Here is a 144,179-nt window from a genome sequence, read left to right as displayed (position 1 = left end):
AGGTGATAGAAATATGTAAAAAGTCAAGATATAAGTGCATTCAAGGTCAAAGTAGCTGTTTACAGACTTGAGGCCAGATCTGCTGCAATGCTCAGTACCTAACAGTTCCCATTATAAGGAAAAAAAAAAGTCAGCTTCCTATCAGGAAGTTCTCACTATTAGATACCATATTCCAAATAAATGAATGTATTTTTTAATTTATCATACGACCAGTCAGAAGAGAGCAGTGAGGATCTTTCAAACTAATTTTACACTTCTCTGGCTTGCATCTATTGTGGAAACCCACTGAGTCCACTGGCCAAACACTGGCTTCAACCATCATGCTCAATATGAGTATTTATTCAGCAGTTTTAATTCTAAAGCAGAGGAAAGTCAAGGATTTGTTCTGCTTGGCTATCACTGAAATATAAAGGAGTAATTAGAATTTTAATTAAACCTTGCTCAGTCACCTTTGATGTGATTTCAGGATTTTAAAGCAGAATACTAATTCCATACCTCTATCTGAGTGTGAGGTATGTGGCACTTCACACTGAAGCTTGCTCTGCAACAGCTGCGCTAAATATTAATTTTTGAAACACAGAACCTTAAATCTGTGTCTTGCCCAATTTCAGTAGCTTTTCTTAGAGAAAAGGCTTATGCTGTACAGAAAAAATAAAGTAAGATTGTGTGGAAGTTTTACTTGGTAACAGAACGATATTTACAATTAAGAAAAAGTAAAAGCAGCTTTACCTAAACATGAAAAGAAAGATTTGGGGATATATTTTTTTCTTAAACCATAAAGAAAGCTGTTATTTTTCAATTAATCTCGCCTGGATTTACTAAGATTATCAGGTTGTTTCATGAAAACCTGTTGGTGAAGTTGCCATGTGAAAAACCCAAAACTACAGCTTCTTTTCTGTTGGTCAATACTGGGAAATGCTGGAGTAAGAGATGTAGATGTTTCATGAAGTGGAGCCCTGAAAGGCCTGGCTCGTGCTGCCCAGGATGTCAGCATGTTGGAATGCTGGTTGCCAAGATGCCTGAAACATACCCAAAAAGGGTTTGCGAGAACGTATTAAACACACTTCTTTTCATCTGCAAATGTGGTTGCCCACATAGAGCTGTTGTTAATTAATTTGCTTCGGATTTAAGAAATTTTCTGGGCTCGAGAGTGGCTTTGCATCTTTCTTTGATCCCTTTTAAGGAAACTTGCTTGAGGTTTCCCTATCTTTGTAGAGTTACTATGTTATTTTTAAAGCACCTAATGAATCTTTCAAACTTATTTGCTACTTTTGTTTAAAGACAAAAACCCCACTATTGAACAGACAAATGGCACAAAATAACATGTCTCCAAAAAACCCAATGAAACACGTCTTGAGGCAGACAGTCCCACCCAGAGATGATTGCACATGGCATTCTACACCTGTACCATGCAGAACACAAAAAGACAATGCCCATTTTCAGACCTGTTCTGCAGACAGGTGAAGGCAGGCGTAGGGAGGAGAAGCCATCCAGCCAGGATCATGCAGCAGATGAGTGGCAGAGATCAGATTTACAGACTTACAGAAAATACTTCATTGCTGAAACCATTGCCAGCTGTGGAGTTCACAACACAGTGGGCCAAGCAACAAGAACTTTGTCATTCAGAAGACCAGCTCTGCAGCTTTGTGGCCATGAAACAGATTTATAAATGGTCCCAGCAGCCATCAGCTGCTGTAGGTCACTTCAGTCATCTGTAGGAGTCAGAGCCTTTCAAAAACAGGCTGCCCATGAGACAGATATTCTTAAGCTGTGCTACACAACCCACTTCAGACAGCTGGCAGGTGCTTGCCACTCTACACAGCAGAAGTTCCCAAAACATAAGTTTATTTTACTGTGATCTACAGCGTTTTCAAGATCCCTAAATCTATTAACATCAATTCTACCAGCCAAGAATCACTTTAAAACAAGAAAGATCAGGCTTGTTAAAACATACAATAAAGGGGAGTAGAAACTTTTGGGGTGTAGGTATGGGAAGGGCAAGAGTGACAGAAAGATATCAAGAGGGGGATAAAGGCATTATATCCATACCAGCAGATGCTGCTGAAAATAACTGGAGAAACAATGTGAGCATCCCAGCTATAAGACAATATCTTAATTGAAATTGGTGTGTAAAGGTGCCAGTTGCAATCTGTGTAAGTAATGTTTTTTTTACCTTCTTTGATGGATGGAGTTTCATTCCAGACAAAAGGTCTGTGCAAAGGCTTTCAATCCAAAACACCTTCTTCTCACTTGGCTTTGATGTTTGTGGAGTCAGCCAGGGAATGAAAATCCTGTTGCATGAAAAGAACTGAGGTTAAGAATTGTTTTTTTCTCTGCATGCTGGAGAACAAACCCACCCTTCACAAAGCTTTTTCAAAACTAAAATCATCAAAATAGCTGATTTCCCCTGGAAGAAGTCAGGTTTTCCTTTCTGCAGGCACTTCCTCTCCCTCTTTAAAGCTGACCCAGTGGATCCGCTCCTAGTCTCACAGCTTTCCTGTAAAAGCTTCTTTGAACCCAACATGTCTTCACAAATTATTCAGACAAATAGAAAACCTTCCAAGTCAAAGCTCAAGTGTGTCCCAAGTAGATCTGCAGTCTTTGTAGTCCCCTAATTAAATCTTGGTTCCTCTCTAGACACATAGCTCTCCTAGTGCAATAGGTAAATAGCCGAAGCTGGTGCCTTCACTACTGGAAGCTGAACCAGAAACCTGAGAACCTGAACATCAAGGAGGAGCAAGAGCAGAGCTACTCCAGGAAGGAGAACAACCCAGGAACAGAGGGTGGCAGCAGCGCAGGCAGGAATCATGCCCTCCCCAAAAGCGTGCACTCACCGTACCTGAGCAGAAGCAGGCAGAGGTGGCATCTACCACACGTTCACATGTCTGGTAATCACCAGACAAACACAAACCAGCAAAACAGAGCCAGGAAAGAACAAGCCTGAGCTTGCCTCCATCACTCAGAGAGAATTAAGAAGAAGAGCCTGAGCTTACATGCAGCTCCTGGGCCAATGGGCAGAGGGTCTATGGGTAGGGGAACAGGTGAGGCTCATCTGGGCAATTGTTGGGCTCTGGCACTCTGCAATACCAGCCTGCCACAACAGCATATTTCTTCTATTTCTGTTTTTATGTTTTCCTCTTGTAATTGCTAGAAAGAGACATAGAAAGAAATACTCAGAGCTAGAAGAGTCTGGAAATTCAGTGCAGGCCCCTAGTGATGGCATCAGTTTTCAAGGTGCTGTTGAGGATGTCATGACTGACAGAGCAGACCTTTTCTTGCAGCTGGAGGACACTTCACAGGTGCTCTGGGAATTTTTCAGAAGGTTTCTTTTCAATAACACAGATGACAGCACTTGAAGGTTGTTTTGAGGTGAAACGGGCACAGAATTGATGGAAAAAAGAAAAAGGGTTGGGATATTACAAAAATAGTCCGAAGTTAGGATTGATGGTTCATCTTAATGAACCCTCAGAAGGAGATAAACTCACAGAGCTTTGTTTGTTGTCCACTTTCTGCAGCAAGCAAGCTTAAATCTATGTAGTCGTAGATGTTGCTTTCAGAAGCAGAAAGAAGGAAAAAGGGAAAGTCTGAGCCAGGATGCCACAGGGGAAAGAATAATCCGGACTCCTAAACTGGGCAAGGGAGAGGAAGGCTTTTAGCATTTGTCTATCATTGTCATGATGAAGAGAGCAGAAATAAGGATATGCTGAAGGGTATTTATATTTGTAGCAAAGTAGTAAATTAGTCTTGTGAACTGACACAAAGACTGTCAAGGGAATCCTCTAATCCTGTCTGCAGCTGGTTTCTAATTACCATTTTGTGGTAGTTTTTTAACTGGAATCAGAGAATGACTCTCTACTTTGACTAGAGGTAAACCAGAAATATAAAATGCGTTTTTCTGTCTCTGCCATTGATGCAATGTCTCGGGAGGTCACAAGGTGAGGAGTAGGAACGTGCACCAACATCTGGAGGTTGGTGGATTTATCCCTGTGCTTTCCTGTTTGCACTCGCTGTATCTATCACCACTTGCTATATGTTGTAATAAGGTGGCTGATTTAGCTATGGCACCTTGCTTGGGCTCCAGAGACACCAGTTCACACCCAGTCCACTCAGCTGTGAATGGGAAACTTATTTTTGGAAGTCAGATGTGGCCAGAAATGACAGAAAAGCTGCGGTTCTTTGTACGCTATCAGATACAGAAATTCATTTACCTTAATCACGCTGCTGAGGCACAATTATAGAATCAATCATAGAATGGTTAGGGTTGGAAGGGACCTCAAAGATCATCTAGTTCCATTGACCTGTCCTCCTCTGTGGTGCAATGCTGAGACAACACAAAGCTCCATTTTGTCTATTAGGTCCAGTGTTTCCCAAAGGCTGTGCTTCAAGGACCCATCTAATTTTTGGTACCAGTGAAAAACCTACCAAGAATAGCTTTATGGCCTCTTGCTCTTTTCAAGATCATCTGAGGCTCAATTCAATGTGTTCTCCTGACAGAACATGTTCAGATCAACTCACATGGTTTCTGGATTAGTCATCCTGTGTCCTGCTCACTCACTGGCAAAGTAACTGGGCTTCAGACCTTGTTCCTTTGTCGTTTTGAACCAGAATATGACAGAGTTGGGTCAGGGAAGCAAAGCCAGGGTTTCTGCTTCACAAATATCTTATCACAGCAGGAGTTCAAATACCTGCTACTGTCTTGAAGTCTATACCCTGCCAGACACTCTGTTCCTACCTACTGACTCCTGCAGACAGCGGCATTTTAATGAGCAAAATCATCTGGGAACACCATTTCCGAGTAACACGCAGTGTGAGATACTGCGAGCAGTTTAAACATGGCTTTTAGGGTCTTTTGGGGGCACAAAAAGCAGTGCTTGTGATTCCTCTATCCCCCATAGTTTAAGCAGCAGCATAACAGCATCCCCCATAGTTTAAGCAGCAGGGATGCCCCATCCCTGGAAGTGTTCAAGGCCAGGTTGGATGAGGCTTTGGGCAACCTGGTGTAGTGGAGGGTTTCCCTGCCCATGGCAGGGGGTTGGAACTAGATGATCTTTAAGGTCCCTTCCAACCCAAACCATTCTATGATTCTATGATTCTATAACAGGAACTGTCACGGCGTGAGATCCAGCAGTGAGCTGGGGTCCCTCGGTAACGGGTCAACAGAAAGTCACCAATTTCCTGCAGAATCGAGACAATTTTGACTGATGATACTGAAGCAATGGGTAGTACTGTCTCATCCTGTGAAGGCAGTGCTAAAGAGAAGGTATTTACCTGATAGGAAGGTAAATAAGTTTGCTGATGAGGGAAATAAGGAAGAGAAAACAAAAGTTTTCGTGGGAAGCAGAACTGTGTAGAATTGCACCAGCCTTCCAGGGAATGAGTATCCTGGCATTCCCCATACAGAAGGTAAATAGCTTAACTGCTTTTCATGAATCATGTCTTTTCTTCTTTAGAATTGGTTAGATGGTCTCACAGTAGTAAATATAAGCATAGGATGCTCCTGTCCCTCCTACCCCTTTACTTGGAAGGCAGAGAGCAAGGCAAGCAGCCTGTGCGCTCCCTCGACATCGTCATGGCTGGGTCCAGATATTCAGAGAAGCAAGGATCTGAATCCCTTTTCTTTTCGTTGTTCAGCTGATAATAATATAATAAAACAAAATTAGCAAAAGCTGTGATGACATAACCCTAAATATAGTTTTCATAGCAGAAAATGCTGAATTTGGAGGAAATACTCAGAGCTAGATTCCTCACATTAGCATTTCAATGTGTTCCCTCAGAAACAAAAAGAAAAAAGAAATAAAATGGAAAAAAAAACCCAACAAACCAGAATAAAGTCCCAGCTCCTTCTTGGGAGCACAGGTCAGGGAGAAGAAGGGTATTTGCACTCCTTAAGTCATGGAGCACAAGTGTGTGTGTGTGTTAAGCCATTGAATGGGGAGAAAATAAGCCATGAAGATAAACAGTCAAAATATTTCCTTGGCAAGTTTTTTTTTTTTGTTTGGTTTGGGTTTTTTTGCTAATCACAAGGGGCATTTTTCATAAACACAGACTGGGAAGGCTTTGTTGGTCTAGGTTGATAGCTCAGCTACGCTGAAGCCAATGGCAAAGATCCTGCTGACTTCCCCGTGGCCAACATTTCTCCGCCGTTACGGAGTCCTGAAACGTTGTGTCCCACTGACTCATAACACAGCAGAAGGAATTGGTGATATTAATAGCCATTTAAACTGAAAATAAGAGGGAGAAACTGGAGCCGGTTGCCTTATGTTTCGTGATTCACGTTTGACTCTCCTGTATGCAAGAAGGTTTGTCCTTGTCTTCAAAAACGTTCCTGCTTTGTGTAGTCACCACTGTCAAGTCCCTGGAGCAAATGAACCAAGAATGTAATTTTTCACTCGCTCTCAAATATCGTGGAGCAATTTAGGATTTGTGATTGAAAGGCGATGAGTGATTCTCCCACCCAACCCAGCAAATGTCAGGATTTATCTTCAATTTGGATACATACAGGAGAGATACTCAGCTTTTGTTGAGGAAGATAATTCCTGTATTGCTAACCCCAAGGATTCCAAAATCACGACTGGCAACCATGTAGTGACAAACTCGTGAGGCAGGCTGAGACAGACTCATCTTTTCAAACTATTCTCTGAACCACCCGTTTACTTTTTAAAAAAATTTTAAAGGAAAGCTAAGATTGTGTTGTAAGTGCATGACTCTGAGAGCAAGGGCTTCGGGATGAATATCAAATATCTTAAAAATGTGAGCCACGAGATCCAGAACCATTCCACTGCAGTAACAGCATGGGGAGCTGGAATTTCAATGACAAGAAATTAATTTGTAAAACAATGTGATTATTTGGGTTTACACGGGTAACAAAACCTCAGTTTACCTTCCCATGGTTTTTTATCAGCTTTCTAAATCTGCAACTGCCCACGGTGAATCTGGAAATAGTTGCATGCTGAGATGTTTGCTCTTTGCCATAAATATCGTCCATCGTAAGTGGGTACAATATGAAACAGTATAAATTAGGTCTGAAAAAATCCAAATAATCAGAGCACCATTCCCAGACTGACCTGTTTGTCCTTTCCACCTCTCACCTGTGTCCAAACCCTCCTGATACCCCAGAGATGTGAATTCAGGCCCCCAGAAACAAACTCTCGCTCCTCTTTCTATGTCTGTTTATTATGGGTCAGGGATATCCAGGCACAAAGTCACTCTCTTTTCCCCCCTGAATCATCCACAATATTCCAGGCCCTGGGACAGGCACAGATGTAAATGTGCAAGACTTGCCAGATGCTGGCTGTTACCCTCCCTCGAGTCTAAGAACTGCTGTTTTGCATTTGTTGCGTTGATTGTACAGACCCCAGAAGCATTTCCTACTGTTCAAGGGTTCTTTGATCCCATTTTTTGTTCCCACAGAAAAATACTTTTCATAAGGGAGCAGCAGGGTGGGACGTGCTGGGAGAGCATGTATGTACCGAGGGCAGCTGTTGCATGTCTGCAGCAATACCTATATATATATATAAATATAATTTCCAGAGGGTGGCTTGTGTTTGACCCGTGATGCAGCACAGAATGCCAGTCTTATGGAATAAAGTTCAGTGCTAACATTGAGCTTGGGAACACAAGATGTAACACATTTGTCAATGTTTGCAGAGCGGATTGCCCTGGTACAGAGTTAATCTGTGTGGGGCCATCAGTGCTCCTCTGTGCTTCATCCTCTGGGTCTTTAGGGCATTTGCTCTGGAAAAGCTGCTGCCCTGTAGCTTGACCCCTGTAGGGCAGATCCCAGGACCTGAGTTTTAAGCTTTGCCCCACTGTAAACCAGACCACAATCCCTGTTTCCCCGTTCACTGTGATTCCAGAGGCGTTTCCTATACGTCAGAGGCAAGAGAAGCTAAGATTTTTGCTTGACTTCTGTGCAAAGTTGTTTTTTTTTTTTTAAAAAAAAGGTACTCCTTTTAAAATGGACACTTCTGATTCCCTGGGACACTTTAAGGCTCCATAACGTAACACTAACCAATACTGTTTGGTTCTCTGCTCACGAGGAGCACCAGCACTGCTGTTGTCTCCTGAGCAGAGCCAGCAGCTGCCAACTTGTAGGCACTGTGGGCAGCTACTCATTGCAAGCCCTGAACACGCAGGTACGACTGCTTTGCAGGTTACTGCTGATCCCTCAGCACATGTGGGTACAGCCCCAATCTCACCCCGATCCCACGTAGCCGTACGCCCCTGCCTGCCTTTTCCTGTGCTCTGACTCCATCACCAGATTTGTATAAAAAGGGGGAAAAGGTGGTGAACGCAAACAGAGCCACAAGATTTAGTAGTGGAGATGGATTTTAACACCACTACGGGTCCATGGGTTGTAAAACGTATGGGATCTCATTCCCATGGTGCTGACGGACACGATCCAGAGTGAACAAATAGCACAAGTTTCTGTAGTCTGGCAGCTTGTAAATCCCTCTGGGCTGTCCATCAGCGAAACGACGCACGACACCAGTACTGGTTTTTAAACAACCTATAATCAAGCAGCTCTGTAACTTCTGACAAATGACAAAGTCAAATTACATCTCTGTGACTGAATTGGCACTTACTCACCAGGAGGTGCACGGAAAACTTCTCCCTCTGATCTGAAGAAACTTCAAGTTGACAAACAGGAAAATAAATGATGAGGGAAGGGAATGCAATCCTGACATTTTCAGGGGTGAGTGATGAAACACTTAATGGCAAAGGATCTCAGGAGGCTAATAGTACATTTTATTTTATTTAATTTTCATATAGCAAGCAATTGAATTGTGCTACTGACACTTGAGAGTCCTCATCCTTTTGAAAACAAAGCAGGAATTTGAGTATTATTTAGTCAATCTAAAATTCAAAGGCATCAAAAGATCAGCTGAAGTTTTCTTTACCTTTCTTCCAGCACAGACTGCAGGGAGACAATGGAAGATGAAGCCTCTAAAACTGTAATCACTTTGGCCACTATTTACCATTCTATTCCTGACAGTGTGCCAAGGAAGATATTGAAGCCTGTGAATAGGATAGAGAATTAATTTTAAGAAAGAAAACTCTTCACTTCCCAATTGCTGCTCGCTATCCAACTCTATGAGAGGATACTTGGGTGGCAGCACGTTATTAATCTGTGCTTACACCCAGCCTAGAGTGAGAGAATTGGAAAAGCTTGCTCTGAAGAATTAGGTGCTATAATAATTCTGTTTTCTTAGTCTTGCCTGCCAGTAGGCAAGTGTCCAAACCCGAGCTGACACTAACTGGCAGTCACCAACTGGTCAAGGATTGACTGGACACAGATGCTGAACTGCTCACCCCAGTTCCACCTGGTTTCTCCGTAACGTCTCACTGCTACAGAGGAGAGAGAGAGTCTTTTTCTGTACACCTTAAAGAAGAGAGAATTCACCACTCTGCTTGGTTCCTTATTGTCATGGTTAATTATGGTCATTGTTTAAAAAAAAAAAAAGCCTATGTTTTATTTCTATTTGACCTCATCTGGGCTGAGCTGCCAGCTTGGTCCGATGTTTCAGCACACTGAACAAAACACTCTCGCCAGGCTTAGCAGCTCTGTTTGAAAATGACTCCTGCTTGCTACCAGATATATCAACCAGTGATCTTAATCACGACAGCAACAGCACTGAATATTAAAGGCCTGGAGGAAAATAATACATTCTTAGTATTCTGCGGGGAGGGACATGGTGCCCCAAGGACTTGGCGAATATGCTATTTTTCCCCTTTTGCCAGATACTCAGGTAGCCAACAGGAAAGGTTAGGGAAGGTTTCTGAACTCCAGAGGTGACAGGTGTCTGCAATAGAAGGGCGCTGCTTCCTGTGGCCCTTTGAATAGAACATCACACTTCTACAGAGGCACTAAGCAAACGCTAACCTGTCAGTAGTTCCTCACAGCAGTCCTGCAACTTGCAGAAGGATTTTGCTCATTAGACAGAGAAGATGAAATATTTTTTGCACCCTACACAGTAACTTAGTGGTTTAAGGATTAGACATGCTGGTCTTGCTATATGTTGCTCTGGAAGTTGAATAAGCAGTTGGCACAAGTAAGAAGAGGATCCAAATTATTTCTACTTGGATTTTACATCTAGGTCTGCTACATATTTCTATTGACTATGCCTCAGCCCCTTCAAAACACTACTGACAATATTTCTTCCTATTGACATTTGTACTGTTTCATTCACAGGACAACACAGATTTATAACGAAGCCCGTAGGCAGAGCTTTAGCTGGTCTAAACTTCTGAACCATCACCAAGCAGCACAACTGAGTGCGCAGCAGAGCAAAGCTACCGCCCTAAAGCCCCAGTTGTATCCACCACTGGAAAGAAAGAGTTAATGACAGCACACAACAGGGTCTACAGAGAGCAAAGTTTGTAGCTGTTAAAGCTACTTCATTTTCTTTTCACTGTGTGTTGTTCCGAGGCAACAAGTCTCCACACTGATGAACCAAAAAAGGTTACATTAATAAATTAGCATGCAGATCCCCACCCCAAAAAAAAGAGCAAGAGACAGACTCTGACACTGGCTATTTTCTATTTTTAACAGACTTTGGCAAGGCACTAGCATTCCGTTTAGAGTGAGCCAGAAGTTGCAGCAAACAGGAATTGTTATTGTTTACCCATTTTTACACTCGAGCCTCACACAGCTGATTCCCTAAACTGAGATTTGTTTCACCTTTTGTCTTACCACAAAACGGGAAAGCAGTAGATATGCTGCAATTAAATGAGGAAATTAAGGAAAAATTGAGCACGATTTGGGTATTTAGAAGCCTTTCGTTATTTTTCATCTGCCAGTGACTTCAGCCAGAAAGTTCTTGGAGAACGTTGTTTAGTTGTTTTTTCACTAAAGGAAGGCAGCATTCAATTGCTGAGAAAAATTCTAGGTCATGGATACGCCTGCTCACTCATGCTTAAGTGCAAAACAGCGTTTGCTTTCTTTAGCCCAGCGTTTTTGGTCTTAAAAGCCACTTGACATTGAAACTGATAGTGAAACTTGCTCTACCTTGGAGCAATGCAGCAGCAGTCATGGAGGCAGCAGGACTCGGCCTCGATGCCCGGGTTGCAGCTGGGGTTGGAATCAGAGGTTCAGCTGCTCCAGTACAAAGAGGGAGCTCCTATGGCACGTTCTGTGCTGCCTTTGGGTGTTCGGTCTCTCTTCTCTGCTACTCCAACATGCACCAGCCAGCCTGGGTCTTAGGGGACCTCTCTCCCAGGTCAGAGATAACTGGAGGGCTTCTCGCCCTGCTGCACCTCCCAGTTCTTCCCAGGCAGCAGCGTGTCCCCTGGGCACATCAGCTCTGCTCGAGGGGGTAGAAGCTGGTGCCATGGCGAGATGATGTTGCTTCGCGTTTCACGGCGGAGACCGTGCTGAGCGGAACGAGCGAGTCATTAATCACGCTGCACTATTTGTGTCTCTGGTGCAGGCAATGTTCTGACACGTTCTCACACGGGCAAAAACACCCTGAGAACTCTGGCTTTTGCCGCTTGAAAGCATTTGCTGTAGCTTTGTTTGATAAAGATGGGAAGAGAAAGATTCAAACTGAAGTTCAGCAGCTCCTGGAATCAAATTAGAGCATCCTCTGATCTCATTAGTAGCTTTTCCCAAGTCAGGGGAGGTCCAACGGGCAGATCGATCCCTGTAAAGCTGAGGACGGAGTTGAACTGCAGAGGATGACAAATGTGTTGGTGCCTGAATCTTCCACAGTATTTCTTTCAACATGCTTATGGTTTTTCTGGGGGGAAGCAGGAAGACAAGCATTTGTCAGTGCTAAGAGTTCTGTTTATCATAAATTTGACCATAAAGTCCCAAACAAGCCAATTATGTTTTCTGGGAAATTATTTTTCTTCCTGTGCTCAAACTAAATACTGACATTGGTATGATCGAACCACTTTCCCCCCCTCCCCCCTTTTAAAGGAGGCAAGAAACAGCCTTTCCCCTTGGCAACATACGGCAAATATTTTTCTCTTTCTCTGGTTCTACATTCATTTTGCAAAATTGGTCTTAGAAGTGCTGTTATCATTCATTCCCACCCCAGCATCACACAGAGTTTAGTGTTCTGGTTCATTCACATTCAGACAATATTGGTTTTATTTCTAACAAAGAGAAGTACCATAAATAAATACTAAAAGTACTAATACGAGAATTATAGGATCTTGTTACAATGGCCACTTTCCAATGTCATTCAAGAAAAGCGACAAATTTCTAAACAGTTCTCCATAAACAGCAGTGTTGACTCTTAGATATCTTTAATATGTCTCTCTAACTTCATAATAACATCTCCCCATGAGCAAATCTCTTAAGCATTTTCGGACACCCTATTCGAATCATTTAAAGTTAAAAGCTTGCTTATACAAGCAGTAAGGAGCTCAAGTCATAGTTAAATAAAAAAACAAAGGTTTGGCATTGGGAAAAATGTTTCTGAGATTTTAAATCAGCAGCTAACTCCTAATTAAATTCTATGTTATTATAGATCATAATCTGTTCTTTTAAAAAGGATATTTTCAATTCACATGGTCACTTGTAGTTGACTCTTATTGTGCCAAGACAGTGAGGACTAATGAATGCACAATTTATTGCTCTGTCACTGATATGCTGAATAAGCTCCATCAAAAGATTCCAATTTTTTTTGAACGTTATCCTCCCTTCTATAGAATAAAAAGTCCCATAGTACTTTCTTTACTAAGGAGCCATCTAAGTTCTTGCTCTTTGGATCATCTCTGGGAGGTGACCTTGCAAGTATATATCAGTATGTGTGTCACGGCTGCCCATGAGACACACTCCAGTGTTCCTTGACATAAGAAGGAACCTTCCTTTTAACTTCTCTGAATTTGAGATGCATTCCATGAAGCTGAAAAATGATTTCTAAAAGATTTTCTAAAGGTTTCAAGGGAACACGAGTACCCAATACTTCATCATTTTTAAGACTTCTAGCTGAACTCAGTAATCCTACTTTTCACTTACACTGACTTCTGAAATGGTGTGATTTTCTTGCCATTTGAAACTTTTTTTGATGACCTCCTAGATATGACTGTTATTTGGCTAACAAATCTTGAACCAGAAGTCCTGGAGGAAGCAATTTTCCTCTGTCACTTGACACCAGTCCTCTTGCTTACCTTTCTGGCTGTAAATGGGAATACGTCGCCCGTATAAAAAAGTAGATGTCTTGAATTGATTTCTGATAGAACATCCATGGAATTGTATGACACCATATATTCTGAAAGACTTGTTCCTGCAGGACTTGAGCTTTGAGTCATAAATTTTCCAAGACAGAACAGAATCTTATTTATTTTTTCCAGTGTTTAAGTTTCTTTGGTTACCTGCAATTTCTCACTGCCTCTGCCTTAACACTCTGTGTATTTTCCATTTTAGGTTCTTTCTTTCCTGCGATCAAACCCCCGGACACACTTTTTAAAATAACATTTTGGCTTGGATATTTAAACAGCTGCATCAACCCCATCATCTATCCGTGCTCAAGTCAAGAGTTTAAGAAAGCATTCCAAAATGTCCTGAGAGCACAGTGCCTCCCAAAGAAGCAAGCAGCAAAGAAGCAATCCCCAAGTTTCAACCTCAACTATCCCACTAGCCAAAGCATGGAGAGTGGCAAAGGTGTGGTCCGTATCCCTGTTGGCTCAGGAGAAACCTTCTACAAGATTTCCAAGTCGGATGGGGTCTGTGAATGGAAGATATTCTCCGCTGTGCAAAGCATGCCTGCAAAAAATGCAGTTTCTAAAGACTGTACTGCTGCCAAAGCAAAAAGCAAAGGTTTCCTCCAGGAGTGCTGCTGTGCAGGCACTTCAGGGAACCTTGTCCATGAAAACTGTAAAGTGCCAACCATTAAAATACACACCATCTCCCTCGGTGAAAATGGGGAGGATGTCTAAAGGACTGAATGTGCCTAGGAGCATAGGCTGGGAAACCCATGGCTCTGCTAATGGGACGTTGCCCTTTTTAATGGGAAGTAGAAGTAGATGCTACAACAGTTGAAGGGATCTGGTTAAAAAAAAAAAAGCATACTGTAAAACAGGGCCAAAGCTTTTGGAGTGATGTCTTTGAGTGCTGGTAGCCTGAACAAAGCCCCTTAAAGACAGTGAATGACTACAGTGGATGGTGAGCACCCTATGGTCTTTCAAGAGACTGGCCTCTGCAAGTCATTTGCCTGACACTGAAAGGCTTTATTTTTCACTGGATTCCCTCGTTTCAAATTTCCTCCTGCTCTAATTTAGGTGCAATAGGGGAGAAAGAGCAAACTGCAAAGACCCCATGCTGATTTCAGCATGGATACTTTCAGACAGCACCACATTTAGAGCCATTTTGTGATTCTGCTCCCCCCCAAAAGCTAAACCTCGATTCAACAGCCAGGGGAGCTGAGGTTGGGAGGCTCAGGTCTTGGGACAATGTTTACAGATCTCTGCTTACTTTTCTTTAAGGGACGGTGGACAAGAATGTTTTCCTACCATGTCTTGCCTCTTTTGTTCATGTCCAGGTCCTGGCTTGGTGAGGTCCTGCACGTCTTCTTGAAGAGAACAGGCAGCTCTTTGAATGTGCATCTTCAGCCACAGATAGCCTCATTGGTCCTCATGCCTGGGCTGCAGCAGGTGGGGAATTGGTCTTCTGCAATGCCTGCAAGGCTGCTTGTCCCCAGCCTGTCTGGAAAGGCAGTCACTGCAGCTCGCAGGGCACAGCAAAAACACTCTCTGCTCTTGCCCTGCTTGGAGTCGCTCTAAGTTTCCCTTTGTGCTGTGGATTTCAATAAACTCCATCGCCAAGGGAAACTCCATCCAAGCGGCTGCGCTCCACCTAGCTTCAGAGACCAACCAGAACTTCTCTTATTTTGTACAACCGACCTCCCACACCTCCAAACAAAACCAGATGAAAATTTGTATGCATCCCAGGTTTGTTTGGAAGGTCTCTGCCCTTTGATGCGGGTCTAATAAAATTCAAAACTAGGTGAGTCATCATCAAATAAGGCTCAAAGAGATCACTTTCACTCAGCCATTTGTTTTCCTTGTTCTGAGTCCAGCAGAGACCTGCTGCAGGACCCAATAATTCCTTGCTCAGGTGCTTGCTAGTCAGATCCATGCCACAGTCACTGCAAAAGCTGCAGACATTTTGCTGTCTCCCTGCCCAGTGTTATGCTACATTCCTTTTCCGACTCCCTCAATGCCAAGTGCTCTCAGCTTTCTATGAGATCCCGGGTACCCTGGAGTCAGGAACTTTACCCTTGTTCTGAGCAGTGGGAGTTAAGCACGTTAAATGACTTAAGTACATACATCCCATGAGAAAGAGCCATCCTTTGGGAATTTGGAAGCATGTTATATTTTAATATAGCTAATCCAAATAAATAAATAAATGAGCTGTTCAGCATCTGGAAGAAATAGTGGGAGGAATTCTCTGTACAATATTAGAAATAAGCAGCTCTTGACATAACTCCTCCTGAGCCTGCCAAGTAAGAATGCAGCTTCTTGAAACAACACATCAGCCTTTACTCATGTCTCGATGTCAGCTCCTGTACTGAATATCTACTGGCTTGAAAAGGGAAAGAGCTTAAGACAAGGTTAGCTTATACAGGATAGGGCCTTGAAAGGACACCTTGATATTATTGATGAGGAATCATTGTTTATTCATCTCTCATTCAGTATTAAGTCCCAAATGTCTAGAGAATTTCAGTCTTCTGTGTCTTCTATTTATGCATGAATGAGATTTCTTTCCTCCTGCAAACACATATTTGCAGCTAGAATATTATTGGACTATTTGCAAAAGTAAAATCTGATCCTTGGAGCTCTTACATGGTCCTAGAAGCAGAAAGCAAGCTCAGAAAGAAAATGCACTTCACATCTATACATGGCCAAGATGCTAATCAAGCACTGCCACTGTAAATAAAAGTTGAGCTCAAAGTGAAAGAAGAGAGTATAGAACTATATAGAATTATAGAATGGTTTGGGTTGGAAGGGACCTTAAGGATCGTCTAGTTCCACCTCCCCTTCCAATCCAAACCATTCCATAATTCTAGATGGACCTAATCCTGTGTTACGTGTAGACAATTCGCAGAGGCCGAACAAGCCACCGAATTTTCCCTCTACATTTGGCCCTGTTCTCAAGGCATTACAATTATTGCATGATGTCAGTTCGCCCAGGAAACCTACCACAAAGCGCCCATTTACAGATCCTTGCTGATCTTGCAGGATCAAAAGTAAAATCTGTAAAAGTAAGAATCGTGTCGTTAGGCAGATTCATTAGTATTTACTCAGGCAATACCAGCCTGACGGAGCGATGTCCGAAAAGAAGAAAGGTGTAAAAGGTCTGGCATCTTTTTGCTGGTGTAATAACCAAGAAGACTTCAGGAACTTTTTCTGGTGTAATAACCAAGAACACACAATATGTGCTGGTAAATTTTCCTTGCAGCACTCGCTGCCTCAGATATGTATCTTATAGATGGTTTCAGGTGCTGATATATCGCATCAAGCAAAGGACTTGGTTCTCCCAGCCATCAAATGAGCACGCAGTGATAGGGAAAAATGAAGCTAACAGTTCTCAACTCAGCCTGCAGCATCCTGAAGACATCAAGAAGACACTTGAATTTGGAAGCGCAGTGTTTTTCAGACCATTAAGCTTTTGTTGTGTTTGGTGGGTCAGTGAATGGCACTGACTACCTCTTCTTACATTTGGAAAATAAAATATCTAGCTTAGCTGATCAGCTGAAGCAAATAGTTATTTGCCCACATGAATGCTGCATAAGAAAGATATAGAATGTCCCAAACAGGTTAAAATTAGAGAAGAATTCAAATCAAATCTCTGGACTCAAACCCTTATTTATTTCCGAAAGCATGCACTCATGGACAGCAAATCTGTAGCCCTATCCCATTTTTAGTTTAAATAAGGATTTCACCCCACCCTTAAAGCTCTTCTTAGGGTTTTTCAATAAAGTCTAGAATTTGAAACTAGAAGTGTTGAAATACCATGCAAAAAATATTCTCATGGTACTTCAAGCCAAGACCAGAAGCAGAAAAGCTGGAAATCTCATAAGAAAGTCACGTGAGATTCGTGGCCGAGGTTCTCAGTCTCACGGGGTTCAAATACATCGGACGTTTATTTGAACAAAACCTGAACACTAAAACATTTTGAAAAATACCCATTAAATTAAGCAAGATTTAAAATCTTCACTGCACACACTTGCTGCCCAACTCTATCCGTATACTTATTTTATAACTTGAACCAGTAAGGTCATTTGTGCCATCTCTCCTTTGGAGCTGGGAGATTTACACAGGGTCTCTCCAGTAATTTTGTACTAGTTGAGGTTTCATGGTGTCAGGCAAGGGGTTGTTGTGGAGCTACTAAATGACTAAATGGATTAGTCATTTCATTCCAGAGCAATTCTGAAGTAGCAATATAACCTGAACCTATAAGATGAAGATAAATAAGTCAGCGTACTGGTGGTAATGTCTGGATAGACAGGCATGGATAAACTCTGAAAAGTGCTCAGACCTCAACATCAGGCAAGCCTGGTCCCAGCCACACCTCTGCTGCTCACATTTGCCAGCAAAAACAAACACACAATTTGTTTGGCTCGCTCAGAGAATTTCTGCATGAAAACTGCCCTGTTCCCTCGTTGCAAGCAGGGTCATAGGCACTTGTCATCTTGATAGACGTTTGGACTGACAGGTCTCAAAAGCTGTAGAAGGAGCTCTAGGAAGAAAAAAAAAAAATTAAAAAAAAAGGAAAAAAAAGAAAAAAGAGAAAAAATAATATAAAAAAAAAGGAGTAGAGATTTAAGCAGCCCATATCTTTCTGTTATTTAAAGTGACCTTGGCACTGGTAAAAGAGCTGCAGCCACAGAGGCTGAATGTGTCTGTATCTAAAAGCACTAGCAGTACAAGAGATTTCCCAGTGGCTTGCCATCTATTATCACATGTGAAATCCTTCCACGATCGGGACTCTGTCGCGGGAAATACTGTAGGAGCACAGAACAGAGAGCAGGAGGTGGTCAGATGGGATGTAGGAACACAGTGGAGTGCCATGATTTTCCCCTCAAAGCCCCATCAGTGGACCACGCTGACCTGTCAATTGATGTGTCCTGACTGAAATCTTTCAGGAACGCATGGAACATCCCACCGTCCTCTTGCTCAGTATTTTCTGTTGGGAGCAACAGCCAAGGATTCCATCTTGAGTGGAGCAGATAGTCTCTGCTGCAAAGAGCTGAGAGCCACCAGCATCACACAGATGTCTTTTAATTTACACAGGTTGAGGTTAAGCAGATCACCAATCTCTATTTCCCATAGGGCAGGGAAGGTTCAGTATTCCAGTTTCCACAGTTAATGTTCATTCACATTTACTGTCTTATGTTTTTGAGGCTTCAGGTACTCTGCAAGATTCTCCAAAACCCAAATACTCAAGATCTGCCCATTTTCCAAATAAATGTCTCCTCATTTTTTAAAAAAATTTACTTTGCCAAGTCCAAGGATAAATTATGCATTGTGTAAAAGAATATTTTCCTTTGCCAGGCTTTAACGTCTTGAAAATCCATGGCATTGAAAAGAGGAAAGATTAAGGTAGGAATACTTCTTGCTTTTCTACTCATCAGATTCAGCAAACAGATTTCACAAAGCTTCTTCAGTCTTACTCACAAAATTTCCCTGCCTGACTTTTTCAGTTTTCTGAAAGGTAACAATTACAGACTGGAGTATTGTGTATCAGTCAAAGTCAGTTAAAAAAGATCTCACTGCTTTGCTGAAGGGGAAGTTGCTCAGTTCCAGGTGTGCCTGCTGGCCTCGTGTTAACTAACGCTGGTGTTTGAAGGGGGTTTTATTAGGAACTGCACTTTAAGATAGAGCTGCTGAGGCACAGATTGACTCAGTGATTTTGCTCAAGGAAGATTTCAGCTGTCCCATGTTGAATCCATGTTTGGTAATTAACTCTGTATCCTACTCAGAGATACCTTTATCCTCTTTCCTGTCTTAATATTGTGTGGATAAGCAAGACAATGCTGAAAACCATCTCGATAGGGCAGGCTCTTGACACCAATTATTTCTGGATGATTGCTTCTGACAAAAGAACCAAAGAGAAAAGCCAGTCGGTCTTCAAGACGTTGCCTCAAGCTCAAGGCACGTTTGGGACCTGCAGCACACAGTGTCATCATTTGCCAGAAGGAAAAGGTATCTCAGAGCTCATGCAAGAGCTCAGCTTCATGTATCTGCTCTCTATCTCCTTGCCACATTCCTCATACCTGATCCAGTCACCTTCTGCCCAGAGCCTTCAAGTCTCACTCACGTATCAGCCTTCAGATGGTTTCCCAAGAAGCCCAAGAGCCCCCTAGCACTTTCTATGAATGAATCTATGCAATATTTTTTCTGTTTCTTGCCTAATCATAATGAGACTCACAGGGAGAAGGTTAGACTCTCTGGCCAGATTGATCCTGTCTTTTCCGATCACTGCGCATAAGTAAACTAAACCTTCTCCATCTGTAAAAGGGAGCCAATCCATGAGCATAATCAATTACTTTTGGAAGGTATTCCCAAGCAGATCGCTTAATATATGACAGCATTATGAAAATCCCAGGCGCTAAGGAGATAGCTCGTGGTGCATTACAATAAAGATCTTCCACCCAGCTTGATAAATGTAATTGAATCACTTCTTTCCCAGGAGGAGATTAAGCATTTGTGTTAGGGATTCGAGTAAAATGTCATGCCTTCTACTCAGAGCATGCTGCAGATTTCTCATACTGACAGAGAAGGAGAAAAATAGCAAGAGTGAGCTGAGGGGAAATGAATTGCTGAAGAGGAGAGCTGTGTATTGCAAGCGACTATCACGTAAGAAATAACGTGTCTTTGAGTTCCACAACACGCTCAAAGATCTAGTTAATGCAGATTACTGTCTGTTCCACTGAGCTCAAACCCAGGTTGAGAAATATCCTCTCCTTTAGCATCACAATAACATTAAGATCTTTTTCAGAGTAAAAAATGTCCAAGTGTTAATACTGAAAAGCAAAAATGATTTTCCAGTACTCATTGTCTTGGACTGAATGACAAGACCTTCTTGCATTGACGGGAATTTCTTCTATGATCTGCAAAAACCTGGTCCTTGTTAACCATTTTCTGAAGCAACAAAACACACATCTAGCCAACAGTGGCAGTTTTCCACTTAAAAGCAATTTCACTCAGCTCATGATTACAGCATCGTTCGTTCGTGATATAAAACCTTTGCTGAATATCGTATGCAAGCTGGTTTGGGCTTTTTTTGCTTTGCCAGTCTTTGGTTGCAAAAAAAGTCTCATTTTTCTTCTGTCTGCTGCAGCATTTTGCCTGCATGTTGTACAGGTTTGGCTGCCAGTGGTTTTTAAAGATGTTTCTCAAAATTGGCACTGCGTTTTCTGAACATGGTATCCCGATGTCATTGAATTTCCTATGTGCTGTTTTTCAGTGCTTGGTGTTGATCACGCAACATGTTCGAACAGTCATGCTCTTCATTTTCTTGAACAAAACTGAATGTATATGAAATATTGCTAGGTGAACAAATAAATTATTGGGGGAAACATGCACTTTGTGACATGTCAGCTACAAGTCTGTCTGCTTGTTTGTTTGTTTTTTCCCCAAAAGTACTTATATAAACATGAATTCTCCCTTTCAACAAACATTTCAGGTGAAGGATAGGGTAGAGATTCCTACCAATAGTGCTGGTCTCAGTGAGGTTTAGTGTGAGTAAGGTATAAGGAGAATAAAGGAATCAAACTCGTATTTCTGCCGTAAAAAGTCCAAGTTAAGTTCTTAAAAAATTTTTAAAGGAGACTGAAATGTTCATTTGGGCCCCAGACCCTCACATGCTTATTGAGTTTGCTTACGGTAAAACATCATGTCTCAGATGAAATCCAGCCCATTTTGCTGTATTCTTTATAAACAAACACTAAGAGAACAATCCCTGTCAACCCAAGAATGTAAATCCTCTTTGGGAAAGAGAGTGCTGAATTATTTTTTTCCGTGATTTATAAAGGGAGAACTGAGACACAGAGAAGGAAAGACAGGTTTCCAGATAGCTGATACACTGGGAACCTCGAAAGCCCTGGCTGTAGCTGTCACTGCCGAAACCCTTGGAAATTTCATCCTAGGTCTCAGGGAAATTCTGGAGAAAAACTGTAAAGAAAAAGAAAAGTTGCCCTCCTGCTTCTTTTACAGATCTGTCCTTCCTCTGGCTTACAATGTGCATTTACCCTGTATTACTCTGGATTGCAGCAGAGCCTAGGAGCTTCAGCTAAGGACTGAGATTTGGTCCTTAACTGATACAGACCTTGCTCTAAAGAACACCCATCTAAACTTAGGGATGGACATGAAAACCATTGCAACTATAACTAATAACTTACAGTGCCAGAATGCCTTTGTGATGACTAGATTTACTGTCAGATAAAAGAAGCATGTAGGAAAATTGTGCATTTTTGGTTGGCTTTATAAAATAAATCCTACTAGGATTCCAGAGGGCTACGTCAGTCTGTCTTAGTGATGTGGCTATAGGTCCTTGCGCCGTTACAGGGCACGCTCTCCTGCTGTGAACCTGCCAGGTGAGGAGAGGAAGGAGTTACATTTTCTGACACATCGGATGAGGATTTTATTTTCCTAACTGGGTCACGATTTTCTGACCTTGGGCAAGTCAACGCATTTACACTGAGTCTAAACTCCCCTCTGCGCAATGGATGTGATGTATCCCAACTGCCCAAGGAATGCTGAGCCTCATAAAACACCACCAATGATTTTGAAAAGCTGACATACGACAGGAAAAAAGAAAACCTGTTGGTGCATTTGTTTCATTTCATTGCAAGTACATGAATTCGGCAAATTCTTTCGTGCTTTTGCTGGGATAAACTTCCTACCCCTTTCCAGGTCCTCAGATGTCTTTGCTAGTTTTTCAGCAGCCTCTGTCCACCCAGTCTCATCAATGAACTGCATCACATTGTTTTTTTGTAATGGCTGAGCTGTGATAGGGTTCTTCTTGCTGTTCTGCTAATGGCATAGTGAGGAAGAGCCAGAGGGTTGGTACTTCTGCCTGTGTTAAACATGAAGGCAAAAGGAACAGCTTTCACTCATTCCCTGACCAGGGGCTCAGTACCTCGTTGCCAAGAAGTTCTGCTCAGGGCCACTTCGGAGGCTACTGGGGATTATTTCTCTTACTTGAGCCATCAGGATGGAATAAGACATGCAGGAGGCTCCAGGAGGTCCTTGATTTCCTCCAAAATTACATAATGAAAAGAAAAAGCAACACTTTCACTTTTCCCAGCTCTGTCCTACACATTAATTTCAACAATATCTCTATGCTTAGCATTACAAATAAGGTTTAAACAAATAAGGTAAAACAACTCTTGGTTTTATATGTGATCCACCAACAAATCCCAGACTTGCTCTAGATTTTCTTACCATTAAAAAATATAGTGTTATAAATATCACAGTAGTTAAAATACCCTAAATACTATCAATGCAGTACACGTCAGTCAAGTATCTCCAAGTGCTTTTAGAAACATTTCTTAACTCTTTCCACTATGGAAACTGCATTTTATACATCTCCTTAAAGGTTTACAAGCTGTTTTATAAACTTTAAGTTAATGTAACTTTAAACCAACTATATGAAAAGGTAAAGTCATCCTCCACTCTGGTGTAAAAGGCAGCATCTGGTTTAGTATCTGCATTAACATCACACCACCGCTTGTGATTTCCTTCATCAGTGAGAGCTTCAAGGGGAATGCAAGTGGCGGAATATCACTGCCAAAATATGACTTTGGCCAAAGCAACACAGTCAACACAACTGCATTTTTCTGTCTAAATGCAATATTTAATAACCCATGGACAGGTGACGCTAATGAGACTTGCTTCATCTCCCAGCAAAATCCTGCTAATGCTCTTGAGAACTATTGAGGGGTTTTTCATAAGGGCTCAGGCCCCGTGAGAAATTTTATGACAGTTTTAATCATGGTCCCCAGCAGGATAAAAATCTTTTTGTTTTAATCTAACTGCAGGCAAAGGTCAGAGCAGTCAGGAGCTTTATTGAGGTTCAAACGCTTTTACAACAATAAGTGACCCCGTGCTGGCAATTAGAGGAGAAGCGAGAGCCAGAAAACATCCAGTGTTTCTTTCAGCTTGTTATTGGCCTAACGCTATCATAGTTCTTACAGTAAAATTCTGCTCTTCATTAGAGTGGCAAGTGAAGCAAACAGGTATTTGTTTAAATCCACCAGCTCACACAATGCAATTGCCAGCCCCTGATCTTTATCACAAAACTGCAGAATTGACTGAATGACTTTGGGGAAAGGGCTTTTTTCTCCCCGATATCAAACCTAGCTCCATTCCCCAGGTTTCACCTGGATGTGCAGTTGACACTATCTTTTGTAGGAAGCAACTCAATCCGGAGCAGCCCTGTGGACAGGCCACCAGTGATCTGTTGCTGCTGGCTTAGTTTATCACTGCAGTGATTAGCTCCATAAGAGACAGATTCCCAGATATAATTAGAAATGGTCCTGTTAATATCATAGTCTGTCTCCCAAAGCAAGGAGAACCTGCACAAAATGCATCAGAGACACGAGTAAGAAATTCTGCATAAACATTTCTAAGAGTTTAACTGAAATCACAGCTTGGGCTGGTACACAAGAGATGGAACAAATAAAGAGCAGGATTGAATTTCAGCTGAGGATCGTGCCCAAACACACTTCCACACCAGAGCACATCCTTTAGCTTTTACAGTTTGTTACAATTGAAGTGCTCTGTTTTGTTTTCAAGAAAACACAGTACGTGACGGATAGAAGCTTTCTGGGTATGTTTTCTTTTTCTATGCATTTTCTTCCTGACATATTTTGGCAGAAGACAGAGGAAAAAAAAAAAATAGAGAAAAATGAATGCCTCCCATTTCCAAAAAAATAAATGGGCGGATCCTGTTTCCCCTCAACCCAATTAAAAATATATATTGAAGCAGATCCAGCATTCCTTACCCATAGGGAGCAGTCAGTGACCAAGGAAGCCCAGGAGCTCTGGCAGGACAGCTGCCCAGGGGGTTACCTGCGGCTCCTTAACCCACAGCAGCAGCACACCTGGTGAACACAAACCAGGGCTCACCAAAGCCACCACCAGCACACAGTGTCACACGCTGGAAGTTGTCCTTTCTCTCTCATAAGCACTCCCTGGAGGTACAGGAGTAGCAATACTAGTTTTCAGAAGGATGAGGCAAGAAACTCTTGATGATCCAAGAGCACTGAGAGTCAAACTGATGGTCTTCACATACCCCCCCAGCAACATGAGGTGGAAAAGTCCTTTTGTATAATACTGGTTTGAGGACCTTTTGTTACTTATCTGTATAATTCCACCCCATCATGTGCAATATCGTATCACCTTCTAGACAAAGCCCTAGGACCTTGGCAACAATTAACTTGGCTGGGCATAAAACTGAGCACAATTTGACCTAATAAGTAATGAAATCGGCACAAGCAAATGATTCTCCAGACCTACATGTTTTACTCCCCACTTGCCTCATGGCCAAAGCAGAAGTAAAGGCCTGTGATGTTACTGGTAGCAGCAAGACAGCAGTTAACCTCCCTTTGCATAGTAATATGTTGGGATAACACAGAAGTTCCCATCCATATATCTACTGGCTAAATGGAGCACACCTCCTTCTCAGCCTGGATATCCAGGCTGTAAGAGCTGCTTTGTACCTCCAGAGATAAGAAAACTAAACCAGTTCATTGTTATAGTGGACAGACTGAAACCAACTCAGTATCACGTTATCACATGTGTGTATACATGTATTTGTGGATATATGTATAGACACACAGATCCTGTCTAACCTTACCCCAGAGCACCCTATTCAACATCTGAAGGCATTTTCACAGCTGAGACTGACTGAAAAAGACTTGAGGCAAAAAATATAACCTGCAAGAAGTAGAAACCTATCAGCTGATCTAAAGATTTATTTTGGAAACTTGAGCTCTGTATGAGATTTATTCTCAAATAGAAAAACCTACCCGAAACTTGTTGACTAGGAGTAAAAACACATACCTGATTTTGCAGATTCCTAGCTTGCTTTTTCACTCCTTTATGTATCTACTGAAAAGCAAACAGAAGAAAGTGTTAGAGGGCTTCATTAAATAGCTCATTTGTTGCTTGTTTCCTCGTTATGGGCAGACATGTATTCACATTCACACATGGCTCTGTCGTTCTTCCCTCCCTCGCCCCAACCCACACCTGATTTTCCTTTCAGCAGCTGATTCCCACCGATGGAGCTGGCCACGGCTGTGGAAAACGGGGCCTTCTGCAGCTGCATCCTGCTTCCTGAGTGAGGGACAAGTCCTCTGCTGAGTAACACCCAGGAGACAGCATTTACACATTTCATTTTTCTTCATCAGTCACACATGCTTAAGCTTAGAGAAAATAGAGTTTGCCAGGAGAGCGTCTAGGGCTAGGCAGGCTTAGGGGTTTTTTTTTTTATATGTATATTTTTATATATATATATATACTTGTACTCACACACAGATACAGTATTAGTCCTAACCTATACAGTGGAAAGAGGAGCTGACAGCTAGGAAGCAGCAACACATGGTGATGAATGTTGAACCCAGCTTCTGTCCGGTTTTCACATCAACCTATCCCGGGAACAACAATTTAGAGGAGGGAAGTGTACATGAACACAGCAACACATTCGCTGGCTTGTACAATATTTTCCTCCCCTCAAATACTAAAGAGTTTTTAACCATAACAGACCAGCTCCTCAAGGGTGAAAACTAGAGGAATTCTTCTTGCACTCAATGAAATCCACCACAGTATATCACAGAATCATAGAATTGTTTAGGTTGGAAAGACCTTTAAGATGGTCAAGTCCAACCATAAACCTAACCCTGTCGAGTCCACAAATTCAGGCCAACTAAGGCTCTGCTATACTTGAGGGTTCTGTTTTACTGGTTGGTTGGAGGGTTGTTTTTTACCATTAAACAGTCTTTTTTTATTAAAATTTACAATCGCATTATGTTGCTGGGTGTTGACATAAATCTGAAGAGCTGCTGCCTGTTCCTTTACTGATCTTTCTTTTTCTCATTATAGCTGCTGAGATGGGGGCAGCTGGCAGCAAACGAAGCCTTCGTGACAAGTTATTTTTTTTCTAACGCTACCTACCTTCAGTTGTGTTGCTTCTTTGTCATCAGGTTACTGCTGGAAATCACACTGAGCCACATTAAGATGAAACATTTACAATTTATTAGTGAATCAGATAGCAGGATCAATGTTTATTGGCCCCATGCCTCTTAAACCAAATATCCCATATGTTGGCAGCTCGCATGATTTATCCTTGAGAGAGGCTGTGCCATCTGAACTCCAGCTCAGGGACTCCAAAATGCTACTTCAGTTTCAAGAATGTTCTGCATTTCCCTTGAGAGTCATAAAAATCTCAAACTAATGGTGCTATATCCAGAGATGTAGTGGAGGAGGGGGCAGGAAGGAAGAATATTACCAGGGAGCCTTAGGTTTTAAAAGTATTTATTTCCTTGAGCACTTGTAAAAGGGAGGACAAAACAAATCTGTTGGTTACAGGCAAACCCAGGGGTCACTATTTAGTCCTAATCCTAAGAATTAGAGAAAATCAGCTATTTTGGAAAAAGGAAGAACCTCTTTCAGCGTCTTTTACAGTTAGAGGACGTCTGGACCAGCCATATCCCATACTTGAACCCCAAAGAGATAATGTACAAGTGATCTCATGGAGAGCTGTATCCCCTTCTGAAAACTGGTGCCTCTGGAAGAGCTGCTCTGGTGTGCAGGGGGGAGACAGCCAATGCTACAAGCAACAACCTTTCCCTAAAACACACAGAAAGCCTACAGCTTTTTGTTTGTGTTCAAGCTTTCAAGTCACTCACATCCATTGTGGGTTTTTTAACATATTGAGGATTTTTTACAGAAACCAGCCTTTTCATCACATATTATGTTATCCAGTGTGTCAACCGACCTCTAAGAAATAAGGATTTCTCAAAAATCCTGAGAGACATCCATTTCAGAGATGGATGGGGTTTGTTTGGCTAGAGGATTATATCATTAACATTATTATTGTTATTGGTAGGTGGATTGGAACTAGATGATCTTTAAGGTCTCTTCAAACCCAAATAATACTATTATTACTATTGCTATTGCTATTACTATTATTACTATTATTACTATTATTACTCCTATTCCATTGGCCTTACATTTCTCTACACTCTTGGAAAACAGACTCTCTTTTCCAGTTTCAATATTCCTCATTCAGCATCCCATCACAGCATAATCACAGGGAAAAAGATCTCTTCTTCAGTTTGGTTTTTTTAGTGCTTAGTTCAGGCACTACTGCATGGTGGCCCGTACGAGACACTTGCATTTAATCACCGTACTCTGTGTGGTTCTGCCATTCTATCTGTCTTTCCTCTACTCCAGACTCAACCCTGTTACTTCCCTACTTCAAGAAAGGCATTTTGCTACTACCAAATATCACAAAATGTGGAGGCAACAAACGAAAATTGCTCCTCACTGTAACTCGCTGCTGCTGCCATCAAAGAAAATAATATTCCAAACAGGGTCAGTAAAACAAGCAGCTTGTCTGGTCTCAGGATGGTAAAGCAGATCAGGCTTTGCAGGAAAACTTTGAATAAGCAGCCCAGGAGGAATTTCCTTGCAAGGTTAACAGAGAACTTGTCTTGGACGGTTCAAATGGGATAAATTCATGTCCCCTGAAAAAGCCTGTGCATTCCCACCTACTGTCTGAATAGTTATGTGGGAATTTATAAAGTGCATGGCGAAACTGGAAAGCCAAAAACGTGCCAACGCGAAGAAAAAGGAACATGTACTTATTTATGAGCGCTGAGTCCAGACCCATAAATTGCCTCCTCCTTTTGCCAAAAGAATAGGTTCCATGTGGTTGTAGCAAGCTATTTTAAGGCACTTTTATGCCTTTCCCTATGTCGTTATACCCAAAGAACATTTGATTGGAAATTCAGTTGTCTAATTCTGAATGCGTGACACATACCCAAAAAGAGGCAGTTAAATTAAATTACAAGGCTTGGTCGTGTTGTTGTTTCATTTGTAACATGCCTGGAGTGTCTGCTGGCTTCACCGGGAAGTATCTGAATATAAATCTCATCTCCAGCTATATTTACATATGGATCTGGGCATATCAAAAGGCTCCAGAGGACTCATAAGAATCACATGCCCCTTCCTGGTGCTGCACAGGCATCATGCCTAAACACTCCAGAACCCAGCGTTCAAATCACTGGGGACATTTGTTTTGCTGGAAGCGATGTATAAAAATACAATTCAGTCTCTACTGAAGCAGGTGGCAAGCAGCAAATGGGCCAATAAACACCTGTTGTATCCACAGGAGCCGTTCCGGGAATGTTCTGTACAGCTTTGCCATCTTCTGGTCTGCTCAGGTCTGCAAGTTTGAAAGCAAGGTTGGGGTAAGGAGTGGATCTGCCAGCACAGTTGAGAAGAGAAAGAAATTCTACACTAGCCCATGAAGAAGGGGAGACAGGGGACTGCCTCAATCTGTTTGCCGTCCCATTTTACACCAGTGTATCGCTCCGCTGTCTGCACTGGGGCAACTGTTTTACACTGGCAGTTCAGAGCCATGAACTTTGCTGCCAGGTTCTATTTCTGATCCCGCTAGCAGTAACATCAACATACAGGGAGGAAAATCTGCCTTCCTACAGCTTGAGGCAGGTATAGGCTAACATAGGTGTCTATAGGCTCATCCTGAGCAGGTACCTGCGATGGGTGACTCCGCAAGGGTGTCGCAGCGGGGTGGGGGACACCGGAGCAGGCCAGGCAGGCATCAGCAGGGAGGTTTGGAGAACTTCAGCCTCAGAAACATCAGCAGAAAACACTTGAGATAAATAAATGAGAAGGGCAAGGCCATGTTAACATTGACATGGCAAAACGAATCCTTTGCAGGAAACTTTTTGGTCCCCGCAGCGAGCTAACGGCGCAGCCCTCTTACCCGTGTTTTATACAGCCAAGGTTCCCCAGTTCCTTTTGGATAAATTTGGCAGAGCCAAAAGCCTAAGCAAACCCTTCTCCTAAGGCTTTTTGGGGAAAAGCAAGCTGAGAGCGTGTCGGTGGGGTACAGCTTCAGCTCCTGTCAACCATTTAACGCTGGAGACGTGAGAGCCCATGAAGCAATACAGAGCTGGAGGAGTTACAGTGCTTTGCAGTTGCTGATCTTGAACTCTGGGAGCTTTAGAAATGTGCTGGCCTAATTGGTGTCATTAATCTAACTAGAATCATATCATCTTAATTTGTATTGAGGTTCGTTTTTGTTTAGGAAAAAAATGGTTAGACCTTTGTTTCATGTAGCTATGCGTGCCTTTTAAACCAGCTATTTTACTCTAAATGATGAATTAGAGGTATAATTTCCTTTCAGGTTTTGAAAATTAACATCTAATTATTCTTAACCTAAGGGATATTAGCACTTCTTATGAAAGCAAATAACATTCTAATCTAAAATTAGAAGAGAGAACATCTCAGTAAATGGCAAGGCTGGAATTATTAAAAGACAAAAGAATCAAGCCACAGAAAAAAAATGCACATTCAAAAAAAAATAATCAGAAGTCATTTTTTAAGCCAATTAAAGAAAAAGGAATCTGACTCTTTCAGACCTGTATTGGTGATATTATCCAGCAGCTTCCAATCCTGCAGCTTGAGAACAGCTCAGTGCAAGCAGCATGACACAGCACTGGGATTTCCATTCTCTTTGGGACCACTAAGATCTCTCTGAAGAAACTGCAACTGTTTTTCTCTTTTTCCTTCATTTAGAAAAGTTGGTGTCTGCATCAAAAATTAGGAATTGTTTGTATTGGTTTTTTATTGGGGAGAGCAAATCACCATCAAGACATTACTAAACAACACGTCAGATTCTCCATCTCAGAAAGAATTTTAATAAGACTAAATGAGTGTCTAAAGAATGTGACAGTTCAGCTTCAAACTCTTGGGCCAGATCTTGGAACAAATCAGGGAATTAATCAAAGAATCATAGTTTAAAAAAAAAGACAATATTTAAGAAACTAAGTGTCTTTGACAGCTATAAAACGGAAAATGCTTGTCTTCTTTCTAAGTACACAAAGGCACAGATGATTTTTCTGGCAGATATTTCGTTATTTCAGACTTTTCCGTCTAATGAGAAGCAGCATTTTATTTTTCTCTTGATTCTTAAACCGCAGATTGTTAAAGAGAGAACTGCAGCAACCAGAAATAGGACTGGATGTAGCCTGACAACTCATTACTTGTACCTAATGAATTACATCTCTTCGGAGAAGGAAGGCAGCACAAGAAGGGCACTTTCCTGGTAGGACCTCCTGATGCTTTCAGACCAACACTTGCATCCTCGCTACCTCTGTTGAAGGTTCCCCAGTGCAATGTCCTTGGTATCACGTTAGCTCATTAACTCTCACGTTTAAGCCAGAAAGGAAGCACTTGCCTTCCTCCCTCTGGACTTTAGATTATTTTCTCTTCCTTTTGGATGTCAGGCTGAAGTCATTCTTGCACCCTTCCATCGTGAGTGCTTGTCACTGGCAATACTTTCACGCAAAGCAAAGCCAGTGGGTGAATAATTTCTGGCCCAGGGCAAACACAAATCTATGACTGTGGCATCTGCAGTTTGCCTTATTTCTAAATCAAACCCATAGAGCAGGCCTGATGCCAAGAGGTTTATCTCAAAATAGGAGTTTCCACTCTCCCCTGATATTGGGTAGCAAACTGCACTTCCAACTGGGAGACGTGCTAATATTATCTTCTCAGATGTTCCTGAGCTGTCTCCTAAGCTCTTTTGGTGCTCAGATGAAGTGGGTTTAGTGCTGGTGTAAGTTTTGGCAGCCCTGAAGACCAAAACCATCTCAACACAAAAGAGAGGGTGGCCAGGGTAACCAGCGTATTTCCAACCCTGTCCCTTTTGTGACCACCACATGTGTGTTGGCCGGTGGGATCGGGCAGTGGGGAAGACAGCTGGACTCACAGGAGAACCTTGTTGAAGCAATGGCTTCGACACAGATCTTTGTGTTACAGTTTGGGCACGTTCCTGTTTTCTTGATAAACTGGCAGGGACTCCTCCTCCAGCCCCAGACTCCTCCTCACTTCTGCTGCAGCTTGGAGATGATGACTTTCCCTGCAGAAATAAGGTCTTGGTGGTCCCCAGGGGCTCTTTGGAACCATTTTTACACCCTGCTGTAGCATCCTCCAGAACCAGAGTGTGAGCAAAAGTGGTTTAAAGTCAGTTTAATCTTCCCACGTGTGCTTCAGGTCCCATTTTTCTGTAAGCAGTAATGCTGAAGGAGGCAGTTTGTCTTTTCAGCGCAGCCACGCTCAGGGAAGGCATAATTACAGGAGTTTATCTTTTCACTCCACACCATATTATTCAAAAGGGCAAGATATTTGCCTAGAAACAGTGCAGTAGGTGGGAGGGAAAACTTCCAGCTAACACTGTGCACTTCAATAGCATCTTTCATCAGAGAACGTGAAAGGGCTTTATAAACATTATTGGGGAGATTTTTTTTCTAACTATTTTGCAGTGGCCAAAGCTCTTCTCCCACTGAAGGCAATGGACAATTCCTGCTGTCCTTCCCTGGGGCAGCCTGAGGAGCCAGGCAGATTCTGAGATGCTGTTTAAGTCTCATTAAAGGTTTTTAATGTCCATTTCTTCAGCTCTAAAATTAGAAAATGTGGCTTTGCCTTGAATCACACAATGGGTTAGCGAGGGATTTAGTGTGTTGAACCCAGGAGCTCTTTATATTCGCACTTCTGGCAAACAGATGTACTCAGACAGAAAAGAGAAAAATTAATCTAATCCTCCTCATGCTCCTCCCCAGCAGTGGATCGTGTGGGGGGGTTATGTCCATCGCTCCCTCCTGCATGTCCTTGGATCTGGGTACAGCAGCTCTGCAGACAGCACCTGGGCCAGGGTCTGGGATCAGGACTCTGGATTTTCCTCTGGGAGGCAAAGCCAGATTTCAAACCTCAGGCTTCATCAATTCCCACTGCAGTCAATGAGCTGGTACCACGCCTATAGCCACGCACGTGCCAACGTCCTCTGCTGAATTATGGCCTAAAAATGTCTAACAGGCACTTACCTTTGAGTGTGAGCGTTACGGAGCTCGGCTAGCCCCGCTACGACACCAGGCAGACTCAGCTTTTCAAAGAAGATTTAAAACAAAAGTTGCAGGGCTTTGGATTACATCCCCTCTCTTGCTTGTGGCTTGTTCATAACATGGGTATTTAAAAAATAAACTGAATATAAATCAACAGGACCATTTAATATCCAAGTGACAAGTTAGAGCAAAACCCAAAGTGTATAAATGCCAGGGGCTTTTTTCAGTTTATAAAACCTTGTTTCTAAGTTTATATAAGGCATCTTGCTGGTTTTGTCGGGGGCTTCTTAATACTAAAAGAACTCTAGGACCCGACCCAAAGACCACTGAAGTGGATGGAGATACTCTCATTGATTTAAGTGAGTTTGGATCAGGCCATTTTTGATATGGGATGGCTGCATGGGGAGAGGTTTCTCCAGCCCAGGATGGGCAACTCTTGCCCTCCAGTGGCTGTTGCTCACCCTAGAAAGAAACTACCAGGAAAAAACGCTTTAGAGCTGGATTAGAAAAAAACAAAAACAACAGCCAGCCTGACTGTGCTGGGAAGGGTGAAGTCTGCAGTAACAGAGGATGAAGCTCTGCTAACACCAGAGTAGCCCCACAGGAGCAAAAAAGGCAAAAACTGATTTCAGATTTTGATCTGTTCACCTGCACGAAGCAGGGCTGGAGGAGGATTTTTCAGAGCTGTGCTGGTGAGTTCCCCATTGTTCATCAGATCAGAAGGCGCTGCCCAGTAAAACTCAACACCATCCATATGCACGTGTTTAATAAAGACCGGTTGCCAGTAAACCAAGAAGATGGTTGCCCAAAGGGAACTCTCTTGGTTGCTCCCACTGCAGCCCTGGGCTGTGGTCAGGGACGCTCTGAGGGTTTGTGAAACCTGCCAGGGTTAAGGGAACTGCTCTGCTCAGTGATTTTCTAATGCTGGTGAAAGGCAGAGCAGTTTGGTCGTGAAGGACGTGGTCTTCGTTGTTGAAATCAGCCCTCAATTGCCAGAACTGAGAGAGGAAAATTTGGGGCCCAAGATTTTTGGTTTTTTGCTTCTGAGAATCCGATTTATTGCTCTGCCATAAGAATAAACCTAAGCATATTTACTTTAATAATACAGCTTCTGTGTGAGAGCTTTCCTCGGGACAACTCCAAGCTGCTTACAACAGCAGTCGGAATTGTATTTCTATTTTACAGAAGGTAAACTGAGGCACGAAGCCAGGCCCACAACTGGGAAGAGCCATAAGCATGGCACCAATTTCAAGCATCTTCAGTGCAGGCATCCCCCACTGAGTTCACAGAACCCCAGAATGTCAGGGATTGGAAGGGACCTCAAAGGATCATCTAGTCCAATCCCCCTGCCTGAGCAGGACCACCTAGATCAGATCCTGAGCAGGACCACCTGGAGTTACATCAGAAGAGACTCTTGCAGCTCAGTACAAGGAAAGACGCACTCTTAGGCATGTTTGCAGCTCATCCTGGGAGAGAAGCCTTTCCCTCTTGCCTGGTCTGTGGAGGAAAAGGCTTTAAATGGTGGTTGAACACACAGAATCACAAAGCAGCACTAAGGTGGCATTTGAGCTCTAAGTAGCACCTTTGGGGCTATTTTCCTTATTCTTTCTATTGAGGCAGGACGACGCCGGCTAAGTTGTTTGTACAGTAGCGTGAATGCCAAAATATGTTCTTTCTGCTCCTGCAAATGGAACCTGAAGTGGTCCTGCGGGCGCTTTAAAATCAGTGTACGTAAAGCAACGCACAGCAGAGGAACGGTCCAAAGCCAGATGTGTGGCTGCCATGTGGGATGAACTGAAAGCAGCTACCCGAGCCCTCTGCTACAGCACACTGCTTCCCCTCCTGATTTTGCAGCCCCAGCCTGGCATGTTTCTAAAAGCACCTACGCTGATGCTAATAATAGCTCACCTTCCATCTGGATCCAGCCCTCAGGAAGGCACAATGTTCCCTCTGCATCAATTATTGCTTCGTCTCCCGACCCGTGGGGCTGCCAGGCTGCGAGGAACACGTACTGCCTTGGGTGGGTGAGTCACTGCTGTCCACTAAAGCAGGTAACGTGCTGGGTGCTAATGTGGAGACGAGTGAAATCTGGAGGAGGGAAAGTGATGATTTTAGCGGGGAAAAGATCCATAATTATTCATAGGGATGTCTCTCTTCTCTGTCTGCACTGTCTAACTGAAAAAACAAACTGTTCAGAATTATTTTGAGCTGATTTGTTCTAGCTGAAGTCCCCAGCACAATTGTTTAGCCAGAGCTGGAGGGAGGAGATGCTATAAGCCAGAATCTGATCTCAATTACCAGCCCCTGAAGCTCATTCTAACTCTTTCCACACCGAGGATGATTTGTACCTTATAACCTCAGATCCAAACCCAGCGTGGATATGCAGGAACATTGTGAAAACTGTGAGTCAAAACAGTAAAACAGAGATGAAAATCTGATCTGACTCCAGAGCAGCTCTGCTAAATAAAATAGAAAGATGTATACAGATGAAATAGATCTGAACATAGTCCCAGTATGCAGCCTGGGCAGGGTGTCTCCTAGAAAACACTGATGGTCATGTCTACCTATTGCCTTCACTGAATGGTAAAGAGACTCAGCACTTCTGCATTATCATTCATGCTAACCTGACTGGGTCCACTGGGAGCCGTGGTTGCCCTGTAGTGGCTGGGGCATGGCATATCCCATTATCTGCAAATTAATAGGGTTGGACCTTTAATCTGTGTGTTGGATCCAAGTGTCTCTGAGCTCAAACTCTGCTCCAGACCTGTGCCCGAGTAATAAGATGACAAGGAAGCTGGCAAGGCAGTGCCTCTGGATCAGCATTCCTGAGCGCGGGAGGCACTGCCGGAGGTTGGTAATGATGGCACAGCGCCGACAGCATACGCTGCTGTCAAACCCAGGGAATCAACTCATGCCACGACCAGGCAGAAAATTCAATATTTACACGGGATTTCAACAGTAAAAGAACGTTGTGATGCCTTAAAAGCTTTTGGAGGATGAGATCCAAGATGGCATGGCAGGGCCATGGACCAGCTCCAAACGAGGTCTTGACTCTGTAAATCGCTCAGCGAGCAGATATTGCCCCATGCACAAGGCCAAAGCTCTGGGTAGCCCTCCAGCCCCAGGGTGCTGAGTGTGCCTTTGACCTTGGCATTCTGTGAGGCTCCAGGAGACGCAGTGAGCAGCCCGGGCTGGGCTGAAGAGTCAGCCCAAAATGTCATAGCAGCTGCTTTACCTGTGCTCTGCAGCCCGGCGCTGGGCTGGGATCAGCAGATTGACTCATCTCCTGGTTCTGCCACAGGATTCCTGCATCACCTGAGATGATTCACTTCGTCTCTCTGGGCCTCTGCTCGCCAGCTTTAAAACAGAAAGAGTCATAGGCAATAACACACATCCTTTATCCATCTTCCATATTAATGCTCCGCACGGTCATGTTTGCCTCAGACAATGCAGAGCCTCAATTTCGGCTGGATGCTCCTCTGCCACCGCTGTGCCATAGTCATAATAGCACGAATTTGTAATAACCCAGTTGTGGTTCTTTTCCTACACATACTGCAGGAGCCCCTTTCTTTATTCCAATTGTTGAAGCCAGAGGCAGTTACACAAAATCTATGTTAGAAGATGATGTATGACAGACCTTTGGAATCTGACATCAAGCTGCTATTGTTCTTGCAAATGTGTTTACGGATATAAAGAGAGAAAAAACTAGTGAAGGGTTTTAATCACCAGCCAAAACCATGGGAAGCAACGCAGCAGCCAGGAAAGCTCATCTCTTTACCTGGCTCTGCAAGAGAGAGGCAAAGCACCCTGCCCTTTTGTTTGCCATTCCCACGGGTATGTGAAGTTCGAGTTCCTCATGGCAGGGACTTTCTTAACCTAGACTTCATGCCACTTCATGAGACAGTGGCTCTCATCCTAAATTGCTGCCATCAGAGCAACTAACCCTCTTTCTCTCCGAGAAGCTGGACAGGTACATCACAGCCTCCCTCTTCTCGGCACTCTTTGGCTCATCAGCTGTGTTTGTCCCCTGGCTTTTCTTTCCCCATCCCTCTCCACTTGAATTTTAATCAGAAGCAGCAGCTGAGCAGAAGGCGCCATTTCCATAGCTACGGCAGAGGCATCGACAGCGAGAGGTGATGGAGAGGCTTTTACCCAGATGCAGTCATCATTAACATTCACCAGAATAACCTCGCCTGCAAGCACAGCCCTACTACGGCATAAGATGCTTGGGCTGTAAATCCTTGGTCAGGCTCTTCTTTCATCAGAGAACAATACCTTTTGGGGTCATGTTTGTAATTTGCCAATTAATCATTTTTATAGGTATAAGCAGAGGCCACTTTAAAGGACATATGGCTACACCAGTGGTTCCTGTGGCTTAGGTGCCAGGGTATTACGCACACACGTGCACACAGACGTAGGCAGCACCTACCATCTGTGTCTTGCTCCTCCCGTCGGACTGGTTTATGCCTCTTGAAACAATGCTGTTGAACGAGGACAGCCTCTCTGTGTTTCTGCCTGTCCCACAGAGTTATTTTGGGGTGCTGGGTAGGGCCTTTCCCCTCCATTGTCACTTTGCTTGTCTTAAACCTTCTGCCTGTCCTTCTCAAATCCTAAACAAGAAATATCCCCTCCCTCCAGGTTCTTCACAAAACCAATACATTGTTCAGGGGGAAAAAAAACCAACCAACCTTGCCATGCCATGGGGTTTGTCCATGGAGTATGACTCAGGCCTGTTACAGTTTGTGTTTCATTTCAGGTACAAAATTCAGTCAGTGGGTGAGCCGAGAGGCTGGGTGGCATCTTTGGGGGACATATTACAAGGGGACCAGCTCTGGCGTTGGGGTGGGAGTCTCTCGCAGCACCGGTTTGTGCCTTTTACAGCAAAAATCTCCCCTACAGAGCTCCAGCCTTGTCCATTTAGAGATTTCTACCCCAGCTTCCCATATGGCAGCTCAGGGTGAGGAACCGGATGAATAAAATTGAATTTGAACGTGAAGGAGGGAATGAGAGTAGAAGAAAATAACCCTTTGAGTAATTTATGAGGCACATTTAGAGCTGTTATTTATAGATCTCTATGGGGGATTCACATTGTTCTCTACCATCTGACATTATTTGGCAGTTTAGTGGTGCCTGCAAAAAAAAAAAATACCCCAAACCCCCAAAACCCCTCCTCCAATACCACATTTTTGATTAATAATCTTGAAAGCTCAGGGTGTGAGCCAGTCTTCAGAAAGACTGTCCCTGCTCCCCTCTAATAACTTATGGCTTGAAGGTACAAGGGCTTGATTAAAACTCTCATCACAGTAAATCAACGGCAGCTCAGGGAAAAGAGGTCCTTCCCCTCCCCCTTTTCTGATAAAGTTTACTCACTTGTGCTTTTCTGGCATTTGATTTTTGCACGCATGCCCAAACAGCAAACCGAAGCCATCAGCAAAGCGCTCGCTGGGGATGCTTGGCCTTGGCCATGGCAAGCTGAAAGCATGCTTTTTATCCATGTGCCTTCAACGTTATTTTTGGAGAGATTAATGAATTCAGGTGCGGTAAAAAATAGTCTACTGCAAACAAACAAATTCCTCCTTAGCATCCTGGGAGGATAAAGGATGTCGTCTGCGTGAGCACAGCCTCAGCGACACCCACGAGCGAGGCAAAGCGACCGCACTGTTGCGGTGGCTGTTTGGGGCAGTTGGGTATCTTGAACGATCGTGCCTGTTCGGAGCTGTTCATCCCAGCGTTGACCTCGGCTGAGGCAGGAGACGCATGTGGAGATGAGCAGAAGAAACCTGCCAGACTCAGTTATGTCTCTACGCGGGCACAATACGTGGGTCTAATTATAGGAGTGAAGTTCGCAGGAGGCTGGAAAACTAATGCTGATTCCCTCAAGCCTCCATGGTAGCAGCCAGGAAGGGCTCATTTCCATGCCTACCCTGATACCCTATGAGAGGGAGAGTTTTTTCACTGCGTTTCCTAAAATATAGAATCTCAGGAGACTTCAGACAGGCTGCTAAGCCCCGGTCACAGCGGAGCCACCCTCGGCCTCTGTAGGGTCTTTCCTGCGCTCAGCAATGCGCTGCTGCAAGTTTGTTGGAGGAAAGGACAAAATACAACTGGTTTAAAGTGAAAACGTGGGATGGTAGTTCATTACAGACCTGGCCCAGAGCCTGGGAAAGCTTGGTCCTGTCACCAGACAAGCTGTAGAGAGGGTAGGAGAGCAAAGGGGAGCAAACCACTGTAGAGCTTTGGTTAATCCACAGATAATTTGGGTCTCAGCCTTGAAACATCCAGCTGGGCTGAGTCTTCTGGGACTTCACGTTTCCCTCTGGCCAAGACGTAACATGAAATGGCCCAGAAATGAAGACGACATTAAATCTTACGATGTGCCTGATCTTTAGAGCATCGCACAAAGCCATCCCTGGGAGCTGCCGGGCATTTGGAGCCAGAAGCCTGAGTGCAGCTGATGAGCTGTGACATTTGAATGTCATCTAGTCCCAATCCAACCGCTGGTTTCTGTTTGACTCGGCAACAGATTTCCCCTCCCTGTCCCAGAAACGCAACGCTCCACCAAGGTGATGTCCACCTCCAAACTTCTCTAACTCTCACGCTACGTTTGCCTTTGTCATACAGGAGGAAAAAGCTACAAAGAGATGCACGAATAAACCAGGACATTTTCCTGCTTAGTTGAGGTCATTAAGGGTGAAAGATGGAGCAATTTTTCTCATGCTTGGACTATCTCGTAACAAAAATCTTGCAAGAATCTGTAGAAAAAGCCTATGGGGTGACTCAGATGGGACTCACTAATAAAACTACAGCTTTGCTCTGGAATTTTGTGTGTGAATTAAAAAATGCAGTGAAAACCAGATGATTCCCTATCACACTTACAACAAATTCTGGTTGTTTTTTTTTTTTTTTTTATAAAAAAAGATTCTTTCAGCTGTGTATGAACTAGAATTTAAAATGCATCTGTCTAATCCAGCATGAACGAAAATACAGCAGGTTTTGGTGTTGAAAATAATAATAGATATACAAATGCCAAGCCCTGAGTAGTTTGTTATTTAAGCAGGTCCATATCTGTTTGTGGAGGAAGTAATGTGACTGGGAGAAATAGCCTCAAGAAACGAATGGAAATGGAGCTTAAACACGTGTATCTGGTGCCCTCCCGTGGAAACAAGCCACTTCGGAGGAAAGGAGCAAATACCCGGTGGTTTTAAGGAGCAGAAAAGTCTATCGGGTAGGGATTTTCTTTTTGGACTAAGACTAAGAACAACAGAAACTAGAGCTCAGTTAAAAATTTAAGTAATAATTTTCCAAACAAACTACTGTGCGATTTTCTGGGCTAACAGCTGAAATAGTTTCACCCATTATTTGAGTAGCTGTAATAATGGCACCCCATTTCCGTATCACCTAACCATTAGCAACCAACAGTCTGTGCTGGGCTGCTGGACTCTGCTTCCTCCTATTTTAGAGACTGGAGGAGGACGAGATGTGGCTGTTGCACAAATGAAAGTGAAATTTCAGTGTGTGAGGTTAAGTAAAGTTTCTGAACACTTGTCTCTGAAACCTGAATGACACAAAGCAGGAAAAAAGGTAGTAATCATCATGTTTTGGAATTGGAATTTAGAAAGCAGCACAAGTTATCATCAAAGCTGTCTGGCTAACTCTGATTTGTGATCTACTTTATTCCTGCCTTTGCACTACTTTGTATCTTAGGAATGTTTTGCATGACAGACGTTAAAAATAAATGCTCTTGATGGGATTTATGGGATCTGTGCTCGCCCACCGAAGCATGAATTTCTTGTCATCCACTACATTCCGGCCCTGACAATTCAACACTATTAGTTAAATGTGATTTAACTCTTATAACTCACACTTAAATTAGTTAAATGTGATTAGTTAAAGTCTTATACTCACAGTTTACATGGGAAAAATGCGCAATTTAAAACTTCTTTTTGACCACTAAATGTGGCTACTTTTTAATGCTCACTTAGGGGGAGCAAATATCGGCCTTATTTGCAACTTGAAAAGAGGGCTGCTGCAGAAAGAGGCTCTTTGTTTTCTACATGCACTTACATAAACCAGCAACAGGAACCCGCATCCGTAGCCAAAACCTGAATCATAGAATCACAGAATGGTTTGGGTTGGAAGGGACCTTAAAGATCATCCAGTTCCAACTCCCCTGCCATGGGCAGGGAAACCCTCCAGTACACCAGGTTGCCCAAAGCCTCATCCAACCTGGCCTTGAACTCTTCCAGGGATGGGGCACCCACAACTTCTCTGGGCAACCTGCTCCAGTGCCTCACCACTCTCAGAGTGAAAAATTTCTTTCTTATATCTAATCTGAATCTCTCCTCTTTCAGTTTAAATCCATTGCCCCTTGTCCTGACACTATACGCCCTTGTCCAAAGCCCCTCTCCAGCTTTCCTGTAACGCCTTTAGGTACTGGAAGGTGCTGCAAGGTCTCCTTGGAGCCTTCTCTTCTCCAGGCTGAACAGCCCCAACTCTCTCAGCCTGTCTCCATAGCAGAGGTGCTCCAGCCCTCTGAAGAACGCAGGCTCGTTGGCTCGGACCTTCCCACAGCTCTAGCTGGCATTACGGATCCTCTATCCACAGCCTCTGTCATCGGCCAAGCCAGCTGGATTGCAACTGGGATGAAGAGCAAAGGGTCAGCGAGGGGAAGGCATCGCAGCACGCACCAGCTCACACCCGTTGGCTGAGCTGATAAACGTTCAGCGTGATGCTGGTGCTGGTTGCAGATCTGTCGCTCGCATCACACAAGGGGACACGCTGCAGCTCCGCGGCGGGACGCGGGGTGGAAGGTGGCCAGAGCCCCGCGTTCGGCTCGGCAGCTGAGCCACCCGGGTCCAAACAGTGCTGTCACCCCAAACAGTCCCACACAGGGCTCCGAGGCATCTTTCCTCTGCTGTGGGGAGGCATAGCAAGAGCTACTGGCAAGAAATGAAAGGCAGGCCAATTCAAATCAGAAAACAGGGAAAAAAATTAACCATGAAGATGACTAATCCATGGAATAAATAACCAAGGGATTTTCTACCATTTGAGGCTTCGCAAGCCAGCACTGAAAGACTCACTCTAAGGCGTTTGCCAAGTTTTATTGGTTAATGGCTGAAAAAAATGCTTGTGGAAAGAACAACGCACTCAAGTACGTAGTGGTAAATCCACAGTGCGAGTGCCAAGGCTGTACATCAATCACAACCTACCGGAGTTCGCAGAGGGCAACTTCTCTGGCCTGCATTATATGGGAGAAAAATGGAGAAAAAATAGATAATTTCTAATTACAGAGCAGTCAGCTGGCAAAGTTCGCAGTTTTACAAGAAGAAAGAGGAACAGGAGGAGCAATAGCAAAGAGGAAAATGATTCTCCTGCAGCCATTAGCCAGCAGCTGGCTCTTGGAAAGAGATGGTGGCACAGCTCAGTGCTGAACAGAATTAGTTCTGATTGTTTTCAGGAAAGAAAATTATTTAGTTTTCTCCAAATGTTTTTTGTTGGCTTTTTTTTTAAGGGAAAACTTGTCCTGCTACTGGTAAAAACAATATAGAGAAAAAAAACTGTGTATTTTCCAGGTTAGAGAGAAAGAATCATTAGGAGTTTTTTGTACTTCTATTTCTTACTATTTTCTCAATGAGGGGAACAACTAATATGATAAACTAAACAATATTTCATTGTTTCCCTCTTACTTCCCCCTCCATCAGTAGCTTCTTATTGCAGGGAACAGCTGCACTAAGCCAAAAGCCAAAAAAAAATTTGATAACCACAGAAAAGGGGCAGGAAAAGGCAGGGAAGAAACAGAACCAGTTCAGAGGAAGGAAAACTCTGCCATTTCTTCAAATCTATCTTACCTCTGGTTTTGGACATCACGCTTTTACAGAAAAAAGCCAAAACCTGTTTAAAAAAAAAAAAAAAGAAGTTAGTTTTTTTTTTTTTACTGTAACTAAATTGATAAAGTTTATTGCTTGCTCTGTATTTCATTATAGGAGATGTCTTGTTAGGCTTAAACTATAACAGAATACACTCAGATGACTCATATCTTTTTAACATTGAAATATTATTATCTGATATATGAATATAATAGAAAGGATATATGTGCATGTCATCTCTCTGTCATAGTAATCACAAGCCCTGTGCATGTTCTACGTTTATTACATCCTACATCATTCTTAAAATGATCCACGGGCCTCCAGGGAGTTTGCCATATCCATTTTTGCATGTCCTGCTGCCATCTAATGGCACCGAGCTCAACCTTCACCTTTTGTGCTGAAAAAAGGGAGAAAAAACGGTTCTGAAGCTGTAGCCAGCATCCATGTAGAGCAAACCACTAAAGGTACTAAATACTTGAATTTTTAGAGTCATTAAAATCTTGGGACATTTAATTAAACTCCGTATTAGTTACTAGGACTTGTGTCCTGCACAAACTACTCAGAATCACACACAGCACCTTAGTTAAGGCGTGACACCACGTTCCCAGCCCACGTGAAGGTGTCAGTCGTGGTAACCCACGCTGAGGGTTACCCAACAGTGGGTTTTTTTGAAGTGCAAAGCAACTAAGCCCATCTTGCCAAGGAGCCTCGGGGGCCTGTGCACGCAGACACCCTCAAATGACTGTGGTGGAAGGTATTAAGTTGCAGAAACACTGGTTTTAGCCTGCAGGAAATTTTTATTTTTGTCTACTGTACAACCGGTTGGGTTGGAAAGAGGTATGTCTACGTGCTTCTATGTACAAACACAGAAAATAGATAGAGCTGTAGATATAAAGCAGTCCTAGGTCACAGAAGCCTTGGCTTTGAAAAGCTCGTGCTAGGTCAAGGCACATGCTGAAGCAGGACAGCTCAGGTGCGAGGAGTAGTGACCATTATTGCTCCCAACACCCTTCCACTAAGGAATAAATCAAGCCACGTTGTCCTCAGCTCCAATAACCCACCTCTCCTCGCGAGCTGACAGCTAGTGTTCCAGGTCACTCAGTCAAATTCATCTTCTACTTTCTTTCTTTGCCTTTTGGCCACAACTGTGTATCAATCAATGTTAAGGTCAGATTAGATCTATGTTGGGTTTCATATGCCTGGCTGCAGACCTGTTGATGGAAGGGCTGCAGAGAACCAAATCGGTGCATAATTAACGAGCCATGAGCTGGTCCTCACTGCTGCTAGTGCAAGGAATTACCTGGATTAATGTGCTGGCAAAGTACAGCTATTCCTGTGCTCTTCCGTTGCAGCAAACCAGCACTGCTCCAGTGACCTGAACATCTTCCCGAGATTTCTCACTGCCTTGGTTCCTCAGCACACGTTAGGTTTACATCTGGCTGTTGATGACTTCTTCCTGACCTCAAGGACTTCTACACGCTTCAGCTGACGTTTTTTGGCCTGTTCCAAGACGGACCAGGTTCACTGAGTCCCTGGAACTGATTTCCTGGGGAAGAGGTTTTTTTCTTTCCAGTTTAGGTGCTGGAAGAAGAAATAATGATAGAACAAAACCAAACGGAAGCTCTGCAGATGTGTGTTAAGTAAACACTGAACGTTTCTTTCACTGGGATATTATTGTTGGGACAAGCTAAAAAATCTTACACGCAGTGACCCACTAACCCTGCTCTATTGGAATTGATTGCATATATGCTAATATCTAATTTAAGCTGTCAGTAACCGAATGACTGCAAGTCATTGGTGACAGAGCCAGGATCCCCCCATTAACCAGAAGTCTGGCTGACCATTGCCCTTTTTGAACAGACAGAAAGGAAATCCCTCTTAAAACTTCCCACCAGACAGGGGTGCCAGGTTTAAAGCTGTGTGGAAAAAAGCTAATTGCATTTCATAGAACCATGAAATGATTTGTGTCGGAAGGAACCTTCAAGATCATCCAGCTCCAACCCCCCTGCCATGGGGGATAACACCTTCCACTACACCAGGTTGCTCAAAGCCCCATCCAACCTGGCCTTGAACACTTCCAGGGATGGGGCAGCCACAGCTTCTCTGGGCAACCTGGTCCAGTGCCTCACCAGCCTCAGAAGGAAAAATTTCTTCCTTCTATCTAATCTGAATCTGCCCTCTTTCAGTTTAAAGCCATTGCCCCTTGTCCTGTCACTACACGCCCTTGCAAAAAGTCCCTCTCCAGCTTTCCTGTAGGCCCCCTTTTTTCACAGAGCACTTAAACATTGGGATTTGTTCAGCTGAGGAACAAGACCTAAACACCATTGCAAAGGCAGCTGCGAACTCCATTTGGTGGGGGAGGAAGACCACTGCATGGTTGACCTGGTGGATGCAGGCTTGAGCGGCCGACAGCGACGCTGCCTCTTTCTGTGCCCTTCCCACGATCTGCTGCCATCTCAACTCACAGCATCTCGGCGACACGGTAAAACCCAACCACCACCACCACCACCACCAGCTTCACTGGCATTTTTCCAGCCAGCTCTAACACTCCCCATTCAGTTCTCTCTGTGTGTGGCTCCTATTTACAGCTGTACTTTCTTTCCCCTCCTCCATGGCTGTTACGTGGGTCCAAGCAGAAACACATTGGACGGTTGAGGGCCGTGCCAACAGTTTTAGCTTCTTTCGCTCGTGTTTCATCAGTGACCTCTGTGATGCAGAGCCGGATTTCAGGCAAACATCTCTGCTTTTCCAAATACTTTTTTGAAGCAGACAACTGCCCTGAGAAGAGGTTGACTTTCCTCAAAAGAAAACCACACTGTGGACCACCGATTCCTCCTTACCATCACTGTCTTCCAAGGAACTGTAGCTACTGTCCATCTGACCCCTACACAGGACTACCATCAGCCCACGTTAGTGCTGATATCAGATCTCAGTCAGATTTTATCTGTTGAAGGCACCAGCCATGGTACGCTGGTTACACACAACACGTACGGCCTTGAGACACAGAGGCACCTAGTGAAACAACAACATTTTGTCTTTATTAGGAGTTCCCATGGTAATATAACACAGAGTTCTTAAGGAATGAAACACAAGACGTGGGGTTGGGGGTGGGCTTTTTTGCCGTTGAGACAATGGTCAAATATCAGTACTTCTTTTCGTCTACACACATGATCAGCTTTAGCACTTACAGCTCCTCCACTCATGGTTCACAATCACAAATCCAAGGGTTAAATCCAGCTAGTATTAAATCCTACTTTTTTTTTTTTTATTTTTAGAGCTTCAAGTCACTGCGGTTAATTAATTAATTAAGTCATCGTCCTTTTTTTTAAGCATTTACATATGACATTCATTAAACAGACACAAAGCAGACGAGCTCTCACAGGAAAAAACATGCTTACACAGCCTGCAAAAATCTTTTTTTGTGATTTTTTTTTTTCCTTTTGAAGAACAAATTAAAACTAAAAAGTCATCATGAGTCAGTGAAGGAAAAAAAAAAAGGAAGACTTAAGTGAATACTGAAGAGCCGCAAGTGTTTCGCAGAATTGAAACGGATCTGCAATTCTTTTTTTTTTTCTCCCCAACTTGTTCAAATTGATTTTAACATACAGGTGAAAAAAAATGAAAACAGCTGCAATATATATTAAGTTCACGGATTACTTAACAAAGTGCAAACTCTTTTATGCAAAACTAAAAGACCCAAGAGTTAAACCTAAATGCGTGGATGAATATGGCAATGTTTTTCTGAACTTTTGTGTTCAAAGGGGCCTAAAGGAATTCGGGGCTGAAGCTGGGAGGGTTTGGGTACCTACATAGCTTCCAGATCCTTTGCAAATCCCAGAATTGGTACTTCATAACAACAAATTTGGTATTTGTTTCTTAAAAGCCTTCATATATATAGTTTTTTCCCCTAAAAGAACCTGTAAACATCATTTAAGAAAATACAAACATGGAAAAACAAGGTCAAATGTGGCAAAGCACAAAGAGAAGCGAAAGCAGAAGATGCAGCCAAGTGCCAGGGCACACGGAGCGCGGAGGTAACACTGTGCTAACTGTGGGCAGAACAGCTCTCTGTGCTAAGAGACAGGCCAAGTCCTTGGGACCACCAAGCCCTCCAGCGAAGCTTAGGTGGGAATCTAATGGTGCAGATCCATTCTCCGTGTCCTGAAAATAACGAGCCTCCAATACTAGAGCTAAAAGACCTTCGACCCCAGAAGACACTCAAATGCCCCGATCCTGCTGACTGCCACAGACGCTGGGGCTCCTAAATTCATTCAAGGACCACTCATGGCCTCTGGTTTCTCCAACCCGAGGCAGCAGGCGGTTGAGGACGGGGCGGGGGAACCACCCGGCTTTCTCACGAGTATTTTGCTCAAAGGCAGAACCCTGTAGGAGAGATTCTCAGCTGCTGTTGACCCATCGAGCTGCTCCCAGTTACAACAGCTGGGCATCTGGGCTCCAACTGGCATTGCCACAGATGCTCAGGCAGACACTCAACTGACCAGCCTTTGCATGAGAGCTAAAGATAAGCTCTCATAAAGTTTTAAATAACCACTCATTGATGGCCGAGAAGGGGGAACGTAGCTGCTACAGAAACCTTTCAACTAACATGCTGCTCTTTGCCCATGGCCCCCTGCTTATCCATTTCCACCTCCAGGAACAAAAGACAAAATTAACTGCTAAAAACTTCTCAAAAGACTCTATCCCAGCTCCTCAACTGGTATCCAGTTCCTTTGTATGCACCAGCTCAAGACCTAGTAGACTGAAGACCATAGCTTATGAACCTGCTCCACGACCTCCTATTGCAGCTAAGTGGCAAGCGTTGGCTGGAATGATGCAACCTAGGAACACCTGAAGTACCAGGGTGGCAGTGACAGTGGTGGGAGCCTGTAACTTGAATGAAGTTCGAGAAGGACTGGGAAGAACAGGGAGATTCCCAGTTCGCAGATAAGGCTTCGTAAACACAATGATACAAACACATTAAAAACACACACATGAACACGTAAAAAAAAAAAGTTTCCTCAAGGACCTAATTTGCAGCAAAATCCAGAAGGAAAAAAAAAAAATGATGAAAAACCAAACCAACAGAACCAAAGTCCCCAACGATTCTAGCTCACGCGATGGGTGGGTGCGATGCGCTTTGCCAATTCCTAGTGCTGGCTCCTGTTTCTCTCTCTTGGCACACAGCTCTTCAGGGACCTCGCCGGCGGTGGCAGGGAATGGGTACAGACAGGCTGGGATTCGTGTCCCTCTGTGCTTGTCTAGCTACTCTGCTGGAACACAGAACCCTACAGAATATCCAGTTTAAAACCCTTGAACTACTCTTCTGCTTGACATTAAAAAAAAAAAAAAAAAAAAGCTATTTTTAACATTTATTATTTATTTATTCCTTTTTTGTGTGTGTCTTAAAGGCAGCTCCCGGGAAATTCACTTTGTCCTTCCTTTATTAAAAGAAAGATGCTGAATGGGACAGAGGCCACATATCTCAAACATCCTCTTTACATTTACTTTTGCATGTCAGAGGTGTCAAAACAGGGTTTATTTCTTTAAATGTGTAGGGGCTCAGGGGGGAAGTGAGAGGGGTTGGTGAAGATGAGGAGGGAATCTGAGGGGACTGAAAGAGGTGCCCTTACTTCAGCCCCCCCCTCACTGGTTGCCCGCAGTAACCGTCACAGGCTCTAAAAGAATCAAGAAGGGTCTCCAGGTGCCCCCGTCCCCTGGTCCGCTTGGCGGGCACGGAGGGGTCGGTCCTTAGCCCAAGCTGGTGATGTTGGCACGTCCGCCGGGCGGTGCCACGATGCGCTGGGTCGTGCGGCGCGGGATGTTGTCGTCGATCTGTGCCCCTGCGGGAGAGAGAAGACACGTCAGGACCCGCCGGGGCCAGCGGGAGTTTTGGGATGAGCGGGTTGCAGGACGAGGGAGTTGGGAGAGCACGGCTGTGTTGAAACCCATTGAGCCCTCTCGGGACAGGCTCCAACAGTGTGCACCAAAATGCACCATCTTTGGAGGAAAAGCCCTTACTGGTCTCCTCAGCGCCTTAATTCTGCCGAAACTCGTTCTGCATTAGTATCTCTGCACCAAACACCTGAGCCACCCAGCCCTGCGCAGGTAACGGATGGCTACATGGTTTTCCCTTAGTGAGCTTTTTTATTCCTTTTTATAGTTTTCCTTACTGCACTGAAACAGCACGCTGAGAAATCAAATCTGCCACATGCCAGACCCACAGCTGGTCTCAGCTGGCAAAGCTCTGCTGAAGTCGGTGCCATCTGCCCTCTTCAGACACCCGGCCGAGGACCGAGCCCGGAACGCAGCGGGGCACTTGGCACTCATGCCATGGCATGAAAACAAGCAGGACTTTATGACAGCTCCTGCACTGCCCTTCTTCCTTTCTAAAGGCATAACCTCCAAGCTAAAAACACACCACAGTCTCTCTCATTGCCTTCCAATTCCAGCAGAATTAATTCAGAGTATGGGAGTTTAAACAAGCTGTGATTTCAAAGCAACAAATAATTTAGCCCCATGAAAGTATGTACCAGACAAGCTGAACCCAGACTGGTGCAGGTTCCTCACGGGTGGGGCCTGCTGTTTGGCAGGAGATGTCTTAGCTGAAGATGCTGGTGTGACGGTCTTCGGCGTCACCGACACTTCGCAGACGGGTCCATCGTAGAGGCCTCGAGGCACACCCCGCAGCTCGGCCAGCTGCAAAAGACAGAAGCAGGCAGCCTTCAGGGTCAACACAGCCTTTGAAACAGCACTGAACAGCTGGCCAGATGTCGCTGAGCCAAAGACGCACGTTTCAAGATTTGTCTTTAGTAAAAGGATTTGAAACCATAAAAAAAATCTCCTCTGTGCTGATCCTCGGGTGATGGCTGCTCTCTGGAGCAGCACGGATCGAATGAAACCTGCTCTGGACTGCCGTGGCTCCAGCTGGCTGGTGTGGGCAGCCTACAGAAGACAGCCAGTCTGTGTCCTGCACCACAAGTTCTGGCCTTTAATGACCTCAACCTACCTGCTGTTGTATTAAAGGCTCCTGACAACTCTCGAATGAAACTTATTACTCATCTCCAAAAAGAAAAATAATGCTGAGACAGAGACAGGTCTGCATAAAGAGGAGCCAGGCTCGCTTCATGAACATCACCAGCTTGAGAGCTTTAGATTGGGGTAAATGCAATTATTCCAGTTGAGATACTGCACAACTGGTCAGAAGTTATTTCTGTTGGAGACCAGAACACACCAGAAGCCACGGATCTGTTCTCTGCAGTGCTAAGTTATTTGAGGCCGTAATTTTAACAACTTGCAATTTCTTCAAAAGAAAAATTAAGGAAAGATCATTTGCAAGGAATGTGAAGATCACCTATGGTCAGCAGAACTAATACAGCTCTGCTTTTGCCCAGGAGAGGGCAACACTTCAAACATTAAAACACTTTTCTCCTCAGAAATCTGACTTCATCTAGAAATAAAGTTCTTAAATTCTCAGCAACTAAGTCTCAGTTGAGTTGAGTGTCATCTGCTCTGTCAGTTCTTACCAACTAAAGGCATATCAAAAGGCGGTTTCTGTTTCGAATGGGTGTATTTTAGAAAAAAACACTTTTCCAACAATTTTAGCCTCTTAAAAATAGAAGATTCTCACTTTTAAACAGTCAGTAGGCTGTGCCTGTGACTCACCAGTCACCAGACAAGAGCATCTGATGGTATCTGACAGAAGGGAAAGCAGCATAATGTATCTATAACAATAAATCAGAATTCTAAATTGTTGCTGAAAGGTTTGATATAGAAACGCTATCAATAACTTCCCTTGGTATTTCTGAGACGGGAGAAGCCTGCCGGGTTATTTGCAGACTGACCCATGTCCAAACTGGACACAGGCTCTGCCTAGGTGTCCCAAGACAGAGAAGAATTAAAGAGCAGAAAAATAAAACTTGCAGAAAAATCCACGCTCAAGCCAAAGCATATTCCTGTAATGACTCAAGCGAATAGCAAAAATGAAAGGGGAATGAGATACACGTGGCTCCTGTCCAGGGAACGTTTTCTGATGCAGAAGTGTGTGTCTGCAAGCCAGGGGACAGCATCTGTTTTCCACCCACTTTAACTCAGGAGTTTCAGTGAGAGACCAGACGTGCACCCAACCGTTTACACTCACCCTGCTCCTCGCTTTGATGCGCTTGTAAACGAAGTCAGGGAACGGTTTCCTGGGGATATACCGTCCGGATCCCTCGGTGACATGGAGATTCCCGTCCTCCAGCACGATCTTCCCCTGGCTGATAACCACCAGGGGAGACCCACGGCACTCCATGCCTTCAAAGATATTGTACTCCAGAGACTAGAACAAAGAAAAAGACAACATGAGGCAAACATAGTCATCCCAGCAAAGCCTGCTGTGCTTTAATTAGCAGTCACCAGTCATGCTAATCACCCAAATTTTAAGGAGAGATGGAAGCAAACTCAACAGCATTCACCTGAGTTGTATATGCTGTGGTTTACAGAAAGGCTGGTCTTAAATCAATCTAAATTTATTGAGGATTCACTCATGCAAAATTTCCATTGCCAGAGGAGGAAATGCAGTTTCAAATGAGAATACCTCAAAGCCTATCTGTTTAAATGCATTTAGGCAGCTATCTCTTCTGAATTTAGAAGCCAAATAAAGTTTTATCTGAGTTTGATACTAAAAATAATGTTAATTTTGAAAAGCTGTATTTCAAACCAGTGTTTTGGTTGATGGGTCAGGGACCAGGACAATCTTGTTTTGCTCTAATGGGATTGCTCATCCTCAATTAACAGGATTGGAAACATCACACCACGGAAAAAAGGCAAGTTTTAAAGGAATCACTGGTAAATGTCCCACCCATAAAGCATCCTGGAACAAGACACACTACAACCATGTTATTTGAGGACTGTTACTCTAGTGACCATCTCTGACACAAAGCCAGGTCTTTTTTCTTGAGTTAATAATGGAGTTTGCTCTTGAAGTGTGTTGTAAGTCTGGGTAAGCTTGACTGCAGATTTACAATTAGCTAGAACAGCGGTTAAACCGACACTGAACTGGGTCCAGTCTGAAAAAAAGTTGCGGTGGCAAAGGAGGAGGCTTGGTTAGAAGCTTATGAATCAGGCTGGTTCCAAGAACAACACTATCTCCCTCTCTAGTTCCTCATGTTTCCTTGCCAGACAGTGGCAAGAGCAGTGTGAATTCTTGGAAAACATCCGTATGTTGCTCTAGCATTTAAAAATATAACAATCATCCGGTGCCACATAATCACTACGTCTCCCTGTGTCGCAGCAACCGTTCTGCCTGACTTTCAAAGGGGCTTTTGCTTTACACTTGACCAAACTAGGATGCCCTGCCTCTAAAGGCATCACTTGGATCGGTTTCTCCTCTAATACATGCAGTGAGACACAAAAAACCCCAAGAGGTGTAATGCCAGGTACAACAGGCACTGTAACGAGAGAGGGGAAGAGGTCAGGGCTGGATGCATAAGGAAAAAAAGCTGCTATTTCTTAGACAGCCCTTCAAGCTCTAAATAAACCACTTGAAAACGAGAGCCCTGCATCCTCCATAGTCTTGGAACCCCATCTGAAGGTAAAGATGCAGCCTTTGGCGACAGCCCATCACCGAGTGCTACGGCCTCTTAGAGCCTGAGCACAAGAGTTCCAGGGGGATCTGCAGTCCTCAGCCTGCAAAGCATTTCCCAACGGTCACCCCACAGCGGATCCGGTTCTCCTTCAGCCTAGCCCAGATCTGTGGCAAATTCATGGAGTCAATCCTGATTGTACTGGAGCATATCCACAAAAGATAAAGACTCTGAGTTTTGTGTTAGGAAATTTTTCAAGAGTCCAATTCATTTCCTAAAGACAACAGCCACTAACTGGCAATGACTTTCAAATACTCCACCCAGCAACTACTTCCACTTCTTCGAGCCATTCGTAAGCACAAACCCAGCTTCAGACCACTAAATTTAGCACGTAATAGTGCTATGTCCCTGGGCTCCCTCCTCTAAGTCCTTCTTCTCCAGACTGAAGGTGTGATGAGTCTGGAAGCACCTCTAAGGTGACTGAAGTGACCAGACTTCTGAGTCTGGATGCCTCTGTCAGAAGTCTAAGCACGGGCAGGATGAATCCAGCCCATCCGCAACCAATTCTGACACAGAGTGAAGTCACAGGGAAGTGAACCAAACCTTTAAAAAAAAGTTTCTTTGTGCATGTGCCCAGGGATCCAAGTGTGGAAGAAAATTTTGCTCCTTCAGCTCCAGAGTGAATGAAAGCATTCACGGAAAAAAGAACAAGGAGTTTTTTCCAGGGAAACATTCCATAGGTTCATCGCCAGCAGTGAAACAAGTCGTCAACAAATGCAAACAGTGGTTGCTTTCTCTGAGACAGTGCTCCAATGTCACAGGGAGACTCCAACCAGCCCTTTGCACCGGGACCATTCCACAGTTTCCCACAGCTTTTTCCCTGTCAGAACCAGGTACAAGATATGGGACACAGCTGTGGGACACAAGCAAACGGTGCCTTAACAGTGCCATAACAACGCCACAAAAGAAACAGGGGGAAGGTCTGGTTGGTCTGAGAGCTGCCTTGTGCCTCCCTGGGTCAACTAACGTCCAGATGATCACCAGCAAAATCATGTCTAAGTCCACACACATGTGTCAGATCAGTACATGGTGTAAATCCACTCAAGCTCATTGATATGGATCAGATCTCCAGCTGAGATGTCCACGAGCTGACAAGCTTCACTGGCCCCAACTAGAAAAAAGGCAGTTCCCATTCCCACTGCTAGCGAGCCAGAAGGTCATAAACACCACATTGTGATAAGAGGCCTTTTGATATTTTAGAAGATTTAAAAGAGCTTTCTGTGTGCTCAGATCCAAGCATCCAACACTCGACAATCTCTTTGCTCCGAGGGGAATCTCTGGGTATTCATGTGATTTCAGATTTGGACTCAATCATCTTCCCTTCTGCTCACACAACTGAGCTGTACTGGGTGTAAGACCAGAGAAGGCTCGGGGCATGGAGAAAACAAAAATCTGAGTTGTCAGGAGCTCTAGTTCTTGGCAGCAGAGTCTGGTATTGAAGGAAGAGAGGAGAAAGCGAGCAGCAGAGCTCACATCGTAAAAAACATCCTTACTATGTTATGAGTCTTGGCGGAGATTGTCTTGACACTGTCAGGATCCCAGATAACCAGATCGGCATCGGAGCCCACCGCAATACGGCCCTTCCGCGGGTACAGGTTAAAGATTTTAGCTGCGTTTGTGCTGGTCACAGCAACAAACTGGTTCTCATCCATTTTGCCAGTCACCTGGGGAAAGACAAAAGGAGTCACTGCATTAGCCAGGTAGGGACCACCCCGAAAAGCAAACAGCTGACAGCACAGCACATTCCCAATGATCTCTATAGGGGTGAAAACCTCAAGCAAAAGGACCACAGGGGAGATAACAACACACTGCTGCAGCTCTTTCAGCTCTGAGTGTCTAGTTGCTGCCTAAGCCCATGACACATGTGACATACCACAGCCTTATCCCAGATGATGGACATCCTCTCTTCAGTCCCGTTGGTTCCTTCAGGGATCAGAGTAAAGTTGTCCTTCCCAACAGCTTTCTGAGCAGTGTTGAAGGTGCAGTGGGCACTGCCAGTGACCTGAAGGTCTCCACTGGAAAAGATAATGATAGGTATTTAAGATATTTTATTGTCACAGGTTTACTCCTAAAGGTAAACCAGCCTTTTTCTTGCTGGCAACAACAGCTATTGCTTTTATCACCCATTTGTCTCATGATGAAGCATGTGTTGTATGAACACAAAGAGCTCTACCCACCAGGACAGTAGTGAGTTGAGAAAATCAGGAGTGGTTGGGTCAGGACTCAGCGGTGGGGAAGTAACAAAAGCAGCTGCCTTAGCCCAATTCTTGCTCCAGTAATGAGATCCATCGGTACCCAAACTGGCTGTGATGGGCTCTCCATACACCACGGTGCCTACACGACAGGAAAACAGACAAATCCACTGTGAGCACCAAGCAACACACATCTCCAGCCTGGCTTCCAGGCATAAAGCATCCTTGTGGAAAAGGACAAGTTGGATAAGTTCCACCAGCATCGCGTGCTGCAGGGCTCCTTGGTGCTTCCTCTTCAGTATGTGATCCCATACAAGAGCCTTATGAAAGAGGCTGAGGGGAACTGTAGCAGCATGAGGAGATCCAGTCTGATCTAGGAGGGATGTGGAAGAAAAAGAATGAAAAAAATAGTGCCTGCTGTATAAGATCCAACAAGGCTGAGTTTCTTGGAGCAGGCTCTGTGCATAGATAAGAGAAAACTATCAGGAAAGTTTCCTGCCTACAGAGAAAGCCCATCGCAGAGGAAGTATCGGTGTTTCTGGTTCTCAAACGCAGCTCGGGGAAAGTGAGTGATTCCCCCAAGGGTACATGGTAAATCTGTGGCAGAACTAGGAAATGAAATTGGATCTTCTGCCTCTCTGTCCAGTGCACTAACCACCAGTGCGTCCTTCCTCTTTATTAACATTTTTGGAACCACATGAAGGAACTGCGGATTCTTAAGGACCCCGATACTTTGCAAGCTGGAATGCACCAGCAACATCTGCACACCAAGCAGATGCAAGATGCTGCAACTTCAAAGGCGGAGCGAGCTGGCAGCCCCCCAGATCTGCTCACCAAACACAACCTTCCCTGAAATCTCCAAGAGCCCGTCCGTCTGGCCTCTGAGCCCAGACACTCTGTGTATTTCTATCTGCCTGAAAAAGGCACGGCTGGTTAAAACACTAACGCTGAATACTTCGATCAGAAAAGACTGGCAAAGGCATCCCCAGAACTGGTCAGCAGGGTCACACACCCCTCACCATGCACAGTACAAAAATATGATGTTTCACATATTGTTTGAGCTACTGTTATGCCTATATGCTCTCAAACTAGCTGGGAAAGAGGGCATTAGCCGAGGCACAACGACGCATTAACCGGCTTCATGCTGCTTCCAGGACCACACTGAGACAGGAGGTGTAGGAACAGCCTGTCAGAGGGGATCCACCAGCAGAGGAAGAGGCCATCTGACATCACTTGCCACAAATAGAGTTACGGAATCGGAACAAGGCAAAACACACGCTGGCTATTAATGGGAGGCCTGTTGTGGGCCAATACATTGGGAGGATTGTTCTGCAGGGAGCGATGTTTTGAGCTCCCAGATCTGCCAACGACAGAGTCTGCAGGGAATCTCCTCCATGCAAATGCCACTGGGAACATCTGGCTTTAAATAACATTCGTTCTTTTCCATTTAGCAAATCAATTCTGTTTTGTTTTCATCTTGGATTGTCTTCAGTTATGTTTCCTCTGTTGCTTGGGAGGGCAAGGCTAGTGTGTGTGGCCCTCCTGGGTTACCCAGTTGGGTAACTGCACGGCATTTAAATTGAATTATTTAAATAATGGAACAGAGAATGGCATGTCATTTATACCTCAGATTCTCCTTATAAGGAGAAAACACAATCTGAATGAAAACTGCATATGCTCCACGAGAAGCAAGTTCTGTGGATCACCCATCTGGGACAACTCCAGCACCCTTCACACGCAGGGTAACATCCAGCCAAGCCAGGCTATGTTTTATGGCTTCTGTGATGTAAGCGTAAGGTCCCTCATTCCAATGCTCCTATCTACTTGCCAGCTCGTGGTCACAGGGGTCAGTGAGGATGCTGCATCTCTGTGATGCAAACGTCCCCAGAACCTTACCTAGAAAAAAAAAAAAAGGATGCCTCCCTGGCTTAGAAAAGAAGGGATGCCTCCCTGGCTCATGGGACGGAGCTGCGCGGCCACATCAAGTTGTTTTCTGGGGTAATGCAGCCACTTTGCCGTGTCAACACATCTTCTCATTTCAGCACGACCTCCACTAATGCAGCTAGGATAGGAGAGGAAGGTTTATCCCAAACAGCTTGAGCTGCTTCCATGCCACAAAGAGAAAGAGATGCCTTGGAAAGCAGTCCTCCTCACCAACTCTGAACTCGCTGACCAGGAACCGTGGGACAGAAATACTTCTGAGCCAACACACAAACACAAATCTGTTTGCTGCGGTAGGAAATTAGCTCTTCTCACACCAAACACCCAGATGGAAACTGATGTCATTTGTATATCCATTCAGGCTTATTTAGACTGAGTAAAATTAAATCCACCTCTTCTGAGGAAAGACGGGGGAACATCATCCCTCCTGCTTACTCACCAACTCAGAGCCGCTTTAAATAGAAACGAAGGGTTTAGTCACAGAATAAAGCAGGGAGAGAGACAGGCACTCACTGTGCTTTGTAACCCTTGCTCTTGGAGCAAGACAGCAGGGTCAGGGCTCGGGAGAAGCTACAGCATCACTCAGAGCAGCTCAGCTCCCTCTCCTTGGTCACAGAGAGGAGACACAAGGCAGCAGCACCTACTGCAGCCCTGAGCCTTGCTTCTTGCTGCATCCTCAGGCAGAGTTATCAGAGATGATTGTGATTCCCAGCCTAATCCAGCTTACTGATCCCAATTCCTGTTTGGATGTCAGGCTGTGAGTTACAGGACATGAGGAGTATCTACTTCACAAGCAAGGAGCACAGTGGATAGCTGGGATCAGTAACCTCTTTGGCTACTCCAACTAAATCCAACAGGGCTCATGAATCAGAGACCTCCATCAGGATGCTTGGAATCACTTCTGACCCCAGGAAGCAGCTCAGCAGAAAGCACCAAGGAAAGCCAGAGCAGCTGGAAGGAGGACACAGCTTGCGATCTCCAGCGGGATTCATTAAATGGAGATAACATGGAATTACTCTGCAATAACATGAAGGCACATGGCTCAAACTGAAAGACAGGAGATTTAGACTAGATCTAATGAAGAAATTCTTCACTCTGAGGGCAGTGAGGCACTGGAACAGGTTGCCCAGAGAAATTGTGGATGCCCCATCCCTGGAAGTGTTCAAGGCCAGGTTGGATGAGGCTTTGAGCAACCTGGTGTAGTGGAAGGTGTCCCTGCCCATGGCAGGGGGGTTGAAACTAGATGGTCTTGAAGGTCCCTTCCAACCCAAACCATTCCATGATTCTATGATTCAGTGTGGCAGGATGAGTGTGAAGAGAGAGGCTCTAGGCTGAACAGAAGAAACGGCTCCTGGCACTGATGTGACCACTAAATACTTGTCTGTGGGAGATGAGACAGAAGCAGTTGCTTGGGACCTTTTAGAAAAGAGCCTGGACAACAAAGCACTGGAAACACTGAAAAAAAAACCCCTCTCCTGTAGGGATGAAGCTTATGTTGGCAAGGACTTGAACTGCATGAGCTAATAGGGTGCTTCCAATCCAAGGGAAATAACTTACCCTTTTTTCTGGCTTGAGCAATGACATCAGCAGCACTTTTGCTCATCACCTTGGTGATATAAAGAGGGCAGTTGGTTTGGTTGGCGATGGTTATTGCCCGGTTCACAGCCTCGGCCTCCACCTGAGAAACAAAGCCAGCAGCACGTTAGTAGCATCCCCACATGTTGGCATATCCTATCCACCTTCAGAGGGTCACAGCCTCTGCTTTCACGAGAAAGCAGGGTGCGCAGGGCTGAGATGAGAGACTTTCCACCTCTGATTCTGGGCCAGAAAAATGTACAGCGTAATCACGATAATTAAAATGATGTCAAGCTGTAGTCCCTTCTCATTACTACTTTTTCTCCCAGGCTACTTCAAAGTCTCTCTGCAAGCAGACTAAAATAACACTCCAGGTGCTCAAGGTCAGAATGATTAAGCCCCTTCTTTAACCTAGACAAAAATAAGCAACTACATGTTGACTCAACGAAACTATTCATGTTCCAGCCCACGCGGAAGAGAGATGCTGTAGCCACATACTCTGGTAAGCCACGCTGGCAAACAAGCCTCCTGAATTGTACCCTCCACTACAATATCTGGCTTGGGATCTGACAGAGTGTGAACCACCCCATAAATCATCTGCTTTTTCTTGCAGACGCGGAGAGATACCCTCAGCAAGACTGAGGGTCACTTATAACTACAGTCTTAGAACGAACACGATCACGCTGCAGACTGCCACAGATCACACATCCTCACCGAAGCAGCGCAGACGACAGATTTTACAACAGGTTAATGCTCACAGTGCCTCCTACCACGGAGAACCGAGCCTGAGACACCACAGACATTTTCCAAACGAACAACGGAGGGAACTGAAACCCAGAGCAACCAGTCACCTGATTCCCAAATGCAAGAGGCCACCAGTACCTCCCGTGGACTCCGGTGGGATTGGCACAGGCTCAGCACTTTTGAAAATCTGCTCTACAGTGGCTTACCGCAGGCCAAGCGCTGTAAACCACCACCAGTCCCAGCATCAGAATGCACTGACTGGTTCCCAGCACCATGCTTGATCCACTGAAAGAAGGACCTGAAATTAAGGACCCATCAGCTTAGGAACGGTGTTATTCGCCACACTGATGTCCAAGTGCCCAGAACAGCTCTGCTCACACCCACACAGCCACCACCTGTAACACTGCTCTGTCTGCAGCTGGACTGCTCGAGAAAAACAACACAACAGCTGGGAGTTTTTAAAAGAGAATCAGCCCCCCGGAGCCAGCAGACTGGTCTCCAGTGCCAAAAGGGTTAAAGCCCTGGTCTCCAGTGCCAAAAGGGTTAAAGCCCCAGCTTGTCACCACACCAGGGCTTGTGACTAACCCTCCCCAGGCAAGATGATGTACAGAAGGGGACGTTTTCCAGCCCAGCTGCCCCACGCAAATGGAAAAGGCTGCAAGGACGGGTGTTTATTCCAGGAGCTTTGACTCGAGTATGCCACAGCCAGCAGCACTTGCAGGGAAGGAGGAGGCTGAAAAGGAAGAGCCAAGAAAAGCATAGTTGTCCCTCCTGAGAGCCAAGGAGAGAACTCAGACGGGTCAGTGCTTCCAGGCAATGGCATCAGTTTGCAAATTGCCCATTTAAAGCAGGTCTGTGCACAGCTCTGTCGCTGCAGCACCTGGAAGTCACATTTCCATGCTGTGCCTCAGTTTCCCCACTTGCAAAGCAGGGATAAAACAACACGCCTCTCCAGACTTCTGACCAAAAGGCATTTGAGTGACTGCTAAACAGGAGGAGAATATTTTCTGCACGGAAGAGAACGAGGCTGCTGAATTCATGCCTTGTGCCCAGATGCTATGGTGACAGGCACATAACAACAACCCAACGACTAGTCCAAAGGGGAATGTTTGCAATTACCAGTATGCATTAGAAGCCCTAGCACAGCAGTTCTCTTGGAAAAAAAGACAGACATTTCCTGGAGCACTTGGACTGCTTTGTGCTTTCAGCGTTTTTGTGGCTAAAATAAAAACAAAATTCGATGGATCGCTCCAAAAAGTGATTGCAGAACGATCTGAGCTACGAGGGGGAGAGTTTTCCAGAAAGTGATGGGTGATGCTGACTTGGGGTGGTGGTGTCTTAATTAAGGCTCCCTTTGCTGGCTGGAACAACTCACTGAATACCATCACCCTGGCTCAACCCAGGTTACTGGGGTGGGCAAGCTAAACCCATGAGTCAGCAGTGAAAATTCAGCCTTAATTCATGCCTTCTGCTCAACCTGGGACTTCAGAAGACGTATACAACTCCAAGGAAGACACAAACGCTCATGGCCAGACCCTGAATGCTTCACTCTGAGGTATGTCTCACTGAACTGAGTGGAGTTTTGGTTTAATAAATATTTTAGACTTGTTCAACAACTCCTGCTAGTTTGCCGTAGATTGAGGTCTGAATTAAGCAGCCATTCCGTGAGATGACACTGATGTTTTTAAAAACACCAAGTTACTCCCGCGTTGGAGAAAAGGAGGGAAGAGAACCAGATGACATGGCTTCCTGCTCTGTTTCCTATGACTTTCAAGGAGGAGAATGTTGGACTTCCGCTCCGGGCAGACGGCACAGCTGAGCTCAGCTGCACAGAGGCTGCCCAGCGACACTGGGAAGAGGCTCTGCTGATCCTCATTCGAGGCAGCCACGTGTCCTCGCTCAGCCCTCCTTGCTGTACTCAGAAAGAACACTTTTCTGCACAGATGGAACAAACAAACCAAGCCAGGGAACCATGCAGTTCACACTTCAAACTGCTGCTCCTCTAAGGATGAGCTTTGAAGTAGCCAGACAAGACTTGGCTAGTTTCATGGCCAGATCCTTCAAGGTAAAGAGCAGCCTTCTTTTGAAGTCAACAGAAGTTTAGGGGTGCTCCACAGATGAGCCTCAAGTGTCATGTCGGCATCTGTTCCTGCTCTCCTGATGCAAGCCAAAAAACACGTTTAAAAAAACGCAGGGGTGGGTGGGTGAGTGGAAAGCTCAGCGCAAGTGTTTGCTCACAACTTCCAGGAAACAAAAAATCCCAGCTCCCAGAGCCAAACACAAATTCTGTGAGGATTCACATGCTGCCCAAGTCGAGCATTTTTTTTCCCCTTCTGCATGAGGCAACGGAATGATTTATATTCGTACTGAAATGTCTCTGGATGCTGCTTGTCTGAACCAAGGGGAGGAGATAGAGAGGGAGCATGAGGGGCACGTGCGGATGATCTCACACCCCCAGCTTCCAGCTGCCACATCTGGCAGTCAGCAAAGTCCCAATATCTTGGAGGAACAAAAAGAACTGCTTGTACATAATGGATAGACTTAAAAAAACCCAGAACACCACAGTGAGATGTCTAGCTTAGAGATACTGAAGGACTGGCAATGAGGAATGCAAATGGGAACCAACCTGAAAAGCAAAGCTTTAAGGTTCTTTCTCACTCTTGACATTTATTTTAAAGACTTAGAGGGAGTGAGAGGGATTGGAGTGCCTGACCCTAGAGAAACCAATGAGGCAGTATGGAGATTAATTATATTAAAAGTGCTGGGATAGGATCTAAGAATTAGCTCCCCTCTCTAGTACATACTTTCTTTGCAAGACACTTAGTCTCTTGGTGTAAAAAATCCACCATTGGTAAAACATTCATCAAACAATCAAATATTATGGCAATGGAAGTTATGCAAGTGCCCAATACAGAATGTCAGGATTTGGTGATATACTAAAAATTTCTGCTGATTCAGAGGAAGTCTTGATAAAATAAGGACCGAGAGAGAAGCCCACAAGATGGGATCTAGAAAAGCCAGAATCTTGCCTACATAAACCCAAATTCTCAAGTCTTTACTCCTGCAAAACTTGACTGAAAGCAATGGGAAACTACAAGAACTTCAGGGTCTAGTTCCATAAAGACCAACACCACCAGAACATGTAATTCTTCAGGGACTCCATCTTAAAGTGTTCCCCAGCAGCAGCAGCACCAAGGAACTGGTGATTCAGGTAGACTGTACTGTACCTGTGCTTCAGGTTCACTTTCTACATCTCCTAATACAGGATTCCAGTTTGGGCTATCAAAGAGCTGAACTGAAGATGTGCCAAGTACCAACAGCTCTGTGCCCTGAGTGCTTATCATGGCCTCTGTGGTTCAAACACATCGAACTTTAGATACTTGATGTGTGAGCAGAGCCTTTACAGACTATCTCTGATAATCAACAGAAACAGATTAGCTTTTCCAGAGGGTGAATCAAATCTTAGGCTGGATGAACTACTCCCTGGAGGTGTCCCCCTTCTCCAGTACAGAGGGGGCTCTTCAATTCCTCTTCAGTACCCACAGCAGTTAGTCTCTAGAAGAGACTAGTTAGTCCCAAGAAGTGTCTTAGCCTCTTCCCTTACCCCCCGCAGCAATAATGCTTACAGCAGGGATGAAATTGTGTTTCTGGTCACATGACCCAATATGAAGTACTCGATGGCAACGCAGAAATGTTATAAATTGAGGGAATAAACACAAAGGCAGTGAAGTCCTCACCTCTTCAGGTCTGCTCAACACGTGCCCTTCAGGGCCTGTGATTCCCAGTTCCAGGATCCTTTGCTGCTCCTAAGGCAGAGAGAAAAAAAGAGCAGGAAAAGGATTTAAAGCAACATACGTTTTTCTTGCAGCAAACACAGCTGTTTGAAAGAGGTACAAGCGAGATCCTAGGCATCTGTGCTAGCTAATAATCACATGAGGCTTGACATAAGGGCCTTACAACCAGAATCCTGTCCAACTTTCCCTGTTGAGAATAACCAGAGCTCGAAAACCCTTGCTGATTTGTTCACAAGAGGACAGGGAAACCTTTTATCTTGATTTGCTTCACATTAGGTTCATAGCCCCTCAACTTTCACTACTCATTTGTGTCTATAAAATAATCTCCAAGACGTGGCAAAACAGTATCTCATGAAAAAATCATCTCGCAACCGCAGACAACTGGGCTCAAAGAATCAAGTGGGCTCTTCCCCAGTCAGACAATGCATTATTAACATTTCCTCTTCATTGCTGTTTAAAGGACGAACTGAAAACTGCCACGAAAACCTGCTTTATCAGTGGCAATGAAGGGGATAAGACTTGATGTACAGCTCTCCTTGCATCCTTGATACAGCTACGCCATGCTTCTAAAAGTCGTGGTGACTTTCTGTTTGCAAAGAACGAGTTTAAAACCCTTCCAGCGTTTTGAAGTTAATAATCCACAGAATAAACATAACATACCTCAGCAATGATGTCACCGTTCTCAGCGTGCACTTGAGCTGTCGCGCCAATATCCCGGATTACACTCAGGACCTCATATATCTGGAAGACAGAAAACACACATGACATACTTAGTGTACACTTCAGTACACACCTATCATACAGGATATGCTCCAGTTTCCTTCAGCACGCAGAATTTTGCAGAATGGAAAAGAGAAAGGGAAGAATTAAGAAATACAAGATGTGGTTTACTGGATAGATATGATTCATTTTCCTGCCAATAACTGAGTTTCCTGTACAATCTATACAGTCGATGCTACCGATATGGCAAAGCAGCATTATTCAAAAGCCACGTTTGGTACATTTACCACACTGGAGAAAGAAACAGCAACTACACAGGCCTACATCTGGAGTGGTTTCAAGGAGCTCAGGCTTGCACCTGTTTCATACTTTCATGTACTCACGCCTGGCATGAAAAAAACCCTTACATTTGTTTTTCAGGGAGAATCTGCACCCACCGTCCTCACCGCCTGGGATAGGAGCAGTGTGATTTCCCACTCCAGCAACCAGTTTGAGAGGGCTCAGGTTGAGTAACCCACAACCGACGCCAGCTCCGTCAATGGTCACTCATTAAAATGTTTACCAGAGTCATTAGCGATAACTGTCATACACCACTGCCTCCCACACTGTTCCAAATGACTCCCAGGCATTCCTCTCCTCCCACCACGTTTAGAAATGTAAACTGCCCTTCTCAACAATTAAACGTACCCAAACCTATCCACCAGAACAGCAAACCCAACGGGAGGGCAATTCCTTTTTAAGGTCTCAGTGATTCTACTGCTGAAGCCAGAAACCCACTTCTGGAGCCGGACCAGTTTCAGCTGATAAACACACAGAACCATTATGCCAGAGACCTCACCGTCCTGCCCTGCGCCTCGGCACAAAGCAGCAATTTATAAAACTGCCACTGCTTCCACACCAGAGGAGCCGGAATAAAACCTTAGATCTCTCAAAATGAGGGTTTTGCCATTGCTTTCCCCAGCCAAGCCTTTCAGGGTTTGTTGTGGTTTTTTAATTAAAAAAAAAAAAAAAATCTTCAAACCAGAGCTCTGGGTACCGTTGCAAATCTTAGGTACTGTTATGAACACAAAGACTGAAACCAAAAGAGAATGTCAGATCCCAATGCTTTGAATTTAAACCCTTTTATGTGACTCGTGCACAGCCTGCAGGGACAGAAGCGTGTGAACATGAAGCCTTCCTACCTGAGAATCAGTCAGCTGAAAGCGATCCTTGAAAGCCATGTACACCAAGAAGGAGTTCACACCTGGGACAAAGAGAGCAAAGGAAATATCCTTGACATACAAACTGCAGGCGCAGATGAAGCCACGAAAACAGTGTTTCCCAGAGCAAGAGGACGTCCCCCTCAATCAGTAATGATGATTACTGATTAAATTTGGGTTACTTTTACTCCTGCAAGTAAATGGGAGTACTTTTACCCCCCCCCCAGCAAGCAGTAATGATGGGCAGGCAAACAAATGACTTTAATCCACTGTGAAACGCATATGCACACGCGTGTGCACACACGCACGCGCACTCTCGACAGATCACAGCGTGCAGGCAGGACCTCCTCGGCCACCTGGCATTTATTCAGACAGCTGATGAGAACGGAGGAGCCTGCACTCCAGCCCTGGGGACAGCTAAAGCCCTGGGCTTCCACTTCACATTGAAATAAGAATAATTCTGTGGATTCAGCACTGTAGGAGGTTGAGTAAAAAAAAATAAGCGTAAGGCATCACACACAAAAGCAGAGACTGGGTCTGGCAGCCTGATCCCCGACCCCCTCCTGCGAGAGCGATGGGAAATCAGTGTAAGCATGCCCTCCTCCACCGTGTTTGTGCTGACCAAGACACAGGGAGGTTCCTAAGTCAGCTTTCCCTCTCCTGCCTTCTGAACCAGTGAAAGCTTTTGCCCAGCACGTGTGGGAAAGCACTCATTAGGATGTAAAAGGTTGGTTTTTTTAAACTACAAACAGGATGGAAAATTACTCTAGCCTAAGGATGAAACGTCAAGGAAATTAAAGAGGGGAAAAACCCATGAGGTCATTTTGTTCAGCTCTTCTCCACTTTTAGTAACCAGTGCTGGATTGTTCCTTCTGAGCCTGATTCTCCGCTTGTTTACAACAGTTTAAGGGCCAAACATATCACCTACCTGCACTAACGAAAATCAAAGGACTCCCACTGAACAAAAGTGCTCCTCTGCATGGCAGCAGCAAGAGATTCACCTCTGCAAAACCAATGCTGACCCACCAAACACACTGCAGTGACACCAGTGTGTACCATCCTCCCGAGCCCTCTCCAACAGTGACTGTCCAAACCTCCAGAGAAGCCAGAACGGGCCAAGTCAATGCCAGGGCTCAGAACAGCTCTACTAAGATGTAAGAGCAAAACATTTCACAAGAGCCAGTCCTCAAAAATAAAGAGGGGAAAGGCTTCCCTGAACTTTCGGTAACTGAACTTACCATGATCTTTAACCAGAGCTTCCATCTCCTCCTGGACACCTTTATGCCACTCGGTGATATCCACGTGCAGGGAGTAGTCGCAGCAGGATTTGCTGTCGGCCCATTCTCGCCACTGGTCGAACGCAGTCAGCAAACTGGTCCCTGGCTCAGGAACGACGTGATCAACTGGGAAGGACAACCAAAGCACTGGTAAACGGCTGGCGCAGTAGCTTTCCTGGATGTCTAAGACAGACATCTAAGCTTTGCAGAGGCTGTCACAAAAACCAGACATCCCCTTCCCCTCAAAACACTTCAGTTTGAGATCTGCTTTCTAAAGCCTCACATCTGAGAACGCAGCCGGGAAGCTGATTACAGAGCAGAAGCTGAAGGAAATAGCTCAATTACTGCAGCCTGTTTATTGCAATTGTTTGCGAATGGAGTAAATGAAACTCCCAGGGCAGCAAACACAAGGCACTGCAGAGCGCTCTATAAACACCGCACCCCTGTCTGGTGACAAATAAACAACCCCCGTGAGCATCCGTCAGCAGCTTTCAGTACTCAGCACCTCACGTTCAAGCAGTGCCTTTGTCTGTGCCTCTGGACACGCCAGAAAAGGTGTCCAAAGAGTGCAAAGCTGTGTTACTGCCGGTACGTACGCAGTGACAACCACGGACTCCACACATGTGTCCAACACATCCCAACTGAGAGCATCTTCCAGAGACAGCGTACAAGCGAGGACGGGAAGAAGCAGGACTAAGAGTCTGTCGTTGCTGGAGACCGGTCCTGACAACAAGATGGTCCTCTGACATCTGCTCAGTGTGACCCTCGTTCCAGCCTAACAAGTTGGGTCCAGCAGCAATGGGGTTCATGGGTTCATAGGCAGCTACAGGATACTCCACCAGTGCTACAGATGCAGAACAGCCTCAAAGGTTTGGATCTGAAGGTTTAGTGTTCCTCCCAGCACTCTGAATAGCATTCAAGTTTTTATCTGAACGCACAGGATCTCTGAGGTCTTCACTTAGACACAGTGAAACAAAAGAAACAAGCCAGCATCTCAGAAACTGAGCTGCTGCTGAGAGAATAGGAAGAGACCGGGGAGTTTCAGGGGTCACAAACTGGGCAGGCACTGCTGGGGAAGAGGAGAGAGCCTTGGCTTGATTTTATATCAAATCACAGAAAAAAATGAAAAGTTGCTTCAAATATCAGTCAAGAAATTCAAGCAGTTTATTTTTAACTTTAGGGGTGAGTATCTGGGCTGCCATCAGTTAGCTCTAAATCACAACTGGGATAAGAGACCAAGTCCTCGGGCTCTACTCACTCTGTGAAGTACAAAGCTTTGCTTCACCCCACGCAGACGTGTCAGATTGTAGATTTACTGGTTTTGCACTGCCTTAAGAATTGGATTTACACCGGGAGCTCTTGACTCCCTGCAAAAGCAGCAACTGCTCCCCTGATCGACCCACGAGCTCCAGCCACCCGAGTCGGTAACGACATCTCCGACGTCTGAGATGTGCCAACGCTGGAGGAAGCCGAGAGGATTACCCGAAACAGCCGTCCTTCCCGCAAAGCTCTGCACGCCCTCTCTCCCTTTTGCAAAGGTGACTACATGACAGACAGAAAAACAGCACTTAAAATATTTGTGCTTTTCCAAAAGGCTCGATTTTGCCCCTGGAAGCATCACGCTATCCTGCCGAGGGAAGGATGTGACATACAGTTCTTCGCTGATACAGCGGCAGTAGAGCTGCAGCTTTGATCAGCAGTGGCTCAGGGGTTCAGGAGCCTTCGTCTGCTCCAAGAGCAGTGTCCTGCCCATCAGAGGAATCTATGCTATGAGTGAAAGCTCTGCCCAGTGACCAGCATCAGATCAAGGACGTGCTTTTCACCACCCTCGGGAAAAGTAACCCAAATTTAACCAGACGATGAACTGTCCTGCTTTTAAAAAAAATTCTCCATTTTCTGTTCCATGAGCTCCTCCTCCCCCATGGTCAGAAACCTTCCACTGACTTCCACACTGAATTGTTTCTTGGCCAGTACGTAGCCCCTCGTCACTCTGCCAGAGTTAATCTTTAGCTTAAGTAGTATGAACAACAAGGAGAAAAACAACATTCTCTCCACATTACCAAAAGGATCCAGAGAACACCCAGGTTTTCTGGATTTTAAATGGCCAGTGCCTTAACACAAGAGCTGTCTTCCTCAGCCCACTAATTAATTAAAAAGCAAAAAAAGCTCATTTAATCTCTAACACACCGGAATAATACATCCATCTCTGCTTAGATGAAAGGTGCCCTAAGAGCTCCGCCAACCCCAAGATGATACATGGCTTATGGGCATGAGGAGGCACCAAGGGGTTAACACAGCGGAGTCTTCGCAGCCCAGCGCAGAGCCCCTCGGAATGACTCTGGTGTCCAGATCAGAGCTTTATCACCCTCTTATTTCATGCGCTGCCCAAGTATGACTAATGGGAGTTTGCGGAGAGTGGGAGAGGGGGTAAGGCAGCTCTATCAGATCTTTGACAAAGTCAAACCACAGCTGGTTCCAATAAGGATAAGGGATGGAGGTAGTGGTGCATATGTGCATGAAAGCCAGCTCTGGGGATTAGGAATATCTCACATGGAAGCCGCGTGGCCGACACATCGCGCAGCAGCTCCCTTGAGCTCACCGACAGCCAAATCACCCATCATCCCCATCAAAACAGAACACAGTTTGTTTCCATAGCAGCTCTCTGCCAGGCAAATATTACTGATCAACCACTTCGTTTCGTTCACATGGAAGAAGTCAGCAAGAAGGCGGCCTGAACGTGCAAGGTAAGCCAACAGCCTTCACAAGCCTGTGACTTAACTAGTCCAAAGAGACTCGGCGAAGGAGCAACATGGTAGAGCACACCATGGGATGCCTCAAACACAGCAGCCTAGAGCAGAGAGGAGCCAGCGAGGCAGTAGAAGCAGCAGATGCTGCACGCAAGACATGAGGAAGGTGGATGTAACCCTAAGGGCCAGTCTAGAGGTAATTCAGACACAAATTCAAACGTCTCCTCAATTTTATCATCCCTTGTTACAACGGAAGAGGCCAACTACACTGCGAGATCATGGCCCACATCCCTACACGCCAGGGTTGGGGTTTTTGGGAGCCCAAGTAAGAATGAGCTAGATCCTTTGAAGGACAAGAGTCAAGACTGATTCTTCACCTGCTGTTAAAAGAAGTGAGCACTGTAACTACTTCTGCCTATCGGTATGGATAGGAATCGCCCACATATGGCTCAGAGGAAGTTCTCCTTCCAGTCCTCAGGAAGAGCCCAACAGCTCAGAATAAAACAAAAAGCTTTTTCTTTAAGGTCCCTGTGCTTCGGAGCAGTACAGCGCAGCTGATGAGAGCTCCATCCGCTGCATTCCCACAGCCCTCAGTTCCCAAGATGACCCTCGGGTGCGATCCGCCACAGGACCATGGACACAAGGTCTCCTGACCCACTGGAGCACGCACAAAACCCAGCCGTGGAGGTTACCCTGGAGGTTTCCCATGCGAAAAGCAGCGTGCTGTCCTGACCTCACCGAACCACTTCTCCCTCGGGAACTCCACAGCTTGCTGCTCCTTCTTTCCTTCCGTCATCTTGGAAACCAGGAACGTTCAATTCCTGCAGTGGCCTCCAGTCTGCAGGACATGCTCAAGACAAACTGTTGCAACACAGACTGTTGTCACCCCTTTATTCTCCAGACCACTACAGCCTTGATCTCTTCATGCTTCCAAGCCCAGATGTTTTCTTCCTGTTGTTGATTACTGCTGTACAAATGATGTCAGCTGCTGAGCTCGGAAAAGGAAGTTGCCAGCTCAATTTAAGCTCAAAGCTTGCTCCAAAAACAGAAACAAAAGGAAGGAAAAAAGAGAAAAGGAAAAGATCACTGAAGTATCTCTTCATCAGTGCTGAAACCTTCAAAGGAGGAATTAAATAGTTTGTGGTCCTTGAATCACACTGAATTTCAGGCGTAATCCTAACGTTTCTCTTGATTTAAAATACACTCTCAGCAAGTTATATGGCAAAGCCAAGGGTAGGATTACAGTGGTTTCTCAGCTATGAGCAGAAAACATTCTGCAGATTTATCTTCTAACGTTCTGAGATACAGAGTCCAAAATGCAACAGCTTATGGCTTAGAAGCAAGCAAGCTGGTTTACATCAGCAAAGTAACTGCTTTTTAAAAAAGAAATTTTAAAAAAAGATTTTGTGTTTTACAAATAATCTTTTTTTTCCCCTTGGTAAAACACTGATGAGGTTCCAAAATTACTGGTTAGCCTGTTTATCTTTTTCCCAGACAAACCGAGTGTTCACCTCCCTTTGGAAGGCAGTGGGATTTGAGCACCTGCATACCCCAACATGCCACAACTGCTCCAGCCACAGTCACCAAGTCTCTTAATTACATCCCCGATGTGCCTGGGTTTGCTCTGCTGTCACTACATGGTTTCACATTGCTTACAAGGTGCATCTGCTCTGACCTCACCCATCATCCAGGGCTGGTTTTCTGCCTGTCTCGCTCACAGTCCTTCGCTCCTCCTTCGACGGATTAATGGGCTCAAGATTAAAGGCAGACAATAAGCTGAAGTGAGACAACACCACTAGCCACTGCTGGCTTCTCTGCGTGGCTTCAATACACCAGAGCTGGCATTCAGCCACGCTGAAACGTTACGTGTCCCATGAGCCAAAACGGTTCAGTGCTGTGGGGGAGAGATAACATCCACCAGTGCATCAGGCACTTGGTGTAGAATGAACGGGGAAGGCAAAACACTTAGAGGAACTGATTTAAAGGGAACTTTCCCAGTATGGGGGAAGATAAAAGTAGCATTGTTTTAACATAGGCATGAAAAGAAAAAAAATCTAAGGAGGATATGAGAAGTGACAGTGTAAGTCCATAAAGCACCAGCATTTATTGATCACACCAGTGATCAGTGCACGTGTTAAGGGCTGGCTCCCAGCACACCTTTGCTCTTCATTCAGCTGCTCTATCTTCTCCCTTACCTTAAAACCCCACCGACCCGCTAGCCGCACGGCGCACCGATCTCCGCTTGGCAAAGGGCTGCATCACATCCTGGCTTCCTTACGGACTGGGACACGCTGTGGCTCTCCGGTCCATAAGAGCTTTTCCGAAGCAGAGGGGTTCCTGCAGCTCCCACTCAGGCCCTGCACGAGTGCCCAGTTTGAGAGCGGTGGTGGCTATTCTGCACGGGCAGGGGGTGACACACAGAGGACTGGGCAGTTTAACCAACAGCCTGCAGGACGCTTCCAGACTGAAGCCTCACAAAAATCCCATATAATCGCTCTCTGGCACTTTGGAGCTCTCAAAAATATGCAGTTTAAGAGCCACACCTTCATGGTTTTGACCCCTCACTAAGCTCAAGAGAAATTACTGCTGCAGTGGGAGAGCTGAATTCAGCCATCAGCCTTGCCTTGAAGACAAAACTGGACTTTTTGGATGGATGTCCTCATGGGTGGGGATTAATGGTTTTATAGCTTCCTGGTATTGTGGCATGCCCCATTTTTTTTTCTTTTTTGCATCCTGCCTCATTTGAGCAAGCCTTGGCTTGCTAACAACCCCTTCCTGGAGGTTCTATTAATAGCCCATGTTGCAGCTTTCCCCTGTAAAGGTTTAGTTCAGCTGGTTTAATTACGCGTCATCTAAAGCACGCATGAAATTTTTCTTGGTCTTCAGCTAACGAACACCACTACCAGGAACGAGAAAAACTACTTGATACGGACAATATAAACGTGAATTAAGGTCAGATGTTAGAGAAATTGTGTATGTAATAAAACCATCTATGCAGCCTTCCAGTTGCTATTATAAACTGCAGTTTTACACGTTATTCCCTGCTCCTACTAGCATTAAATGTGCGTATTGTTTAAGAGGAGTTTATAAGGTGAAAATCCCTAACATTTTAGCTTAACTGTTAGCAGGCAGATTTCCCCCACCAAAAACTTCAAAAAGCAGCTTCATCACTATAAACACATCTGCCTTTTTAATACTACTTAATCTTCACAGCAACTGCATGCGATGAAATCTGGTGAATTTATTGAGTTGTACATTCTGCCACAAGCCATTTTATTGAGAGGTTGTAATTAAACTCAGCCCTGGTAATTGCACAGCTCCCTTCTTAGAAGTCTGGAGTCATTGCTAGGCTATGGCTGCAGTAGTATTCTCCTGGCACTGGTGTGAACTGGGAGAGATGCTATGAAAGTGAGTGGAATAAAATCAATCCATGTGAACTGAAAGTCAGGCCCTCGACTGACCCAAGCAGCTTCACAGAAGATTATCCCATAATCACAGACCTTATTTCATCCAGAGACTTCAAACTCTCAGCTAGTAAAATACCACAACCCCCTCTACTATTAGTTAAGTATCATTATGACCCTTCTATGTGTCAAGAAACTGAGCTACCAGAAGCTGCCTGTGACACAGTTGTTCAGAAGTCAATCCTCCCAGCAACAAGACTTCTGCTTGAAGTACTGAAATACAACTGCCAGCTCACCAGCTCTGCCTCAATTTAGGCTAGAAATAGACCTCAGCATTTCTTCTGAGCTCAAAAACCCCCAATCAAGTAACCTAAAAGAGCCTCACATCTCCCGTGTTCTGATTTCATACCCAATTCTTCCTCTAAACCACACTCCGGGTCATGTTTTTGAGCCAGGACATGAAAGGACAGTGACAACATTGCCTTTGAGGTTACCATTTCATGTGGCTGACGTACCTAAGCCGATGCACTTGAAGGCAATGACAAATCCAATGAAGAATTTTCCTAACATCCTGGACCCAGCAATCAGATTTTAGCTTCGTGTATTTGCGGGGACTTATTCCCACATGACTTTATCGTTGTTTGTTTCTTCCCCTCCAAGAAAAGATACTGGAATAAAGAGATTATTCCAAAGAGTATCACCACTCTGCACAGAACAGCACGCACGGTGCTAACACAGCTACACACGGACTGTTCGCTCGCACGTGTCTGCCAAGCCAGCAGAAGAGGAGGCAGCCTCAACGACATCGCATGTTGTGTTCTCCCAGTTTAGATCCAGTTTATTAGACTCCACGCAGAGAAATCAGAAGCTGGACCAGGCTCAGAAGAATTAGACATATCCGCGCTACACTGATTACATTTTCAGACTGCAATGTTCTGTTATTCCCTCGCTGATGTCATACAGATATTTCACTTGTCTTTTTTGCTGATTAGATCCAAAATAAAATTAATAATTTAATGCCAGCTGGACACAAATGTAAAGAATAGGGGTCTGTATTTCCAAACAATAATTAATAACCCTCTTCAACAGCTGGAATGACTATATATTAAGATCAGATCAAAAAAGGTTCCATTTCTTTATAGTACAGGTTTATTGTACATCCAAAGCTACGCCTGTATCTCAGGAGGCCACCACGATAGAGGAGGGGAGCCAAGTTCAAAAGAGATATTCCAAGATTTACTCTTTCTTTTAGGCATACTTCACACTTGAAGCCCATGCAAAAAGCACTGAGGACTTCAAAGACTTCCATATAAATTGGCCTGTAAACCTGGAGGGAATGAGACTGAGCAAATCGCTATTTGTAGCCATGGATTTCAAGTCAAGAGAAAACACAACTATAAAAACACATCCAAGGGGCAAAAGTTTGACCAGAAACAAAGAGGACAAAAGTTGAAGTGCCGTAAGGCAGTTCTGTCCCTCTCAGGTCAGTGGAGCTATATGCTGCCCGTCAGGCTTTTTCCACTAGCTGGGAAGCTGGAACAATTCTGGATTTGCGGTGTTGTGGCCAAGACCAGATTTTGGCTTCTCAGCTTCGTTTCATTGCCCATGGTGGTCTCAGGGGGGTGTTGGAAATGGAGAGGAACACAACTGCAGATTGGGAACTTTTACAATGGAAATTTGTGGTGGTTCTGAGATGGCTTTATGTTTTCAGGACCAGAAAAATGGTTGTTTTTTTTTCCTCAATAAAATAAACTAAATGCAAAGAGTTCTGATTCTATAGAATCAACTTCTTTTTTTTTTTTTTTTAAACAGCTTGTGAGGGAAATGGGGGAAAAAAATAAAAGATCTGCTTGGTGAACCTGTCCCTTCCCTCTGTGTACTTGCCAAACATTGTCTTTGCCATATAAACATCTCCTCTCACTGGACAAGGACCAGACATCTCCTTGTGGCTGCGATGAAGCGACATCATGCTTTGAGGAAGAGGTTTTCATCCATCACCATCGTGCCACTTCCACTTCTGGTAAGACACTAAGAGTTCCCATTCTGTTCTCAGTTAAAGCACTAATGACTGTCAAACAGAACCACGGACAAGGAAGCGAGGACTGATTCAGACTCAAATGTCCATATGTCCATAAAGGAAACTGGTGGGATCTGATGTGGAGGTGCAGCAGAACCTACTTTCTAACAAGCCTATGGTAGGACAGTGATTGAGCAGCACATTCACACTGCATCCGTCAATTTTCTGACTACACCCACCCATCTGCTAGTTTTCTATCAACTTGGTAAGGCTAATATTGCCTGCCAAAATCAGCTATTGAGATTGCTGTAATAATACCCTGCAGGAGACCTGAACTAGATCATCCTTGGTTTAAACAGGAATCCTGTGACACAGTCCCCAGGTGCCGAATTTCCTTTCTCCAGGTCTGAAATAGCCCTGTCTGGCCTCTGAAGCAGTCTGGTATCTTTCCAGACCCATGAAACACCCCCTTGTTTGGGGGCACAAGGCACCATGGTTGGGGTAGAAAAGGATGCACTCCTGGACATCACCTGGCCTGGCCAATTCCAAAGACAGACAAGAAGTCTGCAAAAGGACTAAGTGCTTCCCAAAGCAGCAGAAGCAAACTCTGGTCTTGGTACCATGCCCTAATTCTACTACTTCACGTAAGAACATCCTGCACACCAACGTTTTTCCCCAGCTATTGTTGTGCTACAAAGACTTTACAGTACTTCTTCAGTTCACAGTGGATAACTCTGCACATCTGAAAAGTACTTTGTACCCCATCAGTAGCTGAACTCTTCTCTTTGGACACCAATACAAATCCTGAGAAATCTTATCTGAAATGAAGAAAAGTCTGTAGGGAAGTATCATTAACGGACACGCGTTTCTGGAATGAGATTTTTGAAGCAATATTGGGTTACGCTGCCTCTTGCTGTGCTGTGCTTTGGGAACTTTCCCCCTTCTCCTTTGCACAAAAGCAGTGCTGTGTAATAACACGGGATCCTTCTCAAGGAACTCCTTTACCAGCTCACATTGCTTGTAGGCTGTGCCAGGGAATTTCATTCATATGTAAAACACCACAGAGTCCCCCAGATTCCAAAAATATACACACTGCACATATGTAACTGCTTTCAAGAACAAAGCAATCTGGTGAAAATATGTCCTAGAAGCAGTCAGGAAGGGGAACTTTCAAAAGCACGGCCCTTTGAATGGCCTTTGAAAATTCACTGAGAGATTTCCCAGTTAACATTTATATGTTAAAGTCTAACAGTTCCTCCTACTAAAATAGGGTTTCAGGATCCAGGAAGCCAAAAGCACTTTAAACACACAGGGCTCAACTCATCTCTCCCTCACACCAAGTTTTTTCCTTTTATTCATATCCTGACAGCACCCAGAGCTGTGCATCATGAGCTCCTGGGACGGGGTGTCTGCATCTGCACGGATCCCAGCTGGGAGGGACAGGGACTATTTCATTGCTAGGTGGCATCACATCCCTAGGCTCCCAGGAAGCTCTACCTAAAAATAATCACTTTGTACTTAATATGAGGGTCTAGGTGAACTTAATGAATTTGAATTAAAGCTTACAACCCCTCAGCAACAAAGCCACCTCCCATTACAGACAGCTAGCAACTAGCACGGAGAAATTAAATGACATACCCGTTGTCACAAAGGTGGTCCTAACACTAACTGTAGTGTATCAAGGGAACAAGAGTTTTCCCAGAAGTCATAACTCTGAAGTGCCCATCACTGCATTCCTTCTAAAGGCACATGGCTTCCATGGGAGCTAGGGTTGTGCAAAGATGCAGGCACAGCCCCAAGTTGGTAACCATCGGCAATTTAGAAGCATGATTAAAGTATGTTAGACAGGAGGAGCTAATTTGTATTCCTTAAACATTTCTCCCTCTCACCAGAAAGATTAAAAAAAAAAATAAATCCAGTGTTTAAGAAACAGATGGGATCTATGAACTGAAGGCAAGATGGAAAAAGACTCCACTGACCCAAGACGTCAAATTCCACTCTACAGACAGCACTCACCCGAAGCCACCCCAAGTGAGAACTACTGCACTTAGTTTCAGCCATCAGTTCTTTCAGGCATCACTTGCTCCTTCCCCTGACACGCAAAGCTAATTCCCAATGTGGAAAGTTAAAAGCTCCTGTCTGACAAGGATGGTTTCTGCTGAGTCAAGCTCACAGCAAGATAAAAGAAGCCAAGGGACTGAACACGGGTAAGAAGGCAAAAATCCATGCCCAGAAAAACATGCCAAGAAAAGAGCTGGAGGCACCATTTGCTGCTGTTTCTTTTAAGACCTTGTCTCAACTTGAAGGTGATTAAGACAGGTTATCTAGCAAGATTGAACACACATGCCCTGAAAACCTATCACAGACAGCTAATGATGTTACATTAATGGAGGTGGATAATTGTATTTTATTTTTCAAGATTGCTTTTCCATCTACAGTAGACAGGCTTTAGCTGGAGGACCCAACTTTTACACCTGCAGCCTTCAAAATATCAGATGCATTTTCCATTGATGTAAGGGGCTATGTAGGAGACAACACGGTGGTGATGTCCATAAGCTCTGCACTTCTCCTGTGCATCACCCATAAGGCATGGGACATGGGGCTGAAAGCACTGGACACATGAAAGCAAGAACAGCCTTTAAAAACAGCTCTTCAAACAAAAGAACATGAACTTTTCTCCATGCAGTGGGAAATCAGCACCAGTGATCCCAAACATTATATGGAATAAGAGGGCTTAAGTGTTATTGCATAAACACACACCGTGGGTTATTTCTCCTGAGTGAGTGCCAAATCCCTGTTTTTGGATGCATGGAAAAATCGAGGTCAGTCACATCTGCAGGAAGACGGCCCCACTGTCAGTGTGTTGCCATTTCAACACTCATTTGTTCCTAACTACATCAGTCTCCAGGCTCCGGGACGCGGGGGACAGCCTCCGTCCTCTCCTGCCTCCGCAGGGACGGCGGCGCAGCGGGTCCAGAGCAGAACAGGGCCAAAGAGAACCGGAGCAAGGGCTCCGCTCACCTGCTCTTTGAAAAATATAAATCACTGCAGAAGGCTGGGAGAGGAGCAAGGACCAGGATCCAGAGCAGCTCTGGGGAAGGCAGAAGATGGGAAAATAAGGGGAAAAAAAAAAAATAAAAAAAATTGACTGAATGACTTACAAGCCGTGCTGGACTGCAGTGGTTTCACAGCCCAAAAGCAGACACTGTGGGTTCCACCTTCCAGCACTAAGAAGGGCAGATGGCACAGCTGGCAGGAGAGCCATCAGCCGGGGGTACAGACCCCACCACAGCACAGCCTCCTGCACAACCTCGGGCAAAGCTACACAGCTCCTCAAGTCCCCACTCCTTCCTCACAGGAGCTGATTGTCTCAGCAGCAAAGAGATTACGAACAGTCACAGCGCAAAGGGGAAAAAAAAATAATAATGAAACGCCCACAATAACACACGAGGTACGTGTGGACCCAACAGCTGCTTCGTTCTGCGGTAACTGGCGAGAGACATCAAGGGCTCAGCAGATCCGTTCCATTCACTTCCAGCAAGACTCCTTTGGAAATCCCACGGGAACAACAGCGGTGATCCCATCCAGCGGAAAAACCACGGTGGCAGGGATGGCTGGAAGCGGAGCGGGGCCCGGTGAGGTGGAGAAGTGTAATGGACTTAGAGGGGTTTAAAGGCTCGGGAAGAGCCGCTCGCAACAGGGGAGTGCCCGTCCCTGCCCACCGACCCACTTTCTCATTAAGGATTCCCAGCCTGCCCCGAATGGAAGCAACAAACACGTCGGCAGGAGGCTGGGAGTCAGTGAAGCGAAGGAGATGGAGCGTGAGTCGGTGCAGAGGCTGGAGAGTGGGGGGTAGAAAAAAGCACGGAGGGGAGCTGGGGAGGGAGAGAAAGGGCTGGAGGGGCTCCGTGCTCCTGTGCGGTCACGTCAGCATCTTACAGCTGAAGGAAGCCTCTACCCATACAAATCACCAATAATCTTTCATACGGACGTTTTCATCACATTTCTAGAGAATTAAACATTTCTTTTCTGCAGAAGAACCACCGCCAGCTGCTAGAAAGTGAAACGAGCTGCACAGCCCGTCTGCAGCGCTACCCCCAGCCACACAGTTCCTCTTTTATCTCTGCTACTGGGTGCAAAAAGAAACAAAATTCGGGCTGGTGCCTGCGGAACAAGGCAGCGCTGTGCAAACACAGCCGCAGAGCCTCGGTGAGACACTGCAGCTCTGTGGTCGCTGCCCTCGGGCTCCCAGCGCTTGGGTTTGTACTTCCAGCTCGGCCGCAAGTGACTGCGCAGCCGCTGCCATGCCACCGCCTCCATCCTCCTCCTCCACCCACCGTTTACACTCGTACTCTCTTCCAGGATAGGGCTAACCCTGATAACATAAACCAGCAGCACCCAGCAGGGTAGAATACGATCTAGTCTCCACTGGTGGGTCTACACACCACCCCATGCCAAGCTGCCCTTGCCCCACAACACTGCCCAGCCCTTTTCTAAACCCCACTCTGAGCTCATGTTGTGGTTTAGACTCTGATCTCCTTTGGGGTGGCTCCATTCTCTCAAGTCATGCTCGGTTCAAAAACTGAGAGGTGAGGAAGCACGCTAGACTGGAAACATTTCCTTCTAGCAAGGTGGTGATCTTCAGGATGACCTAGGAGATCTGGTGTCAACTCACCACAAATTCAATGGGAGCCAAGCAGCTAACACACCCCTGAAAATCCCTGTCGTCCTGCACACGACCTCGTTCTGTAATAGCAGAGTAAAGCATTAGGAAGCAAAATGAAGCTCATTTGAAGTTCCCCTTCATTTTCTGAACCTCCCAAGACACAAAGGCTCACATCCCTCGCGTACATTCTCCATGTTATTAGGATAACTGCTAGTCAAGTTCAAAAGGCAGCTGGCTTCCAAGTCACCAAGCCAGAAAAAACTATAATTTCTCTCACTGTAATTTCTCTCTGTGATTACAACAGTGGTTGACTGAGTCAACACAGGCGATGTCGGCAAGCGATTTCACTCAAGGACAGCAGATACCCAGGAAGAGGCAGAGTCTTCGGGAAGGGGGGCTGAAATGTGTGTGGGAGCTGGCCTGGAGAGATGCACTTCTCACTAGGACATTAAACAGGCTAGAGGATCAGAGAGCCAGCAAATAAACACAGCTTAGCTTCATCCCTTCTGAAGGGTCAGGAGCAGAGAAAGGCAATCCTGCCTCTACTGAAATCGGGGGGAGTTTTACTATTGATTTTAACGGGGATTTCGCCCATCAAAGTTAATAAGCAACCAAATCATCACAAGACTTGGAGAGACCACCCTGTTCTTAGCAGTGATATCTTTCTTCTCTAATAGCTCCAGGGACTGTTTTATATCCCAGGGCATCAGCCTATCTCAAGTTGGAGCAATAGGGGCTGAAAAATGCCATCTTTAGCCCAACAAAACTGTAGCTCCATAGGCTCTATGGATCAAAAAGAGCCTCTTGTAAAGGACAACATCATACAGAGTCCTTTTCCAAAACTCCAGAAGGACTGTTCTCTTTCCATGGAATACAGAGGAGCTTAGGGAAGCTATCCTGAATAAGCTGGAGCCTATCTAATACTCCTCCCTGCTACAAAGCCTTCCGTGGATCATCCTGGAATCCTCCCTTCAACATAATGCCCAAACACTGCATTCTGACATTTTAAAAGGGCGATAATCCAAGTCTTTTCCAGAGTAATGTCCTAAAACACGCACAGTGCTGTTTGCCCTCAGCTGACATACCCACACCAACATTGTTTTAAGGCAGGGAGAGAGAATGGATCATGCAAGCTGCCGTTTCAGAAAAACAATCCATCCTATCACAACACGTTGTTTCACCTCTCAGCTCTGCGCAGCAAAACCAACTACATTTTTTCGTAGGTTAGCAAAGTCAGCTGCAGTCTTGCCTTTGGCACTGAAGAGGGTAGAGACAGAAGGATCATAGCTGGAATTCTTGTTCAGATGGCCTCTGTGGAATGAGTAGCTAGAAAAAGAAATCAGCCCTAACTCCTGAGTGAAGCAACCTACAAGAGGGCTCAGGAAAGCAAGGACTGGAGAGTCCTATGGGAGCACAGGTGATGTAGTGCAGAAAAGGGTTAATTCGGATCGTCACTGCCAGTCACTCTCCCTCATTCCAGTTGACCAGGGGATAAGTTGGGAAGCACTGGATCGGAGCCAGATCTGCTTCCCACCAGGATAAATCTCTACTGGTCCCACCCAGAAAACGAGGCTGCTCCATTTGATACCAGTTGAGAGTCGGATTCTCCCATCTCTGACGCCATAGTAATGGATTCACTTTAAAGGGGAACGGAAGTAAATGAGAACAGGGCTTGGAAACAATAGGTTACATTCTTGAACTGCTGTCTGCTTCCCTTGGATGTGTTTTGCCATCAGAATTAAAGGAACACCACTGAATTTGGTCTGAGCTGAAAATGAAGTTCACTGAAACCAAACCAGACACGCAGGGTGAATTCCTGGCACTGCCGAGGTCAATGACGAAACTCTCCGTTACTTCGCCGACGCCAGGATCTCACCCACAGTTTTTATAAAACCAACAATCAATAGAAACCTATCCGAGATTCTTGTTTAAATGTACATAAAACAAGTATTTCCCTGCCATCATTGTAAAGTAAACAGCTTTAAAGTGTCCTCCTGCATGAAAACGTGAACAAATTGGAGCATAAAGCTGACTTTGCTTGCCCGAAAACCTGTTTTCTTGCCCAAAATGAGGGCTATGTATAAAAGAGAAAAACAGATGGAGTGAAGGTATTTGTAAATAAATAATACAAAGTTTGCTTAACGCACAAAAGTGGGTTTTTTTTGCTTAAAGCACACAAAGGTGTTTTTTTCCACAAAGCTCACATCCTGGGCTAGCTTTTCCAAAAAAGCCCAAAGGACGGAGGCACACAGCTAGACACGTTTCCAGGAGAGGAGGATCTGCTCCTTCAAAAAGTCCCAGGCATGGTATTTAAAATATACAATGGCATAAACATTAGCATGCAATTTTCAGGCTGCAATTTGTTTGAGATGCTACGAATCTAGTTCGTTAAACATTGTCCTATTTATCATAAAAGAAAAAAATGCTGCAATCAACCACGACTCCCACCTGCTTTGGGAAAAACCAAAGGCCACCCACCAAGAGCATGTTCACAAGGGCAGCTCCGCACGCTTCCTTGGGGAAAAACAATTTTGCAAATGGTATAATTTTGCTAAGAAGAAAACAGCTGAGCTGACACAGAGCAGAGTCTCCAAAGCTTTGAAGTCTAGTTGGATTATTTATGCTGCTTTCCACTGGTCAGCTCCAGTTACTGATACCCACCCGTCAGAAATGTCTCTCCATCATCCTAAGCAGTCCAATTACTGTCCTTGCTGCTATGCATTACGAAGATGTTTTTTATTCAGAGATGACCATATATTTTGGAATCCTAATCCAAGACAATCAGGAAGGTGGAAAGATGGAGTTTAGCCACTGGGCCCCTCAATGACCATGGGCCAACCATGTAATCTACGTCGTGCCAATTATTCACAGCTGTAAAACTACGAGAAGTTATAAAATGGGAGACTCTCCTCCAACTTCCCTAGCTCAGAGATGTGTTACAAACACTCTTAGTGAGATATTCGGATACTACAGTCATAAAGGCAACGTACATGTACGCACACACAGAAAGGCCCAAGCATTTCTGAAGTATGAGGCTCTCCATAGATAAAATTGGACAACCAAAGTAAAGGGCTACTTCAGAAAATTTTGCCTAAGCAATTTCTGCTTAAAATGTTTGTTTTTTTTTTTTTTTCAAAGTGCCACTGGTGGAAATAATGCTGTTGAAAGGTCAGGTGCAGATGACAGAGAATGCTATTTTGATGCAAATCAACTTAATGAGGAAGAACAAAATGATAATTCAAGTGTGAACCAGGTACTAATAACAACAAGGAACAACCAAGGAAACAAAGTCAATGAACTGAAGCTGAAAAGAAAATACCATTTCAGTGTTAATTTAAATTGACAGCAAAGGTTTGAAGAAAAACTGGGTATTAGTATGCACAATGAGACCATCCACAGCTACACTCCCACTTTACATTCTCTGTATGCATGAGGTTATCTTCATACACAAACTTCATACTCTGAAGTGACAACATTATGAAAAATAATTTCCTTGGTTATTTTAAGATTATGTATTTGAAGCATTAGACCAAGTTCATAAGCCAGATACAACCTCTTTGCAAGGTCCAGACCCAGAAAAAGGTTTGTTTCTGAAACGCAGACAGTCTAGTTGTGTTTGGACCACCAGCCAGGGATCAAAGATCACTCACAACCATCCTCTAAGAGATGGAATGAGGATGTTCAAGCCCTTAAGGAGCTAGGTTTGAACCGAGGAGGGTTAGGCTGATTTCTGGCTGTGCCAAAGATCTCTTTATATCTGTGGATTGGACAACAGACACTAGTACCTGTTCTGAACCACGCTCTTTTATTTTCCTGTACCTTAACTCCCTGCTGTGAAATGGCAGCACCTCAAAGCACATGAAAGAATGTGAGATGCTCAGATATTGTATCGCTTTAGAGCTTTATCCTTGATTCCCATATGCGGCAACAGACTCCAGGACGCCGTGTTACAGTGTACATGTGATCGGCTGCACTGCAATAGAGGTTTTTATTTTTTTCTCTAGCTCAAACAAGGTTAACAATGACTCACTTATGGAGTTATAAGATCCAGGCTCTGACAAGCCAAGCATCTGTAGCCAATGCAAGTGGGGTCAGATAGCCTGGAAGTCATTCGTGAGGCACTTTAGAGCCAGAGGGGAACACCATGAGCGTCTAATCCTGGTGTCAGCAGAACAGTCAGTCTGTCTGTCCTTTTATTTTGAGATATTTTCATTTCCCGATTTCTATCTTCCTCCAAAAGAGGATATGAGCACAAAAGAGACAACGCTAACAAAAATCCCAGTGCTAAAGCTGCGTATATAAGTGGGCATGTGCAAATCCTTAAATAAGTGGCACACTTTTCAAAGACACATAGCACACTGGCATCAAGCTTCTGGATGCGAATCATATGATGGACATCTATCCAGAGACATCATGGAGAAAGGAAATGAGGCACAGGAATGTGGAGAATCTGCTACTCATACTGGAGCCAGAGGTCAGTGACATGGGTTTCAGTGGGAGCAGACCCAAGAATCTGGCAAAGTCACACAAGTAGCAGGGTAAACCCTGCCAGAAGATAAGACAAGAGTGAAATGACTGACAGCTGCAAGATGTGGAAATCCTGGGGTCTTGCTTTTCCACTCGGTTTCCCATCACTACATTAGCTCTTCTCAGCAACCTGGACAGACATCAGAAATCCCCCACTGCTGGTACCTGGTCCAAAATACTGCATGACTTACACAGCCCACACTTTCTGTGCTTATCTGAGAAAGAGAAAAGCAAAGCTTTCTTGGAAAATTAGAAACAGTCAGCTTACTGATCATGGTGGTGCCCCCAGCCAGTGCAGCCTTGGTCCCTTGGAAGAAGTCATCAGCAGATGTCATCCCCTGCTCCGGCATCTGGAAGCGGGTGTGAACGTCAATCCCTCCAGGAATCACCATCCTGCCATGGGCTTCGATAGTTTTCACTCCCCCTGGCACAATCAGATTCTCTCCTATTTGCCTGGGTAAACAGGTTCCAAACAGCAAGTCAGACACCGACAAGGCAAACAGCCTGTAAACATACACCCTTGTGCTACTTAACCTGGCTGGTGTTTTCTTTTTCCATATAAAGCAAAGTACGGGATCAGCATACAGAGCTGATAATATTTTATTCTTCCCCTTGAAGCAGTTGCATAATTGAGAGCAAAGCCTGCAATTACTTCAGGACCTCGGGGCAATATTAAACTTAACAGGAAGGAAAAGAAGGAGCCAGACTGGCAGGCAGCTGGGGAAGGGACGATGCAGATAATCAGATGATCGCTGTACCAAACACAGCAAGAGCCTCACGAGCAGCTTTACTGGGACTGGACTGGGGCTGCCAAGTGGCAGTTCAACACTTGATTCTCGCTGTCTAACAGCGATTTAGATGTTAGCATTGTTTTGGGAGCGCTGGAAGATTTTTTGTCTCTGTGTTGTCCACTTTCCTTTCATGCACAAATATTATGTAGTCCCTGCACAAATATAAACCCATGCAGATACTGGTTATCAAATTCCTGATGAGACCCGCAAAGCCCTCTCCAGTCTACTTCTTCACAAGACGTATTTTTAAAAACGCAGTAGTGGATGACACATTGCAATTAATTAGCTGTCTTTGGCTGGCTCCTTTAACTTTTAACCTTGATTAACAAAGCACATGTGCTGACTGTTTAGCCAGAATAGGAAAATTCCTTGTTTGAAACCTCTGGCTCGTCTATTTTTTTCCTAAGAGTAATTTTCCAAAGAAATCTGTAATATATTTAATGTGCCAAAAACGCATGTTTCAGGACTGAAAACACAGAAGCATGCTGGAAAGAGGTCTGAACCTCAATCCTTAAAATACAGGATGATTATTAATTTTAAGGGGGTTGAGATTGATCCTTGTACCATAGAATCATAAAAGACAGCTCTGCAAGAGACCTCAAGAGGTCACCTAAGTCCAGCCTCCTACCCTAAAACAGAATTATCTGTATTAGGATTCTGAACTCTGGATTCAAAATATCTGAAGTCATAACTCAGTAAAATGTTACAGCACAGATAACTTCAAACACATGTGTCATCTCAGCATGGGGCTCTTCACATGGCTAAAATTAAGCACATGTAGGTACCTCCTTTGACCCACGCTTTAATAATAATGGGGTTTTGGCCCGTTTGTTTACTTAATTCAACACCTTGTTTTTAAAGTTCCTCCATCAAACACCAGGATATATGCGAAATATTCATTCTTCATTGCGATCTGATATAGCTCACTGAGACTTAGTTATTCCTGGCTGATCTGCAGTACATTTCTGCACATTTCCAATACAACACGATATCAGGCTTCACTTACTTTATCAACCCATCTTCCATGTAAATGTCTGCATAGAAAGACTGGTCGTCATTAACTATTTTACCACCTTTGATCAAAAGACGATCACTCTGCAACAAAGAAGCATACAACATATATAATTATTCTGAGAGAAAGCTGACAGTCTGCAGTGTCACTTCAGAGATAAAAGAGCAGAGATGGAAACAACCTCTGCATTATGCAAAAGAGCACGTCAAAACACAAGTCAATCGCTGCACTTTCAACTGGAAAGATAAAATATTTTATTTCATCTGCAAGTCCTTTCATCACACTAATGATCAAAAAAAATGAGAAGGGAAAAGGAGCTGGGTTCCAGCGGGCTTGTCTACTTGGCAGCTTCACTCGTACCTGCAGTCTGCCACCATCACCTGCAGCAACAGTATTAAATAATACTTTGAGGGATGCGTAATAGCCACACTTCTGTTTTTTCTGCCTCGGTCATATGCAAAATTTCCTATATGCACCCACACGCTGGAGTCACTCCTTGGCTAAGTGTGAGTCAACTGCTGTCAGGGAGATGGACCAAAATTCTGTTGCCACAGGTTACACAACACAAACAAACTCGTTTTGTCCAACTTAGCGATGTTTCGACGCAGTGGATACTTTTACTGCCTTTCCAGAGCACTGCTGCACAATCAGATGGAAATAAGCACATACTAGCAAATTAAGTTTAAGAGAGAAATTTTAAAAATGCTTAATAAAATTTCCTCAAATTAGAAGACAGCTTGGCAGGAACAGAAATGTAATTACAACAAGGCAGCTATCAGGTGATGTGTTTTTATCGCAGTCCAGGTTACATCTCACTTTTGCAAGACTTTAGGTCAAAACCAAATTTATCTTTTTTTGCAGTAGCCATAAACGAGATTGAAACACACTCTGCAGAGCTCTGGATGGGGTGGAAAGTTAAAAGCAACTGTTATTTTCCTCTGGTTCCTTCATCCCCTACATCACAGATGCATATATTTAAAGCAAAGCACATGCACGTTACGCAGCGTTCAGTTTAAACTACACCTTGGCTCTTACAGCTGTACTTGTACTTACTCTGACTCTCTTTCCTCCTCTCAAAATGGTCTTTGTAAGAGAACAAAGCACAGTGAAAGACTGCTGAAACCAAAAGCTGACTTCAAGATGGGGTAGAAAGCAGAACTTTAACTCGGTGGTGCCTTGAACTTACAGTAAATACACGTAAGACAGTGACAGTGCTGCTCGGGGCCCCTACTTGGAGCTGCTCAGACAGAAGAAAAGTATCAGGCGTTTTCCCAAAGAGCTTATAATGAAACTGAAGAGCTGGAGCACCAGATTCTCAACTGACACAAGCTGACATAGCTCTTTTAATGGCAAAAAAGGCTACATGAATTGCATCAGCTACTGATTTATATCCATCTTTTACATAACTGCTGAACATCTCTGAGATGTTAAGTGTCTCTCCTTCCCCCTCCTTTTTATCTTCTCCTTCCTCCTAACTGCTGCAATGGAGTTTTCCTGAATAATGCCACCAATTTGAAAAACAAAGAAAGAAAACCCCAAGATTTAAATTTAGGATCTGCTGTGAATGCCAATAAGCCTGAATGAATTAATTTGGGGCGTGAAAAACCCACTTGTCTTTCAACGCCAGCCTCTACAGCAAACCGTCCTACATGTTTACCATTTCCAGAAACACTGCAGTATTTATGCCCACCTCTAGTGCAGGCTCCTTGTGCTATTAAAAAGGCCAGCTACTACTGAAATCAGCTAGTTTGGCCACCAATGCCACTGACAGCCCAAGTCCTAATGCACTGGGCATCAGTCAGGAAAAAAGGAAAACAAATATATATATAGTGACCAAGAAAAATGCTGCCTGGACCATTGTAATGATGCTCTGAACACTCGTGCTAGTAAACAGGTCCCCTGCTGCGGCTGAACGGTGGGCTCTGAAATCATCACGAATCCTTCTGCTCGTTTCAACCACCTTGGAGACAAAAGCGCCCGCAGTTTGCAACCGTGCCGGGGCCTGCCACTACATCTGCACGGATTTACCCCACTGATGCAGCCAAAACAGGACAGCTAAACATTGATCACCCTTTTTCTCCAAGCATTAGGCTCCGTAGATGACTACCGGGTTTATACAACAGCAAATAAGACCAGAATCTGAATTTTTCTGTCCCTTATCTTCGTAAGAGTATTGCATCGGGTGGACGCAACACAGATCGGAGCATTCAGTCGTGAGAAAAATGCGTCACGCTACTTTTGGCCCATGACAGCGATTCAGCAGTAGCCTTCATCGTTATTTAAACATAGGCATCTTCTCAAACTCTCCACCACTGGACTCTTGGAGGGAAACTGTTCCCCTCCCTCTCAAAAAAAAAGCGGCTGCTCCATTTATCACATACCAATTTTGTGCATCCCCTGCATTTCCTAAACCTCGCTTAAAACATAACCGTGCAGCCCAGCTGTAGGTCACGCTTCAAAGCTCCGTTTCAGAGCTCACTTCGCTGCCTCCGAGGCTGAGGAAGGAGGACGAGGATGGGTGTGTCCGTGGGGCTGCGAGAAGGAGCCGCTGCCAATAATGAAAAACTCTTGTGTCGAAAAAATAAATGGCTGTAACAGTCTGTTAGATGCGAATATCCTGCCTTACGTAACGAAAAGTTAGTATCCTTGGATCTGCAATACCTGCCCTAAATCGGCTCCCACAATAACGAAACCAAGGGAGGGGTTTATATAACGGCTCCTTCCCTTTTCCCCCAGGATTGCATCGAGGAGCGGACTGAAACGTGCGAGAAGCTTCTCGGGGAAGGAAAGGAAATCCTGCTCCATCCCCAGCGCCAGCCCGCCGGGGCAGGGGGCTTCGCCCGATATCCCCCCCCCACCGCCTCGGAGCCGCCCTTCGCCGGGCTGGGGCTCCATCCCCATCCGCTCCGCAGCCTCCTGGGGCACGAACCCGGCAGGCAGAGACCCCCCCGCCCCGGCCGGAGGTACCGCTGTCCCCGATGCCCTCCCGGGGCGGGTGACACCCGCGGCGGGGCCGGCTGCAGCGCTACAGCGGGGGATGCTGATGAAATCCGCCGCCCTCCGCCCCGCCACGGAGCCGTACCCCCCCCGGCCCCCCCCGTCGGGCGCCCAGCCGCGCTGCAGCGCAGGAAGCGCTGCATTAGCCCCTGATCTCATTATCCCGCACAAACCGCGGCCCCCGCTCGCCCGGCACACAAAGGGCTTAATCCCCGCGCACCCCTCCCCCTTCCCCGCTTTTATTCCCGTGCGCTCAACTCACCGTGATCCGTGGAATGTTTTTCTTCCCCTGATAAGACATCTTGGGAAATCACTCCCCAATTTATTTAATAATTAATTATATATATATCTTTTTTTTTTTTTTGGGGGGGGGGAGAAGCGGGGTGGCTGCTGTATCGCTATTGTCTCCCGCGCAGCAACTGCTCCCCGACTTCCAGCGGCAAAAAAAAAAAAAAATAAAAAATAAAAATAATAAAAATAGAATAAAGATTAAATCCCCCGAGCCCAAATCAATGCGATCACAAGGAAGGGGAGCGGGAAAGGGGAGGGGGGGGGGTCCGCCGGGGAGGGCGCGGCACAGCGGGGAGGCGAGCCCGGCTCTCCGCAATGGCAGGAAGGGGAGAAGCAGCCAGCCCTGCGCGCCTGCCTTTCTTCCCTCTGCCCGGAGCCCGGCCCAGCCCGGCCCAGCCCAGCCCGGCCCAGCCCCGGCCGCGCAGGGAGGGGGCGAGCGCCGGCGGCAACAACAGCGGCGGCGGAGCGGGGCGGCAACGGCGCATGCGCGCCGGGCCGGCCCCGCCCCTCCGCCCGGCAGGGGGCCGCGGGGCTCGCGGCGCCATTGGCTGAGCGCCCGGCGGAGATGCAAATGAGCGGCGGCGCCGTGCAATGGGGAGAGCAGCAGGCGCTGAGATGCAAAGTGGCGCCGTGGCGACGTCACGAGGGGGCGGGGCGCGGGGCACCGCCCCCCGGCACCGCCCGCCCCCCCGCCGCCCCGCGGAGCTGCCGCTGCGGAACGAGCCCCGGCGGGGCGGCGGGAGCCCCTTTTGCTACGGCCGCGGGAGGGGAGGGGGCGGCTCGGGGAGCCGGTGCGCTGGGAAACCCACCGCCCTCCATCTTCTTTGTGCCGCCCCGCCCTGCTTGGCGCTACCGGAGCGGAAAGCGGTTCGGAAGCGTTAGCAAATTGTGGGGAAAAATTAAGGTTGAAGCCACTCCCGGCTCTTTGATTTCCCGGCATGGCAGCCATGCTGTCTAACCGCCTTCTCCCACACCTCCTCGTCCAGAAAATACAGCCCGGGTTCCAGTCGCTCCTCCTGTGGTCACTAACCTGACGCTTCAGTGCCGGGGAAGTGTGAAATCAGCTACGTGTAGGGGCAGGGTGGTCCTCTCCAGTCACCCTGGCCCTTTCTCACTCCTCCAGCCTTGCAAACTCCATGTTCAATATTTCAGGCACACCTGGAGTCTTAAATTTCTCAGTCCCTGAACTCCATAAGCTGGTACTTCAAAGAAAGAAATGCATTAAATGGCATAAATATTTCCTCGTTATTTACAGTGCACTTGCCCCAGTGCAATGAAGAGAGATGAGATTCATGGCTAGAGTGTGGGATAACTATTTAAAAATACATCTACGCACACCAGTTCCTCATAACATCAGTTCTCCTGGAGGAAGGTAGAAGACACCTTTTGGAGAACTTAAATAGCCCAAATACTCTTCTACTTGAAGGTTTTAACAGACAATTAATGACCAACAAAGACTTACCTTCCTCCTTGAATTATGAGAGAATGGCACGTCCCACAAAGCAAACAGCACGCTTCTCCTATCACAAAATCTTTACGTACCCGAGAGGTTCCGTGAAACACACTATGCACAGCCCATAATAAACTAAAACCTTCAGTCTATTACTGCAGTAAATCATTATAAAGGCAACATCTGTCCAAACAGATGACTACCAGGACGTTTTATGTACATTAGTTCACAGCAGGCTACAAGGAAAAAAGCTTTTCCTGTGTATAGGTAGGGCATCAGGCAACATTTAAGTAGCTAATATGCCAATTAGTTAATATCCAATTAGTAGCAAATGAAAAAAATGGCTCATGACAGTAGCAAAATGATTAATTTGTTAGCCTGTAGGGTTTTATTTTGATTTAATGATTAGAATAGACAATACTAAATGAGTTATCTTGCCCCTCTCTGATCTGTGCTGGAAGAAGTTTTGAAACCTCAGCATATTTTTGCTCAGATCATGGAAGAAGACATCTATATCAGATTTCTAAATTTAGACAGTGCAACTGTTCCTTTTTTCTCTTTAATGCTAGCTTTCCTCCTCAATTTTATATCTGAAAGTTTTTTTTTTTGGCTTTGCTTAGCAGGTAAAAGAGTGTCTTCAGCTATCAAAGAGGAAGCAAACACTGCCTAAGGGTTTGGGAGATAGCATCAAGGCCCTTGAGCACCTGATCTGAGATGTGCTAAGTCCTGTCCTGGCCCCAGCAACATGATTATGGAGGAACAACCACAAACACGGGTGCAGAAAACCATTTGTTTCCAGCACTGACTTGCCTCCCTGATCCAGGCGGGTCATTTCTCCACATTATGATAAAAGTTGTGGAACAGCACTACTGCCAGTAGAAATAGATGCACCTTTAAGGGCATGATGTCATCAGCACACTAATATCTCTAAAGGTATTCTCATCTCTTAAAGATAGCTATTTAAAATACTGTTTTTAAAAGGCACTCCTTACTGCACATGGGCCTAATTCAGAACAGCAGTTCTTGAACTTTGAATACATTCCATAACTTGAATCCAAGAATGACTAGGTTCTGAAAATAATAACACATCTTCAGGTGACACTTAGCTTTTCCTTCCCATCACCATGTTGCAAGAACATAAGTAGTACAGAATGAAATAAATGAAGAGATTAAAGGGCTGAAAGACATGGTCATTCAATATTCAACATCTACAGAGCACCAGATTTTAAAAACTTCCATATGATTTAGCGCAGACCAGAACTGAGCTCCCAGGTGTATCTTCTAGCTCCACCGATTGCCAATACAACCTAATTTTCTTTCTTTTTAGCTGTGAGCTAAAAGGTGGTCAAAATAAATAATTTAAAAATTATTAATGTAGTTGTAAACCGGCTTGTTTAGCTTTGCTAAACAAAGGCAAGGAGTGGATGTTATCTGTTTTATAAACACACTAGAGGGGAGGCGATCAGGAGCTAAAGGACAATTTTGGGATGAGAACAAAGTGAGAAAATACTGAGAGGTTCGCTTGCATTTTTTGATAAAAGCTGGTTCATTCCCCTGATAAAGCTCCAGTTTATGTATAAATCCCTCCTAACTACTTATGAAATGTCAGGGGCAGAAGTCATGTCCTGGGTTAAAAGAAGTGACAGTGCTGGCCCTGACAGCATTCCCCACATGGCAGAACAGGGGAGGAAATGCCCAAAACTAGCATGATGCCCACATTGGCACTGCCAGCCTCCACCCTGGTCACATACAGAGCTGTGCTCGGCGCTGGCTGAGTGTCTCTGGCCCATCCTTAGGCTCAGCGTGGTTGGGAGGTGGATCCGCCAGTGGATCTGCACGACTGCTGTCAGCCACTTCTGCCCAGGTATCAGCTGGTGTGGGACATCTTGTGCAGGCTCTTTGCAGCAGAAACACATTTCATGTGTTCTGTTCATGTTCACATTTTCATCTAAAATTGTCTTTGGAAAGGTCTAGAGGGAAAATGGCACTAGAATATGAGAATCTCTGTACAGCGATAATCTATGCTAAAATAAATCATCACAGGCATCAGTGGAAATCAATTTACATCAGCTCTGAATCTTAACTTTACAGATTCTGTGGACAACCATAATGCACTTAGAGAATTTTATTCCTACTGTGGGTGGTTGGGAAAAAACTATCAAAAGAGTCTCTTCCTCTGTGGAATTTTAGTGTAATTGCAACAAACCCCACAGAATTTCTGCAACACCAGATTGCCTTTACTGCTACTAAATTCTTAAAGGTTCATCCACAAGGACATTTTCCTATGCAATTATAAACCCTGCAAATGGAAATATACATTTTAAAATGTAATTAAAAGAGGGATCAGAGATGGATTTAAAGCATTCCTGGAAGTATCTGATATTCTAGCACTACAGCATCAACAAGCTCTAGATTTCCCTTTAGGCTTGTTAGATGCTATAATTGCCACTCCCTATTGGGGAATCACCCCCTGCCAAAGTCAGCAAGGCTCTTGTTATTGCGACCAGAGGCAGCACAAGAGGGCCAAAAGAGCTTTCCTGAGTTCACAGATCCGGTCCTGATTTTCTGTCATGATTCTGCCAATGTCAATTACTGCATCGGCTCAGAGTCTCAATGACTTGAAAGGAGTTTCCCATGGATCCAGCAACCCCCTGCATCTTATGAAGTGTGAGGGGGATTAAATACTGCCTGATACATGGCAGAAGGAGTACATTTGTCCTTCCCAAAAGCTGATGAAGGAACTGTCCATTATTAATCACTATAAACTGAATTACAGAGGGGAATTATACTTGCCAATGGGCATCTTTCGTTTGTTTTATTATCTTACAGGAGAAAATTAAAATTAAGTGTCATGGTATGGAAATGCCCATAGAGGTCAAATGTGCTACTACGAGGAGGTAAAAATCATACAACCTCTCAGAGAAACAGCCTAACCTTTTTTGAATACAGACTATCTTAGATTATGAGGGAGAGATTCACTTTCTAGCCACACAAACAGGTCGATAAAAATGTACGTTTCATCTGCAAATTAAAATTAACCTTCCAATTGATTTTGTTGCTTTTAAAATCCCAGGAAACCTTGAGAAGGTTCTGAAATAACCTTCTAAGGCGACTGTTACTGCTATAGTGTGTTTCTTAGAGGAAATGTCCTGAGCATTTCAGGTGCACGGCAATCTTAATTGTCCTTAAACAAGCCCGAGCCACTGCTCCACAGTTAATTTACTATCATGTCATGTTATCAGGAAAGAGACAGCCTTCTTCAGGGTTCTAGACAGGGATCGCTCTGTCAGGGGTGGTACAATACATAGCAAAAACGTGCCCTCCTCTCTAAACAGCTTACAGCCCATGCTCATGCTATAGTTAAATACAGGATTTCTAGAACAACAGCATGGGACATGTGGACATCATTGTCATTGCTCCTCCCTTTCATCCAGTGGAGAGGGTTTAACATCACTAGGCCCATGGGAACCATGGGTAGGGTCTAAGAAATGGCTACTTGCAGTGATTTGCACTGTTTCTTAACATTATAATCCCTTCTTCTTCCCCAAAAACCTACAAGGCAAAGCATCAGGCTCTCAGCAGTTGCTGTCATCATTTGTGTCAGCCCGCTTTGCCTACCTCTGATGTACAGAGCAATCGTTACTCCAGACAATGAGAAGATGGAGTTCTGATCTCTGTTCTCCCACCCTGAGATTCATTCCAGATCTCTGGGAGGCAACCAAGAAACAGGACATTACTGTAAGATTAACACAGAAGTGCAAAGAGGTTTGATTTTGGGTAGGTTTCCTACCACTCTGCTCCCAGATGCTGTCCCTTTTTAGTGTAAGAGGGTTCATGCAGAACACAGACATCAGCTTCGCATGAGCTTGGCTGCCTACGTCATTTCCCAACTTTATTTTTCCAACCACCACAGAAGACAGACTCAAATTTAACGTGCCACAAGACAGACAAGCCACAGGGGGAGTTAGACATGGTCCTGCAGGTAAAAAATTTCAGGCAGACCTAACTGACTGCTCAGCACCTACTAAAAACAGACGAGTCGTGTCAAATGATGGCCATAGCACTGGCACAAGGGTGGCATGCAAAGCTGCCAGTCTCATTGTGCCAGGTACTGCACCTGTCCCCCGAGATAAAGCCTGCATCACAAAGTGCTGCTGAAAGACCAGACCTCTGGATTGACTCAGCTCCAAACCGGGTGGGGAGATCTGGCCCCAGGTGCTTAAAGTTTTCCCTCCAGTCTTGAGTTCAGATCATAAGTTGGCCCTGTATCAAAGCCCCTTGCTCGTTTCTGCATGACAGAGTGTGATATTGGCAAATTCCTGAAATAACACTAACAGACCACTCCACGAGAGACCCACTGGATGGATGGCACGTTCCAGCTATGCGGATTGATGGCTTTGAGAGGGATCTAAGGAGTTAAGAGGAATTTGGCATCTGTGCTCATTGTTGTTAGTTCCTCTATGGGTTTCTTTTTCAGTAGACAGACAAACTATTGTGATCCATTGGAAGAACATGCAAGTCATCCTCCTGGATGATTATTTTGCAAGCAATGACTGTTGAAACAAGGCTAGAAAAATTGCAGGCATCGTAACAAATTAAACTCAGAACTGCATTTCCAGCTGTCTGGAACAGCTTCTTTGTTTTACACAACAGTTCCAGTAATATTCCAGAGTCTATGATTATTTGAGCTCTCAACAATGTCCTGTTATTTATTATTTCCCTCCAGGAATGAACAACCATGATCCTGAGAGCTTTGAGGTTTTACCAAGAAGTCCAGTCAGGTCAAAAGCTTAATGAAACTGTGTTTTGGAAGTGATTCCTCTCCTGTCAATTTTAAAATAAAAATATTTTCCTAGCCTCTATTTATTCACTATAGTTATTTATCTTACTACAATAGGACATAGCATTGTTGTTTTGGACCAGTAGCTTACACCCAGAGCTCTGCAGTTCCCTAAGGTGCATGAACTGTTTCTCAGGGATGAAAAAAGGGTATATAAAGCTGACTTTGTTGCACAGGGGAACCACCTGAATCACTGGTGTAATGACAACATGGGCACTTTAGCTAGCAAGGTAAGAAGAGATCTGGGATCCCAGGGCTTGTAGGAGTGTTGAAGTGTCCTAGCACCTGCTCAGGTTCTCCATGCAAACTAGATTAAAGCAAGCCCCGACTTGCTGACCCCTCTTGCAATCAAACCTTGCTTTTCTCGAAAAGACCGTCTCTGTCCTGAAGCATCTCAGCAGATGAGCAAGACAGAAGGAATACCAACTATACACACAGGAAATCTGGGAAACACACACACAGGAATCCAAGGTTTTTCAAAACCCGGAGGAATGCATGTGTCTCAAGACTGTTCATCTAAGCAACAGGACTAATGCCTGGGAAGGCATTTTTTCAGTCCTCATGCTCTGAGCGAAGGTAGCTTGCAGCTTCTGCACTGACTACTACAAAGCAGTGCTATGAGTAAGTTGCACAGGTCCCTGCCCTCGTGCCATCCGAATACCAACTCCCGCTGGAGGAAACGGGCTTGCAGGTACACAGCAATTCCTGAAAGCCAGGCTGAGTGTTCATTGACCCATTCAAGAACTCCCAGGTTTGAACATGACATTCTTGTTAGAGTGCAGTGATGGCCCAGCTGAGGTCAGAGCCTCCGAGCACCCAGCAGTGCTCAGAATTGAACAAGTAGCTCCAGGACCAGGCATTCACAGTGCAAACCGGGAAGATGCCAACGTTGAAGACGGGAAATAGAAGCACGGTGCATTCTCCAAGGCCTGACAGCTGGGAAGCAGCAGACCTTGCCTCAGATCTGCTGAGTTGCAGACCTGTTGAATAGGTCATGCTGCCTCCAGAGGCCTAACGGCAAAGAGCTGCTTAAAGTAAGATAGAGAGCCTTCCTGGTGCCTCCAGAGATGATCTTAACCCTGAATTATGAGGCAGGATGGCCCAGAGGCAATAAAGCGAGGCCATGATAGATGCCTATAGAATACCCTAGGACAGGACAGACACAAAGAGATTTGATTACCCTTATCTTTGCCTGCAGAACAATATATTGCAATTTAATGTGGAATAATTACATTCCTTTTTTTATCCTCTGGACACTTAGAAGCTCGGAAAAATAAAAAATAGCTTGTCCATCTTGCTTTGTTAATTATTTCAGTGGAGATTAATACAAAATCTTTCCATACAGTGACAGAAAGGATGACTGTGTTTTAAACCCACTTTGCGTCCAGTCACTGGCTAAAATACTCCCACCTATCTCCATTGCCTCCAGTTGATCGGCTCCCATTCCCATCACCTCACGATATGGTCCTTTGGCTGCTGACACAGAGCACAGACTGTCCTTTATGTTGATTGTTACATGAATTGATAAAAATTGCAACTATTGTCAGCCTCAAGCTAAAGAAAAAGAACCAGTAAGATTTCTAACCTATTGTGAAATAATTTATGCAAGTTATAAATTCAAGATCCTATAAATTAGCATATTTTTCCATTCCACTATAATTTAGATTCGTATCACGTGGAAATAGTGTACAGTGTATCCAGGGAGAACCTATTTCAGATGTGTTATTAAATGCTTAAGACAGAGGTTTGAAAACAACGGGCCAAATTCCGTTGCAAAACTTCAGAAGCTTTTTATCTCCTATCTCAAATTATGTTAATGCACTGTTTCCTTTACTGCCACTTCCGGCAACGTAATTTTTCTTTACCTTTTTTATTTTTTTAATACATTGAGCTTTGATTATCATCATAAACGCATTTCTATTAACTACACTGAAGTAAAGCCAGTTTTACCTGCTGAGGATCTAACCATCGATTCAAGCTATAGATGCAGTCAGCTGGAAAACCATTAAAGCTAAAACACTCCTGCAATAAAGTGCCAATCCATAGCAAGACATTTATAATAAAAGACTGCACTTACCCAAATGCTCACAACCCCTAACAACACAATCCATTGGCATCAGTGTTATGTAAAGTTAACGAGCAACAGCTCAAACGTTTTGTGCTATCCCATTATTTCATACCCTCAGTTAACATTTATACGACAATCTTTAAAAACAGAACCAGAAACCACACTTTTTTAAAAAATGTGATTAATATTCTGTGTGGACTTCTGATTTTTCACCATATTGTATTTACAGTTTTTTATTATACTGGTACCCTTCAATCACAAAATAATTAATCTTTTCAGAATTAATATATCCCTTGTTTGTATTTATGTCCTGCAGGATATCACCACATCAAATTGCCAGAAATTAGTCCTGAAAACATCCTGAATTGAAAAACCTTTGCCTCCCCAAGCTGAAAACACATATGCCCTTTACTCTTGAGAACTACCTTGGTCAGTCCAACAAGACTAATTAATCATGGAAAGTTACTCAATTAGTAGGCACTTCGACATGGTCGAATCAAACCATAGGCATTTGTAGCGGCTAACTTTCGTTTGGGTTTGGCAAATCAGGTTTGAAGCAGCGTGGAACATATCCCACTCCTAATTAAAGGTTGGCGTGTAGCACTTCTGAAACCAGGGCCCTACCTTTGTGATCTCACCGTAAACGGCAGTTGTTCACGCATGTGAATATGGCTGGATGGAGCCCTTAGGTTACTGTAGTAGGAAAAAAGCAGAGTAGGGGTTTGGGGAGGATGGGCCCCCAGTAATATTTCCCGTTTCTCAAAGCAGGAGAAAGTGGCAAAGAAGCTCATGTTATAAATTCCAGGCAGACTTCTGCCCTGTATATACAATCCATACCACTAGTAAAAAAATCAGGAGGCACATCCTAGGGACAGTTTCCAGAAGAAAGGACTGCTCTGTAAACCCGCTGGGAGACTACTCACAGAAACTCTTTCCCAGTATGCTAGAAGTTTATCATTTTGCTGGTCAATGCTTCATTCATTTCTGCTCTTTCAGCCTAAGCACAGGAGCCAGCATTGTCAGAGGAAGGCACGGAGTGTATCATGGCTCAGATCTGCATAAAGCTTGCTTAAATCTATTTATCAAGGAAATAAATGTGCGTGGTCAGCTAGACCTATGGGTTGAACGGGTTTTGCCTCAGCAAGAGGATAGGCTTTATTACACCATGACACATACAGAGAGTGAGAAAATAGCCTCAGGAGTCTTAAAAGACTGGGAGGAGTTCAGTGGGTTTCTAAGAGAATGCCACATGCCTCTGAAAGTCCCAGATCTTCCTGAGGCAAAAATTACCTCTGTAGCCAAAGGCCTTGGTCAAAATTGGTATTGAAATACAGCTCCCAGGGGCCACTCTGGTCTGTCCTCCCCTGGGAGGAGGGGGTAGGAGTTTCCCCTGGAAGAAGCCAGCAGGGATTTGATCCCTGTAGGTGGAGGCTCATTGATGCTCTTTTGCTAACAATTGCATTGCTGTTCCCGTGAGCTGCATTCACTAGCTGGGTGGGGCATGTTGCTACCGTTGTGCTGGGGGGAATCGCCTAAGAAACGAGAAAGTCGGTCTCTATCACCAAACAGGAAGGCAGGGTGGAGAAAGGGAGGGTGTTTGTGGGTGCAGGGGCTCCTTTCCTCTTCTGCCCTCCTCCCTGTGCACATACACACACACCTGCAGAGAGCACACGGATAACATTAGAGGTCTGGCAAGAAGGATCTAGTAGAGATGCTGCTTCTTAGTGGCAGACATTGAGTGCCACATGCATGCAAGTGCCATAAAAGCAAGAAACTGCAGGGTGGAAAGGATACATCCCCTCTGCAGCCTGCCGCGTGTTCGAGTTGCATCTCTCACACACACACAGATATATCTGCACCCACCTTGTCATTCAGGTTCTGCAGCGCCTCCTTCCCAGTGGCACTCCTGATCTCCACCTTTCTTCCGAAATCAACAGATGGTTCCCCTCCCTTCCCGCTCTGCCTGGAATAGACGGACTGAGCATCCGGACCCAGGTGGGCAACATCCTTCTGCTTTGCCACGACTTTGTTAGATCCGCGGCCCACCGAGAGGGAGTCGAAGTCGATGGTCTTGTTCTCCAGGGAGCCTTCCACCGGGCAGAACATGCCACAGAATTTCTGCCGAGGCTTGGGACTGCCCGAGCCCAGGTTTTTGAAGAAGGCTGGCACTTCTTCTTCCTCGCCTTGCCGGCCAGACTGCTTCCTCTCAGCCATGGCTTGTGTGGTCTCCCTGCTAAGGGGAAATAATAACAGCGGTAACCAGGAGGATCCTTCACACACACACACACACACACGCACGAAAAGAGGAGGGGGGGACTGTAAGGAGAGAGCGATCGCTCTGGGTCCTAGAGATACAGCAACATCAGTTGCAAAGGGCTGTGCCTGGCAGATCCCCTGCCCCCATCGGTACAATATAGCCTGTGGCTCGCTCTGTTTTCTTTGATGCAGTGCAAAGTTGAGGGAAGGTTGGGGCAGATCCTGCTGCAATCAAGGGAGGAGGTTTCAAGTTGCCAGCATCCAGATGGGGAGGGAGGGAAAAGGAGAGAGGGGAGGAAAAAAAAAAAAAAAAAAAAAAAAAAAATCCTCACTCTGCAGTAGAAGCTGAGGACTGATCCGGAAGTGATGCGAGTGGTGAATTGGCAAATGGACTCGATCAGGTTGGAGCAACAGCCCCCATCACGCACACCCTTTCCCCCTCCCCTTCCCCAGCGTGCTGCTGTTGCTACAAGTTGCACAGAGGCTGATGGGGACTGAGCACCCCCTCACCTCCGGCTGCTCGGGAGGCGTGTTCCCAAGGCAGGGGAGAAAGGGGCTCTTCCTTCCTCCCACCCCCCTTTCCCTTCCTCCCCCAGCCCCGCAATGGTGGAGTCAGGGAGAGCTCCGGGAATCCTATTGTTCCTCACTTTTCTCAAAGCAGCGGAGCCGGAGGGCGGGGAGCAGATGAGATGGGTTAGTGGGAGGCAAAACGCTGACTCATCTTTCTGGGTTTTGGGGCATCGCTGGTGCCGTGACTCGGGTGGACTCTCTTCAGGGGGGAAAAGGGTTGATCGATGGCACTGGAGAGAGAATGAGAGAGAGAGACAGATGGGAGAGGGGTGTGAGAACGGAGGGAGGGCGGAAAATGAGCCGTTAACCAGGACTTACCTCCAGGAGCCGAAATTAGTGACCTCGCTACTCAATTAAGCCTCTGCAATGCCAGAAGCCCCCAGTCCCTCCCCGCGGGGGACCAGGGGAGGCAGCCAAAGGCGGCTCCGGCTGAATGCAGGTTTCTAGAGGAGGAGACAGAGCAGCAGCAGCCCCCTTGCCTCCCCGCTCTTGCCCATGCCCAGCGTCCCTGCGCTGGCAGACGGAGGCGAGGCGGCAGCGAGCGAGAAAGCGAGGGGCAGGGGGGCGGGCAGGGGGCAGCGGGGCCGGGCAGCGGGCACGGGGGGGAGCGGGCAGGGGGCAGCGGGCACGGGGGAGCCCCGGGGGCCGGGCCGCGCCGCCGGCGCTGTCCCTTCAGCACCACCCGCCGCCCGGCCCCGACAGCCCGCCCCGGGGGGTGGCGAGGGGGTGGAGGGGGGCTCAGAGCCACGTCCAGGCACTCGCCCCCCACCTTCCAGCACGCAGAGCCTTGCACGAGCTGCTGGGCTCTCACGCACCCACCCCCCCCCCCCGCCCCCCGCTCCTCGTGGCCGGTGCAGCCGCGTGTGTCAGGGAGCGGTTTTGCCGGATTCTCTGGGGTTTGTGCCCAAATAAGCCGCCCCGGCGGAGGGAAGGTTGCCTTGGCCGCTTGCCAAGGGCTTGTTTCAGCGGAACGCACCGAATGGCTCCGCGAGCCCGGCCGCGGCTGTGCAGGTGGGAGGAGAGACATTTTTATGGCGAAGGTAAGCGGTGCAGCACACAATAGGGTGAGCTCGGCTGTCCCCACCTGATACACGTTATTAGCACGGCTGATCTGGGTCCTTTCGGCTAATCCACACGTAATATCGCCCCGAACCCAACCCAATCACCAAGCTGTTTAGTACTATGCATTATTCATTGATATGCATCTTTGCACACGCATACATTAAATGTTAATTTAGAGGCATCTGTGTCCAAATGGTTACCAAGCACCTTCATAAGATTCAGGCAAAAAAACCCCACCAAAAGCAATAAATAAATAAATTAAAATCTCAGAGCCCTCTCTCTCTCTGCAAACCACACCCAAATCAATGCATTTGTACCAAAAGGTGAAAAAAAACCAAACCCAAGGTCACAACCAAGTGAAGCCCTGTAATAAATGCACAGCACAGTGATAAAAGATGCCAGACTAAAAGGAAAGAAATAAGCCTGCAGCTTGGCCCTGAAGGATGAAGATGATGTGCTCTGGTAACTAATGAAGGAGGGAGAAATCCAAAGACGGAGACCCTCCAGGGAAAAAGTTTCACCTCCTTCCCCTCTGGGACCGTAACAGTGGATCGGCCAGGGTTGTAGCCACACTGATCTCAGGTGCTTTGCTGGGGGTTGGAGGCCAGCATATGGTCTCTCAGGTACACTGAAGCCCTGTATTATTTAAGATTTATAAATATTAATAGTCAGAGCACTGCTGATCAGGCAGTCCGCAGAAGCTGCAGAGAGTGCTGACAGAGGCTCCAGCCAGCTGAACGCCTTGAAGCGATTGTGTTGACACATTCTGCAGTTTGCTGAAACGTATGCAGTGGCTTTCAGGGATAGCCCTAAATAAAGCTCATTCATCACTTGGCACATCCTTGGAAGATGCTCCAATGGCCACAGACACAGACCTCTGCGGAGGGCTGGAAGGAGAATGATCTGCCAGCAAGCTAGCCTAGAGGCTGTGAAGTGATGAGACAAGAATGAAACCCTGCAGACAAGAACACAACTTCCAAACATTTCAGACCTGGTAAAGGTCGCTCCCAAAAGCTGAGGTTTCCTACCATACAGATGTGACTCTTTTCCAATAAACCCTCAAAACACAGACAACAATCCCATATTGAACAGCCATCTCCAAGTATCTCCCCCTTCCACACGCGCTTGAGGACGTGTTCAGCTGTGGTTTTGTGTTCAGCTCCAGTTGTGCTCGTGGGAAGTCTATCACCTTACCACAGGCTGATCCGTTGAGTCTCTGACTGGCCTCACATATCAAACCAAAGATCATTTCAACAACCCATGTAGGAACTCAGGCACTCCAAAAAAATCACTGCACTACTAAAAGGCATCCTCCTTTGACTATGTTCTCCTTTTTGGATATTTCACAGGGTGTTTGTATAGTACTCTCTCTGTCTTTATATGGACACTGAAAAAATGGGGTAATTTCAATTTCAAAAAACTTCAAACAAACTTATTGTCTACATAAGTCCAGCTGAGCCTCTATAACATCTGACACACAAGTCTTGTTTAAGATCCCAGAATTCCCAGCCAGATATATCAGTTTGCTTATCAACTTTGTTGCCATAAAAAGAGTAAAAGCTGATGCAAAAGCTTACAGTTCTGTTTGAATTTGTTTACAGCTTGTTAGCGTGGCATAGCTCCTGAATGGTAATATATTAAAGCAGCAACTGGATATGCCCATGCTCAAAGCATGGAAAGAACATTTTTGCTGAAAAATCACTGGGAGCTGATAATCCATGTACTTAATAATCCCATAGGGTGTCTATTGCCAATCAGAACCACATAAATTACTTTGAAAATGACACTGACCTTCATCTGAATTTCATAAACTCAGCATCAATAAGAAAAATTCCTCAGATAACAGATCATACTCAGCCTTACCGACAACAAAAGTGGAGAAACAGTGAATAGTGACATAAACACAACCTGAGACACAAACTGGGCCAGCTGGAGTTACACTGGTAGCCTTCGGTCTCCATGCAGCAGATTTCATATTCCGATCTTGTAATGAGTATTGATTGGTTCTTGCAATATCAGAAAGATATAGGTATGCAGAGTAGAATAACTAATTTGAACACTAGTTTGCAGATAAACTATTTAGCAATACATAAAAAAGCAGTTAATGCTATCATTTAATATTATGCACACACCATATAATAAAAGGAACAAAAGAGAGAAACTGAGTGGAATCACAATATGGGGTTTTCTTAACATCATAAAGCTCTGGACACTTCTGGGCAAGTGACTTCTAGTAGTAATAACTCAACACTGCAAAAAAGTGAAGTGATGAATAGAGACCTTGCACAGCCTGCCTGAAACTGCCGAGGAAAGCAGTGGCAGAACTGGCTTAATTTAAGATTCCTTTATGCCAGTGCACAAAAGTCCTAAGGGATGTAAGTACTCACTACCTTAAGCACTGCAGTACCACATGACAAAAGACAAGCCCTGCCTGGGGATTTGCCCTGGCAAAGACAAGAAAAAGGAACCATGTGAAGAGCACAAGGATTTCACCGGATCCTTTCACAAAAAAACTTTACAGTGACGTAGAGGGGAAAATGTGAGCACAAAGATCTGAAGCAGGCAGGCTCCTCATCAAACAAGTGGAAAATTAGGTCTCTCCACTTACATACTAATCCTCCCTCTGTGCTACAGTGCTCTGGTATCCGTGGCCTGCCTAGAAAAACTCCGGAGCACAGGACTCCTTCTTCCCTAACCTGGCTTGCATCAATGGCTCTAGTGATTTCTGATCTCCTACTCCCCCTGGCCAAGACGTGCCAACTTACTTCTCCTGCATGAAACGACGAATGCTGCTTTATTACATCTCATCGCCATAGTTACCTCCACGTACAGGGGAAGGCTGAGCAATCAAACTTGGTTTGAATTAGAACCAATGCAATATAAGCTCCATGTTGCTTTATTTGCCTGCCATCCTTAGGTGAGACAATTGCTGCAAGTCCAGCAAATCCAGAATTTTCTTCATTATTTAAAGATTAAGAACCCAGCTAGAAATTACAGCAGTATATTCTGCCGTTAAATTGTCATTATTAAAATAAATGACAGCAACTACTTCCAAATCTGGGGCTCTTCCTATTGCAAATCATTAATTATTAATACGTCCAGTGGGTGCAAAATTTATCATGCAAGGCTGGATCCCATTGAAATTTGGCTATTTGTAAAAGCAGAACTCCACAAAACCTACCTTCTCCAGTGAAAACGAGCCAAGAAAGAGACTGGTATGAGCCACCATGCCATCTTCAAGCACGGCGTACAGAACTTGAGCCCGGACCCTCTGCAGGACAGGGCCCCTAAGATCTAGCCAGGGCCAGGGTTTTCATGGCAACCAGATATCTGGCAGACAATCAATTGGGGAGATTTACCTGTCCTTGGCTGCACAGGTATCATGCTTGATGCCTCCAACATCTGAAAAACAGCCCTAAGGGGCACAGGTCAAAACCTTTCTGCAGAGAAAGCTGCAGCTATCCATACAAATAAGTTAGGTGTACCCACCAAACCATGGGATTATTAGCTGAAGCACAGCTGACATTCACACTCAGGAGCAAATTCAAGTGAAATACTAGACTTTAAGTCAACGGCAATCCTTCAATTAAGCTCCATTGGGTCACAATTTAAAAATACAGCTTTGTCCTCAGAATTAAATCAAGTTGATACCGTGTTTTCAGCGGGGTCCACTGAGAGGAGACTCCACGGTGAAGTTAGCTAATTGCTTTCACTGAATGTAGAGGAAAATCTTCACGATGCCTGGGAGCGTGGGGCTAAAAGCAGAGATCCAACGACCACTCTTGTATATGTGAGCAAGTGATTTTCAAAGAGAAGGTGAACAAAGCTTGAATATAAATCCACAACCAAATTTCAAGGATGCTCAGACTTGGGGTAGCCTATGCTGACCTCTGCAACCGTCATTCCTTACAAAATTATGCAGCCCTTCAAAATACCAACTTGTTGCATGCGCCACTGCAACACCCTGTGAAAGCCATCTTTCCTCTCTCTGGTTGTTGCCTTACCCATTGCTGATCCCTTCATCCGACTGTAATTTTCATTTTCTAAGGTGCAGGCTCAGTATCAAGAGGTGGCAGTGAATAACTATATTTCCAGAATATTCCTTGAACATTAAGAATCAAACCAAACCCTAAAATGCTTCATTGGGTTGGAATTGTTCTGGCATAGCACAAAAACTGAAAGACCAAGTTGTCTACAGAGAAATCATTAACCAACTTCCCTTTGGGATACGATAATTGCTGGAGTGGTTGAGAGCTTTTCTTGGCGTTGAGCACTCAAAGACAAGACACGTTATTTCAGAAACATTAAAGGCCAGAAAAAAGTCTTTTGATAAATGTGTAAAGTCCATTCAAATGCTGAAACAAAGCTCATTTATTTCCATGGTCCTTTTTATTTCTGCTTATCCTATGCCTCTCTTTTCCTTTATGGTTTTGTCCTCAGCAACCTCAACTAATGTAAACCAGCCCTGGCGAATTTCTGCCAATCAAGGTTTGTTGCCAGTGGATTTTAGTCCATGAAAACAGATGGTTTGAAAGCCACATTGTGCCACCGTGCCCACAGCCAATAGTACAAATATTTAGTCAATTAGAAGGGGATTTTCCAAAGGCACAAATGGAAATGAGGCACACAACTCCCATTGACTTCCAGAAGGAGTGGAGAGCCTCGCTACCTTCAAAATCTCTCCTTACTATTTCAGTCTTTATAAAATAAATGCACATGAAAGCTATCAGCCTGCTCTGAAATCAGACTTTTTTCAATCATTCCAAGGATGACAATCATGGATAGAAGCAATAGGAATCTCTCTGAAGTGTTCAGTATTTAAGACAAAAGTTCCAGCAAAACTGCTGATTTCATTAAGGCCCATAAATGTCCTGTGACAATCCTGTGGATTGATTACAGCTGAGGATTGAAGTATGCTTCTTCCAGACAGCGTCATTAAGAGAACTCACTCGTCTAACCACAAAAAGCCATTATTAAATATTAACATTTCCTCTGAACACCTCTATAAGAATATGACAGCTACTGGCTTACCACCGTTAAAGTCTGTATGGAACTGGGACTCAACAGGAAATAGCTATTGATTTATGGACTGGAAATTATTTAAAATTATTTAAAATTTGCTGGCATGTTCCCAAAAGGGCCCAAAATGGACAATGACAATCTTTACTACTGCAATATGGCTTAAAATAGAGACCTTCCAAGTCAGGGAGCTCCGGTCAAAAAGCAAAGGAGGAGAATGGGTGAATATTACTGTTTATGTCCTGTCACTGGGATCTCTTCCATTGCTCTCTATCTCCCCAGATAAGATCTTCCCATTGCAAGCATGCCAGAGCTGTGATCCACATGGCTTCACACACCTTCTAAGACTATGTTAATAAATAATGATGACAACAATAATAGTAAGGGTCATAAAGCATATCAGGCTCTATGAATGATTCACTCATTCGACTTGGAGTGTTTCAGCTCTCTGGTTTCCTTTAAGACAGGACACAATGGCACTGAAAAATAAAAGTCAGCAGTAAACTCGACATGAGAAGCATCCTGAACTCATGATAAACAAATACTACTTGGCTTAACGTGCTGCTATTGGACCGAAGACGCAGTCCAGCTTCACCTTCCCTCTCAACTACCCTAGAATTGCTCTCTCCCATCCTTGCTATTCCATGGCAATTCCTGTAGCACTTCCCACTAAGTGGAACTGCCTCCCCCTTTATTGGAATGGAAACACTTAACTCTACAGAATATCCTGGGACATCATCTGCTATGTTGCACTCATAGTACAGGGTGATGGGCCGAAATACAGGACAGTGGGCCCAGAGAAGGCTTCCTTGGACACTGAAACCAGCCTTCTGCACTCACAGGCAGCGATGTAATCAACACTTGGTCAGAACTGTGTTTAGAATATTCGCTGCACATGTGCACACACACAAACATCCCATAAGCACAGAAACGTTTCCCTTATCCCTTATCAGACACTCAGGACTTTTCACTGCAGAGATCTGAGCTACTTAAGCTAAAAGAAAAGAGAGAGAGGGCACATCCAGGGTCCAGGTAAAGAAGGGATGCTGGATGAAAATGCCCAGGTGGGTTCAAAAGATGTTACTTATGCTGGTGGTTCTGTTTATTGACATCACTGGATGAAAACTCTGCTGGCTCATAGCACAAAAGCATCTTACCCTTAAGCTGCATTAAGCAGCTTCACATCACGGGCTGTGTCTGGTGATGGCTTTAGAGCCCATTTTAAACCCATGGCACCAGTCCGCACACGTAGGCATTGAGAACACAGCTCTGAATACACTGTTAATCGTGTTTACACGTACGCAAAGGCTGACTTGGGGAACCCAAGGAGAGAGAAAGGGAAAGTCCACTGATAAAAGTAAATCAACTGTCATGCTCTATTCTGCAATAAAAATGCCAATCAGACACAATAATACAGAAGAGAGAATTACTGCACGGGAAAGCTAGGGAACATTATGGCTAAGCTGGGCCACCGTGCCAGGTTGATACCATTTCCAACTGCAAAGCCAGGGAATAACCCTACTAAAGCAGACAGATTTCCAAGTAGTGCAACACCTTCAAGGGAAACAGATAGAACTAAAGCTTCCCAATGTGCTCCATATAACTATTTCAGCATGTCATGTGCTATATAATATCCTAAACATACACAAAAGATGCAGTCTTTTCCAAAAGTCTCAAGTAAAGATGTTCTTGATGACCAGTGTTTCAAGGGACATGCTGAACTGGGATTTGGTTCAATGGCAGAAAGAAGAACGTGAAGGACAAATAGTAAAATAAAAATTTCATGCTGGAAATTTCAAAGCAAAAATCAAATTAAGCCATCAAACCCCACAATTTGGAAAGCAAGAAAAACAAAAACTTCACTCTTCTTCCTTATTTTTACAAAGGATTGTCTTCTCTCCAAATGTGATGTATGCGAGAACCGATGCTGACTGTTAAGACGCATTGGTGTTGCTGAATTGAGATGTTAAGCTAAGAAGAAAAAGCTTCAAGTAGAAACCTGCACTGGGCTGTCTCTGTACTGCTCAGTTTCTTCATTTTGCTGACACAGCTTGAAAACCTCACCAGACCACCCTGCCCAGCAGGAGAGAGTTCAGTCACTTCTGAAGATGCCTTCAGCTAAGCACTCATACGAGGCACCGAAAATCATTTGTCATTTTTGAAAATCTCATCTCATTAGATTTTAAACAGACAGGACAGACAAAGGCAGCATTATTAGCCTCACTGTACACATGGGAAATGAGGCACAGAAATTGAAATGGCCCACCTAAAACCGCAGAAGCCGCCTGTCACATGGAGCAACAGCAAGACACTGGTCTGGGCTCTGGTTTGCCTGTGTTCAGCCCTGTGTGGGCATCCTCCTAGCCACCACCTCTGCTCTGCCTCCACAGTTCGCAGCCCTTCTTTCCAGGCAGGGGCAGAAGCAGCCAAAAGCCAGAAATAACAGCAGTGGTAAGAAAGAAGACTAAAACCAGTAACAGCAATGCAAAAACCAGACCTCCTTGTGCTGCTCTGTAGAACCCATTAGGTCTGGGGGCGTTGCAGTTGCTGCCAACATGAACTCATGTCCTCATGCTGCACTTATTAAATAAATCTAATCTTATTAAACTGCATTACAAGCTTTTATTTCATAAATCTGTGTGCCTCCCAGATCACCCAGAGAATTAACTCCTGAGTGGACTATGCCTTTCGTCCCCACAGCTTGCAGCAGGCGCTCCCAACAAAACCAGCATCCCTGCCGATCGCATCGCTCCCAAGGACCAGAGCTCTTTGCATGCACGGCAGGCCAAAGCCCTGGACACAACTCACTGCTTTGCAGCTGCGACTGCCAGAACGGGAAGCCCCAGCAAGCAGCAATGGGTTCCCTTGAATCAGGGAGGGAGGTGACAGCACGGAGGGTGCTCCTGCGAGGGGACAGGCCCTTGGCGTCTCGCTGCCATCTGCGGCATTCTAATCAGAGGGCTGCCAGCTGCTGCTTTTGAAAGGAACAGTCATGTGTCAGCAGCACATGGAGACCCCTCATCCTCCTCTGCCCGGGTATCCCTGCACAGCCAGGGATGCACACCAGTGTCACACCCCACTTTCCCTGGGCAGGATGAGGAGTGACACACAGGGCAACTGTTTCCCCCACCAGTGACATGCATTCGCTCTTGTAAACAGTAAGGGAGGATGGGGGCATCCAAGATGCTGCTTTAACATCCACAGAAATTTGGTACCGGTGTTTCAAAAAGAGTACAAGTTGCATACCCTCCAGTATGGGCTGCATGTGTGGAAAAATTTCTTTCAAGTCATCCAAAGAGCCTGTTGTAATTCAGCGAAAGTGCAGAGTATTAGTAACTCTTCCAGAAGAGCAGTACCAAGAGGTCAGGTTCTGTGTCACGTTCTGTGCAAAACAGCCCTTCCTCCCCCTATGCTAGCAGTTTGTTTTAATGATGTGAGGTCAACGTGAAACAATTTGTTAAAAACACTTCAGTGAATCAAAGTGTAACGTTTCGGACTGACCTGCCTTCCATCTGATATGAAACATCTCATTTGGGGGCTAAACAGGTTTTTTGAATGTTGAGTTGTACTTTTAGTAGGATCAAAGGAAACGTTTGCATTGAAAGACATTCTGACTTCAAAATGGAGAACTGCAGTTTTTCAAGAGCCAGCATGAATATTTTAACCCTTTAAAGAAAAAAAAAATTCTCTCTCATAAACAATTTGATGAAGTGTTCAAATCCATTTTAAACATGGTTCAACAGATAGATTTGGTATTCACTTCATGTATTTGGACGAAGAAAATTCACAAAGGCCTCACATTGTGACCACTACAAATCTCTAGCATGGACAATGCCCAGGCCCAAGCCCGTTTAGCCGAGCTAACATTTGGAAGACACAGGGAACACTCCAGGGATCCCAGCATTCCCAACACTGCCCCACTGCAAGCATAAGAACATTTTCAAACAAGAGCATGGCTTCAGTATCTAACTCTGACAACAATGCTCTAAGGAAGAAACTCCAGCAGCTTCAATACTGATAGGCAAAAGAAAATGGATCACACCTACATCTTCTGACAGATCTGTGCAGCTCCTTGCAAAAAAAACCAGCCCAGATTCAGACACACGCGATGGCCTCAGCAGTATTGGTAGAGCAATTCTGCCACTGAGATTTGAGCTGCCATTCAAGTGTTTTGCAGGATTCAACACTCCACACTTTGAAATCTGAGCCCCAGAATACGGCAGAATTGTCTCAGGTTCAATAGTGCCCAATTAGTTTTTAATCTGGATCTGTTTTTCCAGTCTTACAGAGGAAAACCAAACAAACAATCTCCTTTAAATTACTCACCATTTTCTTTCCCTCACAGAAGCCGACAAATTAGGATTTCAGTGGGAAATATGCACTGGCTGCTCTACACTTTCCTGTTTGCTTTGCTAATGTATGCAAATGTAAGAGTTAGGCAGAGGACTCTAATCTGCAAGGCTTCTTTGGCTAGGTATGCAGCGAAATAAATACACATACTTGAGTGAGTCTCTACAAGCAAACCAGCCTCCTTTAGCATGCTTACTTCTCTGTTCTACACTGCATACCAAAACCTGTCGAGAGAAGCAGCGTTGTCAGTTGCCCGATATATCAGAGGGGGAATGAAAACTCAGACACCGCACTTGGCTCTGCAAATTCCTCACTTGGTGACCTTCAGCATGTCACTGCATTCACCTGAGCCTATTACGTGCCAATAAGACTAATTATCTGCAAAGATGATGGATTCATTAATTTTTTAAGTGGTTAGAAAATTATTTCAGATGTGGAGATTAAAGAACAAAAAACCACAGTAACAAAATGAAATTACTCAAGAGGTCTACTGCTTTCTACACTAATTAATTAGCATCTTAAAAATCAGGTTTGAGAAACACTAGTGTTAAGGTAAGCAGAGGATCCATTTTTCAAAGGATCTCTCTCTTTCAATTCAACGTAGGACAGATTCTGTGAGCCTAAAATATATTCACGCCCTAGAACTTTAACAAGCAGCAGCAAAATTCAAGTTAAAGCGAATCCTGAAAAATGTTTCAACAGCATCTTGGGCAGCAATGGGGGGACAAACTTTTTGGTCACACAGAAAAGATGCTCTAAGCGAGGATAAATTGCAGAGTGCTGAGAGGAAATGGTTATTACTATCTCTAGAAACGATAATTAAGTTGTAAAGCTGGGTTTGATTCCTGTATGAGACCACAAGGAACTCTGTCTCTGGAAACCTGTCTCCTCCTTGGAGTTAATGATTCAGTCTCTGTCTCGCCTGTGACTGTCTTCTCCATCATCCTTTTTTTGGTAGCTACCTGTACACGTATAGCCTCTAGCACTAGGTCATTTTCAAGGTCACGTCATTTTGGTACTCTTCTAAACAAAAATTCTTAACATGCCAGCAACACCAAATTCCTGAGTTCCTTCCCCAGTTCTGATGCTCATTCTTTTGACCTGAGCAAGCCACTTCCCTTCTGTGGGATCCATCTACACATTTGTTAAACGGCAGCGATAATATTGACCTGCTGCTCACAACTGGTTAAAGAATAGATTCACCCGTGCTTTATGCTGTTTTCCATGGTAGCAGCAAGTCCCAGAGGGAGAGCGTGCTGGCAGAAGGAAAAGAGCTGCATTGTGTCTGGAGAGGGGATGCCTGGATCATGATAAAGGAAGACAAAGTCAGCCTTCAGAGCCCAGCCTGGTAGCTGCTGAACCCCACTGGCTCTCGTTCATCTCACGAAAACACCACTGTAAATTGCCACCTCCCCAAAATGGCCAGCACTCCCTCCTCGAAAGATCCTTTGCCTTTATAAAGCTGCTTGCTCCAAATTTCTCCTCTTTGCGTACAACGGACATATGGCGTGTTGTTGAATGCACAGAGACAAAAGGGAGAAAACAGGCTCACAAAGGAACCCCCAGCTAAAAAGCACCATCCATTCACGGGTTAAAACGGAAAGCAAGCCTCCAGGATGTCTGAAACAGCAGGGTATCAGCTGGAGCCTGCAAGGAGGCTTTTCCCACTGCCATTCATAACGAAATCAGGAGGCAGAAAGTTACTATAGCAATGGCAACAGAATGCAGAATGGGCTCTTCAGAGGGCAGGAAGAGCTCTTAGAGAAGTGCAGGGGCCTGGTTCTCTTCATCCTTGGGGCTGCCAAATACAGATCAGCTTCCAGTTTGCCAATACACCCCCCCTCTTTACACGATGCTTATTGTAGATAACTGGTGTTTAGCTTCAACAGTTTAAACAGCACTGAAATGAGGCCCAGCAGAAGACAAAAGGCAACCAACCATCCACCCACTTACTCTCCAGGTGCTGAAGCAGCCAAAAAGTAACCCTCAGCTGCACAATGAAAAGGCTGGGCTCACTTTATATGACCAAAAGCACTGGGCAGTAAAACCAGCTGTGGCTACAGAACCCTGCACTACTGCCTTTGTTCAGACAGTTTATCCCACATGTAGTATCGCAGCAGATTTGCCCGCTTCCAACATGTTAAAGGTCTGCTGGCGGATGGATGTGATCACACCATCCAGCAGTGTGACATGTGCATTGCAGGGAATTCTGCAGCACAGACATTCAGGATCAGACTCAAACCTTGCTGTAAGATTACCTGCAGAGCTGGACTCAGTGACTGAGTTAACCCCGACAATGGGACTGGACACAACTAAGGCTTGAACAGCAAAGGAGTCCTGGATGTGGCTCATCTGAAACGAATACAATGTTGGTTCAGCTCTAGGGATTGAAGTTTCCATACGTGCTGAGGCAAAACTAAGCTCATCTCTAAGCAGGTCCAATTGTCCAGACACAAACACAGAAAAGCCCTGGGGAATACTGGACCAGAAGGACAGTGTGGGACAGAGACCAGCCTCCTGCAATTGCAAGCAACCCTACAACGGAGGTCTGGTTCAGATGCATCCATATAAGACCCTCTCCCTACACCACAGATCGTTTTCAGAAAAACTAAAATCACAAATTAAATATCAACCAGGAGAGATGCAGGGCATGTTGAAGGGCTATTGAGTGAAAAGAAAGAGACTGTGGGCTGAAGAACGAATGTAAATTAAAGCAGCAGTAATACCTATTAACCCCTGGGTCTTTAACAGATGATGGGAGCACAAAAGTGGCTTAAAACGGTCACTTGTGTCTCCCTCCCGTTTATCCTCATGTCAAATCCAGCAATTAAAATCAGACCTGTAGGAATTCTCCCGTTCAGTGAAGGCTTTGGGCTGCATTTGCACCCTCTATTACAACACTTGCAGCCTTGAGTTCGGCCACAGTGTAAAAAAAGAGCAGACTGCAGCCACTTTTGCATAAAAACTTTTCCTTGCAATCTACGTTTTCATTTCTCGATTAGCAGTAGCAGCTTCTTTAACCCTTCGCAAGGCAATGCTCAGAGCAGCAGTGAGCATTCGTCCCCACCTGGTGCCTGCTTTAATTTAGCCAGCTAGATGGCAGGCACTCCTGACTGCCCGTCTGACGGCTTTGTTTGCCCAATAGATCTTACCTTGACTTCTCTAATTTTTAATGCTGACCAGTTCTCGACACAAAATGGGGGTCTGCAGCAAGCACTTATTTCAAAAGAGGCCTCGTTGCCTTGGTTACCAATCATCAAGCCTAGGCCTTTGCAAGCTCTGTCGAGATCTACCTTCGCCTTGGTTTTGTCCCGTTTTTCGTACTACTGAGAGATTTCTGCTCTCAGGCAGCGCAGCAGAAAGCTGCACTTAACTGAATGAATTAAATAAATAAAAAAAACTGGGGGAAACGCCCTCGGATGTGCATCATTCATGTGGTCTTCCATAAATCACAAGGTCAGTGAGAAATAACAGTGCCAGCAGCAGAAGACACACTGCTGTATCAGTTTGGCCAAGGACTATGCGAGCAGGTTTCACAGCTAAACACGCTCAGGCTACGTCCCGAGGAGCTGGCGCTCACTCTGCTGTCCATTAGCAGCAGAGGCGAGACAGAACTGAAACTGGAGCATCACTGGTGCCACGTGTGCCCAAAGTCCTACCCGGTCCCTGCCGTGCACAGCCCAAATCTTTGTAGTCCAGTGAGGGCAAGGGAGGAAAGAAATCCCATTATACCCATCTTACAGAGGAAGAACAGAAGCTCGGAGGCAGGTTTCTCTAAAGAGCGCAGCAGATGGGGGGTCTGCAGAGTTTGCAAAGAGAAGGACAACGGCAGGAAGCAAGAAGGCTGCACCCCCACGTCGAGATCCTTAGCAGGGGCACGCACTCAGTCACTTCATGCAGCCCATACCCCTCACCTGAGCCCGTTTTGAAACCACATCTGCTCAGTCCTCACCTGGAACCAGATCCGCAAGATCAGCATCCTCCTCTGAGAGTAGCCTCCTCTTCCTCAACACGTAACTGCTGACATGTGCTTTCTGTTCTAGCAAGAGGAACTGACTTGATAGAAAAAAAAACCCAAAAACGTGTAGATTTGGTGTTGAGCAAGATGGTTTAGGGACCCTGACAGTGCAGGGTGAACGGTTGGACTTGATGATCTTGAAGGTCTCTTCCAACCAGATGATTCTATGACTTTAGGCCTATGCATTATTTCAACCTACTCAAAAAAACATGTTAGTCAGCTTTGAAGGCTACACACGGGTCTGGGACGAGGGGTGGGGGGTGTATGTGGCATATGCACTCAAACCAGCTTGGATTAAGAGTGGTGAACGCTCATCAACACAGCACAGACCAAAATTTACACAGATTAATCAGTGGCTGCTTTTGATAGACAGATTGAGAAAAACTTCGATGTGTCAGTGGATAAATTTCAAGAAGAAAACAGCTGAAAACAGCATTTACTGTTTCTGTTAACTATTCTCCTGTTCCTAGAAGCTCGCTATTTTCCGTATCCACTATTATACAGTTAAAAATAACATCAGATTTTATTTTTTAGCACTGGCTGCGAGAATTGATTCAGGGCTCACTAGTGTGAGTATGTTAACACATACTGAGAAAGGTCTCTGCATTCTTCTGCATAGAGAGCAAGTTACATCCGGTTAATCCCATTTTTGGAAAGTACAGGCCACATTCTCAGCACTGTAAATCAATGTGACTCTGTAAAACAATCATCCCTATCTATGTTTATGCTATTTCAAATTGTTACATCAAGTGCAAATTATACAAGAACATGAAATAAATACCATGCAGCTCTCATGCCCCACCTATATTGATTTGAAAAGGCCACCTCTAACTCTTTACCATCTCTTTCAGTGTAGAAAGCTTAATTAGATCTTCCAGACAGAAACAATCTACTCTACACACAGGAGTGCCAGAATGAAAAAAGAAAAAGGACAAGGAATTTTAATTGCACTGTAATCCTTTCAGCTAGGTTTCTTGCAAACACTGCATTTCAGGGACCTAACAGACTAGAACCAAAAGCAAAATTCACTATGAACCTTTAAAAAGAAAACACATTAAAATAAATGTGATCTGCAAGATCCGTAGACTGTATTACTCTCCAGGCAGTTGGCCATGCTGTAGTTTAATGTAAGGAAGTAATATAAATTAAACCGTGTGTCACTCCTAACTGAATGGAAAAAAGGAAACGGCCAATTTGTCAGCTGACTTTGCCTTCATCGTAATTGCTGTATCCATCTTTCCAGCTTCTCTGTACCTCATCACCACAGGCCGTAGTCCAAGCTGTCAGCAGTTCTCACACAATTCTTCAGATTATCGCTGAGAAAATGTTTCATTCCATAGTTCATATATCCTGACGAGAGGCCTATAAATAGACAATATTTTCTACCCTTGTTACTGTGCTGTATCTATCACCACAATAGCAAAATTACCTTTCAGCACTGCATTAAGCCAATGGTTCTCCAACTACAGAGCACTACTGTCCACGAGGCCATGGAAAATGGTCCACTGAGCCACTCTGCACGCTAAAGCAAACAACATTTTCATTATGAGTTCCATTATGATAACAAAAGCGGTCCCAATCTCCACAAAATAGTCAAGGTTGACAACAGCCAGCCAACCCAATTACTGACGATACAGCCAAAGATTTGCCAAGAGGACTTCAGATCCAGGTTCCATTTTGGCTTATGGGTGCATCAGGCAGTTCTCTGTTGTGCACTAAAACAAGTAGGGAGGATGTCTATTGGGGTGGCTTTCTTAGGGAGTTATTGACTCTTGCCCTGACCCTACCAGAACCTCCGCCCTGAATTCAGTTCGGCAGCACTTTATTCCAAGCCAGGCAGGGACTACGGACTCGTGCTCATCTGCTACGTTCACCCAAACAACTTAACTATATGGATGCAGGAAATCACTCAGCTGCTGAGAGGACTCTGAACTCTTCCCACAGCTCTCCTCACGTACACAGCTGCCTTCTCTTCACTGGTTTTAAAGCAAAACTTACAAGAAGCTTTGAGTTTTGACCACAGAGATGTCAAAGGAAAAGTCCCAGCAACTTCCAAAGACAGGGTCCTGACTGCAAGACACATGGTACTAGGTGGAGCAGTTTAGCTGTGCTGCTCTTCCAGGCTGCAGGACGCGATGACTTGGGACTTCAAAGGGGTTTTGTGTATACATGAGGGTGTTTTGCAACCCTTGTGAAAATCAGATTGCATGTGCTTGTTGTGCTTGTCCCTGAGTGCCCTAGTTAATGAGTTTTTAGTGCACTGAACCCTACTTAATACATTGCTTAATAAAATGAGAGTAATTAATCAATTATCCAAAAGGGCTCAGCTTATGATCATTCTTACGCACTTACCACACTAGCCAGAGTCCTTGCCCCGCGCTCTCCTCGGCATCACAAATCCCCCCTTTTGACAACGGGCCCCTAGACACAATGAGGGCCCTCTCTTCTCCAGGACAGTCGCAGGCCGGGTGGCATAGCATGGCTGCTGGCCACACTTTGTTCCTGTCGTGTGGACAAACACTTGACCATGCTGCCAGTTGTCCCTTGCCACGCTGCTCTCAAGTGGGCACTACTGCTTAGAAGTCTCAGCCAGGAGGACCGTGCTGGAGAAAGCAGTTCTACATCTACACTCTGTGATCGAGGCTAGATCTTCTTTACTCAAACTGAACTCTGCTGAGCTGTCCATCATACAGCTCACATACATCATACCAGTTTGATATTAACGTTTCCATCGCAATCGTTTGTATTCTAGTTGTGAAGTGCAAACCTACTGCACTGGGTGCCAGACAGTCCCTGCTGTCTGACTGTGCCTGCTCCAAACTCCTCATCACCCAAAACTATCATTTACTTCAACACATAAAATTGCCATCGCCAGCAGAGCTCCAGAAGTTTTTGCTGTTTCTACTTGGCTTGTTCTTCAGACTCTCTCCTACTGCTATGCTGACCTTGATGGATCTCAAGTCTCTCCTCTCACTTCTTAGCCCACTGAAGCTTCCAAACTTCTTGCATGTTCCCTCTTCAACTCAAGTTGCCACTTTCTCTCCCAAAGCATCACATTAGTAAAACATTTAGAAATCATCCTGAAAGAAGAACTACTGTAAATGGCCACATTTTGCTATTTGCTCCTCGGAGCTGACAAAAAAAAAAAAAAAAAGAAATGTCTGTCTGTATCTTAGAACTAACAAAATGAAGTAGTGCTCCTGCAGGAGTCTCTGTGAGGAAAAAAGGATTTCTTCCACATTAATGACAATGCTGTTTCACTTCTACTGGGGAAAAAAAAACAAAAAAGCAATCCTAAGCAAACCTTTGAAATCACCTAAGGCATTTACACTCCTCACAACCTGTTTCCAAGACAGTCTGGGGGTCACTACCCTTTACTGAACTCCACAGCGAGCAGCTGTGGGGTGCATCTGATTTGCCTGGTATCTTCTGGATGTAGTAAACATGCAGGTCTTTTTGGTTTTTTTGCGGGACAACAAGACAGCACCTGATTGGCCATCTAACCTTAAAACTCAAGGGGCAGGAGGGGAGTAAGCCTTGGATAGAGTAAAGAAACAGAAGGACTTAAATATCAGGCTTCCACTGAAAAAAAACCCACCCTAATTGAAGCAAAGATCATCACAGAACTTCAGACCATTGCATTTCCTTCAGCTTCGCCTGGATACATCTGAATACATCAGGGTCAGGCCCTGCCAGAACAATTGTCCAGTCTGTGACTCATTCCGTACTGCCCTCCTTCCCTCTGCTCGCTCAGACACTGGCAAAGGACAGGCTCTCAGCTGGACAAGTCCTTCTGGCAGCTCATCCCTGGCATGAGATGAGGAGCCAGTGAAATCTGCAGTTCTTAATAATTCCATGGGGTTCTGCGTAGAGCTGAACAACAACAAAAAAAATCTTTCACTCCTGAATTAACACGTAAGCGCAAATAAATTCAACAAGAGCACAGCACCAGACACAAGTCTGATCAAGGAGCGCAGAGCAGAACAAGCCAGCTAGTGCAAACAGACCCACATACCGGAACGGGTGGATCTGCTGTGGCACTTCAGAAATATTGGGTCTGACAGCCAGGCTGCAGCGCTGGAGGGCAGCAACTTCCTGCCATGGTGTTTGCTTTTCTTGTGATTTCCCAATCAGGAAAGTCAGGCAGCTGATCCTAGAAATAACAGCTGGGAGCAGCCCAGCACTCAACACCATTGTCATGAACAGCTCTTCTGAAGATTCTGATGTTAAAGGGAGGGTGCAGAAGAGAAACCCACTGGCCAGACGCCCATCCTGCCAGGAAAAACCCTAAAGTGTTTACAGCAAGGATTTCAAAAGTGCTTAGCAATTAAGATTCCCAACTTGAGACATCTTACAGAGGCCTAGACTATTAGTGTGCCTGCCTCCAGCAAACTGCACATCACATTTCCTGGCACATGGGAACAAAGAGATGTTCTCATCTCTCTGATCCATGGCAAGGAAATAGAGACGAGAGTCAAGGAAGGAAGAAGGTATCACTTTTTAATTTTTATTTATTTATTTCCCCACCCTCTTCAGTTATCAGACAGAGATCCTGGAAGAGGAGGCCACTGAACAGAGGCCTCAGCTGCAGGGAGCTTTAAAGCCCTGGAGACAACCTGAAATGGTGGCAAGAGTCTGTATGGCTTTGCTAACACAGAAAGCAGAGAGAAGCATGTGTGCCAGCAATGCACATGGCCTAATTTTGCAACAGCCCTCTCAAAGAGTTTAGCTTTTTCAGTGAAGCCAAGGTGTCCTAAAATTACTACTTGGGGCATAACAGGTTCTAATCTATAGGAATCTATCTCTAATTTTTCTTAAAAAAGTTCTTGGAAAACTACTTTTCTGAATCAGAGAGATTTTAGTAGTCAACCAGTGAAAGAACAGCAAGAAGGCGGCATTCATTGATGCAGAATAGTTACGAGATGCTGTTCAGCCTGGAGCTGCTTGCAAGCACCTGTGAAAGCACATAAATGAAAAGCTGCTTATAGCTTAAATCTAGGGAACTCTGCTCTTGGAAGGGACAGACAATGCTTGGAGCAACAGGGGTGGGAGGACAAGCACAGCTGCAACTCAGGGAAGACAACAGTGACTTCTTCTGCAACACAAAGACATTGCTTGATTGCTACCTGGCCAAGCAAAAATAAAGGCAGGGCAGTGGCCATACCCGTCACCGTATTTAAATGGCTACCAAGAAACTGGCTGAAGGGAAGAAGACAAAGGCTCCCCCGTGGACTGACAAGCAGGACAGAAACTCAACTGCATTTGTACTGTGGTTTCACCAGCCACTGCCTGCAGACACCAGCCACTTCCGAGCTGCTCGCCCTCCCTCTGCAGACTGCTTTGTGAACCTGCCTGGATCCAGCTCCTCTGACAATGTAGACAATGCCTCAAGAAAGTCGACCTTCAGTTACGTCTGCATTAGGCTGGCCATTGCTTTCTCACCAGATTAACCCGAAATTATACATCTACCAGCACTCTGCCAGAGACTACGGCTCAGCACAGACAGCTCTTATAAGCTTTATGCTCAACTTATGTATAAAGGGCCCTATAAAAATTCGTGTTATCCCACCTCGATATGTTTAGAGAGGAAAAATATGCACAGACAGAAAAAAATACAACCTAATGTGTAAAACATAAGGCTGTCCAGGCTGCTGTGATTAAACGCTTTACAGAAGCATCTTTAGGCTAAATCCTATTCCTTATTTCCCTGTCTGATCCTAATGCTACAAACATGTATCACACCTTCTTTGCTCATATGACCATTCAAACAGATAGATTTTACTCATTTTACTCCTCTTCATCTTGGCCCAAATCTCCTTGTACTTATCCTCAAAGTCAAACACAATGTAATTTATGCATTGAGTGAAACTTTTTCTTTTATCTCAAAGAAGTATCCCCCAACTCAAGAAGAAAAAAAAAAAACAAACAGCAGGCTTCCTTCTAAACATTCACAATAGTAACAGTAAAATATCTCTACGGTTGTGAGAAAATGTGGTGTCAGTTTTACTTAGGTGATTGTTTTTTTTAAACCTTTCAAAACTATTGTCTGCTCTAGTCAAGAGCCAGATGTTGGGTTTCCTTCAGATGTTACACGGGATCAACGCACACAAAGGTCACACGGTGAAGAATCAACATCCAATGTTTTAATTAAAAAAAAAAAAGTGTGGTTTTCTAGGGAAGTTGTTGCTTTATCAGGAAGGGTAGGTTGCAGGAGTTCTTGGTTAATCAAGCTGCTGAAAGGTTAATTATCTCTCAGAATACACACGGGGTGGGGAAGAAATGATTGCGAGGCACGGAGTGGCTAGGGAGTGGAGGTTTCAGGAACAAAAGGCAAACGGGTGCTTGGGGCAAGGAATCTCCATCCCTCTCTTTGCAAAGCATCACGTGCATCTGCAGCGCGGCATTGGGGGTGGCTAATAATGAACGGCAGCGCTGGGCACCTGCTGGACTAGTTGCAGCACAGCATGCTCGAGCGCTGCGTGGAGAGCATCTGGAGACAGATGTGCAGCCTAAGAGCTCGGAGAAAGCAGCGTGCTACCATGTTGGCTCCCGAGTGCCACACCACGACTAAATGTCTGCCTCGGGGTGGGGAGGGCAGACCACGTTAACAAGCCGACAGAAGGAATCGCTGTCGGATGAGACTCCTGCGCCCCGTCCCTCACTGGAGCCGGCAGAAGCTGGTGGGAAGATTCGCCCTGGCTTTGAATCAGGCTCTGTGCCACTAATGTGCTGCGTGGCCATGGCAACCCGGAATCGCTTGGGAGGTCAGGACGCTGGAGGAGAGCTTTGCATTGGCTTCACGGGAGGTCTGAGCGAGGCTCAGTTCTGAGCAGAGATCTGGCGTAAGGCCTGGGCAGCACTGATGTCCCACAAAAGGCAGCCTGTGCATGGGGAACTTGACCCACGTCTCTTATCAGCGCAGCTGATGAATTAGAGCTGCTTGTATTTCATAGTCATTCCTCAGAAAATAAGCCTTTGCTTGACCCTGCTGAAATCTGCAACTCCCAGTGAAGGAAGAGGCATAGCACAAACTTGGGTTACTGTAACTCTAATCCAGCCCCCAGATTGCCCTGGAAGCCTCAGCCTCTCTTCCTCATACTTTAGAGCACTGCTCCTTAGACAGGTGCAAGGACACTGGAGAGCATCCCTTGCTCCTCCAGGACCTTGCAGCAACTTTCCCCACCTTCTCTGCCACAGCTTTCCCCAGTAGCTCGGGTACGTGACCCAGCTCTAGCACACTCTGTCATGCAGAGCCCTCTGACAGCACGACGATGTCACAGGCTCTAGAGAGCAGGTCTGACAGCCAACGCAGTCCTGCATGGGACAGTTCATCCATCTCAATGCTGCTGTTTCAGGCTGCTAGCAAATTCAGGCAGAGATGATAAAATCAAATATATTTAGCCAGCTTTTAGAAGCTTGACCAAAAAGACATAGAAACTTACTTCAGAAAAAAAAAAAAAGCAGCTGATTGAATATAATCATAGTTCTAAGGAAGAAACCAGTGGTGCCAGCATAGTACCTCTGAGCATTAATCAAGCCCTGTTTCTCCTAAAGTCAAAAGAAGATGATATTTAGTGCTGCATTGGAGAAAAGCCTTCAGGAGGTTTAAATTATTCTCTCCAACCAATATTATAATTGCTCTGCCTAACCTCTAGAGATCATCATTAGGTTTCTGGCTCACTGCCCCACTGCATGTGATAAAAGCATTTCAGGCTTACCAGTGAGGTTTTCATCACTCTCCATAGGAGGTCTGGGAAGGCCGCTGGATTCTGCCTTGAGAACAATGCAGATTTCCTTGCTGATAAAAACGGCAGGGGATAGGTTATATAACAGGCTTTGTGCATGCACTGAAGGAGAAAGGATCTTAACATGACAGCATCAGTCATCCCACTTCATGCCATTTACGTTCTACTGCACAAGTATGTCTATAGGCTTCGGCTCTGCTGCAGGAGACAACTTGCCATAATGCCCCAGTTTGGTTCACACAAAGAAGTTGATATCCACAGACACCTAACACAGACCCGCTCCTCTCCAGTTGAGGCTCCACATGTATTAATTAATTACAAAAACAAGGCAATAGATTTTCAGATCCTGATCCTCATGGTACAGTACACATGGCAACCAAGTTGCTTGTTCACACTCAACAAGTACAGCGTTACACTGTATACGAGTGTGAAATAGTCACATTACACTTTATCAAAAACAGAGACTAAAAATACTCTTACTGACTCAGCATGCTAACATGTGAGTCCAGTTCAAACCAGTAATTTAGGATTAAAGACTATCATCTCATTACTTCACTAAGATTATGGCCCACAGAAACAGCTCACCAAAAATCGAGTTCCGCACAAATATGAGTCTCATGGGAATATTCTTCTATAGGAATATAATTTTAGTAATTGCTTCATGGGTCATCAAATCTGGCCCTATAAGCAAAGACAGACATACCGTATAATCTACTTCAAAAACTAATCAAACCAGAACAGGTCAGAGAGCACACATCAGCATACAATTTGCTGACACTAGAATTATCTACACTGGCTGATTATCTGGAAAAAATACCATTGGTGTTCAAGATCTTTACACAAAAAGATTACAGAAATACTTTGCTTTTAAATGATGTCATTAACACCTTTCTACAGTATGTTAATATTTCCAGTTTGCTAATGAGGACCGTCACAAAGACTTTCCTAGAGCCAATATTAAGTCAGTAGCTTAAAGAAGGCTGCTCCTTTAAGTACTCATCCTGGAAAACAAAACTACAATTCATATTTCTAGCCCAATCAAAAACCAAAACCAACCAAACAAAAAAAACCCAAAAAACTCTGATGCTTAGAGAACAAATTCAAAGAAAACCAGATATAAAAAAGAACCTGTCGAATTCACCAGAAGGGGTAAATAGTAAAATTAACTGGTAAGAAAAGGTGTGAACAGTGAAGTTCCATAGCTTGTGCTGTTTTGGCTTTCAGTGGATGTGTCAACTATGCATGCAAATTTGCACGCTCAACAAGGTGTGTACATCAAAACCAACACACAAGCACTTTGGGGTAAAAAAAGACATTGTCCTATGTAGAATTCAGAGTCACAAAACCTGAGTCAGAGGGTTGAAAGAGACACAGGCTGGGAAGAAAATCTCTTCTGTTGTGCCTTTTCTCCTTGTTTGTTACACTCATAAAATTATCTTTATTATAAATGCTCGCAACTAATGTAATGCTTTAGTGCCACTGCATTTGTCTTCCTCATGCCTTCATCAGCGTATTTCCGGCTGCTCCTTGCCTACTCTCTGGAAACCCACAACTCTTGTGCAGAAGTACTGAAATCTAATTGCCCTCTCAACTAATTTTACGTTAACTTTGCTCTGACTGCACTCTTAAGCGGCACAGTAATGATCTGTGACTCGCACTTTTGCGGAAGAAAACGGACACAGCATCTTTCAGCACCATCCCCTCTCTGTCACACACACACACACACACGTATTTCTGCTGAAAAATTAAAGCCCAAGCCTGAAAAGTGCCAGGACACAATCTTGTGAATCCGCCTGCCGGGTGACATCACTTATCACACCACCGTGTCACCAGCCAATTGGGGAGGATTCTCCCGCAGCCGTTATTTCTCACCTACCAGGGAAGCCTATAGGAAAATGTTACCACGCAGGGAAAGGACTCACTCTTTTATTGTTGATGCTTCTCTTGCCACACCTCCTCTCTTTCCCCTTTCCCGTTCCATGTGCAAATGCACACACATGCACATACACATGGAGAACACAGCAGAGGCAAAACCACCACATGCAGCAAAAATCTGTGTCTATTAGGCTTTTGGCAGTGATTCACTAAGAACTTCCTGCTGGTTCTGGAGATTCGTGGTTTTGTTCAGCAATTTTGCTGGGAGGAAGAAGCTTCCTCTTCTAAGTCACTGATCACTTTAACTCATAGTTATGACGCTGTGCAGCTAATGGTTTTTATATTTCTCTCCCAAATATATTAAAAGCAATTCCTCTCCAGCCAGATAGCCCAATCATATCTGTGACAAGGGAGCAGAGAATTGAAAGCTAGGGCTCTGTTCTGACTTTCCCCAGATATCTCTGTTAATTTAACTAGACAAGACCTAATTCTTAGCACATAGAAGCAAAGCCCAACATCGTATCAGGGTAAGCTGCAATGCTGCAAAAAGAGGCTTACAAGTGAGCGCTGTGCTTGCACCAGGGATACTTCACTGCAGCTGCCATCTAGGAGGAGGAGTAGGAAATGGCCACATAGTACTGTCACAGGATGAAGAAAGCTATTAAAATAATGACTAGGAACCTCAGAGATCCCTTCTACCTGTCAGAGAGTGCTCTTAAACAAGCAGCCATAATTGTCAATTGCTTCTCACTCTGAAATAAAATGGCAATTGGTGCATCAAGTAAGCAAGTCTGTATAGTCTTGTGGTTCTGGTGCAGTCTACTCATGCGAGAGGGGAAAAAAAACCAGGCTCTCAGAGTTCAAAAGGAGACTGTAGGTTGTACTGTAGGCACACAGCTTAAACCCAACTAACTCAGCAGCACCTAAGGAGCCTATGAGTACAAACAGATTTTATGTCACGTTCATTGCAAAAATATTTGAGTGCTGCTCCGAGCCCGGATAGCACAGTCACACACGCTACACGGCTTTACTTCTGAGCTTGCAATGATCAAGCAGAAAAATCCAGCTCCGGTATCCATCTTGCTCTTACTGACTCCGATATGACCATTTGCTCTTACCTTATCAGTATTTACAAAAATGCATTTTAAATAAGCAGAATCCCGCAACTGGAGCCGACTAGATAACTCCAGCAAAAGAAACACTCTGTTCTTTCCCAGCGCTGGGGCAGCACGGCCATGCCAAACCCTGCCATGCTGTCCCAGGAGACGTTTCCGCAGCTCGTTCAGACCTCAGCTGTTCTGCTACGCTGCTGGGTACAGGTAGGGATTATCATGGACCTCTGCCCATCTGAACCAGTCTGCAGAGCACCAGGCAGATGACTGGGACTTTTGTCAGTCCCTGCCTGATTCACTACCCTCTCACCAACACCTAACTAGTCTTTCTGAAACTCAAATATTGTCAGCTATAGCTGCTTCTTCATCTCATCTCCAAGATGCAAAGCAAGCAAAACACTGGCAAAAACGGTGACTTATTTCTGTGAGCTCCATTCTGTATGAAATTCAGAGCTGTAGGCAATTATGTTTTATCCAGCACCACTGAAGTGAACACTGATCACAAAGCATCCTCCAGGCTTTCAGGAGGACTTCTCAGACAGAAAAGTCCAGAAGATGATTCCAAGTTTGGAGCTGAATACCAATTTAGCTTGCTTATTAAGCCTGCATCACCCTCTTACCGAGAAACAAGACAAACTACTTTCTTTATAACCTCCTTCCCTTGAGGTGAAAGCAAAACAGTGACTCGAACACAACCCTCCTGGGCTTTTCCAGATCCGATTACACAGATCGAGCACAGAGTAACAGAGTGCAAGATGTGAAGCTGTGTAAGTGACCACACACCTACCGGAAGAAATCGTAGATCTCATTAAACCAGTGAAATACACAACAAAACAAGGCAGTGTGTGTCTCAATAACTGAAACGCTTCATGAACTAGGTGGGTACTCAAGGAGACTGAGCTCGCTCATGTTATTTGAGAAAAAATGAGAAGCAGCATGAAAAAACAAGCAAATGAAGGAAATGGAAGGAACACTCAACCGAGGAGACCAAGCAGACCGCAGGAAAGAGGAGTGCAATGAAGCAAGATGAGGACAGAAGGATCCAAGCAATGAACTTCACAGTGGATAATGGAAAAGCAGAGGCAAGAGGTTTTCAATCCATAGCAAGCTGCAGAGGAGGCACGTTGTTCCAGCTGCAGATGTGTCAGAATGGTCCCACAAAAGCTCTTTATACACTACCTGAAGGAGAATCACATTGCTTGCTCCTGTTCCCAAAGCAACCTGGAAGAACGATGAGCTTCCATGTGAAATGCCACGCACACACCTTTTATATTTTGTTTGGTCAAAAGCTCACGTAACATTTTGAAGTAAATGAGGAATTTTTATTTTTTAGGAAAGGAGGGGCAAGAAGTATTTTTCACTGAAGATCTTGCACACATATTTTTCTATTGGTCACAGATAAATGACTGTCTCCGAGCATGTATTTAGATCCAAGTTACACATTAGCAGTAAAAAGTTGTGAAAATTCCCAGAGATTTGTCTTAAAATACAGAGATTTCCATTAAAACACTTATTTAGGAGACACAGCCTATAAGGAGTATGCACCTGAGAGTCAAAGGCTCCTTCATCTACCACAGAAAGACATTCCAGGATCCATGTGAACTTCAGTCCGAAGAAAGATGTAAGTTAAAGGCTGTAACAATTGCATCAAGTGGGGAGGTCCAGCACAACTCCACACACCGAAATCTTTGCAAGGATATATGCATCCTCCTGTGACCTAAATTATATACCTTAACTGCCACAAATCAAACAGTTGTAGGACTCACTATTCTCCCCTTTCATTACATACATGAGAATAAGCACATAAAGTATTTTCTGGCCTTAAATGTCATTAATTTCTCTTTAGACAACAAACTGCAAGTTAAACAAACCGTACCAACGAAAACACAAACTCTACAACCTTATCAGAAAAGTGTTAGGAAACAGTTTAAAACAGAAAATGCTAGTTTCCATACTCTCAATTTTCTGGCAGCAGCTCAAGAGGTTAAGTCATGTTTACTTTCCTTAATGGAAAACCACCACTTGCTCTCCCCCCAATGTCAAGACTAATCATGCTTTAAGTACTGCAAGAAGTTTGGCTGAGTCAGCTGTGCTTAGCCAAGCTGACATACAGTGCAGGACACAAAGAGTGATTTAATAAAACAGAAATTAATTCAGCTTTTTGCTTTTCATCTGGATACTGTATGCAGCACAAGATTTTTCCAGGAGTATCTTAAAGGTTTTAGTTTTGCTTTTCAAGTGATGATTGAACTATACACAGTATAGTATACACATAGTATAGTGTATACTATACATATATATACACATAGTATAGTTCAAGAGTCCTAGTATTTTATTTGGTTTTCAAGACCCAAAACACAAAAGGAGTCTTCATATATAACTAAGTACAAGGCAAAGATCCTACAAACACTTGCACGGAATCAGGATTTCATTTTCAGAGAGAGTTTTTACACACACACACAAATCTATAAATAACATTTTTATATAGAACTTTTTCATAAAACACAGGATTCAAAGTAAATTCTAATCTTTTCACGTTATACAGGTGAGTTTGACAACAGTGTGTAAGCAGGACTCAACACCCTGTCAGTCTCATGTGAGCTGCTGACTTAGCTAAATCTCTAGGTAACTAAAGGTAGCAGGTAACTTTCCCAGAACGTAACATGAAACACACTTTTTGGTGCTGATTAGAGGAAAGCAAGACGCTAATCAGCTCACTCGTCCAGCTTCACTGCATTTAGTTGAACAGGTAAGTAATATCACTATGCTGCTCTAAGCTAAGTATGCAAATAAATCCCTTCTCTTCAGTCTTTACTCGAACACTCTTGTACTAGAAGACAGTCCTCAAACTCCATCAAAACGTTATTTATGCCAGAATAATCTCAATGCAAAGATAGTGCTGCTTTATGCAATATTATCTTGTTTTTATTTTTTTTGCAAAACATTGCATTATAACTAAAAAGTTCTGAAGAGCACAATGAACTTTTTTTTTTCCTGCAACACCTACAAAATAAATGAGTTTATCTCAGGTGGCTGCAGAGAAACCACCTGCTCGAAACCCTCACGACCCTGATCTCCAAAGCAGTTTCAAAGTAGTAGTAATTCAAAACTTCAAGCCCAAGTTTCACTGTAAATCCCAGACACCTAAAGTTTCTGAAAGTAGGATTTATAATTATATCTATTTTATTCCTCGGGAAAAAAAAAAAAAATCTAATTTTTCCAAAGTTCTGGATTTTCACATTAAAAACATGGAAAAGAATCACTAGGTAACTAAGTTGGACAGTAACAGTATGGGAATGATGACATTCCATGCTTGGAATGAACAACTCCTCATACGATACTCCTAGATATAACCAGTGCTCTTGAACCAAGAACATGGAGGCAGATTAACAACTAGGGTTTGTGTCCCTTATTCTTTAATCTGCAAATTTAACAGGATTAGGAAACAGAAGAGAAATACAAGGAGTACAATAGACCAATTATACAAAATCTCATCAATTCTACTTTACATTTCATATGCCACTACATTATTTCGCTTTAAAAGTTTTCCTAGACAAGATGCTGGAGGACTTGGCGCAGGTAAATATTGCTGACAATGGGAATATTTTTATTAAGTACTTCAGGAAAAGAAGTGGATGATCCCAAGTCACTAAAAAAAACCAACCCAAAAACCCCAACCCAAGCAATCTTCCAAAAAATTATTCCAGTCTATCAACAGCAGCTTCAATGTTCATATAAACCAGAACACGATAGTTTCATAAAACACTATATAAAGAAATCTTGTAAAAAAAGAAAATAAAACAAAGAAAAAGAGAAGACGCAGCATGAAGTAATTTCAGACAACCAGTTTTGTGAGAGCTTTAATGGCACAAAATGTTTATAAGCTACAACTTATACATGTACTGTAAACTGTATATAATGTTACAAAGTGCTAACTAATTTATGAAGAATGCATAATCACTTTGGCTCAGTTAACTCCAATATTTCAACAAATGTCAATTAAAAAATTTGAATTTCTAACAATCTTCAGCTTTCACTTTTTAAAACAGTAAGTAAATATGCATTTGCTGCAGTTAAGTTAGCCTGCTGCATTTTTAATGTGCGAGTTTATGCATTATTTTTTTTTTTCTTGATCCTATTTACAAATATTCTAGGCCAGTTTTCACTGAATGTAAGAAAAATGAAGCCTGCTTTTTTTTTTTTTTCCAAAACTGTAAACAGGTATAAAGCTTTTTTAAACAACATTTATCTTAACAAAAGTTCAACTATCAATAGTTGAAACCCCTTTTCAAATTATACAACAATCTGTTTCTGTTCATTGTAAAACTAGAAGTTGTAGACTTTCATCCAAAGCTTATAGTAGGGTATCAATAAATACTGCATTGTATCATAGCAAGCGGTACAGTGATCATGTACTCATCCCTCATCTCTAGTTTTCATAATTTTTACTTCACGGCTCCATCAAATATCATAAGCTTTGTTGATACTCTAGCCACAAGCTTGCGATATTATTTATCAGATATTCTGAAGAATTACCTTTTCATTTAGAAAGGAGTAATTTTATATTTTATTTTTTTTTTTGGAAAAAGTACTCCCTACTTAGTAAAAATCTATTTTTCCACTCTACCGGTTTCCATACAAAACAAGGTGCTGTAATTAGAACTGAAAGTGTTTCAGCCTTCCCCCGGTCCCCTCAGTTTTTAGGACTGTCAAATGACATACTTGAAACTATCTAAAACACGCTTCCCCACTTCCCCCTTCCCTCCCCACCTCTGGGTGAAACCCAACATCCACGCTCGAAACAAATATGCATTTGTAGGCAACTCCAGTGCCACTCATATTCCCAACTAAAGGAAAAAAAAGCAGATGTCTTCAACAGAATTTTTTGTTAGATTGCCCATTCACCCTGAAAGCATTCTCTAACAGCATTCAGAAGTAGAGAATAAAAATAAATACAGTTTAGCAGTGGATTTATACTTCACTTTTTTTCACTTCCTGGGAGTTAACTAAGTTCTTTTAAAGCAAACCTCAATTGGGATTTAGCTTCTATGCACCAACTGTTTCAAGCGATCACTGCTATATCAAATAATCAGCTTTTTATAAAGTCTGATGCAAGCAAACAATTATAGGTAGCTGTTCTCTCCAAACTGGCTGACTATATTTTCTTATCATTTTCTACAAGTCAGCCTACCGAAGTTTTTATTTAAATGAGATTTTTGCTAGTCTTAAAATTAGCATTGGTTCCCTAAATACTTAGTATTAAAGTCTATATCGTATTTTTTTTCATATATTCATATATATATATAAAAAAAAGAGTATTCTATCCTTCAGAGTCATGCTACATGTTCCAAAATCCAATAAAATCTATTTAAGGACATGACTGTCCCAATGCTTTGTAACAATTTGGTACTAAAGCTTCACATTTTGAAAAGAAGTGTCACTGAAGGAGGACAAGGCTTAATGTTCCCTAAGAGAAAAGTTCAACAACATTAGTGAGAAGTCTAGCTAACAAGAGACATCACAAGTGACTCTCAGATTCCACGTATCCCCAAAGGAGATTGTACAGTAAACAGTGAGATAGGAATATTGAAAACTCATTTGCAGAAGACATTTCAGAGCTTGACAACTTCTCAATCTCCACACACCTGCACGATTGTCCCCCTTAAAGAGAAGTCAAACGTTTACCTTCTGAAACTGCCATATCATCCTAACTGTAAATGGTTCCACAACAAACAGAATCATATTCTTCTATACAGAGTCTAACTACACCTACAGCTGTTGGGTTTTTCCTTAATTTAAAACTACTTTTAAAAGGAAAATTTAACATTTAAAATTTTCCCTTATGGGAACAGGTAAGGAAAAGAAAAGCTTCCTCACATGCAAACACAATGCACTTTTTCTAATATTTTCTAGGCATCAGACAGGTTTTCCTACAAGGAATAAGGAGCTGACTTCATAGAAAAGACAAGATTACAACAATTACCTAATATTAAAATATGCTGATGGATTTAGTTATCCTACTTTAAAATTTACGCAGTCTTTGCCTCCCGCAAATCAAATGGTGTTAGCCAATACAAGGGGCCAAGTAAATTCCCCCAAAAGCTGATTTAAACTGCTTTTTATTGCCAGTGATTTCTTAGTTTATTTCACAACCAGCTTGTTTTTCAAAAGAAAAATTCATTTTCACTCCAATCAACGATTTTCTTCCAAAGAGACTGTTAATTTTATCGCCATAATACAGTCAACATTTATACCATGCAAAAACTGCAATTTAAGTCAGGTTGCACTAAGGAGGCAACAGCATCACTGATAAAATTAAAACTTGCTGGTGGCATTTTGCATCGAGAGAAGCCCTTGCAACATATAGACAGTTGTAAACTCCGTTCAGCAACTCTGACGTGTCTTGCAGGCCAAGAGGCAGGGGAATGGGAGGAGAGAGGGAAAGAACGTGGATAGCGAAACACCTCAACAGAGTTCCAACACAATACTGAATTCCAGAGTTAGCGAAAACCTGGATACGTAAGGAAAGGGTGAAGTCGGGGTCATGCTTAAAATGGTCTCAAGTCAAATGTACTAAATGAGACAGTAACACCTTCACAGGTCACGTGGATTTCCAGGTTTTGCACTCCATCTTTCAATAAGTGCTGGCTGAAGGGGTGGTCAGTCGTTTTCCAATGTAGATGCTGAAATAAAAAGTATAAGGCATATCGTATTTCACGGAAATACTCCCTGTTTCCCAAACAGTCCTCACGCACTCGGCTATTCTACTTTGTCTTTCAAGTCAGTCTGATGAGAATTTTCCAAGGGCTTCACTTTTCTATAAAATTACCTAACGAGTGAGATTTTGAGATGAGCCTAGAAGGACTGATGCTGTCAACGTTCAGCAAAATTGGGTTTCTTCCAGTCCCAAGCTCATTTAAAAACCCCAGTCCAAAAGCTTTTGTGTTGTTTGTAGAGTACCTGACAGGGGCTCTTGAACAGCCGAGCAACACTCCCAGATTATTACAGTAAAACAAATAAAGCACTGCCTCGAAAGAGAAGGGGCTGAGCTTTAAAACACTGAGCACTGAGGATCTACGCAAACGCTGACCTCTAAAATAAATCCAGGCAAGATTTAATTCATCGCAGAAATACACAATTTTGCTCTAGTACAAATATCTCCCAATATATTCTCATATATTCTATCCTCCTGATTTATTTGATAAGTTTACAAGAATTTAAAGACACTTGAACTACACCCCCAGAAAAAAATATGAAGCTAAATAAAAATGTATTTTGAGTACATGTCTTTGCCCCCATCCCAGAAGAACATAAGATGGATAAACATAACATAAGGATTTAAGCAAGCTCAGAGATTACGTCGGATTACGCAGGCAACGAAAACATCGCTGAGCAGAGTCGTAGCTGATCTTGCAGCACACATCCAGTATTTCATGTTTCGTTAAGTATTCAAACCTTGACTTTCAGTAAGATCACACATTGCAAATGACAGAGTACGTGCCACACACACAGAACTTCAGCATCATTATTTGTACAATGTGTTTTCATAATGGTTAGTAAAAGTTCCAGCAGTTTTCCACCTATTCTGTTCTTACTTTCCCTGCATTATAACCCCAAGCACTTAAGTAGGCGTGGGTAATCAAATGGCACATCTTATAATTGCAAAGGTTATCTGCAAATTCATTATAATACATGCATTTTCAATACATGAAATTTGATCTATTCTAGAAATAAAACATATTAATGGCTGCAAAGTTTTAATTGCTGCAAGGTTTTCCTGCATTTCAAAAAAAGGCACCAAATCTATCTTGAGCAAGGTGCAACTGTACTATAGTTCTTCTAGATAAAGCACCTGACATACAAGTAAAGCAGAAAAGCAAAGCCAGATGCAAATGTTGAAGTGAGAATTAGGTTAATACTTACCCTAGTCCCAAAGCCAAAACATGAGATATGAACAGAGATGGAATGAAAACCTTCAGAAATTCTGCAGAGAAAATGCCACCTTTTTTCATTGCTCCACTTTTTCTCATACTTAAAGACACTGAACGTTTGGGATGTCTGAAATGAAATTCCCTGAAAGAAGAGGGGGAGGGGGGAAAAATTCAACACGATTTTTTTGCTTCCATCCTTTTCTTTTTTCCCCACACAAATGCACAGATCTCTGTAGGAACATTTTTTTTTAAAAGTACAAAGAGCTAGAGATCAAAGCAAGAGATCCCTTACACAGAGTGAGGAATCAAAGAGAATAACAGGGGGTATTGTGGAGAGACCACTTACACAGACAGTATAGAGACAAAGGGAGCAGGAGCTGAAGAGAGAGGTAGGTCCGAGAGAGGGAATTTCAGGATGTGATTTGTTAGCAAGAGCCTCATTTTTTGTTCCAGAGATACAGAAGTCTGCCAGATTTAGACAGCATCCTCTATTTTAATAAAAATGCTTTGCATTCAAGGATCTCAAGGTTTCCCCTTCCATGGATGAACATTACATGTTTTACACAGAAAGAAAAAAAGGTACAGAGAATTTAGGAGACTTGCTCAACGCTATTCCATTCAATAAGCCAAAACTAAATCCCACGAATACCAGCTCCAAGTACCCGGCTCTCCCTATAATTATAATTTTGTCAAGAAATCTGTAATCGGCTTGCTGTGGATTTAAATTACTTTCAACGAAAAGGTAATTCTGTTGCTATTAAGATTTTCATACTTCGTTGTTTTGACTTCTTGGAGCCTCCCCAAAGAGAAATCTATCTTTTTCTAACATGATCTTATTTGGAGCACCAGAGTAATTCCATGCAATTGTGACTTACGATTCTTCTCTCCATCATATAAAAGAATATTCACTCAAAAAAAAGAGTTTAACTTACTTGGGAGGAATGTTTTCAGGCCTACTTGACCAGTCTGATACCCAGTCAGCACTTTTCTTCAAAACTTCCAACTCTTTCTCTCCTTCTACTGCTTCTTCTTCAGACTGAAAATACACGTGGGACAAGCCTTACAACACTCAATTAGCTCCTCCTTATGGCGATAAATTGAGAGCAACAACAGTGGTAAAATGATCAGCACCAAATGGTGGCACCTGATAAACGGGCAAGTGTTCCTGGCCTCCTGATTATTTAGAAGAGATTTTATTATGCTAACAGGAGGATCTGCACAAGTCAGTATACCACAAATTTTGTTACCATATCCAGGACTTCAACATCGTTGCAAGTTGTTTTTTGTTTTTTTTTAACCTAACTGAAAAAGGATTATTTTAATCCTAAATGTAATAAACCAACATTGTGCAAAAAATATTAAATAAAGTTTTTACAAATGGGAAAAACTTTGAGTTCATGGCATTCGATTTAAAGCTTACAGGATGCGGATAATTCTCCCATGTTATGAATGACAGGACGACAGGAATGGCCTCAAGTTACACCAGGGGAAATTCAGGTTAGATATCATGAAGAATTTCTTTCCAGAGAGGGTTGTGAAGCATTGGAACAGGCTGCCCAGGGAGGTGGTGGAGTCCCCATCCCTGGAGGTGTTTAAAAACCGTGTGGGTTTGGTGTTGAGGACCATGGTTTAGGGACCCTGACAGTGCAGGGTGAACGGTTGGACTCGATGATCTTGAGGGTCTCTTCCAACCAGATGATTCTATGATTCTAAAGCCCAGAAAGGCAGCCAAATAAAAAAGTTTCAAAAACGGTACTTTGACTTTTTTAAAGCACACTGGCAAAACACGGGAAGCTGAAAAACCCTTGATGTCTCAGCACCAACTCTAAACATCAGTGTGCTATCAACATTCTTCTCATAACAAATCCCATACTAAATCCAAAACACAGAGCTCTTCTAGCTAAACTCCCCCAGTCCCAGGCAGAACCAGGACAGTATTTTTAGTCATTTAAAATTTGTATTACTTGCAACTAGCAGCTTCTACTGGGTGCGTCCCAGATGCAGTAGGGAAAGGCAAGCACTCAGTGCAATCACCTTGATCCAAAGATTTAGCATTACATCACTAGATGTAATTGTTACCATACAGGAAAAAAACAGGTGAGAAAGACTAGAGAAGGCCACTGACTTTGGTATGAACTCCTCCTTAGTATTAAAACAATTTCCTGGGTGACCCTTAGTGAAATAAGATAAACCACTCAGAACACTGAAGTGGGAACCATACCAAAACCAGAAGAAATCAAATATGACAGTCACAAAAGAGATGGCAGACCTGACGACCACCAACTTCATTCAGATCATTCTGGCTCTGTAGAGCAGAAGTGCAACAGCCCTCCTGTTCGGGCAGGTCTTTGGCAAAATAAAATGCAAGGTTTCATTCTTCCAGGAAGGCTTTTTATCTACACTGCTGAAGACAGCAAATTCTATTAAATGATCAAACGAAGAGTTCAGCATTAGTCTCCTCTCAGTTTGCATTATGGAGATTACTCACTATCATGTGAGCTGACTATCTGTAGAGCAATAAACTGAACGCCCTGCAATCTTGTGCAGAAATATAAACATTTAAAAAACAAAAGAGGTTTGACACACACGGTGCAAGGAGCTTGTTAAACAATAATATGACTGTTACTAAACTGGGCATTTCTCAGCTCTAGAGATGGAGACTCGTTTTTTCCCCCCTCACTCCAAAGCTATTAATCTCTACAAGTCAAATTTCAGCTAGTACAGAACGTGAGCCTAAACAGAGTTTACTAACCCTGCCTCGTTGTTCAAAATAATTGTTCTGGAATGCGTTTTAATTTAACAAAATTCTATTCTGAAAACAACCTCTTAAAAGAAAAGATAATGTAGTTAAACTGAGATAAGCTGGAGTGCACAAAAATTATTTACTACACCTATTTGCAGGGAGGTACTACATAGAGTTCTAATAAAAAAAAATTAGTAAAAACCTGCAAGAACAAAGTACCAGACAAGTAAACAGCGTTACCCAAATGACTAAGGGACACCTCCAAATTTGGAGCGAGTAAGGTTTATATAATTTATGTGCTGGTACTGCAGGTAACAGCCAAGTTTAGGATCTCATAATGGAAAAAAAAAAAAAAATTATTGCTAGAAAGCAGTAGTTTTAATGCATTTATTTGACACGTAAAATACCTAACATTTTAGACCTTTTCACAAGACAGAGAGCTTGCTCAACCTCTTAAGTATGCCCAATACTAGTCCATATAAAAAGATGATCTATATACAATATCCACAGATTTAAAATATATTTTTTAAAAAGTTCATGTATTTTAAAGGTTAATGAAGAAAATACCTGAGAACTACTGTCTTTACTTGTGTGCATTTCCACATCAAAAGTTATCTGTCCATCCTCTTGAGGTGAAGGGCTAAAGAAAAATTGATTTAATTATCTCATTTTGTCATACCACACTCTGTCACCTAAAGAATCATTAGTGTAATTAGCATCTCAGCTGAATCACTTCCACATGCACTTCTGTACACTATTCAAGATGAATTACAGACTACACTACCGTTCAGATCACAAATATCAGTATTAGAAAGTCTTCCAAATACCCTCATCTTTTCAATTTTTTTTCCATTTGTAATCCTTCCTTTCTCAACAGGGTTGACTGTCCCGAAACTTCAACTGCTACACCAGAGATGTAGATCCCTTCCCTCTTTTAGATAACACTGCCAGTATTGGGAATTTTACCTCTTTTTGCATCATTACAAGCGGAAACATCACACATCAGAACACCTTTTAATGCCTGGCAAGAATACATATTCCCCTTGTTAGCCTTACTTTGAATATCAAAAATTTGGTAATCTATTTGAGAAATTAATCAACTTTTGCACCTCAGCCAAGGAAACGCTAGAGAATTTATATCAGGAATAATACGAAATGCTGTATGATGCATCAATGCTGTATGATGCAGGTCACTCTCGTTAACATGCTACGGGCATCTTTTTAACCCGGCTTAAGCATTCACGAAAAAGGTATATTTTAGAAATATCCAAAAGGAACCCAAGATACCACATTTAAAAGTAACTTACTGTTTAGAACTTTTAGAAAAGAATGCAAAATATTAAAAATATCCCCCCCCTCGTATGTTACTTCGACTGTCAAAACGGGAAAAGAATTATCAAAAAATTAACAAGGGGAAAATGAAGTTTAAAAAAAAAAACAATAAAAGAGGAATCCCTCTTCATTCACTTAAAATGTGGGTAGTGACTGAAAAAATCCCATGCTAGTAAAAGAAACTATACAGCCATCATCTAGCAAACATTCTTCGTTGGACTGGAAAGTACTAAACTGACAGCTAGTTTCTTAGCAACACAGATGTAATAAACTTTATCTTCTATAAACCTAACCATTCTATTTAAAAGACTCCTATGGATTACTTTCAAACAGTCTACTACACTCAGTAATTAAATCAGGCCTAACTAATTTTAAACAGGTTTTATATCTCATCAACCACTTATATAAGCTGCACAGTAGATAGGACAGTCAGACAGCGTTCACCCAGCAAAACCAAAGGAAGCATGAGCAGGACAGCTAAAATTATATACAGAAACCACTCAAGAATTCCCAAAACCGCCCCAAAACTTCCTAGAAAAAAAGGATAAGAATATCATAATGCTGACATGTGCCTCGAAGGATTATATTGTTAGGTAAGAAATATTTTGCCTCCACAGGAAAAAAAATATAATACTGAAAGCAAGGAGTAGAAAAAGAGAATCTTTTTTTCTCTTAAGTCCAGTGACAATTTCATTATGTTTGACTAAATATAAAGCACACGTATGTAACACTATTATTAATGAGCCAGTAAAATTAACTACTTTTTATTCCATCCATGATTTATGACAATGTGAAATTTAACTGTGGTGTTGAGGCGACCTCCCTGCTGCGGGATTCCTCAGCTTTCTGTAGCAACAAGGTATTTTTCAAGCCAGATCTCTTATTTGATAGCCAGTTACCATAAGCCAGCAAGTTCTCAAGCCTGAGAAAAAGCTTTCCTGCTCCACTAACATCTACAGGATAAAAACTGCAATAAACTGCATGCAGGACAGCGAACATTCTTTACCTGTCACAGTGGGAACTACCTCTTGAACTGCTTTGTCCTGATTCATGCTGGGCGTCCAGGAGAATCTTTTCCATGTCTCCGTTGTGGATGGAGGATGATGAAGGGACATGTTCCAGACCTCCGTTTTTCCCATTGCCGTTATCGTTGCTGTTGCCATTGCCGTTCATCTGCAACTCCACCCAGGAACCTGTTGGGCAGCCAGATGTCATTTCATCAAAGCAGCAAAACTAAAACCCATCTTAAGTTTATCAATTACACACAGAAAAAACCACGAATATGGTGAATTCAGATAACATACACTGCTGCTGGGAGAAAACTCATAAACATGTACTGAAGACAAGTGTGACATGTTTCTTCCTATTTCATCCACAAAAACACCTCAAAAAAGTCATGTTTTGTTGCTACCTATCTCTGGAGCTAGTAAAATAAAACGTCCCCTCTCTCCTCAAATATTAATACTTTAATAGGTCACATCTCTCTTTGCAGTTTGAAGCTTCAATTATCTCTGTATCACTCAATTACACCAGTCACCTCGCTTCCCTGTTCTATGTTCCTTTTTGAAACAAAATTTTCATTCCCTAGTCTCCTTCCATACAACTCCCCCATCTGCAATATTATATTCTCCTTCCTTCTGCTTCCCAAGGCCCTGAATCAAACCTTGATTTTTATATGCATCACGCAGACTACCAATCTCAGGCCTCATTCAACTTTTTTTGCCCTGGCCCTCTAACAGTTAAACATCTCCTATTCGATGCCATCTGCCACCTCTCCCATCCTACCACAACCTTAATAAATGGGTCACATCACAACTCAAACCATCAGAAGCTTGAGGGAGGCATGGTGTTTCCTTACACAGCTGAAGTACCATGCTACCATATATTTCACTGCAGTTAGATTAAAAGATTTCACTGCTAATAAGCCAAATAAAGAACTGAGTACTATAAGAAATCCAGAGTTAATGACCTCAATGCCATCACAGCCTCTTTTGCTTTTTCTCCTTTTTTTCCTTTCCTTAGCCAGGGAAGGTTGTATAGCCTACAAGTTGGGATTTACTAATTTTTCCTTTTTTTTTTTTTTTTTAATAGTTACAACTATGGGACATCCATGTGCACACTGAGATTTGGCAAAAGAGCAAGAGTGTATCATGAACGATAAAAGCATCTGCTAAAAAGTTCATACACTCTGTAGTCAGGTTGCAGATTTTTATTTTTGTTTTAAATGTCTTCACGTGTATTTAACGTGCAGAGTAACTAAATGCAAAACAATATTTACCCATCTGTTCATTAGTGACATATGTCAATTCATAGGTTTTTGGAAATATTCTCAACTCATAAACATACCATTTAAAGTCCTGAGAGGAAAAGATAGAATAGACTTCTACTGTTCTATCTGTTCCAATATTTAAATATATTCCCGATTCAACTGCAATTCAAACCTTCTCATTAAGACACATAACAAGAATCATTTGACCATACAGTCACTTTATTAGCCATGATCATGGAGGCAAAGATCTCAAATTTCTCAATTATTGGTCAGATAATAATTTCACACACGTATATTACATCATTATGACTCCCATGTAATTTCATTCACGCCACCTGAAGGTGAGCTCTTGCAAGTTTTTCATGTTTGGTTGATTTTTTATTTTTTAAAGTTTGACATCTTCATCACTGAAGTAAAACTATTCAAGAAAAAAAAAAAAGCCTAAAGATATGAGTACAACAGCTGAAACTACTTTTTAAACATTATTTGTACAGGTTCTAAACTTTAACACTGATTTCTTGACTCCTGAAATGCACCTTGGAGTGCCTGCACTTATTTTTATAGCAAAGTTTTGGCTCTGGAAACTCTATCAGTGACACAGGAAGGGATATACGTCATAAAGAGTTCACCTATTTTCAGCTTGATTTTGTGAAACTGAAAGAGTTTACCCTCAGTATCAATTACAAGCTATGCCATTATACTGATGACCATGGAAACATCATACTCAGAGTCCTGGTGGTTTACAGTCTCGTTTCTCCGAGCTGTACTCACAAACAAGGGATTTAGGGTGCGCACAGAGCTCCTGTGCTGAAATACACGCTGCATACCAACTCTGTACTACCTACTGGGCATTTCAGACAACGAAGTGTTAACTGGGAAAAGTCAGTCTTTGCTCAGATTAGTCAGCATGAGGCAGAGAAACAGCATTATTTCAGATTTATAGAATCATAGAATGGTTTGGGTTGGAAGGGACCTCAAAGATCATCCAGTTCCAACACCCCTGCCATGGTCAGGGACACCTTCCACTACACCAGGTTGCCCAAAGCCTCATCCAACTTGGCTGGTGCCTAAATTTCAAAACAAGAAGGCCACATTGTAAGAACCACATCAGGAGGGCAGATACACCTTGTAGCAACTCCTGCACAGCAAGAGGCCACATGGGCAGAAAAGCACGTGGCAATGGCAGTGAGAAGACAGGCCAGAAACGGTCCGGATCTGTTATTAAAAAATCAGCAGCAAGTGACAAACAACACGAAAAGAACAGAGGGCAAAGGTGCACGGAGACATCTTCCTCTGACACCAAGCACGAGCACAGAAAAGCCCAGCAGAAGACGACCAGAACTGGTTGCTCTACCATGCAGCTACTAAACACACACCAGAGGATTATGCACAAACAAAATCTTTACTCACGTTTATCCCGGACTGACAAACTTGCCGTTTATCTACAACGTGTTGTGGCCACACCACTCAAATGAAACTGTGAGTAAAGCGTCCCAACAAGTCGAGCAGTAGTTTACATGACAAGCAGCACGTTCTCTGTCTGACCTCACTTTTAATGAGTTAAAATACACTAAAGGAAGCGTAATCTGACATCGAGTTAAACATGCTACACTCTCCCACTGGCAGTCACAACCAGTTTGGGAGCGGGAGCCAGGCAGCCCCAGTAGTTTCAAAGACCCTGATTAGAGGGACATAAATCTTTGCTTCTTTAAAAAGATGCACAGGAATATATTTGAGAATAAACTGCCCATGTAATGCAAAGTGCTTTCTGCTCCAAGTTTTCTTTGAAACTGAAGAAGTTACATTAATTACCCACATGAGAACTCTTAATTTTACCATATTTCTACTCGACAGGAAAACAGGAAATATGGTAGAATTAAGAAATGAGGTAGAACTTTCCTCCCTTCACAAACCACGTGACGCATACTTTGGGAGGAGGGGACAGAGCACCACAACGGTGTGTAAGAATGGCATTTTTCTCCAAAATTGTTTTCATTTTGGCTATGCTCTAAGGCTAATTATTTCACTATGAATTGATACACACTGACTTTAATTACATGTTTTTCCATAACAGGTGGGCTGTTTAAACAATACTAGCTAAATGTGTGGGGGAAGAGGGGTCTCGTTTTGTTTATTCAGTCTGTGATTTCAGTTGGCGGGGTGGACGGAAAGATATCAAGGACAACAGACAATTTATATACATACAAACATTTTATATACATATATATAAAAATACTCCAAACTAGTAGCTCACAAGAAGCCTGAGCCATAATACTTTGAATAAACTAAAAAATATCACTTTTACAATTAAGTAGAGCATTAACCAAATAGATAGATAAAAAGAGAGAGAAGAAAAGAAAGCTGTTCAGATTCCCATAAGGGTAATTATTAAGCAGATTTTCCGTGACAGAGCTAGATGAGTTCCGGCCTAAAGTGGGATTTCTTCTTTTTGTCAATATGTAACAAAGCTTTATAATAATTAAAATATAGGAAGCAACTAAAATTCCCAGAGCAAACAGGCCTTTTTTTTTGTGGACACCACTAAGCATGGGTTCAGTTACCAGTTTCATTCCCAGGTTTTCTGACTTTCAATCCAAGTGCTAAGGGATCTTTGAATGAAAGGCCCTACACACGCACAAATGACATACAGAACAAAGCGAGTAAGTGTCTCAGCTCATTAGCCTGGAAAGCTTCACTGAAAAGCTTATATAATGGTAGAAAATGTACCTATACCACCAAAGCATTGTGGAGGGCTGACCATCTGAAAGCAGTACTAAGCCTACACGGAGCTGGCTGGTTGCATTTGTTTTGTTCAGGGTGCACAGACTATCAAACGTTTCCTCTCATACCTTGTGCTCACCACCTTCAGTAATCACATTGATTTTGCTAAGCCTTTACGTGCTGAGCCAGCAATAAGATCTACGTGGGCAGATCCAGCACAGGCTTACAGCGTACTCAGCTCTTGTTGCTCCTCTCTTACAGCAGATTAACATGTCCCACAGAGTAAGTTAACATGTTAACAGAAAACAAAAAAGGAAATATTAAACTACAGAAGCATCAGAAATGGCAATTTCTAAAGTAAGCGCTAAGTCAGGCACTACGTCAAGATTTTGAGACAGCTTAAGTGCGCTAAAAGCCCTGAATAATTTGCTAAAACACCTATTTGACTCAGGTGGACATTGTTGTAAACTGCCATCGTTATCACAAGATGTAACGTTACCATAACACAATAGCAGTGTTACGAAACGGGCATAGTTTATTCTTCTTTAATACAATTCCCATTGAGTCACAGGAGACCAACCAACCAATATAGCTCACTGTCAGTTTAACTTCACTGCAAACCACAAAAGTAACAGTTAATCATTAATACAATTTATTCACCCCTCCGACTGCAGTATCTTAATAATTACAAAAACAAAACGAAAGGACACATTGAAGTTTAGCTGTTTAAAACGCGGGGAAAGCACCTGCCAAGCACGCACGAGAGCCTCCATAAAACCCATGGCTGGGCCTTACTGCTGTTATCCCGGGAACAAAAGGATGCAGCAGAGCAGCTGACGGAGATGCCGGATACAGAGGAAAACAGCCCGCGTCAGTGGTATTGACTCAGCCACCGGATAAACTCATTCCCACAGCCGCGCTCCTCCCCCTGCCCTGCTGTATCCCCATCTCCGCTGTTAACGCCGAATAAACTCAGTTTAGCCACGAAACAAACCTGCTCCCGCTCCCCTCGGCCCACCTCAGCCCCGCCGGCTGCCGCCTCAGCGCTCCCGCGAGGGGCAGCCCGGCCCCGACTCCCCCACCTCCCCCGGCCACGGCCCTCCTCACAGCACCCCGAGCGCTCACCCAGCGCCCCCCGCTGCCCCCAGCGCCCCCTTTCCCGCCCCGCTGCCCGCCATGCCGTGCCCGCCCCGCGCCCCCTCAGGCCTCGCCACCCGCCTCTTCCTCACCGGCCCCCCCGGCGGACGCCGCCGATTGGCCCCCGGCGGCTCGCGCGTCCCCGTTCTCCGCCAATGGCGGCACAGAGCAGGGGCGCAGGGGGTCGCGCCCCCCGGGGCAGCCCTCGCAGCCCCCCGGGCGCCGCCCCGCCTGCGTTCGGCTCCCTACGCGAACGGCGGCCGCACTCACTGTTGAGGCCCGGCTCGGTGTGCGTCCCCTCAGCCGGCGGGTTGTTGTTGTTGTTGTGCTGCGGCGGCTCCTGAGGGCTGGACATGGCGAAGCACAGGAGCGGCGGCGGCTGAAGCGACTGCGGAGCCGCTGGGGCCGGGACAACAACAACAAACCCGGACTCCGCTCCGGGCCCGGCCACCCCGCCTCCTCGCACTGCGCAGGCGCGGGGCCGCCGCCGCTCCCGCCCTCCGCCGCTGCGCACGCGCCGCCCGCCCCGCGGCGCGTGCCGCGCACCACGGCGCTCAGCGCGCTCGCGCACGTCCCGCCGCCGCCGCCGCGCGTGCGCCGGGGGTGGGGGGAGAGTCGGGCGGGTTGTGAGGGAGCGGGCGCGAGAGCGCCGCGAGGGTGGCGGCGTGTCGGCGGGCGGCTGCAGACCCCTCACGAACCTAAAATCACCGGGCAAGGCGGGCGGCAGGCGGGCAGCCCTCCCCGCGCAGCTCTCCGGAGCCATCGGGCAGCGCTGTCCTCTCAGGAGAGACAGCTAACGGCGTTCCCTCAGCTTGGCGGGAGGCGGGCAGCCCTCCCCGCGCAGCGCTGTCCTCTCAGGAGAGACAGCTAATGGCGGTCCCTCAGCTTGGCGGGAGGCTGAGCCCCGAGGCCCCTTTCCAGACCGTGGATGCTGTTCTGCTTCCAGAGGGGACGAGGGCAGCGTTCACAGCTCCGTGCTGTCAAACCCATATCGCGATACCCATCGCGCCTCCCGCTCAGACGTGTTTCCATACGACATTGCAGCAAATCCTCCTTCCTGAGCGCAGCGGGTGTGAGGTAACCTGTCAAACGAGTACGAGTTCCCGAGCGCCTCTTCTCCCTCTCGTCCAGCTTGCTTTTGCCTCAGGTAATTTAAAGCTAACTAGTAGGTCCGTGAAATATAGTTAAGACACTCTGGAAAAAGTAATGGTTTTTAGGATTAAAAGCAATACCCATCTGAAATGATAGTATGTAGCAGACAAACCAGCCTCTTGCATAGCAGGTTTTTCTAATTATTGACTTAAGATAGAGAAGATGGCATCTGTGTAACAGACCTGGACTTGTTCTTAACCGGGATGCAAAAGTATAGCTATAAAAAGTGAAATTACTCGTATGCACCACAGTTTCCTTTCTAGATGAAGGGGCAACCTCAGGCTATTTATGCACGTAAGGCTGTGCTAATGATGGGACTAACATTGCATTTCCATGGAAGAGATTTTCAAACGCAGTGAGATACAGAGGCAAACATCTGCCTTATCCTGCTGAGGTTTCTTGAGTTGTAACATGAGTAGCTCCTGCACCAATTAACTATTCTAAGTCGTATTCATGAAATGATCATATATAGAAACAAAAAGTTCTTTTAAATTATTCATTTCAAGGTAAGAGTCAATTTTATATTGAAAATCAAGCGAGTCCATTCCTCAAGGCAGAGCAACTTTTCATAGATACTCTGTATGTTAGCAGAACGTTTACTGATTCGTCTGTTTCTAATCTTTTTCACTCACTTTCTCTAACAAAAAGAACCAGCAAGACTAACTTCCTCACAGATGATTATTTAATTCCCCCTCACCGCTTGAGAGACCATCTTTATCCTTCTTTCCCTTTGACATCACTTGAACCTGAAGGTTTATTTTAAGGCCTAGAGTCTTCTTGGTGGAACTTTGTAACTCAAGTCTCATCTCCCACATATATATATAAGCATTTTGCTTCCCAACAGCAGTAAAGGAGCCTTTTATATCATAAACGCCTCCCATCAACAGCCACGTGAATCTAAATTGTGGGGTTTTTACATTACTGTACCCACAGTGGAAGTTCAGCAACACTATCGGAGACTGAAGTCACACATACGTTTCCATTAGTGTTCTTTCTTTTGTTATCTTCCGCTTACACATACAAAGAAATCACTTTTTT

At 44.3% G+C, this 144,179-nt stretch overlaps 3 protein-coding genes across 4 annotated transcripts in view; 1 reads left to right on the top strand and 2 right to left on the bottom strand.

The window, feature by feature from the left end:
* ADRA1A (adrenoceptor alpha 1A) overlaps window positions 1-13,887 on the top strand; it is a 15,141-nt gene extending 1,254 nt beyond the window's left edge. The window contains exon 2 of the mRNA XM_009990370.2: window positions 13,376-13,887. Within this exon, the coding sequence (XP_009988672.2) occupies window positions 13,376-13,887 (512 nt within the window). The remainder of the gene's footprint in view (window positions 1-13,375) is intronic.
* Window positions 13,888-47,115: 33,228 nt separating this feature from the next.
* On the bottom strand, window positions 47,116-98,063 carry DPYSL2 (dihydropyrimidinase like 2). Of its 2 annotated transcripts, none has more exons than XM_086627972.1 (14): window positions 97,713-98,063; window positions 84,198-84,286; window positions 82,669-82,853; window positions 65,001-65,165; window positions 63,745-63,806; window positions 62,504-62,584; window positions 61,787-61,855; window positions 57,288-57,408; window positions 53,775-53,931; window positions 53,471-53,612; window positions 53,091-53,261; window positions 50,112-50,291; window positions 48,505-48,670; window positions 47,116-47,814 (listed from the first exon to the last, which is right to left on the bottom strand). In XM_086627972.1, exons 1-14 carry the CDS (start codon window positions 98,061-98,063, stop codon window positions 47,723-47,725), a joined length of 2,031 nt encoding a protein of 676 aa, XP_086484098.1. In that variant the 3' UTR covers window positions 47,116-47,722. The 2 variants fall into 2 exon arrangements, with proteins under 2 accessions (XP_086484098.1, XP_086484099.1); XM_086627973.1 differs by lacking the exon at window positions 97,713-98,063 and adding an exon at window positions 87,463-87,514.
* A 30,358-nt stretch (window positions 98,064-128,421) lies between these two features.
* Window positions 128,422-142,437, bottom strand: BNIP3L (BCL2 interacting protein 3 like). The gene is made up of 6 exons (XM_086628059.1): window positions 142,260-142,437; window positions 136,869-137,055; window positions 135,098-135,170; window positions 132,720-132,823; window positions 131,780-131,929; window positions 128,422-130,539 (listed from the first exon to the last, which is right to left on the bottom strand). The coding sequence occupies exons 1-6, from the start codon at window positions 142,342-142,344 to the stop codon at window positions 130,491-130,493; spliced, it is 648 nt and encodes a 215-aa protein (XP_086484185.1). The 5' UTR covers window positions 142,345-142,437; the 3' UTR covers window positions 128,422-130,490.
* Window positions 142,438-144,179: the final 1,742 nt, after the last annotated feature.

The sequence above is a fragment of the Tauraco erythrolophus genome, chromosome 29 (genome assembly GCF_009769465.1).
Source record: "Tauraco erythrolophus isolate bTauEry1 chromosome 29, bTauEry1.pri, whole genome shotgun sequence".
In the NCBI taxonomy this organism is placed as follows: Eukaryota; Metazoa; Chordata; class Aves; order Musophagiformes; family Musophagidae; genus Tauraco; species Tauraco erythrolophus.
Note: the sequence above shows the minus strand (reverse complement) of the source record. Positions and strands in the feature narration are given on the sequence as shown.

Coding starts and splice junctions, on each gene's coding strand:
- DPYSL2 (XM_086627972.1), bottom strand. CDS start 98,063: ATGGCTGAGAGGAAGCAGTCTGGCCGGCAAGGCGAGGAAGAAGAAGTG. Junction 61,856..62,503: donor ACGGTGACATCATTGCTGAG/GTATGTTATGTT, acceptor TCTCTGCCTTAG/GAGCAGCAAAGGATCCTGGA. Junction 53,262..53,470: donor TCATCTGGGATAAGGCTGTG/GTATGTCACATG, acceptor GTCTTTCCCCAG/GTGACTGGCAAAATGGATGA.
- BNIP3L (XM_086628059.1), bottom strand. CDS start 142,344: ATGTCCAGCCCTCAGGAGCCGCCGCAGCACAACAACAACAACAACCCG. Junction 137,056..142,259: donor CACCGAGCCGGGCCTCAACA/GTGAGTGCGGCC, acceptor GCTGCCCAACAG/GTTCCTGGGTGGAGTTGCAG. Junction 130,540..131,779: donor GTTTTGGCTTTGGGACTAGG/GTAAGTATTAAC, acceptor TTTTTATTTCAG/CATCTACATTGGAAAACGAC.